We start from the raw sequence: 135,919 nt of genomic DNA, 5'->3' as shown, positions 1-135,919 counted from the left end.
AAAAATCCAAATAGTACCTGAATTCTCTCCCTTCTGGGAGCATGCTCTGGGCTTTCCCTTCCCCCTCTTCTTCCCCTACAGGCATCTCCTGAGCTCTAAGAGTCCCTACGAGACTTTCAACAAAGGGATTAATGAGCAGCGGCAGCTCATCCTGGGCTAACCCCCTGAACCTATCGCCCAGGCCCCCTTTTCTCTGACTCTCCAGTGAGCTAACAGCAGTCCTGCCTAGTCTCTCTCCTGTTGTTTCTTCTATCCTAGGCCCTTCTTAATTTCACCATCCCCAGCTTCAATAAACGCACTGTCAACAAAATTTTTTTTAATCCAAATAGCACTTGTATAAGTCCAGGTTCAACCAGAGAAGTAGTCCTAGTATGAGCTGTTTCAAGGAATTGGCTTATACAATCATGGGGCTGGCTGGGCAAGTCTGAAACCCATAGGTCAGATGGTCAGGAAGGGCAGGCTGGGTTCTCAGGCACACGGTGAAGCTGCAGTCCACACCTGGAATTTCTTCTCCTTCAGGAAAAGCTCAGTTCTGCAGTTAAGGCCTTTCAGCTGATTGAATCAGACCCACCCAGACTGTCTAGGATAATCTTTACTTAAAGTCAACTGATTATGCACATTAATCACATCTAAAAAGTGCCTTCACAGCAACACAGATAAGTGTTGGAATAACTGAGGACCATAGCCTACCTAAATTGACATATAAAACCCACCATCAAGCACTACTAAGCTTATAAGGAAAAATATTAACTGTCTGCTCCAACCCTCCCTACTCTTGGTGCCACTTCCCAGAGGGGAATGAAAACATCTCCTCAAAACAATCAGGTTCCTATTCCTCTCTATTTCTGGGAACTTCTGCCCATTCACTTTCCCCATTCCATGCTGCTAGTCTCTGAGCCAGTGAACAGCTGCCATCCACGGACCTCCCTTCACCCTCATCTTGGAAATTTCCTTTTTCTCATTCCTGTTTCCTGGATCCCATGTCTCTCCTGTTTTCAGTACCTTCCTTAGAAAGTGTGCATGAAAAGTGAAATTTTGAGACCTTGCTTACCTAACAATGTCTTTATTCTGCCTTCATACTTGATTGAGCCGTTAGCTGTATATAGAATTCTAGGTTGGAAATAATTTTCCATTTTTTAAAATAATGTGTGAAAGCATAGCTACATTGTCTTCCATTTCCTGTAGCTGCTGTTGAGAAGTCCACACCATTCTGATCCCTGAAACCTTGCATTGTTCCTTTTTATTCCCTCCAGTCACTCTTAGAATCTCCTCTTTATTTTGCCTGCTTCGAATTTCAAAATGCGTAATTGCCACATCAGTCCTTGGGCTGGATACTTGGTAAGCCCTTTTAACCTATAAACTCATGTCCTCAAATTTCTGGAAATTCCTGGACATTTTCTTGTATAACTTACTTTAAAATTTCTCCCTTCCGACAGGAAACCAAGATGTCGGAACTGGAGTTCAGAGATGTTGGCATAGGTAAACACCGGAAATTGCTGCCTCCCACAACAAATTCAAAAATACAACTAAAGACAAAACGGACATCATCCAGAACCACAGGAAGGCTGGCTGAGTGGAAATTCTACAACTACAAGGAAAGAGAAAAGCATACCGAGACTCAGAGGAGGTGCAGTGTGGAAGTAAATTACAAAGGTACGGAGGTGCATGCAGAGAGGGCTGACGGCTGAGGACATGATTGTCTTTTTCAATCGGGAGGGAGTCTCAAGCTCTGAGCTCCAGTTCCAGGTGAGTCTCTGGGGACCCAGACTCATATGGGAGAAACGGGACTGTCTGGCATCGGCCAGCCCACTCCGCATGCACTCCGCACCTTAGTATTTTACTTCAGCACCGCGCCTCCTCTGAGTCTCGGTATGCTTTTCTCTTTCCTTGTAGTTGTAGAATTTCCACTCAGCCAGCCTTGTTGATCCCCTGGGGCCCCGCCCAGCCCAAGCAGTGCAAGGAGGCTTTTGCATATGAAAGGCCCGGCCCTTTGTAATCCGAAAATTATTTAACAAACTGCAGCTGGCCCAAGGCCCCAGGGCAACTTGCATTGCTTTACAGCTGGCTTCTGCTGGGCAGCCTCAGGAAGAGGCTAGATTAGCATCTCCTTAGATCCAAGAGCCAGTGTTCCCAGTGGTCAGAGTGGGACCATCCAGATTACAACTCCTCAGATCCATAAGGGACACACTCAGGGGGCAGACTCAGTGAGCACAAAAGCCCCACTGAAGCAAGTCTTGCCCCATAAGGGTGTCTTCAGCACAGAAGTTCTCCCACCGTAGACACAGCTGATTCTCACAGCCAATTAGCCTGGAGGTCAATTCCTCCCAGTGTTACCTACAACAATCAAGGCTTAACTACAAGGCTGTGCACAAAGCCCACAAGGGGGTGCACCAAGAGTGTCTACCTCAAGTAATTGGGGAGGCTGAGCCACTGGGCCCTATAGAACACCTAGCACAGAAAGCCACTCTATCGACACAGCGAAGCATAAAAAATGCCAAGACAAAGAAACAGGACACAAATGACAGAAATGGAGGAAAGCAAACTACTGGATATAGAGCTCAAAACCACACTTTTAAGGTTTTTCAAGAATTTTCTAGAAACCGCTGATAAACTTAATGAGATCCTCAAGAAATCTAGTGAGACCCTCGATGTTGTGATAAAGGACCAACTAGAAATTAAGCATACACTGACTGAAATAAAGAATATTATACAGACTCCCAACAGCAGACCAGAGCATTGCAAGAATCAAAGTCAAAGATTTGAAATACGAAGAAGCAAAAAACACCCAACTGGAAAAGCAAAATGAAAAAAGAATCCAAAAATACGAAGATAGTGTAAGGAGCCTCTGGGACAGCTTCAAGCGTACCAACATCCGAATTATAGGGGTGCCAGAAGAAGAGAGAGAGCAAGATATTGAAAACCTATTTGAAGAAATAATGACAGAAAACTTCCCCTACCTGGTGAAAGAAATAGACTTCCAAGTCCAGGAAGCGCAGAGAACCCCAAACAAAAGGAATCCAAAGAGGACCACACCAAGACACATCATAATTAAAATGCCAAGAGCAAAAGACAAAGAGAGAATCTTAAAAGCAGCAAGAGAAAGACAGTCAGTTACCTACAAGGGAGTACCCATACGACTGTCAGCTGATTTCTCAACAGAAACTATGCAGGCCAGAAGGGAGTGGCAAGAAATATTCAAAGTGATGAATGCCAAGAACCTACAACTAAGAATACTTTATCCAGCAAAGCTATCATTCAGAATTGAAGGTCAGATAAAGAGCTTCACAGAAAAGGAAAAGCTAAAGAAGTTCATCACCACCAAACCAGTATTATATGAAATGCTGAAAGGTATCCTTTAAGAAGATGAAGAAGAAGAAGGTAAAGATACAAATTATGAACAACAAATGCACATCTATCAACAAGTGAATTGAAAAATCAAGTGAATAAAAAATCTGATGACAGAATAAACTGGTGATTATAATAGAATCAGGGGCATAGAAAGGGAGTGGGCTGACTATTCTTGGGGGAGAAAGGGGTGTGGGGGGTGCGGGAACAGACTGGACAAAAATCGTGCACCTATGGATGACGACAGTGGAGGGGGGGCGGTGAGGGCGGAGGGGGGGTGGGAACCAGGTGGAGGGGAGCTATGGGGGGAAAAAAGAGGAACAACTGTAATAATCTGAACAATAAAGATTTATTTTAAAAAAAAGAAAAAAAATTTCTCCCTTCCATTTATCTTTTCTGGAACTCCTATTATTTATATGTGAACCTCCTGGATTTATCTTTCATTTACTCTTTCTTTTCTTTCCCATATTACATTTGTCTTTTCAGCTTCCAGTCCCTCTGTTGCAGTTATTATTTCCACTATCTTTTTTGTTTTTATTTCCTAGGGACTTTTCCTGTATCTGGGTATAGACAGGATATAGACATGATAGCTTCTCAAAATTCCCTGAAGATATAAATCATAGGGTTGTTTTCTAGTTGTTGTTGGTTTGGAGATTATTTTTCCAGTTTTCTTTGCCCTCTGTATTGTCCGTTTCCTCTTTCTTTCTTTTTTTTAATCTTTATTGTTGAGAGTATTACAGATGTCCTCCTTTTCCTCCCATTGCCCCCCTCCACCTGGTTCCTGCCCCACCCATGCCTTTACCACCCTACTGTCTGTGTCCATAGGTAAGATCTTTGGTTAATCTCTTCCAGCCCTGCTCCCCTCTTCCCTTTGATTTTTGTCAGTCTGTTCCACACTTCCATTCTTCTGATTCTGTTTTATTCACCAGTTTATTTTGTTCATTAGATTTCTTATATGTTTATTTTGATTTTTAGATTTAATTGTTGAGAGATATGTATTTGTTGCCATTTTATTATTCACATTTTTTTTTATCTCTTCTTCTTCTAAATAATACCCTTCAACACTTCATATAATACTGGTTTGTTGGTGATGAACTCCTTTAGCTTTTTCTTCTTTGTCTTTATCTGACCCTCAATTCTAAATGATAGCTTTGCTGGGTAGAGTGATATTGGTTGTAGGTCCTTGCTATTCATCACTTTGAATATTTCTTGCCACTCCCATCTGGCCTTCAAAGTTTCTGTTGAGAAATCAGCTGACAGTTGTATGGGCACTGCCTTGTAGGTAACTAATTGCTTTTCTCTTGCTGCTCTTAAGATTCTCTCTTTGTCTTTTGCCCTTGGCATTTTAATTATGATGTGTCTTGCTGTGGGCCTCATTGGGTTCCTCTGGTTTGGAACTCTCTGAACTTCCTGGACTTGTAAGTCTACTTCCTTCACCAGGTAGGGGAAGTTTTCTGTCATTATTTCTTCAAATAGGTTTTCAATTTCTTGCTCTCTCTTTCTCTCCTCTTTCTCATCTCCTTCTGGCACCTACATAATGTGAATGTTGGTACACTTGAAATTGTACCAGAGGCTCCTTACACTATCTTCATATTTTTGGATTCTTTTTTCTTTTTGCTGTTCTGATTGGGTGATTTTTGCTTCCTCATATTCCAAATCATTGACCTAATTCTCAAAATCCTCTACTCTACTATTGAATCCCTGTAAATTATTCTTTATTTCAGTTAATATATGCTTAATTTCTGACTGGTTCTTTTTCATGTCATTAAAATTCTCACTAAAATCCTTGAAAGTCTCACTAACTCCCTTGAAGCTCTCATGAAGATCCTTGAGTAACCTTACAAGCATGGCTTTGAACTCTGTATCCAGTAGTTTGCTTTCTTCCATTTATTTCATTTGTGACATGTTTCTTTTCTCTGAATTTTGGCTGCTTCCCTGTGTTTGTTTCTATGTATTAGGTTGAGCTACCATGTCTCCTGAAATTGGTAGAGTGGCCTTGTATAGTAGGTGTCCTGTAGGGCCCGGTGGCTCAATCTCTCTAGTCACCTGAGATGGACTCTCTATGTGCACCCCTGTGTGAGCTGTATTCATAGTCTTGTAGTTGAACCTTGTTTGCTGTTGGCATCTCTGGGAGGAGTTGACCTCCAGACCAATTGGCTGTGATGACCAGCTGCAACTACAGTGGGAGAGCTGCTATGCAGAAGACAAGGCCCAGCTGTAAAGCAAGGCAGGCTGTGCTTGTGCAGAGTCTTGGGCCTTTTATTGATCGGTTTGGGGCAAGCTGTCACAAGCTGCAGGTTATTTGAGAGATTTTAGAAAAGTCTGAAGCCTGAGCCAGGACAGGTCATTCATATGGAAGATCTGCTGCAAACAGCTTGGGCAGGGCTGCAAACTGGATGGGGAGGGGTCTCCAGGCTGATTGAGACTCAGCTATGGCTGCCAATCAGCCCTGCTACAGGTGAGGTTCCAGCACAAGAACAGTGACCCTTGAGAGCAACCCTGTCTGGGAGAAAGTCACCCCTGGGTTCCTGCCCCAATTCCAGACAGTCCAATTCCTCTCCCCTTTGTGTCTGGGTCCCCCAGAGCTGCTTGTGCGGAAGCTCAGAGGTATCGAGTCCAAGTACATTTGTGCACTGGCCCTTTAAAAGGAACAACTGAGTCTTCAGCAGGCTCTGTGTCACTCAGCCACAATTCCTGCTGATTTTTACAGGAACTTCTCTTCCCAGCTCTGGAACCCCGGGCTAGGGGGTCTGCTGTGAGGCTGGGACCCCTTGATCCTCATAGGTGGCCTTTGCAGGAATGATCTCCCTCCCAATTAAAAAACTGGCATAGCTTTAGCTGGTTTACCTCAGTGGATAGAGTGTCGGCCAGCAGACTAAAGGGTCCTGGGTTCGATTCCAGTCAAGGGAATCGTACCTCGGTTGTAAGCTCCCAGCCCTGGTTGGGGGCATGTGGGAGGCAACCAATCGATGTGTCTCTCTCACATCAGTGTTTCTGTCTCTCCCTCTCCCTTCCACTCTCTCTAAAAATCAATGGAAAAAATATCCTTTGGTGAGGATTTAAAAAAAAAAAAAAAAAAAAAGCTGCACACGTGGGTGCTGGACCAGCCCAGCTTGCACCTCTGCCCCCCATACCAGTCTCAATGTGCTTTCTTCTTTACTTCTCTAGTTGTAGGACTTCCATTCAGCCAGCTTTCAGGTGGTTCTGAATGACGGTTGTTCTGTATTTTAGTTGTAATTTTGATGTGGTGTGGGAGGTGGTGAGCACTGGCATTTAACTACACCGCCATCTTGGTTCCTCTGAGTCTTATTTTCTGTTTGTTTTGGTCTCTGTCTTTTATATTATAAGTTTCCTCAAATATCTACTGATTTTGGGCAGTCCATTAGGAGTCCTGTCTGAACTCCAAATTTAAGAGTTGAGACCCAAAAGCCTGGCCAGTTTGGAGCATGTCAGTGGGGTTTGTCCAGCTGTGGCTTTCGGGAAGGGCCATGAGGTAAGACTCTGACAGATCACCAGTGTCAATAGCTATGTGACTTCAGTTAAGCTGATCGTTTTCCTAAAGAAGACTCTTCTACATTTTCAGTGCAGGGCCTCCCATTTGTCTCACTATGGCTAATGTCCCCAGGCCCAGATCCTTCTTGGTTCAATGAATCTGGAGAGCAAACCTCATCATGGTGATCCAGAAGCCCTCCAGGTGTTCTGAGCCCACAGCTATGGTCATCATGTTCACACAATTTTGTGTGCTGCTGCATTTTTTACCTTAATTATCATAAGCATTTTTCATTTATTATTAAATGTTCCTGAAGTATCTCTTGGAAAAGTTGCATCACATTCTGTGAGGGAGGTTATCTGTGCCTTATTCTTTCAAGTTCAAAATTCTGAAATTCAGAGGTTAACTTGGATGGGTAGGTGGGGCCAGCCCAATTGAGGTAACAACCATGGGACAGGTGCATATATTTACTCCCACACCTACAGCATTCCACACCTCTGTTCCAGGCACTGGGCTAGGTGATGGCAGAGAGGAGAGGTCCTAGGGACACACTGGCCTTGCCCTCAGTGGTACAGTGTGGGGAGGTGGCAAGAAAGCCATGGATCAGGGGAGGCTGGAAGGATTCCAGACTCCACAGACAGGGAGGTAGCGGTGTTTGAAGGTTGAGCCTTGGTGGCTCCCACGGTGGAACTGAGAGATGAGAACCCTGCTCAGGGACAAAGAAAAAGCACTTGAAGAAGGCAGGAGAGAACCAGGAGAGAGCCAAGGGGCCTGAGTTTCAGGGAAGAGCAGGCGAGGTTGTCAAACCGACCAAGGCCAACGCATGTGTCCAGGTCAGTCAGTGTGGGCATTTTTCTTTCCTGTGCATTTGTGTCCTGGATACTGAGATGCTTTGCAGAGGGCTAGATCAGGGCACGATTGGCCTAAGTTAAGAATGACCCTACTGCCCTGGCCGGTTTGGCTCAGTGGACAGAGCGTCGGCCTGCGGACTCAAGTGTCCCAAGTTCGATTCCGATCAAGGGCATGTACCTTGGTTGCGGACACATCCCCAGTGGGGAGTGTGCAAGAGGCAGCTGATCGATGTTTTTCTCTCATCGATGTTTCTAACTCTCTATCCCTCTCCCTTCCTCTCTGTAAAAAATCAATAAAATATATTTTTAAAAAAAGAATCACCCTCCACAGCCTGCTGGTTTCCTGCCTCCCAAGGCAACAGGTAAAGGACCAGTTCCAGAAAACATGTGAGAAAGGAGTGGGAGGCAATAACCTGAAGGAGACTGGTCACAGCTCAGAATCCTCCCGTACCTATTGGGTACGGCTGTGGCTCTGCCTTATACTAGTTGGTGACCCTGAGAAATGTTCCCATCTTCTCTGAGAGTGAATATCCACCTCTTTCAAATGAGTTACCTGACAGGGCCACTGGGAGTTGGAGAACACTGTCCTCTGAGCCCTCCACATAGGCCTCACACTCTGGATCAAGGTGTGGACCCTCCCTAGGAGGAGTACAGTGATGCAGGGAAGGAGCCCGGAGTACCTGGATGGGGCAGACAGGTTGAGCCAGGGTACCTTTTACTTTCCTTCTTTTGGGCAAACTAAGGGAATCTATGCAGAGAGAGCAGCAGAGGGAAGGGGAGGGGCCAGGAGGAGGCAAAGCCAGAGCCCAGGTGGAGGGAGGCTGAAGGAGTGGTGGCAAGGCCAGTGGGGACAGGAAGGAGACCGGCTCCAGAGAAAGTTCCTCCTGGGTAACACCATGTCAGGAAATGATGAACAGGGATTGGAATGCGGAAGGGGAGAAACAGACTGCAAGACAGGAAACGATTCCTTAGGCAGTGTCTCTCACCTCATTGCACCCCTCCAAGAGTGAAGAACGCAGCCCCCAGTGAGTAGGAGACAGCCTTGTCCAGCTGCCTGAAGCTCACCCCACAGGCCACCTGTATCCCTATATCATTCTGGGCTCCTGGTACAAGGCTCCAGAATCCTCCACAGCCCCTTGAACACGTTGCCAGTTGGGAGCAAACCAGACCAGGGCTCGGTGGTAGTAGAGAGATGCGCTCCCAGGCTAAGGTGTGGTCGTAAGAGGCCAGATAGGAGAGCCTGGGACCACTCCCAAGCATCTGGATTTGGGAACATCAAGGAGATTCTGCTTCTCAACTTCTGCACCTAGGAGAGGTGGCGCAGTATGGTAGAAGGAGCAACTGTTTAACACACTGTGTCTTGGCAAGATCGCTAAATTTCCATGTCTGCATTGTATGCAACGTTGCAGGGCACTTTATATGCATTATTTTACTTAATCTTCACACATACCTTGTGAAGTAAGTTCATATACTTCCCTTGTTTTACAGATGAGGAAACTAAGATGTAGATAAAGTGGGGCATTTGCCCGAAGTCACAGTACTAACCAGTGACAGAGTTGGTATTCAAATCCAGGTAGACCTACTCCCAGAGCTGGGCTCTTGACCCCTCACCATGTTGCTGAGAAGTGGGCCCGAGAACACTAAATGAGGGCATTGACAATGCTATGGCATGCCCTGCAAACTGTAAAGTGATGACTGAACTAGGTTACACAGGCTGAGAGACCTAGAAAGGCCCTTAGGTATCATTTCTTTGGTCTCCCATTAAACAGATGGAAGACTGAGGTCAAGAAAGGAGCAGAGCCTGGGGCGGGAGGCAGGGGTGGGATAGAATAGGTCAATGGGGGGGGGATGGGGGAAATATGTAATACTTTCAATAATATAGACCTTTAAAAAAAAGAAAGAAAGGAGCAGAGCCTGGCTAGTGTGGCTCAGTGGTTGAGCATCAACCCATGAACCAGAAGGTCACGGTTCGATTCCTGATCAGGAACATGCCTGGGTTTCGGGCTCAATCCCTAGTACGAAACGTGCAGGAGGCAGCCGATCAATGATTCTCTCTCATCATTGAAGTTTCTATCTCTATTTCCCTCTCTCTCTTCCTCTCTGAAATCAATAAAAATATTTTTTTAAAAAGAAAGGAAGGAACAGAGACCTACATTGAGTCACCAGAGCAAAGCAGGAGCAGAAGTAGGCCTGAACCCCCCCCCCACACACACCCACAAAGACCCACAGGGGTCCAAGTGAAAAGTGGCCTTTTGGAGAAGTGTGGCTGGTTCCTCCCTGTAGCCTGGCCTGCGTGACTTCCACAGAGTAGGAGCTTGGCTGATGACAGAGAGGAAAGCCAGAGGAGGAAGTGAAGGTGATGAGAAGACCTTCATCCCCCAGGCCTTGGAAGAACTTGAAGAAACAAAGGAATTTTACCTTGAGCCCCAATCTTCGTCATCTCTTCCCAGCTGACACTGATCTGGGTCATGGTTCGGTATGGCTGACTCAGAAGGAGCCCGGGGCCCCTTGAGCTGAGGTCTGCAGTCAGACTACTCTGGACGCCCTCCAAGATCATGACAAATCAGGTCACCACCCAACCCAGGATGTCAACTCCTCCACACACTGGTTCTCTGGTCTGCTTCTACAACCCCTCCCACCATACACCCCCAGATCCAGGCCAGCTGAGATCATCCCCCACACAGCCCTCCCTGAACCCACCACCTTCCCGGAAAACAGGGTCCATCATAATATAGTTTCAACAGAACTACAGCCCTCTTGATAAGTGTGTGTGTCGGAAAGCACACACATGCCATGTAGAATATCTCTTGACAACAATCTACACTATTTCTTATGTTTTACATTAGACAATATGACTCCTTTTTTATTTCTCCCCCAAATCTTACCTGCTGGCAAATAAAGGATATAGACAGAAAGTAAAGTGGCAGTAGCTTTGCATTGAAGGGATAATATCTAAAGGGTATGGAGGTTCTTTTTAGGGTGATGAATATGAAAATATTCAAAAATTAATTGTAGTGATATTTATACAACTCTGTGAATAAACTGAAAACCATTGAATTGTACACTTTAAATGGGTGAATTGTGTAGCATGTGAATTGTATCTCAATAAAGCTGCTATCCCACACGCATACACACACACACACGCACACATCATGTGCATGGAGGAGCTGACATCCTCCCACCTTTTCCGTGGTGTTTATCAGCCACTAGATCACCCATGACAGTGAAAATTGTCACTACGCACAGCCACTTGACCCAGGATTCCAATAGTGTTGAACCACTTCCAATACAAATTTAAAGCAGCTGTTTTCTTAGCAAAAAAAATAAAATAATTATTTGCACTTATCAAGAGTGGTTGCTGTTCTCCCTAGGAGAATGACCACTGCCCCTCCCAGGCATGGGCTCTCTGATAAAGAGAGTTAGAAGGAGCCTGTTTTGCCTCACTGATGACCTCGAGCCTGGAATGACATCAGCCAGGGAAGGCCATTTCTCAGGCAGCACCAAGGCAATGAGCTTCCACAAAGAAAAGCGGTCAACTTGTTTTTCTTCATAGAATCTCAGAACCGAGGTGAAATTTGTAAATTCATGATTTAAAGCCAATTTCTTTAAGTGGCTCCATATTCCTCACTGGAAAGAGCCCTGATTGGTGTGGCCTGGAAGACCTGTGGTCCTCTTCTTGGCAGCACCCCAGCTTCGGTCCAGCCTCCACACCTCCTCCTCAGCCCATGTGTGCAGGGCACTGACCACCAAGGGTAGCCCAGGTAGGAGCTACTGGCCTCATCCCACTCACCGGCCAGTCACTACCTGAAGGATGGGATGTGAGGAAGGATTTGCCTAAGGCTCCGGGACAAGTAAGGAGCTTCTTCACTTTTCTGAAAGAGCTTCTAGAAGCACATTGTTCTCTCTGGATGAGGCTGAAGATGTTAGTTGTCTATTACTGCTTAACAAATTACCCCAAAACTTAGTGGCTTAAAGCAACAAATGTTACTTTGCAACTTCTATGGGCCAGGAATCCAGGAATCGCATTGTGGCTCTAGTTCAGGCTTTCTTGTGAGGAGCTGCTGTCACCTGAGGTTTGCCCAGAGCTGAGGATCAGCTTCCACTCTGACTGGATTAGATCAGCCCTACTTTCAGCTGCTGTTGTCAGGGGACTCAGGTCTCCCTGGTTACTGGCTGGAGACCTCAGTTTTCCACCTCATGGGCATCTCCCTGGGCTGCTTGAGTGTCCTCACAACACGACAGCTGGCTTCCCCCAGAGCACGTGATCTGGATGGGGGCAAGCAAGAAGCTGCATTCTATTTTGTGGCCTAGACTCTGAAGTTACTCGCTGCCACTTTCGCTTTTGTTTGTTTGTTAGGAAGCTAGGCACTAAGTCCCTCCCACACTCCAGGAGAAGGGAATTAGGCTCCACTTTTTAAAGGAAGTATCCAGGAATTCATGGATATCTTTTAATCTGCACTGATGAAGCCTGCAGCCCCAGAGATTTCTGGCAGCCATTTAGCAATTAGAAAAGGGAGCCAGTTTTTAGAAAGATGTGAAGAAACAAGACCCTTGATGCCACTGGAAAGATGCTGGATTAAACCAGCCCTAAACTGGGCCTTCTTTGAGACTTTCCAGTTACATGAGCCAATGAGTCCTCTTTATAGTTTCTGCCAGTTTGTGTTTGGATTTCTGCTGCTTGGAATCAAATGTGTCCTGATTCCCTCGCAGGGAAGAAGAAGGCGGCGCAGAGTCACGTGGTGCAATCACCAGAGCATATTACAAGGGCAGCCCTACCCCTTTCGGCAGGGGTGTCCGGGGCACTGCCCACCCACTCATTGGGCTGCTCTGCACAGAGGGGCCAGTGGGCTCTTACTCAAGTGACAATCAGCCTGGGAGTGCCCTGCATCTGATGAGGAGACTCAGTTTAAAAGAAACTCCAGGATAGTCACACATCTGACATTTCTCATTTTGCTTCCTGCCGGAAGCCGGTCCATCCTTGCTGCTTGACACAGTTGCTGCAGGGAAGAAACATCTGCACAGCATATGTCTCAAGGGACCTGGTGTATATGGCATACTGTTCTTAATATGTTTGCTCCCTTTTTTGGAGCTATGTGTTTTAACCAAGGTCACCTCTCCGAGAAAGGTTGTTTCCCCAGGTAGGGATTTTCCCCTGAAGTTAGGGAGGGAATAAAACCCCTTAACTAAATGCCAGGTGGGTAATTAATCACTTTAACTACAAACAATCACCCTTAAGCTACATAATCTTTACTCCCTGGAATGGAGATAAGAAACGCCCTAACCTTTGGAATAGAAATTGACAGGATTAAAATCAACTGGTATAAATACAGATGTAACAAGATAATAAAAAACAGAACCTGCCTGGAGAACCTAGCGAGAGAACATGGCTACAGAACCTGGCTAACCAGAACTTGGCTAGAGATCCTGGACAGAACCTGGCTGGAGAACCTAACCAGAACTTGGCTAGAGATCCTGGCTAGGCTGCTGATCAACTGAACACTGTCTCCATGTCATTCCTTCTTCGCCGACTCCGTCCACACCTTTGGGGACCCCAGGACCTGCTGGGGTTGGACCCCAGCAGCTTCCCAGACAGAATGCCTGTATACTAGACTTTTTAGATCAAAACCAAACCCCGGAGACACATTAGTTGGGTCTCAGCAACAGCACCAGGTCTGTGCACTCAGGTCTTTTTGGGTCCTACACTCGCCAAACTCCAAAATGTCATTCCGGATATGCCTCCCTATGCTTTCAACCTCCAACTCAGACAGTTAAACCCCTGTGTGTAGTGGGAAAATAGTAAACAATATTAAGAGACTAAAGAGTATGTGGTTGTGTTTCATATCCATTCCTTATCAGCTGTGGGACCCTGGGCTGTTTTCTGATCTGCTCACAGAAACTTTAGTATCCACCTCATCAAACTATTGCTGAAGTAATGAAATCATATATGATGTACAAATGTATGTTACAATTTTCTCTCCCTTTCACTCTGTCCTACCAGTGCCCAAACTGAAATTTTCAACTCTCAAAAGTGATAGGAAATTGGGTTTCACCCTCACCAAGCCCTTCTGTTCTGGAAGGGACTCTAAATTCTCTTATGGGTGAGGCTGTACTGGTGAGCAGGCATGTTGAACCCTTCTTGGCCCTCTCAGGAGGGTCGGCCAGTGCTGACAGAGCCTGTGCTCACTCCCCCACCCCATCTCCTGCATTCTGTAACCCTCCTGCAGTTCTCAGGGTGGAATTCATACACACTGAGGTCCATCTAAAATGTTGTCTATGACTGAGAAGGTGATATTGACTGGGATCTGATTTGGATAAACAGAAAATGCAAATCACAAGCCTACACAAGATAAGAGCCTATTCTCTCTCATGTAAAAGGAGCCCAAACTAGGCAGTCTGGGGCTATTGAATCAGTCCTGTGGGAAACCCAGGCTCCACTTTCCTGCTCCATGCATGCTAGCACTTGATTTACACACTCGGGCCCACGTCCCCATCACAGTCTCCTATGAGAGCTTACTCCACTTGGGCTGGACACAAGTCCTGGCCCTTATCTTCACTCAACTACTCTATGGGCCTCTCTCTGATCCCATAAGATTCCATGACCTCTTGTTGATGTAAGAAACAGAATTTTTATGAGATTATTTGAGCCAAACTGATGACATATGCCAGGGAGCAACATCTGAAATGCTCCAGAGAACAACAATTTTGCAGTTTCTTTTATGCATTTGAAATTAAGGCGGGAGCGTAAGGAAGACTATATGAAGGTGAGTGCGAATTGGATTACAGCAGCAATTTTCATCTCATGACACTCATAAACTAATCACTAAAATTTTGCAGCACACCAAAAAAAGTACTATATTTTTTCAGATCTGACAAAAAAAAATAGGTATAATTCTGATTTATTTACACTAGATGGCTATTGTTGTATTAACCGTTGTCATTTTTTTTATTTGACAATCTAAGGGAAAAGAGGTCAGTGCCCTTGACTAAACAGTCAGGTACTGCATGTTTTAAAAGTTCCTGCGGCCCATCAGTTGGAAATCACTGGATTGCAGGATAGTTAAGATTGTGCTCTCTAACTGGGTGGTTTTTCTTTAACTATCTCTTTCCTTGAGAGGGCTCCAGAGGGCGCACGAGGACATTTGGCCGCGCCTCTGCGCCATCTATGAGACCAGCCCAACCCCAACTCCTCATCAGCACAGACCAGGGGATTGGGTCTAAGTCAGAAGGCACCGCCGGGAGACCCTAGAGCCATGTTGGAAGGGTCCCTACATTGTGGTGCTGATGACCCCCACCGCTCTCAAGGTAGATGACGTCGCGACCTGGGTCCATCACACTCACGTCAGGTCAGCGGATCCATCCATGACCCGGAAAGACTTCATCACCAAATGGAGCATCGATCGATCAAGATCAACGCAACCTGCTCAAGCTCAAGCTACGGCGTGCTTGACCTGCCTGATGCCGGTAACATGACTCGCGATCGCTCCTATCACCAGGAGCCCCCACAATACTGTGATGCCTGCATCTTCATGAACATGGCTCCAAAGAGACAAGGACCATTTATAGGATCACATGTTTAGTAGAAGATTTGGCTGCCTGAAGCAGCCATGATGCCAATATTATGTTTCATTGTATTGATATGTTATATTAACCTTTGATTCTTTTGCAGGTTTGAATGTATGTTGGCTGTCCTGAAAGGGAGCTGTGTGGGGTGACCCCCAAAAGTAAAGGGTGCCTAGCTGCCAAGAAGGCAGGTGCCCAACTGGGCAGGGAAGGGTGCCCATCAGGTTTTGGTCTCTTTTGAGAGACAGCTAACAGTTGGCAGCCTGTAATACTGTCTTGCAGGCCTGAGTCACCATGCCATGTCAGGGGTAGTAAAGCTGGAAAAAGCCTGTTTAGAATAGAAGATCTGAGGCATGGTTATGCATAGGAAGAAGGTTTTATGCCAACAGTTACTGTTTTGTTTTAAATCCATGAAAAGGAATTAGCAAGGAAAGTCAGAAAATCTTAGAGCAGATCAGTATGTTTTTCTCCTTATGTAATTCCTCTGAAATCTGGCAATGCTAAATAAGTCATGGCAAACATCAGGCTTTGCATAGATACAATAAGACTGATTCCTAATAGTGGTTTTATTAATGGAAAACTTTGACTGGAGTATCATGTTTTAAAGAGCCCTGTCCGAGCTCTAAAGACTTGAAGCCACTAAGAATGCCACGAAGAAAGCCTGGTATCCTGCTTGAGAGCCCTGAAGATGGCTGGCGCTGGAGCGTCAGGCCCATGCCCTACCATCACTGGCGGTTGGTAAGAGTAGAAGGGGAGCAGTAAAGATGCCTCTGCATCCCTGCGGAACCCCCACACACTCTGGGCCGCAACAAGTAGGAGGGCTACTGAGATGGGCCTTAAAGCCTGGAGCGTGGGCTCAGGTGGAGTTGCTACAGGTGAGGGATTCACCTAACTCAGCAGATACTGCAGGCAGGCCTGATGGCAGCTGGATGGCTTGGCTTCCTGGCCCTACGGGGCACATTAAGGTTCAACCATGAAATTCCAGCAAAGGTAGTCAGTTACCATTCTTGTTGTGTTTATGCAAACATCAGGAATCTTGATTTGGCTTTTTGATAGCCATGGAGGAATTTTAAGAAGAAAAATCCTGTTTCAATAGAAGTTGTTCTTTCCCTTCCACCGGGCCATTTGTTAAGCTTATAGGGATAGTTCAGTTGATTGTTCTGTGTGCCCAGTATGGGCCTCTAGCAACGGTGGAATAGAAATGCAGTCCATCTCATGATTGAGCCGGAAGTTCCAAGACAAGGGGGGAATGAAAGGGCGAAGACTACGCCCTCCACCTTGCCCCAGGGTAAGGGCTACGCCCTCCATCTTACCTTGGCCATGTGCTCAGCAAGGCTTCTTCCCCGAAGCCAAGCCACTGCTGGCCACGCCCAGGATTTCTCAGGACTGGCCAATGATAGTTAAGGGAAGTGCACGCCATCACTATGACCACATCCTGTGTAATGAGACACCGACTGGTGCCTGGCCAATCGGCAGGGCCCACAGTCCTTTCTCCTCCCCTTGCCCCAGACCCCTATAAAGCCTCTCTCCACACAGAGTTCTCTCTCTCGGCCACTGGAGCTTACCGTTGCATCGGTGAGTGTGGCAGGGGAGCCAAACCTAGGTTTGAAATGAATGACTCTTTGCTTTTGCATCGGACTCGCTGGCTCCCTGTGGGTTCTTGGGAATCTTGAAATCTGGGCACAACACAGATTCTGGATATATTTTGAGGTAGAACCAACAGAACTTAGAGATATACTTTGATGTACAGTGTTAGAAAAAAAATACTTCCAAGGTTATTGGCCTGAGTAACTGGAAGGATGAAATTATTCTTTACTCAGGTGAACAGAGAGAGTAATAGGAGAGTAAGGGGAGAGATGGCTTGGTAGGAGGGGAACTGTAGCTTATATTTCAAGTAGCCCAGTCCCCTGCTCCAGTGCACACAAAGGAGCTGTACTTGCTTTTATTCTGAATTTGTTACTGTCAATTTCCTGGAATACTTTTTTAAAAACTATAAATAAAGTAGTCATAATATAAAAAAAAAAAAAAGATTGTGCTCTCTAGAAGATGGTCCACTTTAGAAGAAGGGGTGTAAAAGGGTGATTACATATTAGAAGGAGGGGTCTGAAAAGAGGCATTTCAAAGGTGTGTTAACTTAGATGTGCAGAAACAATGGACAGGGCTTGCTTAGGGCAAAGATAGCCTTTTACCAAAGAAGTTATGGGCTTGCAGGGAGAGCATCCACCATGACCTGCCCACTTAGGAATTTATGATCAGATCACTTTATTCACAGCTCCCTGATTTGGTCATCAATGCATCCTTCAGATTGATTTATGACCAACCTTTTGGTCAGATATGTGGTCTCACAGGATTTAGGAAGGCTCATTCCTAGCAAGTCTCAGTATCAACATTGTCTTCTTGAAATGGTGGACCACTGGGATGGGGCAATATTGTAACCATGGGATGTGAGTTGAAGATGAATTTTCCCAAAAAGGGAAGAGCAGATAAATGGAAGGCAGCCAGGTCTTATGGTCTTCATTGCAAAACAAAACACTCTGGATCATTTTTATCTGTGAACTATCATGACCTGAGTCTTGCCTTTTGTCTCATTTTTCTGTATTTGGTATCCATTATAACATTTACATAAGCCATAAAAAAGACTTATGTTATACATCTTCAGTCACCATAAACAGTTGGACTATATTGAAAAGCCCAAAGAACAAATATAACTATTACAATAACTAATGTCATTAGCAAACAAGTAAAGACAATCAAACATCTGGTTTCTGAGTAAAACATCAATCCATTGGTACACAGGCCTTGTTGACGTCTTCAGATAGCAGTCTACCTCTGATGTCAGCATCTCCTCCTCCTTGAGGAATCATAGATGTCTGTTGTAGACTGAGGCAAGTGTCAGAAATAGGGGTAGAGATCCCTTTGTGGTTAGGCACCTGATAAGGTCCCTTCCAAGATGAAGAGATGAGCTGTGGGGATCTGGCACTGTGGTTCCTGCATGCAAACAGAAGCTGCTGGTGCCTGGACCTAAAACACCACTTCGGCCATCACAGTAAAGTTTGCTATCAGAAGATAAGGAATTGAAAGACCAGTAGGAACTCCACAATTTGGAATATTGCTAGCCTACAATAGGTGGGTTAATTGATGTAATAAAACAAAACAAACAGCCCAGCCAGCTGGCTCAGTGGTTGAGCATCAATCTATGAACCAGGAGATCATGGTTCCATTCCAGGTCAGAGCACATGCCGGGGTTTTGGGCTTGATCCCCAGTAGGGGGCCTGTGGGAGGCAGCCAATCAATGATTCTCTCTCATCGTTGATGTTTCTATCTCTCTCTCCCTTCCTCTCTGAAATAAATAAGAATATATATAGACTTCCGGAGCGGGTCGGCGCCCATGGCGGGTGCTGCAGGCTGGTGTGTGCGTCCCTGCAGCGCCACGGGCTGCACACGGCGGCGAGGCACTGCAAGGCACCGAGCACCTGTGGCTGACGCGGCACCTGAAGGACCCATTCGAAAGGCGGCGACGGTGGAGAGTTACGGGTGTCGGAGCGCCTTCAAGCTTCCGGAGGTGGACACGAGGCACCGGACCCTGCGGCCCGGCCTCCGGGTGTTAGGCTGCGGGGCGGCCCCTGGGGCGTGGAGCCCGTGGCGGCGCAGGGTGTCAACGCTGCAGGCACAGATCCCAGCGGTCCCGTGGGCTTTGTGCTCCGGGTCGATCTTCTTCACATCGCCCCCCTGGGAGGAGCGACTTTCGTGTGCCCCGCTGACGTGACGGACCCACGGACCCTGCAGAGAATCCAAGAGGGGCTTCCTGGCGGGAGAGCAGATGTGGTTCTGAGTGACATGGCCCCCAGCGCCACGGGCATCGGGGCCTGGACCACGACAGGCTCATTGGCCTGTGCTGGTCGCTTCTGGACAGGGCTCCGGGCCTGGTGCGTCCCGGGGGCGCATTTCTCTGTAAAACCTGGACTGGAGGTCAAAGCCAGCGGTTACAGAAGACACTGACGGAGGAATTCCAGAGCGTGAGGACCCTGAAGCCTGAGGCCAGCAGGAGGGAGTCCCCAGAGGTTACCTCTTGGCCACACGGTACCGATACCGGTACCGGTAGCGCAGAGCCCGGGGCCTGGGCCTGAGCTCCCTCCGTTCGGGGCCTGGTCACCGCACACGTCGCTGCACTCACTCTGCGGGGCTGGGGGGCCGGGCTTGACCGGGAGGCAACGGGCAGGACAAGTGGGGATCTTTCTAAACCGAAAAGAGGACAACTGTATTCAGTGGCCATGATAAAAACGGCCTGTCACGTGACTTGTGAAGAGGACGCTATGAGAGAGGGACAAAGATGGAAGGACGACCGACGGGCTGGGGAGGGAAGCAAGCACTGAGGCCCAGCCTTACAGGCTGAGGCAGCGACAGAGAACAGCTTCCGCCTCGGCTCCGGAACAGCACAGGCTTCCAGCTGAGATTATGGCTCTACAGCATCATGTAGGAAAATCTGAAATTCCCGCCTGGGGACTAATTTCCTTCTGGTGAATGATCCGGAGATGCATCCACCCTTCAAGCAGCGATGTTCCCCGGCAGTTAGGGGAGACACTCCTGTGAACTGTGCATGGGCGGGTGTGCTTTGGGTTTTGCTGGAAAGACAGGGCTGTAATACTCCGGGCTCCCTGGACAGTAAAGGTCATTGCCAAAAAAAAAAAAAAAAGAATATATATATATTTTAAAGGTTTGGAAAAAATAAAGTTTTGGTACATTAAATTAGATGCACAGAAACAATGGACAGGGCTTGCTTAGGGCAAAGATAAACCTTTTACTAAAGAAGTTATGGCCCTCACTGGTTTGATTCAGTGGATAGAGCACTGGCCTGCGGACTGAAGAGTCCTGGGTTCGATTCTGGTTAAGGGCATATGCTCAGGTTGCATGCTCAATCCCCAGGAGGCAGCCAATCAGTGATTCTCTCCCTCTCCCTTCCTCTCTGAAATCAATTATATATATATATATATATATATATATATATATATATATATATATATATATATATATTTTTTTTTTTTTTAAGACATTATAGCCCTAGCTGGTTTGGCTCAGAGGATAGAACATCAGCATGAGGACTGAAGGTACAGGGTTTGATTCCAGTCAAGGACACATGCCCAGGTTTTGGGCTCAATCCCCAGTAGGGAGCATTCAGGAGGTGGCCAATCAATGATTCTCTCTCATCATTGATGTTTCTATCTCTCTCTCTCCTTCCCCCTTCCTCTCTAAAATCAATAAAAATATTTAATAAAGAAACCAGAACTCTGTTTTTAAAAAAAGAAGAAGTTATATGCCTGAGGGGAGACTACCCACTGTGACCTGCCCAGTTAGGAATTTATGATCAGCTCACCCTTTCCATAGAACCTTTTTTCTTCCATACCCTATAAGTCCAGAGGAGCCCCTGCACCCCAAATTGAGGGGTGATTGAGTAGCCTAGAGCACTCCCTGCTGGGGTGTGAGAAGGAGACACCCCCCCCTCTTCTCCCTATCATCACCACTGTCCCCACTATCCCCTGAGGCGTATCTGTGTCCCACCCCCACCCCACTCCAGCAACCTTACAGTCTCCAGGCTCTTGCTTCACCCTGAGAGAAAGGGCTGCTTTAGGATCTCTTCACCTTACATCAGTGAAAACATACTAAAATATTTAAAATATGCTGTAAAATTTTTGAATGGATATTTATAATTTTGCTCTTGAAAGTTGGTGATGAAAATGGTACCATGTATTAGACTGGTGGAGTCAGACCAGACCTTCGTTCAGCAACCATGGTACTTGAGTTCTGGCTAAGAAAGATTTTAGGCTTCCTGTCAAGATGGCGGCATAGGTAAATGTTGGTTTCACTGCCTCCCACAACCACATCAAAATTTACAACTAAAATACAGAACAACCATTATTCAGAACCACCTAAAATCTAGCTGAATAGAAGTCCTACAAGCACGGAATCAAAGAAGAAACACATGGAGATTGGTAGGAGAGGTGGAGACACGGAGCAGAATCACAGAACCAGCTAGTCCCATATCCATGAGGCAGTATAAAATCAAGAGGAATATCTTGGCTGTGGAGGTTTCCCTGAGGAGCGAGGGGTCCCTGGCCCACACCAGGACTCCCAGCCCAGGGTTACAGGAAGAGAAGTCCCCACAACTTGTGGCTGAGGGATATGGAAGCTGCAGGAATCCCAGGCAGTTAAAAGTCCAGTGCACAGACTTACTCAGACTCACTCCCTCTGAGCTCTATTGCTAGAGCAGCAGCTTGAAAGGAACCTGGGACATTAAGGGAGGAACTAATTTGCCTGCAATCAGGGCAAGGGCTGGAGGGGCAGCTTTCTCCTAGTCAAAAATGCTGGCAGAGGCCAGTGTTTCTTTGTTGAGCCCTCTCCACCACAGAGCTGATGGGCTGCACCATATCTGAATCTCAATCAACCTGGCTCACACTTTTAACTTGGCCCTGGTGATGCCCTGAGGCCCTTCCCCTCTCTAGCAGGGCTCATCCAAGCCATTTCCAGTGACTTTTCTATACAACTGGTCTCTCATGCCTCCTGCTTCAGACTTTGCCGGGAGCCGGTCCATCCTTGCTGTTTCAAGGGACCTGGCATATATGGCATACTGTTCTTAATATGTTTGCTCACCTTCTTGGCACTATGTGTTTTAACCAAGGTCACCTCTCTGAGAAAGGTTGTTTCCCCAGGTAGGGATTTTCCCCTGAAGTTAGGGAGGGAATAAAACCCCTTAACTAAGTGCCAGGCGGGTAATTAATCACTGTAACTACAAACAATCACCCTTAAGCTACATAATCTTTACTCCCTGGAATGGAGATAAGAAACGCCCTAACCTTTGGAATAGAGATTGATAGGATTGGAATCAACTGGTATAAATACAGATGTAACAAGACAACAGAACACAGAACCTAGACACAGAACCTAGACACAGAACCTAGAGACAGAACCTAGAGACAGAAGAACTTCGCTGGAGAGAACATGGCAAAAGATCCTGGACAGAAACTGGCAACAGAACCTAGAGACAGAACCTAGTGAGAGAACCTGGCTGAAGAACCTAGAGACCGAACCTGGCCACAGAACCTGGTAAGAGAACCTGGCTAGAGAACCTGGACAGAACCTGGCTGGAGAACCGAGCAAGGGAACATGGCTACAGAACCTGGCTGGAGAACCTGGCGAACCTGGCTGGAGAACTAGCAAGAGAACATGGACACAGAACCTGGCTGGAGATCCTAACCAGAACTTCGCTGGAGATCCTGAACAGAACTTGGCTGGAGATCCTGGCTAGAGATCCTGGCTAGGCTGCTGATCAACTGAACGCTGTCTCTGTGTCATTCCTTCTTCGCCGACTCTGTCCACACCTTTGGGGACCCCTGGACCTGCTGGGGTTGGACCCCAGCAAGACTTTTCTAAAATCTCTCAAACAAACAGGAGCTGGCTTCAGCATGCCACATACCTCTCAATAAGTGGCCCAGGCCTGCACTAGCAGCAGCCTGCCAAGGTTCACAGCTTGGTCTCTCCTGGGCACCTCTAAGCCCAACACAGGTAGCAGCCACCTACAGATTGCTTTGTAGCTCATGTTGGGTGGCCCTGGGCAAGGCACAGTCAGAGGCTGATTTTGCAGCTCCTAGGAGACCCCAGAGCCAGTGCACCTGGCAGTCAGCTTCAACCACACTGAATTACAACCGTACCAACTCCAGGAATGACACACTCAAGGGGTGGACCTGGTGAGCACAAAAGCCCCACTGAAGCAAGTCCTGTTCCATAGGGTCAGCTCCTGTACAACAGCTCTTCTGCTGTAGTTGCAGCCTATTCCCATACATGGAGCAGAATCACAGAACCAGTGGGGTGGGGGTGGGACACAGATAGGCCCCACACCCCTCAAGTTGGGGTACAGGGGCTCCTCTGGACTTATTGGCTGGGGGTCAATTCTCCTCGTGACACCAACATCAAGGCTCAACTACAATAGGTCAGTGCACACAGGTCACACAGTGGCGCACCTGGAATGCCCAGTTCAGGTGACTAGGGAGGCTGAGCCACTGGGCCCCTCAGGACACCTACCATAGAAGGCCACTCTACAAAGTCCAGGAGATATACCAGATTTACCTAATATATAGAATCAAACACAGGGAAATAGCCAAAATGCAGAGACAAAAAAACATGTCCCAAATGAAAGAACAGGAGAAATCTCCAGAAAAAGAACTGAAAAGGAAGCAAGAAAACAACCAGATACAGAGTTCAAAACAATGGTTATAAGAATGTGCAAGGAACTTACTGAGAACTTCCAGGAACTTAGTGAGACCATCAACAACATAAAAAAGAACCAGCCAGAAATGAAGGCTACACTGTGGACAAAAAGGGGCCACCTGCTAACCTGACTAGACCAGGGAAGGCCCATGTGGTGGCCTTGCAAACTCAGAGACCTAAAGTAATCACAAAGGACAGTCTGAAATTAAAACTTTTTTAGGGGGGCAATGGAGGTAAAAAAGAGGGACATCTGTAATAATTTCAACAATAAAGGTTTATTTAAAAAAATTTTTTTTAACTAAAAGCAGTTTATGGTGGGTAGTCATGTCCTAGGCAGGTATCTTCCCTGACAAAGGTCAATCTTTACCTTAACTGAGCGGATCTATTGTCTTTTAGCATCTACAGCACCATATCATTGGAATGTCACAGTAATTTTCCTTTTTTCCAGATCCCTCAAAGCATAGCACTACTCTGCAGAGATAACAAATCCCTAAGTAAAAGAAGAATGTGTCTATCATTTTATCTTTTTAATATATTTTATTGATTTTTTTACAGAGAGAAAGGGAGAAGGATAGAGAGTTAGAAACATCGATGAGAGAGAAACATCGATCAGCTGCCTCCTGCACACCCCTTACTGGGGATGTGCCTGCAACCAAGGTACATGTCCTTGACCGGAATCGAACTCCGCAGGCCGACGCTCTATCCACTGAGCCAAACCAGTTAGGGCTATCATTTTATTTTTTATCCAATCCCAGAGGTTTCCCCACTTGGCTTTCTCCTGCCTCCCTAATCTATAACCAACAGATTTCATGTAACCCACTTATGTCTCCTCTTTTGATTGTAATGTATAAAACGAGGTGCAAAGCTGCTATTCTCCAGAGCATTATCTCAATCCATTGAGACTCTGCTTCCCAGTATTTGTCCACAGTCTGGCTCAACTACACTCACAAAAATTCTTCACAGGCTTGAATGTTTCTTACATTATCACACTAACTGAAACAAAGAATAATTTACAGGTGCTTAATATTAGAGGACACTGAGAATCAAATCAAGAATTTGGAATACAAGAAAGCAATAAAACACCTAATCAGAACAGCAAAAAGAAAAAAGAATCCAAAAATATGAAGACAGTGTAAGGAGCCTCAGGGACAACTTCAAGCACACCAACATTCACATTATGGGGGTGCCAGAGGAGAAGAGAGGAAGCAAGAAATTAAAAACCTATTTGAAGAAATAATGATAGAAAATGTCCCTTACCTAGTAAAAGAAATAGACATACAAGCCCAGGAAGCACATAGTCCCAAACAAGAGGAACCCAAAGAAGCCAACAGAAAAATACATCATAATTAAAATGCCAAAAGTTAAAGGCAAAGAAAGAATCTTAGAAGCAACAAGAGAAAAGCAGTTAATTACCTACAAGGGAGCACCCATATGACTGTCAGCTGATTTCTCAACAGAAACTTTGCAGGCCAGAAGGGAGTGGCAAGAAATATTCAGTGATGAGTAGTAAGGACCTACAACCAAGATTACTCTACCCAGCAAAGCTATCATTTAGAATTGAAGGTCAGATAAAGATAAAGAGCTTCACAGACAGGAAAAAGCTAAAGGAGTTCATCACCACCAAACCAGTATTACATGACATGTTAAAGAGTCTTGAAGAAATGAAGAAGAGAAGAAGAAGAAGAAGAAGAAGAAGAAGAAGAAGAAGAAGAAGAAGAAGAAGAAGAAGAAGAAGAAGAAGAAGAAGAAGGAGAAGAAGAAGGAGGAGGAGGAGGAGGAGGAGGAGGAGGAGGAGGAGGAGGAGGAGGAGGGGGAGGAGAAAATATGAACTATAAAATGGCAATAAATACATATCTATCAACAATTGACTCTAAAAATCAAAATAAACGAACAAGGAATCTAATGAACAAAATAAACTGATGAATAAAATAGAACCAGAGGCATGGAAACTTGGAACAGAATGACGAATCTCAGAGGGAAGTGGGGAGGGGTCAGGAAAGACTAACCAAAGAACTTATATGCATACATGCATTACCCATGGACACAGATAATAAAAAAGTTGGTGAAGGCCTGGGGCAGGGCATGATCTGGGTGGAGGGAGACAATGGGGAAGGGGGGAGTTGGGGAGAACATCTGTAATACTCTCAATAATAGAGTTAAAAAAGAAAAGAATTCAGTGCCAAGAGAAAGTTTACTTAGAAAGTCACAATGAGCCATAGAAGAAATGGGCTTAGGAAATAAGTTAGAGGCAAAAGGGCCCTTGGAACTTAGGAGAGAGAAAGGAAAAGATAAGGGCCAGGGGGACAGAAGAGGAGAGAAAGAGAAAAGGCTAGGTATGCTCCAGAAGGAAGAGTGCACTGGGGCCTCCATCTTAACGGCTTTTAAGGGTGGGGATTTTAGGGGAGGTCCCAAGGGAGGATCTTAATAGAATATTTATCAGCTTTCCAGGTGTGTCAGTTCAGGGTGGTGGTCTCCACTGATTGGTCAGTGCCAGGGCAGGGGGTCATTAGTCAATGCAGCTGGTCCTGAGGTCAGCCTTGGTGTCTGTTGTCTGGTTTTGCTACTTTTCTGGGCCTGGAACTGAAACATAACTGAGGCCTAGATGTTATCCCTAGGGGTTAATGCAAAGGGAGTGGTCACACAGGGCCCACATGGGAGTCCCATGAGGCCACTCTTCCTCTCCCCCTCCACCTTGTTCCTCCTTCAAGGGGTTAGACCACATGACTAGCAACATGCCAGGGGAGGAAAGGTCAGGGGAGTGTCTGACTGCATGACCAGTGATATGAAAGGTCAGGGGATCTAAACCATCTGACCAGTGGTATGCTAGGGGAGAAAAGGTTACTCTGGGATTTCGGTCCTTGTTTTCCCAGTTTTTTCCATTGCTAGGTGCCTAGGATTTCCACCCTGGTGACCTTCTGTACCTGGCCCATCATCCTTCTTCTGCTCATGTCTGTCTAACTCAAAACCATTTGGCTAATTGAATTAAATCTGGAATTCTTGTAAAATGAGAAAAACCTAGCCCATACATTTTTTTTAATGTAATGAAATTTTTATGAATAATAAATTTAACAATTAATGAAGTTAATATGTTATAATTGGACATTTGATTAACAATCTATTGATTTCAATTTTGCAGTGTTTTTATTTTAGAGCCCGTACTTTTTTTTTTTCCAGTTGTCAAATTTTCAAGTTGGGCCCCTGTGGAGGCTCTAAGCCATGGACTCCTCCAGTGGGCAGCACGTAAGTAACCTGGGCCTGTGGACAAAAAGGGGCCCCATGCTAACCTGGCTAACTTAGGGAAGGCCTGTGTGCCGGCCTTGCAAATTCATAGACCTAAAGTAACCACAAAGGATGGTCTGAAATTAAAACCTTTTCGTTAAAGAGCAGTTTATAGTGAGTAGTCATGTCCTAGGCCAGGATCTCCCATGACAAAGATCAACTTGGATCTTTACTGAGCCTACTGTGGTTTTTTTTTTTTTTTGCCTCTAAGATAACATACCTGTGGAATGTCAGGGTAGCTTGGAACTTCCCCTTTTCTGGACCCCTCAGGGCACAACAAATGGGGAGGGGGAGGGCGGACCACAAATTTACTCATTGTGATTGTTATTGTGTTAAATGTTGACTGTTAACTACCCTATACCTACCTATATAAAAGAAGCATGTGTCTATCATTTTACTTTTTATCCAATCCCAGTTTCCCCCGCTTTGCTTTCTCCTACCTCCCTAATCTATCACCAATGGATTTCATATAACCCACTTACGTCTCCTCCTTTGATGATAATTTATTAAAATAGGTGAAAAACCACCATTCTCCGGAGCATTATCCCCATACTTTGAGATTCTGCTTCCCGGCAATTGTCGACAATTGGGCTTAAATAAACCCACAAAACTTCTTCACAGGTTTGAATGTTTTTTTACATTAACAGCCAATAGGTCTTCCCTATCCTCCTCACAAAATATACACCCCTGTACACACATACACACACACAAATACACATTCACACATAAAAACATACTGAGGGAAAACATCACCTTGACTGGACTGTGGAGACACTAGCTCCAGAGGAGTAAGATAGTGTGTGACAGAATGAAATGCTCCTTTTCCTGATGGCCTTAAGGCTGTTAGTTCCTGCTATTGATATGCTAATTAACCAGAGGAATTCTGCTTAAGGCTTGAGTAGCTCCTAGTCAGAGGTGGGGAAATTATGCACAAAGTAATGACTTTTTCAAAAATTTACAAAAGTCTCCGGAACCGTGTCAGGTGGGGGTCAACAGACCAGGAACAAAAGGATTTAGAAATTTTGAGCTCACCCTTGGATCCCTTTCTATGCCTGACTAGACGTCTACAGCCCTCACCCACCTCTTGCCTCTCCCCTCCTCCCTTCCCCTGACAATAAAAGACACCTGAATTCTAGACTCTTAAGATGGATTTGTGGGAGCTCAGGCACCCCCATCATCTTCAGCTGGGCCTTCTCAATAAACCTTTCCTTACTCCAAACTCTAATGTATTGCATATTGGCCTTTCTTTTGAAGCAGCGGGCACACGAATCCTGTACCTGTAAGGTGGCTGGAGCTGCTAAGGACACAGAGGCTGAGACAACCCAGCTTTGGAGGTTGGCATGGGCACTTCTTCCCTCCCAGGGAGAGTGAGGAAGGGACCAGTCACTCTGGTTTTCACAGTCAGCCACAGAACAGTTGTCCGAACCTATTTGGGGACTGTGGCCTCTGTTCCCAGCAGCTGGACCCTGGGGCTGGAGGGCTGTGAGCGGCTTCTCTGTGGTATGAGGGCAGTGGCGGACGAGGAGGATGTGGAAATGTTAACACAGCCACACAGACAGGCGACAGTCAGGCAGAGGGTGGGGCAAAAAGGAGAGAAGAAAGGGGGTGGGGAGAGCGAGTGGCTGATAAGAAACTGGAATGAGGGCAGGAGAAAGGCAGGAAGAGAGCAGGTTTGTGTGACAGTCCTTAGGGGAAAGGAAGCAGCAGCAGCAGCGGCGGGTGCAGGGCCAGCCCGGGCGTGGGGGTAGCGAGCACTGGCAGGGCTTTCGGGTACCCCAGCCCTCTGGAAGGCAGAGGAGCCTGGAGAGACATCTGTGCTTGGTAACAGTGCTCTCGCTCTCTCCCGCCCCGGCCTCCCTCGGAACCAGAAGCAGAGAAACGCCACTCTGCTCTTGCTGGACCTCCCTGAGGCATCCAGGTATTCACCGCATCCAGCCGCCTGGTTCGCTCCAGAGCCTCAGCCAGCGCCGGTGCCACTAGGTGGAGCCGAACTCCCGGCAACAGCGTCGGGCTGGGCGTGAGAAAGGCGGGCTCCGGAGGCAGCGGCCGGGGAGGAAGGGCTGAGCCAGGCTACCCAGGAGCACGGGGAGGAGACGGGACTGCCAGCCCGGCCCGGCCCGGCCCAGGATGGCCTTATTAGCCTACAAAGTCTGTCCCAGCAGTAAGGCTAGTGGCCCCAGAGCGGACCCCGGCAGCCGCAAACCCCCATTTATCAGATGAGGAGCCTGGAGCCCTGCGAGGGTGCGAAGGGGAGCCAGGACAGGGCTGAGGCCAGAGCCCGCACCACTCAGGGGACCCAGGCTCTGCCCGTGGGGAGGACGCAAGTGAAGGTGCCGCGTCCAGAAAGGGCGACCCTGGGAACGGGCACTGCAGGGGTGCACGCTGGCCCCCCGGCGCCGGGTCTGTCCCTCCAGGACCTGCAGGGGTGGGGCGGGGGTGGGGGGAGCGGAGGTCCAGACTTGAGAGAACCGGCGCTGGCGAGCGTGGTCAGAAGGTGCCCTCACTCCGGGAGTGCTAGTGGGGGCGGCGGGGTGGGGCCTGGACCTAGTGGCTCCGCATTGGACGTGAGGGTTGCTGGAGTTCTTGGATTGGCTGGGGCTGAGGGGGCGGGACCGGGGGCGGGGCTGAGAGCCCTAAAGACGGGAAAGAGCGCGGGGTGAAGAGGCACGGAGTGGGCGCCGTGGAGATATTCCTTGGCTTCCCGGCCTGAGCTGGGGAGCTGAGCCGGCGGCTGGGATAAGCATCAGGCCTGTGGTCTGTAGGGACAGGGTGCTGCAGGAGAGGAAGCACCAGGCCCCTCATTTCCCAGTCCTCGATCCAGGACTCTGCCTGCCCCGCCCTGAGGAACCATTGACCCCCCCACCAGAGGAGCCAGGTGAGAGTCCACTCCTTCCCCAGTCTGCCAGCCCCTCTTGGGGGTAAGTTCCTCAGCAGGGACCTGACCCCTCTGAGTGCAGGAAGTTGGAAGAACACAGGGGTGACAGCAGTAGGTGGGACATCTCTATTACAATCAAAGCAGCCCCAAACTGGCTGGTCAGTGGCAACTTATAAACACGCTCAAACAAAAGAGGGCTCGTGCCAATTAGTGCTGTGCTACATTAATATAAGCAGGTTATATAAGGGTGCGCTTGCGCAGTACGTATAGTGCTACTGCTGAGTCATTGCCCTCAAGCATGCCTGGGGCAAAGGGGCTTTTAACAATAATACTGTGTCCTGCCTGCACGCATGCATATGGTGAGTAGGCCTTGAACCTCTGACTACTCTGGTCAGGGCCCCCACACCTCCTCTCACCAAAAACCTGTCCCCTTGTTAGAAAGAAGGCAAGCCCCCAAAACAGGGATCCTGGCAGAACACAAAGGATGCTCAGGAGCCAGACAGCAAGGCAAATATCTTTACTCCTGCAGAAGGGTGTGCAGCCAACACAGGGTCTGGGAGCACACGCACACGGACTGCCCGCTCGGGTTTTTATCCCTGGCGCAAGCTGTCTGTCTCTCACTTTTTAAAAATAGATATATTTTATTGATTTCAGAGAGGAAGGGAGAGGGAGAGAGAGATAGAAACATCAATAAGAGAATCATTGATTGGCTGCCTCCTGCACGCCCCCTACTGGGTATCAGGCCCGAAATACGAGCATGTGCCATTGACCGGAATTGAACCTGGGACCCTTCAGTCCGCAGGCCGATGCTCTATCCACTGAGCAAACTGGCTAGGGCTGTCCCTCACTCTTGATCGGTCAAAGTTTAGGCTCACATTCTTGCGCAATTGGCCAATTTAAAGGAAAAGGGGAAGGGTTGGTCTTTCCATTTTCAAAATGGCGGGTGCCTAAACCTTCTTTGACAGAAAAGATTACTTTTTATTCTCACACCCTCTACCTTCATCTTTCCTTTTTGTAAAATCTCTTCCAGAGTCCAATGTTACATCACACTTACCTTTGTACAACCAATGCTCAGCACAAAGACCCCCGCTTTTCATAGTGTCTGGAGAGCAGGGGAGGGGGGTTAGGGGGCCACATGGTTACCTGTATGCCATGAGTGCAGTATTCATTCCCCAGAAATGTACTAGCACCTGCCATGTGCCAGGCACTGTTATGGGTACCAGAGATAACTGGGAGCAAAACAGAAATGGTCACTGCTGTTACCCAGTTTTCACAACAAACTGTAGGACAAGGAGAGAGAAGAGAGACAGAATTTGAGACAACTAACATGTTATTCCCACACTGGAGATGTGAGTGAGCAACCTTTGGCTTAAACAGTGGTGGTAAAGAGGTTTGCAGAAATATGTTAGGGTTAAAGGTAAAATTTAAACTGGTCAATTACCATGAATGTCAAAAAGAAAACTTGCCCCCTTGCCTTTCCTGTATAACAGGGTGCTGCTTCAAGAAAACCAACATGCGGCCTGTGGACTGAGGGGTTCCAGGTTTGATTCCAGTCAAGGTCACATGCCCGGGTTGCAGGATCAATCCCCAGTAGGGGCCATGCAGGAGGCAGCTGATCAATGATTCTCTCCCATCATTTTTTTTTTTTAATTAAATCTTTATTGTTCAGATCATTACATTTGTTCCTCTTTTTTTTTCCCCCCATAACTCCCCTCCTCGCAGTTCCCGCCCCACCCTCCGCCCTCACTCCCCACCCACTGTCCTCATCCATAGGTGCACGATTTTTGTCCAGTCTCTTCCCACATCTCCCACACCCCTTTCCCCCCCAAGAATAGTCAGTCCATTCCCTTTCTATGTCCCTGATTCTATTATAATCAGCAGTTCATTCTGTTCATCAGATTATTTATTCACTTGATTCTTAGATTCACTTGTTGATAGATGCATATTTGTTGTTCATAATGTGTATCTTTACCCTTTTCTTCCTCTTCCTCTTCTCAAAGGACACCTTTCAGCATTTCATATAATCCTGGTTTGGTGGTGATGAACTCCTTTAGCTTTTCCTTATCTGTGAAGCTCTTTATCTGACCTTCAATTCTGAATGATAGCTTTGCTGGATAAAGTAATCTTGGTTGTAGGTTCTTGGTATTCATCACTTTGAATATTTCTTGCCACTCCCTTCTGGCCTGCAAAGTTTCTGTTGAGAAATCAGCTGACAGTCGTATGGGTATTCCCTTGTAGGTAACTGAGTTTCTTTCTCTTGCTGTTTTTAAGATTCTCTCTTTATCTTTTGCTCTTGGCATTTTAATTATGATGTGTCTTGGTGTGGTCCTCTTTGGATTCCTTTTGTTTGGGGTTCTCCGCGCTTCTTGGACCTGTAAGTCTATTTCTTTCACCAGGTGGGGGAAGTTTTCTGTCATTATTTCTTCAAATAGGTTTTCAATATCTTGCTCTCTCTCATCTTCTGGCACCCCTATAATTCTGATGTTGGTATGCTTGAAGCTGTCCCAGAGGCTCCTTACACTATCCTCGCATTTTTGGATTCTTTTTTCATTTTGCTTTTCCGGTTGGATGTTTTTTGCTTCCTCGCATTTCAAATCATTGACTTGATTCTTGCGCTCCTCTGGTCTGCTGTCAGGCGTCTGTATAATATTCGTTATTTCAGTCCGTGTATGCTTAATTTCTCGTTGGTTCCCCAATATAAGATCGAGGGTCTTATTAGTTTTCGTGTAGATCTCATTAAGTTTATCGACAGCTTCTAAACAGTTCTTGAGAGACCTTAAAAGTGTGGTTCTGAACTCTATATCTTCCATTGACAATTTTGTCCTGTTTCTTTGTCTCCGCATTTTGTTATGCTTCCTTGGTGTACCCCCTAGTGGTTTTTGTTCAAAGTCTTATAGTTAAATCTTGATTGTTGTAGCTAATTCCAGGGAGGGTTTGACCTCCAGGCCAAGTGGCTATGAGAATCAGCTGTGTCAGCAGTGAGAGAACTTCTGTCCTCTAGGGAGGTGCTAATCTAGCCTTTGCCTGAGGCTATCCGGCAAATGCCTCTGTGCAGGGCTTGGGCGGGGCGGGTCGCACAGGATCAACAGGGTGGGCCGGAGAGAGCAGTTATGGCGGCTCTCAGTCCTGTCCCCAGGGGCTCTGCCTCTCTGAGTCCCAGCACCCGCTGCAAAGCTCGGAGAGAAAGCTGCACTCGCTCTGACCGAAGCCAGACAGTCCCGCTTCTCCCGTTTGAGTCTGGGTCCCTAAAGACTCGCCCGGATCTAGTGCTCAGAGTCTGCGACTCCCTCCCGATTGAAAACAACAACCGCGCCCTCCGCCACCAGCCCGCTCCGTGCACTCCACACCTCAGAATTTGACTTCAGCACTGCACCTCCTCTGAGTGTCCATGTGCGTTTCTCTTTCCTCCTAGTTGTAGGACTTCCACTCAGCCAGCGTTCCTGTGGTTCTGGGTGATGTCCGTTCCGTGTTTTAGTTTCACTTTTGAAGTAGTTGTTCAAAGCAGCAAACTCCGGCGTTAACCTATGCCGCCATCTTGGTTCTCCTCTGTCTCTCCCATCATTGAGGTTTCTATCTCTCTCTACCTCTCCCTTCCTCTCTGAAATCAATAAAATATATTTTTAAAAAAGAAAAGAAAACTAACTTGCAGCCCAGGCTGGTGGCTCAGTTGGTTGGAATGTCATCCCATGCACCAAAAGGTGGTAAGTTTGATTCCAGTCAGGACACAAGGTTAGGGGTTCGATTTACAGCCGGGGCCTATATGGGAAACAACCAATCATTTGTTTCTCTTACATCAGTGCTTCTTTCTCTCTCCCTTTCTCTCTCTAAAAAAATCAATAAAACATCTCAGCCATTGTGGCTCAGTGGTTGAGCGTCAACCCATGAACCAGGAGGTCACGGTTCAATTCCCAGTCAGGGCACATGCCTGTGTTGGGTCTCAATCCCCAGTAGGTATCATGCAGGAAGCAGCCAATCAATGATTCTTTCTCATCATTCATGTTTCTGTCCCTCTCTCTCTTTCCCTTCCTCTCTTTAAAATTAAAAAAAATAACATCAATGAAACACATCCACAGATGAGGATTTTTAGAAAAAGAAAGAAAACCAACATGCAAATGTCAATCCACGGGTGAGTTCTTTTGGGGAAGAAGGGAAATAAATTAGTTGTTTGACTCTATCCAAGAATCAACCGTAAGGTTTCCTTACAGGGCAAACTTCCTTTGAAATCTAGCCAGTTTGGCTCAGTGGATAGAGCTTCAGCCTGTGGACTGAAGGGTCCCAGGTTCGATTCCAGTCAAGGGCACATACTTCCGTTGCAGGCTCCTCCCTGGGACAGGCCCTGGTCGGGGCAAGTGCAGGAGGCAACCAGTTGATGCGTTTCTCTCACATTGATATTTCTCTCTGTCTTTCCCTTTCTTTTCCACTCTCTCTGAAAATCAATGAAAAAATATCCTCGGGTGAGGATTTAAATAAATAAATAAATAAATAAATAACTCTGGACACATCAAGTTAACCGTTCCCTCAGGACAATGCAGCCAGGGACCACTAGAGGGCAGCAAAGAAGTGGAGATGCAAGAAGAACCTTGGTGAATTCCCACCCTCCCAGAGGGTGTGAAGAACCTAATAAATAAGTACCCGTAATAGTTCTCATTTATTGAGTGGTCATTTATTGAGTGAGCTTCCTTGAACATATACCCCACATGCCTCAAAGAGATGTGGCCAAGGGGAGGTGGCACCAGCCCACCCCATCAGCACCTGCAACTGGACCCAGCCCTCCAATGCCCTTGGGTACCCACCACCATGCTGTACCCTTCCAATTGCTTCCACCTCTTGGGCTCAGATTGTGAAGTAGGCTGGAACCCTCCCTCTCCCTCGCCCAGTAGGCAGCCCCACCTACCCCCACCATTAGCTCAGACCTTCTCTCTGAAGTCAAAAGGGGTTAATCGTACCCTGGCTGGGTAGCTCAGTTGGTTAGTGTCATCCTGATATGCCAAGATTACAGGTTCAGTCCCCAGTCAGGGCCATGCAAGAATAAATCACCCCTCCTCCGCCTCCCCCCCCCCTTCTTTCTCTGTAAAATCAATGAAGGAAAAAAGAAGGGACTAATCAGGAGTGGCGATTGCTGCTGAGAGGTTGGGGATTAAGAGGACACTGGTGAGCATCCTGTCCAGGGAAACCTTGAGAGGAGTTTTAGGCGAGAGCCCAGCCTTGTATTGCTTTTCTTCCCAATTTAATAACCACTTACGGAGCTGCTGCTCCTCTGCGGGCACTATGCTGATAGCACAGGTTGCAAGAGGACTGAAATTGTTCATGTGTCCACATGTGTGTGTGTTTCTATGTCAGATTTCTTAACCTTGACACTATTTTTTTAAATATATTTCTTTATTGATTTCAGAGAGGGAGAGAAAGAGAGAAACATCAATGGTGAGAATCATTGATCGGCTACCTCCAGCATGCCCCCTCCTGGGGATCAAGCCCAAAACCCAGGCATGTGCCCTTGGCCAGAATCGAACTTGGGACCCTTCAGTCCACAGGCCAACGCTCTATCCACTGAGCCAAACCAGCTAGGGCAACCTTGACACTTGATGTTTTAGCCTGGACAGTCCTTTTTTGTGGGGGCCTATATTGTGCATTATAGATGTTTAAAAACATTCATGGCCTTTACCCACTAGATGCCAGGCAATAAAAATGTCTCCAGATATTGCCAAATGTTCCCTTCATTGAGAACCATTGTAAAAGAGCTGCAGGAACACCTGGGCTGTTGAACAGTAAGTTCTACAGTGTGCCCCTCTGTAGAGTGAGTGGGTAGAGTACGTGGCTTTGTGTGTGCGACTGCTAAATGAGCCACTGGGTAGAAAGTGTTCAGTCTCCCTCTCTTTTCTTGTCCCTGACCTTCCTGGATTTTAAAAGGTCTTTTACCCAAAGAGGGGGGTGCAACTTTTAAGAAAGATCTTGAGAGGACCAATTCTCACCCAAAGTTCTAAGGGAGGGGGACTTTAGGCACCCTTTCTGAAGCCAGCCCAGCTAGACAACCTTTCCGCGGCTCCTCCTGCTTTGGCCAGGGTGCAGAAAGGTGGCACGATGCCATGGGGGAGGAAGCAACAGGACCTCCTCCAGCCCAGGTTTCTGTGTGCCCTGCCAAGGCCGCCCACACCTGCTGACTCTCTGGCGCCCCTCAGCCCTGTCCTGGGAAAGGTGGCTCCCCTCTACCCCAGTGCCCACAAATGTAGAACCCAGCAGCGGCCTTATCTGTGCCCCAAGAGAGCTGGGAGGAGTGAGCAGGGCTGGAGCCAGTACTGGTGGCAGATGTTGGAAGCAGGTAACCCCACTTCCCAAGGCAATACCTGTGTTCTTTCTCTCCAGCAGCCCTTTGCTGAGCACTGCTGTGTGCCAGGCTTGGCTGTAAGGGTCAAGGTCAGCGGTGAATTCAGCAGTGAACTGAAAAATGTTTAACAGCCAACTCTGGGATGCAGTGAAGGGCTTTGATCTGTGGCACTTGCCCACTTCTGTGGTGTCAGTATTTCTACCATGGCAAGTATCACACCACCAATGCAATGTCTCTTAAGAGTGAGTTGGGCTCTAGCTGGTTCGGCTCAGTGAATAGAGCATTGGCCTGGGAACTAAAGGGTCCCAGGTTCGATTCCGGCCAAGGGCACATGCCCAGGTTGCGGGCTCAATCCCCCACAGTAGGATTGGCAGGAGGCAGCCAATCAATGATTCTCTCTCATCATTGATGTTTCTATCTCTCTCCCTTCTTCTCTGAAGTCAATTATTTTATATATATATATATATATGGCTGAGTTGGTTCGCACCATTATAAAGTACATCTTTACCACCAGATCTGATAGACATAAATAACCTTATGAACATAGATAACAAAATAATTAGGAAGTGATGTTTTTTAGTGTCCATTGCCCATTAACAAAAAGTATTTGATTGTAAATTTATGTAATTTAATTGTTAACAATGACTGCGTTTAACTACCAGTTCACAAAATTCCTGCAAATGTAATCATCCGCTCTCACATGCCAGTACAAGCCAACTCCAGCTCCCCAATCGAAACTGAATGTGGCCCATGACCTCAAGATTACACTCTCTAAGGAAGACAGGCCTATTCATTGTGAGGTCATTGGTAGGGGACGGAGGGATGGAGAACCTGAGAGTCAGGGAAGGCTTCCTGGAGGAGGCAGTGTCACACAGAGACCAAGGGAAGGATAAGTGTCCCAGATAGTAGGTGGGGAATGTGCCAGGCTGATGGGAAGACTGAGGAAAGACCAGGAGAGGAGAAAGCACTTAGCATGGACCAAATAAAAAACGAGAAATTCAGTCTGGCTGAGGGAAGCTTGGGTTCCAGGGCAGGTTCTGCTGTAGACACCTCTGTCACTTGAGGCACTCTGTCCTTCTCAAGGTTTCTCCCTGTCAAATTGGGTCTCCAAGCCTGTTGATGTTCTAGAGCAATCAGGCATCTAGGGAGGGGCCTCGTGACTATACAAAGCTGGCCCTCCGGAACCAAGTCTTTACCTCTCTCCCTTCCCCCTTTCACCCAGATCCCAGGTGATCCCCAAAACTCCTGGTTTGGCAGCAGAAAGTAACTGTAATTACAGTCATTTACAGAGTAAAGCGCTGCCTCCTAATTACCAAGCTGTGTGTGCAATTCCAATCACGTGTCTAAGGAAACAGCTCAGGAGCCCCTCCCCAGCCAGCCTGTCCACTGCAGCCCCCAGGCCACCAGAATGTCATGGGGTCAGGGCAGGCTGGTGGCTGCTGCTGGATCTTCTTCTGTGGCTCCCCAGGCAGGAGACCTGGTTCAGAGACCTGCCTGGAGTGGTGCAGGGAGAAGGGAGGCAGGGGAAGTGCCCCAAGAAGAGGCTGTCTCTGGAGAGGCAGGAGGCTGCCATTCGCGCGGCAGGCGGCAGGCGGCAGGCGGCAGGCGGGCCAGTCAGTGCAAGTCAGAGCTTTGCAGCCAAGGAAGGGGGCTGTTTACTGTTTAGGACGCAATGCCACCCCAGAACCCTTACTATATGCAGATTCTCTGGCCTCATACCTATCACCACCCACTGCAGAAATCCCCTCAGCAATGACCGTTACTCTTCAGGGAGCCATCCAGCTTTGCCTCACACATTTCCTAGGACAGGGAGCTCAGGACCTCAAGAAGAAGCCTGTTATCTTTGGGGGCTCCCTTTCTGAGAAGGCTCTTCCTCAAACCATGAGGATCCTCCCTCTGCAATTCCTACCCCCAGGCCCCCTCTCATCCCCTGGAGTTGCTGTTTCCTGTGTCCTGGGAACACACTGGGCCTGATACTCACTGCTCCTCTCCTGGGCAGCTGTCCGGCCTCCTGAACCTTGTCTTGTTCCTCAACCCTGCCAGTGTGAGAGGCACCTGATTTGCGGCTCCTTGGGACTTCTCCCTGTACACATGCTCCGGGTGCCTGCATCCAGTCCCACAGCACGGGCTCCTAACTCCCAGGTGGCTCCACCCCTGAGCCCGGCCCATGCCTCCTAGTAGCCTCAGGCCTGCACTCTCACTATACCCGAACCTGGCCGCCAGCTTCCTCAGCCCTGCCCCTCTTCATCCAGTCTTTAAAGCCTCAAACTCCAGCACCCCCTTGTCCATCTCCCAAGTGTATTTAAACCCTATCTCTTTCCCAAGGCCCTCAGCCCTGCCCCACTCAGGCCACCATCCTCTGTCACCTAGACCCCTGCAGTGTTCCCTAGCTGGTCTTCCCACTCCTAGGGTTGTGTGTGAACAGTATGGTTACTGAGAAATTCAGAATGGCCAATAGTAGATGAGGGCAAGGGGATAAAATGAGGCAGAAAGAGGCACCGGGGCCAGGTCCCTGAGACCTTCAGTGTTCAACTAAGGCTCGCGACCTTGCTCTGATCAATTTTATATCTTAAATGGTGCCTAGGGCATGTCCTACCTTCTGCAGAAGCTGAGAGCCTGACCTGCCCGCCCCCCCCCCGCCCCCCCCCCCGCCCGGGTGCTGGAGGTATGGCTTCAGCCCCCACCAACCATCATGTGTACTTTTGTACCAGTAGGTAATGGAGCTCTCCTCTCACCAGACTACAGTCCTGTCTCACGGCAGGGGGCCAGGACTGGACAACCCAGCCAGTGAGTGCCACTCATGCTGGCATGGCCCTGCATGCAGTGGTCTGGGGAAGAGTGGCCTCAGGGACCAGTCACGGCACCTTCCAGAATTACTGCCTTTCTTCTGACACAAGCCCACCACCTACAAGCTCTTTCACAAACATATTATTAGCTTGTTTAATCCTCATAACAGCTCTGGGAGTTGGGTGTCATTATTCATTTTACTGTGGGCAAACTGAATGTTATGGTCCCATTAGGTGCCCATCAGGAGTCTGCTCAGAACCAGCAGGGCCAGCCAGGCCCAGAACAGAATAGAGGCCAAGTGTTGAGGGCCTGTGGGCAGGAGAGGGGTCACAGAGAGGTGGGAGGGCATGGGTGTTCCTTTAGTGAGGGCCCCCAGAGTGGGGCCTGGCAGACATCGAGGGGAGAAAGGTTGGGCAGGGTCAGAACAGGGAGAGGATGAGAGGTAGGTTGAGAGAGGGCTTTAAAGCCGAGGTCTTTTCTTTCCAAATACAGCCAGAGGTGACCTCTGAAAATTGTTCGATATTCACATAACCCAGAAAACCTCACAAAATCATACAAATCAAGAGGTGCAAGCCCTGGCCAGTGCGGCTCAGTGGTTGGAATATCCTTGGGTGAGTATTAACAAACAAACCAAAAAAAGAGAGAGAAAGAGAGATTCAAATCTTCGTGTCCACTTTAAGAACACTCATAGGACTGCCCAGACCATCAAGCGTATGCATTTCGAAAAGCCACCAAGTATCTGAACGATGTCCCTTTACAGAAGCAATGTGTGCCATTTTGTTGTTACAGTGGTGCAGTTGGCAGGTGTGCCCAGGCCAAACTTGGGGCTGGACACAGGGTGAGTGGCCCAAATAGAGTGCTGAATTTCTGCTGCACAAGCTTAAAAATGCAGAGACTGATGCTGAACTTCAGGGTTTAGATGTCCATTCTCCGGTCAATGAGCACATCCAGGTGAACAAAGCTCCCAGAACTTATGGAGCTCACGGGCAGATGAACCCATACATGAGCTCTCCCTGCCACATTGACCTGATCCTCACTACAAAGGAGCAGACTGTTCCTAAACCAGAGCAGGAGGTTGCACAGAAGAAAAAGATATCCCAGAAGAAACTGAAGAAAGAAAAACTTATGGCCCTGGAGTAAATTCAGCATAAAGTAAATATTAATAAAAGTTAAAGTGGAAAAAAAACCCTAAGGTCTGGAGGAAGTCTCCCTGAGTCACCCTATTTATTGTACAGATGGGGAAACTGAGGCCCGGGCAGGAACAGAAATTTGCCCAAGATCACTCAGCCTGCCAGAGGCCAAGCTGGGACCTCCCCGAAAGGAGGTCTGAGACAGCAGCCGAGAGATGCAACCCCTCTCCCACAGCAGCTTCAACTCCTCTCATTGTGTCCTGAACCAGACAGGGGCCTGATGGGGAGGAGGGCCAGGCAGAGGCTGTGTCCCGGGGTGCCCCCAACCTGGCCTGGGGGAGAAACAAGGATCCAGCCCCTGGGGGGGGGTGGGGGGGCACAGGATGAGACTTCTATTCCCCGGAGCTTCTCTGGATGGCCACATGGGGCACTGCTGTCCCAGGAGTGAGAGCTCTCACCAGTAAGACTCCCTAGGGCAGTGGTTCTCAACCTTGGCTGCACATTAGAATCACCTGGGAATCTTTTTAAAATCCTGATTTCTGGGCTTCATCCTCCGGAAATTCTGTTTCTTTGTTACTAATGTTGTGGCCCCACCCCATAACAAAGAAACAGAATTTCCAGAGGATGAGGCCCAGAAATCAGGATTTTAAAAAGATTCCCAGGTGATTCTAATGTGCAGCCAAGGTTGAGAACCACTGCCATAGGTCATACCCAAGGTCTCAGGGAGGTGTGAGGGTGGGAATACCCAAGGTCTGGGGGAAAGGCAGAAGTGATTTCCAGTGTGTGGAGGCGGGGAGGGGGAGAGGGGGAGCACACAAGGCTGAACATCAGGACTCCATCACCTGAGCACTGGAGGAATCGAGCACAGGGCAATTGGCCTCCCCAGGTGAGAGGTCTTCATACACTCTTACCCGCCCCCTTACATGCCCATCAGCTTAAAGAACATTGTGGAAATGAACTCAGCTCCACCCAATCTCTGCTTCCTGGAAAAGCGCATGCAGCCCAGGCCACAGACCTACACAGAAAGTTGTCTTGAAGAGAGGCTAGACCTAAGGAGGAACTTTGTGAGGTCTCCACACTGAGTGTCCCTGGTGGATTCCAGGACTGTTCTTTTACCAAAATCCTACCCTAGGAGGTGAGGAGGATGGTCAAGCTGCGTGGGAAAGGGGCTGGGTGTCTGCTGCTGTCTCAGACCTCCCCTAGGTGAGCGGGGAGGTTGGGGATGAGCTATCCCAGGGCCCAGGAGAAATCCCGGTACAGGGCAATTGGCCTCCCCAGGTGAGGGGTCTTCATGTCACTCCCAGCAGCCCTACAACCCTTCCCACTGGTGAGGTTTCCTATAACCAGTCTTTTAGACTCTGATTGCAGCAAGAATCCCTGCTCTGACTGGGAGCTCACTCTTTCCTGAGTCTCCCTTCAATGTCTCAGAGGTCCAGCTTCTAGGGGCAGAAGTTCCAGGGCAGGAAGCAATGCAAGATCGGGGCCTTGAGGATATTGGGGGCCCTCGGCCCAGAGAGAACCCACAGCCCTGCCTGCCCCAAAATTTAAAACGCCCAGGAGGCTGGAGGCTCTCATGCAGGTGTGCTGTGCTCTGCTGCGGTAAGTCAGACCCGCCCTGGTCCTCAGCACTCAATCTGGCTGTGCCCCGGGAGGTCAAACCAGATGGTCTCCCAAGAGACCCTCCCTTTCATCACCCTCCTCAGGTTCCCATTGATGTCACGTATAATAAAGTCCAGGCACTGTCTGTAGGACTGCCCCCAGTAAGGGCCACTTGTCCCCATTAGCCTTTCAGTTCTCACAAACTCCACCCCTAGAGAGCAGACACCAAGGGGCAAGGGGCTGGGGAGTCCCATCAGGCTCCCTGGACACAGGGCAAGGTAAATGGAGATGGAAACACACAGGGTGCAGCATCCCGGCAGGATGCAGCTTACACTGCCAGAGGGGCTGGTGATTCACAGGTACTGACAAAGGGGACATTTCCTCTCAGCAGTGAAATCGGACAGGGGTCCTGGCCCGTTTGGCTTGGTGGATAGAGCGTCAGTCTTCGGACTGAAGGGTCTGGAGTTCAATTCCGGTCAAGGGCATATGCCCGGATTGTAGGCTCAATCCCCAGTGGGGGCATGTAGGAGGCAGCTGATCAATGATTCTCTTTCATTATTGATGTTTCTATCTCTCGCCTTCCTCTCTGAAATCAATAAAAATGTTTTGTTTTGTTTTTTAAGAAATCACACAGGGAAGCCTGGGAGGGAGGAATACCCATCCCACAGCCATTGTCCGCCCAGGTGTACTTGTAGGGCAGCATTTTGATGAGTCAATGTGACATCCTCCTGCTGTCTTATGTTGACATCTGAGTCTGGCAATGTCCTAGTGCTCTCGATCTTACCGCCTGAATACCCACCCTGTCCCATAGCCGCCATCACCTCTGGCCTGGACCACAGTAAGACTTCTTCAAATTGAAATCTCCCCCCCTCTGGGGCTTTCATCACACTAAAGGTAAAAGCAGGCCTTCTGGTGCCCCCATCTCCACTCCAGCCACCCCAGCTCTTCTTCAGCCCCTTGAATGCACCTGCTCACCAACATCTTTGCTCCTCTGCACCCTCTGCTCAGAATTCCCCTCCCACTTCTTGCATGGCTTAGAGAGTGCCTAGTCATCCTTTAGGTTTCAACCCATGTCACCTCCTCCAGAAAGCCTTCCCTGACCTTTCAACTAAGTCAGATTCCCCATGACACCTGCTCCTGGCACCATACATGCCTCTTCATAGCCCTTGTCAGAGTTGCACGTATTTTGTGAGGTTCAGTTGAGTGCTTAGTAATGAGTGCCTGCCTCCCCCACTAGATTGAAACTGGATCTAATTAGCCTTATATTATCTCTGTAACATGTGGCACAGTACCTGGCACATAGTAGGTGCTCAATAAACATGCACTGAGTGAATGGATTTCCCAGCCCGCTGGATGTCCCACTGCCCTTGAGGTCCCCCAGCCCCTTTCTGAGAAAACCTCCCGACTGCAGAGCTCCCAGCTGAGGTCCAGACAAGGACCCAGCACAGGCCTTTGTTCTGTGAGCTGAGACTCCAGGGAACTGGTCCAGGTACCCTCCTCAGCAGGTGCTGGGTCCCAGGGCTCAGCGCAGGCGAAGGAGGGGTTCATGGTGCTCACCAGGTTCAGGGGTGAGTCTCAGTGTGTCACACACTGGCTCACCTCATTTCCCTGACAGAATAGCCCAGCTGCATCCGGATGGGAAGCACCTCCCTCCTCTGGGAAGGGCTCAGGAAGCAATCCAGCCAGCTAGATGTCCCACTGAGTCTACAGCCCCTCTCCTCCTACCCCTAACCCTGCCTCTCCAGGCCCCACTCCTCTCTGTGAGCCCTCTTGTCTGCAGCCCCTGCTAATGGCTGGTCTCTGTAATGGAAAGTGGGCAGCCTGCCCCCAGACTCCTAGATCAAGGCCAGACTCAGGACCCCTTTAGATTCCCTAACAGGTGCCAGGGATAGCCAGCCTCAGCGTCACCAATTGCTCTGACCTAGTGACTCAGAGGAAGCCAGTCTTCCAGAACCCAGCCCCAGATGGGAGGAGACCTCCTCCCCGAGTTTGCATCTGGCTGCTGTTTTAGACTCAGGCCTATGGCCTTCAGAGACTGTCCAGTCTCCATCTGGAACCAGGTGCCCAGGGAGGGTCAGGGTCCACGCCAAATTCACACAGCAAGGCTGCCACAGCACCACATCAAGAATCCAGGCGCTGGCTCGTTTACGGTTCTCCCTGCGCTATAATAAATGTGGCTATTTTTAGGAAGCTAATTAGCAAGTCAAATATGGCTCCTGCTAATAATACCACCTTTATGCTTTTTAGCCTTTTTACCTTATTTGATCCTGCGATAGCCAGGTAGTCCAGTAGTGAAGTAGGAGGTGATCTCATTCAAAAGGTGTGGTCCCAAAAAAGGAAGTGACTAGTCCTCCAGCCCAGCCCACCAGCGGGACTCAGCGATGCTCCAGAGGAATGCAGTGTCCCAGAGGCTCCCCTCCCCAGGGCCTGGCTTAGAGCCTCTCACTCTGGTAGTCTGCTCTCCTCAGGGGGTCCCCTACCCCACCCACCCAGCTAAAGTCAGCTTCTGGTCCCTCCCTGCCCCTGGCAGCTCCTGAGCCTCAGGCAGCCCTGAGGCCTGGTATCTGCTGGTGGTTTTTCTTGAAGGTCTCCAGGATGTGCCAGGATAGTTCAGGGCAAGGAGGCATGGCGGCCCAGTTTGAGCCATCCCTCAACTTGGAACCCTAGTTAGAATGGAGGACAACTTCTTCCCAGGAGGGGCCTGGGTTGTGTCCAGTCCCTAATCCTGCAGCCCCATCTCTTGCTCCCTACCCTCCTCCCTAACCCCTCCCCCCTCCCCGCCCCCCCCCCCCGCCCCCCGCCCCGCACAAGCTTCTGGGATATCCTGTGGCACCAACAAGGCTGGATAGACACAAACATAAGGTCAGATCCTGGATTGCTTCCTGAGCCCTTCCCAGAGGAGGGAGGTGCTTCCCATCCGGATGCAGCTGGGCTATTCTGTCAGGGAAATGAGGTGAGCCAGTGTGTGACACACTGAGACTCACCCCTGAACCTGGTGAGCACCATGAACCCTTCCTTCGCCTGCGCTGAGCCCTGGGACCCAGCACCTGCTGAGGAGGGTACCTGGACCAGTTCCCTGGAGTCTCAGCTCACAGAACAAAGGCCTGTGCTGGGTCCTTGTCTAGACCTCAGCTGGGAGCTCTGCAGTCGGGAGGTTTTCTCAGAAAGGGGCTGGGGGACCTCAAGGGCAGTGAGGCAGGAGGATGGCATGGAGACTGGGACACCACAGGTGTAAAGGTGTGGAGGAAAGGAGGGGCTCAGTGGTTCCCACTCAGATCAGAGTACCCTGGCCCGTGTCCCATCTCCTCCAGGTAGGCTGGCCCACAGGGGAAGAATCTGGGCACATGGTCCACCACAGGTTTGGCCTGAATGCCCCCCGCCCCCTTACTGTGTTAACTGTCCTGGGCACTTCCCCCGTCCTGAAGTCTCTTCACTGACTGACAGGTTGGGCTACTGGTCCCTGTCAGGCCAGCTGGGAAGGGGGCAGCTTGCCAGGAGGGAGACGAGGGATATCCGATGAAAAAGGAGGAGAGACCGTCCAGGGTGGCTCCGCTGCCCAGAGGGTGACAGGTGCTCTCCCTCCTTTACCTGGCAGGATGAGGTTGGCACCTCCTCACCAGATTCCAGGTCTGGTCCCCACCAACAGGGAGCCCCCACCCCATGGGAGCTGTGTTGGCCACAGGACAGTGGCTACACTGGAAGGATGCACAAAATAGACTCTCCCTGGGTGTTCAGTTCAGTGTGTTCCTGATCAAATAGTGGTACAGGCCCTTCATGGCTGAAGTTTGGGGCACGCTTCAGCCTTCTGGGAAAACCCTGTCAACACCCCCCCCACCACCACCCGCCCAGAGCCCTGGCCTTTCTCTCTCAATGGAAAAGGTCTCTGAATTTCCTCTCGACCCTGACAGAAGAGTCTGCTCACTACCTCTACCTCCCCTGCCCTCTCCACCCCACACTCTCTAGGGTGGTAGCAAGGGAGCCCAGAAAGAGCCACCAGCACCAGTGGGAGAGGGTGTGCAGGCACCAATAGCCTTGTGGCAGATGTGCCCCCATGAGAGGCACCCAGGAGCAGGACAGGGGCGGGAGCCCTGACTTGGGACTGTCACACAGCCAGCTCCCAGTGAGCGTTGGGAGCCTGAGGGTTAGAAAGCTGTAGCTTTTCAGCTGAGTGAGCAAGAAACATTGGCTAAAGTGGAGTCGGTGCCCCACTTTCCTGGCAGAAGCTAGGGAGAGCTGCCCACTGGCTGCAGCACCCAGCACTGAGCAGTCCGCAGAGCCAGACTAGGCAGGGCAATATCAGGGTTCCAGATAGGTGGGGAGCAGATGGTGGTGGAAACCCCCCCCCCTCCTCCATGATAAAAGTGAGTCATCCTGGTTAGGAAGGGATGACTGGTGCTGGAGAGAAGCCCTGCTGTCCAGGGGAGGGGGGGGGCGGGCAGCTCCCTAGACTGTGAGCTCAGCAAGGAATGTGGCCTGAGTCACCATGGCCCAGTGGGGCTCAAGGGCTGGGGTGTAAGCAGGGGGCAGGGGGTGGCATTCACTCTGGAACCAGATCCTGGCAGTACCCCCAGACTTGTCAACGTGGGAAGCTAGAACATATTCTATTTTTTTAAATATATTTTTATTGATTTCAGAGAGAGGAAGGGAGAGAGAGATAGAAACATCAATGATGAGATATAATCATCTATCTGTTGCCTCCTGGACACCCAGGATCAAGCCCGCAACCCAGGCATATGCCCTGACTGGGAATTGAACCAGATTCATAGGTTGATGCTGAACCACTGAGCAACCCCAGCCGGGCTAGAACATATTCTATGTAGCCTTTTACTTGCTTGATTTATAGCCTTTAAATATCTACACATTTGTTATGTGGGCGTCCATTTGTACTTCTGCCCTGAGCCCCACAAATGCCTGGAGTGCAGGTACCTGATGGCAGGGCCCGACGCCCGCCATCACAAGTGCTTCCTCATTCTTGCTCTGAAGCTCGTGGCCTCCTGTGAGGCCCTGGAAGGCATGTAAATGCCAAAACTCCCAGCAACCAGAGGCAGTCCTAAAGCTCTAGTCCCCAGTTCTTTTCAGAGCTGGCTGTCTAGGCACCAAGGGGCTGACAATCAGGGTGGTCCCAGGAGGCTGGGCGTCTGAGGGGAAGAAAGTAGTCCTTACTGCACACCTCCAATTAGCCAGGCTCTAACCGGCTCCACAGCCCTCAGTAACCCTCTGGGGAGGCCTGCTTTGTAGGTTCACAGGACTTGCCCAAGGTCACACAGGTGGCTTTGAAGCCCCATCTCTGAGCCCAGGACCTGTGCTCTTTGCACTTGAGCGGTCAGAGAGAAGTGTGGGGCATTTGTAGGGAGCTGGGTAGAAGCAGAGAGCAGGATCTGTGGGTCACCACTAGGGAGCCAGGTCCAGCCACTTATGCGTGGACCCCATGCTCTGGCCACCAGCCCCCTCAGTTTATTGGGAAGCAGGTTGTGGACCAAGTCCCCCCTTCTAGCCTCTCTCAGGCCCTGAGTGCCTGTCACCAGAGATGGAGAAACTCTCATCCATGAGAAGCCCCAGGCATACATGAAATGAGCACTCCAGATAGGAGGGAAGAGTAGGAATTTACCCGGCCACATGGGGTGCAGGGGACAGATAATGCTATGGCCAGGCCTCTCCATACTCAACTCACACCAACGGCCTCACTAGACTCCCCACATAGTGCAGCCTTGGGTGTCACTGCACCTCCTATGCATGACCTCAGCTTCCCCACCTGGGACAACAACAGTGTCCTCTCTGTGAGGCTTTATGAAGATAACACCAGGTGGGTACCAGCTCAGGCCTGGTACCTGCTCACACACCATGTGTTAGTGCGTGTGTCGGGGGGAGGGGCGAGTGTGGGGAGAGCTGTCAACAAAGATTAATTCCTCTTTCTGAAGGTAAAGTCATTTCCGATTTTCAGAAAAGAGGAAATAGGTGGATTCCTGAGAAATGATAAGCCAGAGGGGAAGATCCACCCCCAGGCAAGTGTCTAGCTCTGATGATTCAATAGGTGAGGTCCAGGTAGGCCCAGAAAGGAACAGGTGACCAGACAGGAGCTAGCAAACCCAGCACCTGTCTGCTAAATTCCGGTGGGCCCCACCCCGCCTCCAGACATCCATTCTCTCCTGAGACCTTCCGCCCAGGACCTGGAGACGGTGCTGAGCGCCTGTAGGCATCGCTGGTCAGGTCACACTCAGCAAAGACTCTCAGCACCCACGCCTGCCGAGCAGCACCCACCTGCCCCTACTTGGCCAGCTGGTCTCTGCAGTTAAGCCTCAGCCTCTCTCCCAGATGCCATATGGCTTCCCTGCCTCCTTGTCTTTACCCAGACTGCCTCTGGCCCTGCCACTCTCCTCCCGCCTCTGTGCCTGCACAGTTGCCCCATTCGAAAGCCCTTCTGTTTGGGGTCCTCTGAGAACAGCCAGGTTTAGGCCTGAAGGTAGGGCCAGGCTGGGAAAGGGACTCACACCCTCACTTCAGAAAAGTATTTCAAAAGATCCCCCTCCTTAAACGGGTTTCCTGTATGGTCTTCTCACCGCAGTGGAAACAATCATCAGGTTATGTGTAAGAGATGTTGACACTTCTGCCTTTGGGCCTTTGTCCCTCCTTTAGCTCTGACCACATTCCCCTCCCATAGTCTCCTCTTCTCAGGACTCAGGACTCAGGAGCCAGAGTGGAGTAAGGAAGTCACCTCAGCCTTCTTCCAGAAAGGCCCCACAGAACTTGACATTCATCCTGTCTCACATGTCCCAACCTCCTCCACCTTCCGTTGCTGCCTCTTAACATCAAACCCTTTTTCATGTCTTCACAGCTGTCAGGAGCCCTCTCAGAGCCGCTCACCCCACCTCCAGCCTCTGCCCAGCAGGAGAAGGACAGCACCTCCCTCGTGGGGTTTGGAGCTGTCGAGAAGTTCAGTGAGACAGTGCACACAGAGCACAGTTCACATGTGGTTATTGCTTTATTGATGCCGGATCTTGGGCCACGTAAAGCCAGTCAGCACCTGCTGAACACTGTTGCTTCACTCCTGGTAGTTTCCAGTTTCTTCTCTGAGCCAGGGGCCCCCCAAAGCTGGTCTCCATCTCACCGCCCTGGCACATTCCTTCTTTCCGTCTCTGAACTCCCCGGTCTCCTGAGCTTCCAGCCTGGCCTTGGAATGAGCTGCTCTCTGCTCTTCACAAACTCACACTTGCTTTTTTTTTTTCTTTTTAAGTGAAAGGCATCTCACAGAAAGCAGAAAGGATTTTATTATTTTATTTTATAATATATTTTTATTGATTTCAGAGAGGAAGGGAGAGAGAGAGAAACATCAGTGATGAGAGAGAATCATTGATTGGCTGCTCATCTTCTACTGGGGATTGAGCCCGCAACCCAGGCATGTGCCCTTTGGCCGGAATCGAACCAGGGATGCTTCAGTCCACAGTCCAAGACTTTATCTGCTGAGCCAAACCAGCTAGGGCTCACATTTGCTTTCTAACTTGACAAAAATCCCAGGGCTTTTTGGATGTTCATACATAGAAAGCATCTATATTTTTTACTGCTGTGTAGTATTCCATCATGTGAATATACCACAGTCTAAACCAGTTCCATGTGGATGGGTATAGAGGGCATTTCCAATCTTGTGAATCATCTTGTGCATACAGGGTACAAGTAGGGTTATAGTTGTGAGTGACATTCTTCTGAGTTAGCAAAGCTATTGTATTAATCATAACTCACGTGCCTTTTTCAATACAGATAACTGTGAACATACTTCTGCCTACTGCGTATGCATGCAGGTGTTGCTGTAGGACAGACTCCAGAAGTGGGATAGCAAGGTGTGAGGTGCCTCTTTCCCACAGCCTTACCGACCTGGTGTGTATCCCAGCAGAGTCCAGATTTGGACCCAGGGCTGGGTAACTCCAAACTCATGCCCTCCCCTCTGTACCAACCTCCCTCCCTCAGAAGTAGGGCCTGAGCCATGGAGGGACCGAGGGCAGCCCTGTGGAGCCAGCCCAGGCTATCCCACTGCTCATGTGGGCTGCCAGCCCCTGGCCCTCACAGAGGCAGAGCTGAGTTGGCTGCCATCAGCCACAGGGTGGGGCTGTCCATGCCAGCTTCATGCGGGAGGCCTCCCAGCTCTTCACCCCACTGCTGGCTTCAGGGAAGGTTGCTGCTCCTTGCCTGAGCCCTCAGGGTCCCCTCTGAGCTGCCCTGCCCTCCTATCTCCCTATATCCACTCCTCTCCAGTCTTATGGAAACACTCCCTACCTCTGTGCCTCTGACCATGTAGTTTCCCTCAGCTCTTTCTTTGCCCAGCTAAGTCCTGCTTTTACACAAAAACAGAATGCAAGAATCACTTCCTGTACTTACAGTACCTAGTTGGTTTTAATGCCCTCTCCCTGGATTTGGCCCAAAGGCATGAATGATGTCCTGATATCTGTCCTCACAGTGGTACAGGCTTGGCTGGCACAGCATGGAGGCTTATACTTGGGCAGGAGTTTCAGCCACACTGAGCCCCTGGAGATACCAAAATCCCCCACCCCACAGTGCCACACACCAGGGCAGCCCCAAGGAAAAGCCAGTCCCTCAGAGGCCCTTTGCTAAAGATCTAAAAAGTGCCCTCAAAGCCCCACATGATGGGGAAGTGAGGCCTTCAGGAGGCCAGAGTGGCAAGAGGCACTTCAAGGACATCGTCATCTGGACTTCCCCCCACGACTCCAGTTTTACTCACATTTCTTCACAGCAGCTGCTGGGACAGGCCTGGAGGCTACCAGGGAACAAGATCAAAAGATAACATCAGCCTGAGTGAGCTAAGCCCCAGAGGAGGAAGGTCTGAGCTCTCTCTGTCAGTGGCCAGAGCCCCTGGGAAGGAAGTACCCCAACCCTGGAGAGACTCAAGTGAACCAAAGACATGAAAGCAGCCACAGACACCTCCCCGACAGGGCCACAAAGACCCCTGCCAAACCCAAAGGTGCTCCAAGACCTTGAATTGGCACCGTATTTGGTAAATCTGGTGCATGATCTCTGAGCTCACACTCCATGGTGGAATAGAAAGTCTTCCTCCAGGCTCAGACAGGGCCTGGGGCTGCCAGCCCACCCACCTGAGCGCCAGGTGAGGCTGGTCCCTCCTATCTGCAACCCCATCAGAGCCATTGCCACTGAGCTCGCTGGTCATAGGAGGATCAGGACCTCTTCTGCTGTCCAGGAAGGCAGGGGCTGCGTCCTACCCCTCCCCCACATACTCACCTCAACTGATGTGGCCAGGGACGTACCCTGAGGACCTGTGAGTCACTAAGAGTAAGTGAGTGAGCGAATTTCAACTTAGTCCTATGAAGTATTAATTCATTGCCCACTGGCATGGCTCAAAGGTTGAGCATCAATCTATTAACCAGGAGGTCATAGTTCAATTCCTGGTCAGGGCACATGCCCTGGTTGCGGGCTTGATCCCCAGTGTGAGGGGTGCAGGAGGCAGCCGATTGATGATTCTCTCATCATTGATGTTTCTATCTCTCTCTCCCTCTCCCTTCCTCTCTGAAATCAAATATATATATATATAGTTATAGTTATAGTTATAGTTATATAGTTATATATAATAATATATTATTAGTTATATATATATTAGTTATATATATTATATATAACTAATATATATATATATATATATATATATATATGTATATATGTATATATATATATATTATTAGTTAATTGAACAAACATTTCCCAAGTCTACTTTTGGGGCCAGTCACCACCCACTGGATGCTTCAATCTCCAAAATAGGAGAGGCTGTTGACATTGTCCCAGCCCTAGCTCACTCTTACCCAGTGAGGATGAAACCCAGCCAGGCCTCCAGCCTCTTCCCTCAGACCTGTCAGAGACAAGGCAGGCTGAGGGAGGTGGCTTGATTAGTGTTGGGCTCATCACTCCATTCCCACCCTCTAGGGACCAAGATGGGATTGACTAAGAGCCATCCCCCATACACCAAACCCACCCCAACCCTGGGGCCTCAGGGGGCAAGTGAGGCAGAACTGAAACTGGACAGAAGAGAAATAGGTCAGAACAGGCCCCAGGAGCCTCTATTGCTTACCCCTTCTCCCCACACACCCTGCCAAGAACCCCTTCCTGCAAGCCTGGGAAAGTCTTTGAAGCTTGGCTTCCTCCTACCTGGGCCTCCCCTCCCCCTTCCTTTAAGCCTCCTGCTGCCTCCCCTTCCCTACCGCCAGCCTCATTCCATCCACCTTGTGGCTCATCCCATCAGAGTTCAAAGGACCCCAGGCTGGGTTCTGGACATCAGAGCTCTGGTCTTCTCAAGTGACCTTTGGCACATCATCCCCTCTGAGCCTCAGTTTCCTCATCTGGTTTGTGTTGCTGGCATATGATCTTTTCAACACCAAGAAACAGGCTCTAATGGGTGGCTTTCAGGAAAGGATGGGACGTTTCAGATGGCAATACTTGGCACCTTGGCCACCAGCCCTCCCAGGGCCATGGGTGCTGGGAAGGGAGCAACGGCAGGGACCAGCAACCACAGCGTAAACATTGCCTCCTTTGAAGTCCGCCCTACATCCCTCATGGATCAGGCGCCCATTCCCCATCCTTCACTTCACTCATAACCAGCAGCCACTGTTTCCTGTCTATGTCCCCTGACCCTGCACGAGCAGCCTGAATCTCAGTCCCTCTGCATCCCCTACCCCAAGCGCAGGCTTCACACCAAGTAGGTTCTCTACAAAATGTGTGTTAAAAGAATAAAGGCACAGAAATCAAGTGTTGGTGAGGAGGTAGAAAGCAGTTCCCCATGAGTTAAACATAAAATTACCATATTATTCCACAGTTTCACTCCTACGTAGATAGATCCAAAAGAATAAAAAAATATATATGTCCACACAAAAACACAGACACCAGTGTTCATACAGCATCATTCATAATAGCCAAACGGTGTAAACAACCCCATGGTCTATGAACAGTGACTGATATCCACACAATAGAATATTATTCAGCAATAAAAAGACGGCACTTACTGATACATGACACTGCAACATGGATGAACCTTGAAAACATTATGGTAAGTGAAAGAAAACCAGACACAAAGACCACATAGTGTATGATTCCACTCATATTAAATGACTAGAATGGTCAAATCCAGAGACAGAGCAAATTAGTGGGGGCAGAGGGAAGAGGGAGGAACAGACAACAGGTATAAAGTTTCTTTTGGGTGATGAATTGCTCTGAAGTAGATAGTGGTGAATGTGCATAAACTGGAAACCACTGGATTGTACATTTTAGGTTTTGTTTTGTTTTGTTTTGTTAATCCTCACCCAAGGATATATTTTTCCATTGATTATTAGAGAGAATGGAACATAGGGAGAGAGGGAGGAAGGGAGGGACACACACACACACACACACACACACACACACACACACACACATCCTCAATTTGAGAAAGACACATTAATTGGTTGCCTCCCATAGGCACCCTGACTGGGCTGGGTATCAAACCTGCAACCCAGGTACATGCCCTTGACCAGAAATTGAACCCAAGACCCTTCGGTTCATGGGCCAACATTCTAACCACTTAACCATACTGGCCAGGGCTGGATTGTACATTTTAAAATGGTGATTTTTAAAAATCTCAATAAAATAAAATAAAGGCAACCTACCTCCCTCTAGGGAAGAGCTAGAAGGCCAAACTTGTCTGTCTGGTTGGTTTGCTTATCTATTTCTGTCTCTGAAAACATCATCCCACAGGAGGCATTCTTTGTCCTGGGGAGGTCCCACCTCCCACCCAATCCTGCCTCCAGAGTAGCCTGTGAGGACTAGTGGGAGGGGAAGGGCCCCAAGGAAACCTTGGGCCTTGTTATGGGATGAAACCCTCTCTGTACCCTCAGCTTCAGGGCAGGTGCTCCCACAAGTAAAACCAAGGTGTGGCTCTGGTCTCGGCTCTGGCACAGGGCCTGCCCTGCCCTCCGTGTCTCCATCAGCAATGTGCCTCACAGGACAGGATGAGTGTGACACAGCCTGGGCACTGGTATCCTCCCAAAGGCCTCTCATTTGCAAACAATTGGGAAGTTCATCCTTTGGTCTGACTGCGGTATCTGGCTTGGAGAGGTTTCCACTGAGTCAGCTTGATTCATTCCCTGTGGGGATCCCTGTCCTTGGATGCTCACTTCATAGTGATGGAGCAGGAGGTGGGCTCCCTCAGGCCCTCAAAGCAGTTGCTCCCTGAATGATTCTGGTGGGAGCCAGTGAAAGGAGAAGGCTGTCCCCTCCCCATCCTCCCCACCCCCTCCCCACCCACCCCATCTCCCAGCCAGAGCAGAGGGGCTGGGCCACCACCCAGCCTGCTTCTGATCACTAAGAGGATAGACAGGTTGGCAAGTGGCCCTCTCCTATCTGAGCTTCTTGGGACTGGTGCTTCCGTGACCTTTCTCAGAGGTCTGAGCATCAGAGGGATCCCGCTGTCTGCTTACCTCTCCCCGTATAACCCGTGTCAACCGAGAGCCAGCAAAGAAGAGGAGCTTAAACACCTGTAAGATGAGTGAATGTGATCAAATAAAGTGGTCTCAAACCCCAGTTTCTTGATGACAAAGATTAGAAGAATCTTTTTGCTGCAAAATGTTGGTAAACTGATTACACTCTGCACCTCAATTCCTTTAAGTATAAAATGGAAACAATAATGGTATCAACCTCATAGGGATGGTGAGAAAATTAACTAAAATAATTCATGTGAAACTTTTAGAACAGTCCTGACACTCACAGGATATATGCTGTACAGTCACCACTATCACTATTTGTGATATTGTCTTTATGGTCTTGCCCATTGAAGCCCATGTGAGCCTCTGATAAAGAGGGTGGAGATAGTGACACCTTTCAGAAAGACCTCTGGGCTCCTGCTGGGTTAGCCTCAGTCCCTGGAGGGGCTTTGAATTCTGCCCCAGCAGTGAGAGGTGCCCTTTCCCAAGTGCTCAGCCATGACTCCTCCTGACTCTTGCAAGCCTCCTACACTCAGAACCTGCACTTAAGAGGTAGGTGCTCAGAAGTAGGCTGGTCTGGACAGAGACGGGCCCATGCATTGAGGGCGGTGGATGGAGGCAGGCTTCAGTCCAGATGCTAGGGCTTCCTGCCTGCACAGCCTCTTTCCCTGCACCCCTGTTATATGTGTTATATGATTTTGACATGGGGAGACCAGGAAAGTTGGGCATTCCAGGAAAGCTCCAACACGCCCAGGAAATTGAAGTACTTGGCAGGGCCTCATCCGGCCCATTGTCCTGAAAGGAAAGGAACAAAGGCCTTGCCACTATGACCATGACCTCCCCTAGGAATACAGTCTCGCTTCCTCCCTACAGCCACCTCCCCTAGAACTTCCCGTGGTCTAGTCACCCCTGTCCCCAGCTCCCAGGCGGGTCATAGGGCGTCTCAGCAGGACCATAGGGAAGGTGCATCAAATGGGGCAGGGGCTGGAGATCTGGGCTAGTTCATCATTAAATCCACATCACATCTTCATGTTCCACTCTCTGCGCTCACCTGAAGAGCAATCTCTCTCTCTCTCTTTCTCTATCTATTTATCTCTCTCTCTCTCTCTCTCTCTCTCTCTCTCTCTCTCTCTCTCTCTCTCTCCCAGTTCCTATTGGCCCAGTGACCCCACTAGATCCCTCAGATACCAGAGGCGGTTTCAGCCTAGGTCTTCAAGTTCCCAGTTGCCAGTGCCAGGGAGGCAGGGACAGCCTGGACATCAGCTGTGGGTTTGCCTTGAGCCTGTGGACACAGAAAGTTTCACAGCCTCCCTTCTCTGAATATGTGATCAGGACCTGGGAGTGAAAACTCTGCGGGGAGTGCATATGTGCACAGATGTGCATGCCTGCATGTGCGTAGGTGTGAGCAGGTCATGTGTGTGGTCCTCTGTGCCTGTGTGTTATGTGTATACATGCTTGTTCTGTTGTGGGTGGTGGGAACGGCACCAGGTGTTAGGTGGGGCCAGACTGGACCTGGGTCAGCAGCCTCAGTACTTGAGTTCTGGCTAGGAAAGAATTCAAAGCCAAGACTCAAGCTATAAAAGAACATTTATTTGGAAAATCAAAGCGGTAAAAGTAATTTGTAGCGGAAATGGGTTTAGGACACAAGTTATAGAGATAAAGGAAGGGCCCTAGAGCTTAGGAGTGGAGAAGGTAAAGGTGATGCAGGCCTGAGGGAAGTGGGAGGGAAGGAGGAGAGGAAGGCACAGGTGTTCTCCTGGGAGGGATAGGGTCTGGGTCCTCTGTCCTAAGGGTTTTAAGGGTGGAGAGTTTAGGGGGGCCCCAGGGGAAAATCTCAATAGAGTATTCAGCAGCTTTCCAGGTGTCCTTTCAGGGTCTGTCTCCACTGATTGGCTGGTCAGTGGCAGTGCAGGGGGTCATTATCCAATGCAGCTGGTCCTGAGGTCAGCCATGGGGTCACTTGTCTGGTCACTTGCTGATTCTCTGAGCCTGGAGCTGAAATACAACTGAGGTCTAGATGTTGTCTCTAGGGAGGAAAGGCCAGGGGGTCCAAACCCCATGACCAGTGATCTGCTAGGGAAGGAAAGGTCACCCCGGGGGTGAGGTCTCACCCTACAATTGTCCTTTGTTAGGCACCTGGGGCTTTCCACCTGGTCCATCGTCCTGGCTTTGCTCATGTCTATCTAACTGCCTACCATAGTTCCACGTGAGTGAACACAAGAGAACAAGTCACAGAGAGAATCAGGAGGGACATGAAGAGACAAAGAGGCCAACAGAGAAGAAATAAGGCTGAGATACAGAAAAGCATAGGTAGAGATAGAGAACCCCACAATTCCATCTTCCCTGGTACAAGCCCTCCTCCTACTACACCTGTGTTTCTATCCATGACTGAGCTGGGCACAGAGGAGGTGATCAGGCAGCAGAAAGGGCTGTATCAGGTCCAGGAAGTCACAACCCGAACCTCCCCGCTCACACAGCCAGTCTGGGCTTCCTCCAAGAGCTGTAGTTTCCTCGTGCTGAGAAATGGCTCTAGGGTCACAGGGATGCTATCCAGGGTACAGAGGAGCTCCAGGTGTCTCTGAGCTTTGAGGTGGCTCGGGTAGGGGAGCCACCTCTGACAGGCCCCAGAGCCAGAACCAAATGTCCTAAGATTGTCTAACTCTCCACAGTGGCCAATGTGCACTCTGAGGAGTGCTGCTATGTGCTCAGAAATGAGGGGTCTAGTGGGTGAGAAAACCTCAAGAGTCTGAAAACCTCCCCAACACCTACACCTCGGCCAAGAAGCATCTAGTTCACAGCTACTTCCTTGGGGGAGGTGCTGTATGGGGACGGGAAGAGGCAAGAGTCCTGGGTTCTAGGCCAGATTCTGATGGGCCAGGTCGCTCTGGGCAAGAAGCTCCCTTCCTCTGGCCTCATCCCCCATCTGTCTACTGGGGACAATAATGCTCACACTGGCACTCTGCCACCAAGGACGATGGCTGGCCTACCAGGAGATGCTGGGGCTAGAAGGGGCTTTGGTAATAGAATCTCCAGCACCAGCTGTGGAAACAACCACCCCATGAACTCAGTGTTTCCTCCAAAGTCACCCCCAGAAGAGGAAAGTATGATTTCCGATGCCCTCACTTCCTGCAGCTGCGACCCTGATCAGTTCAGAGTGGGGAAACTGTCATGGGTTAGCGGTGTCACCTGTACATTCATTCTTGCCACCAGGAAGCTCTCCATAGCGTGGGTCCCCAAATTCCATTCTTCACTCAGACCAGGATGTGCCTCCAACAGTGATGGTCCGACCTCAGGCTGAGGAGCTGGGTCCCAGCTGGGTATCAGGATTTAGAGGTTCTGGCCCCAGCTCTGCCAGATGCTCCATGTTGCCTTGAGGACCTTCTTTCTAAGGGTCCAGTGAGTAGCCCTGCTTGCCTACCCGCAGCCCTGATGAGCAGACAGGAAGTCCCAAAGCTCAGATCTGGAAGGCACCAGGGCTGCCCACAAATCAGAGGTGTGGAAGGCCCAAACTGAGGAGCCCTGGCACTGAGAGTTCCCGTTGGCTCTATAGGCGGTATGGACAGAACAGCAATAGCTCTACCTTGGAGGGGAGGGGAGAGGGAGGTTCAGATCTGAGAATGGCAGTTCCCTTCCCATGAAGCACAACAAAGATGCCTAGAGGACCCATGCATGTGCCAGCAGACCTGCCCTATTGCCTTCCAGCCTGTGCCTGGTCCCACCACTCCATCCTGTTCAATAAGCCCTTCCAAAGGACTCGCCAACTGCCATGGTCTGTCCACTTGGTTTTGCATATGCTGGTTCTGTTCCCAGACAAGGGACCTAGCTCTGAGCGGGTGTGTCTAGGGCCAGCCAGTAGTATGTAGATTCTTGACTTCGTGTAGGAAAGATTTCACAACACAAGTCCAGGTGACTATGAGGGTACATTTATTAAAGCTGGGAACAATAAAACAAGGAAGGGCTTAGCATAGAAGAAGTAACAGGAGAGCCTAGGCTGGGCTGCCCCTCTTAGCTCGCTAGGAAGTCAGAGAAAAGGGGGCCTCGGGGATAGGTTCTGGGGTTTGGCCTGGGACAAGCTTGCTGCTCTGGTTGCAAATCTCGTGGGGACCCTTAGAATTTTGGAGATGTAGGCCTGTGGCGGGAGAAGTGGGGCAAGAGGAGGGGGAAGGGAATGGAGCAAGAGTGCTCCACACGCTGGGTCTTCCATCCTAAAAACCTTTTTCTTTTTTTTTTAATTTTATTGATTTTTAGAGAGAGAGAAACACTGATATGAGAGAGAAACATCGATCAATTGCCTTCCACACAAGCCCCGACTGGGGATTGAACCCACAACCTGGGTATGTGCCCTGACCAGGAATCAAACCTGCCACCTTTTGGTATACAACTGAGCCACACCAGCCAGAGCCTAAAAGCTTTTAAGGGTTGAGATCTTAGGGGAGGTCCCAGGGGAGGATCTCAGTAGCTTCCCAGGTGGCTCCTTTGAGGGTCATGGTCTCCAGGGCAGGGAGTCATTAGTCATCGCAGCAGGTCCTGGCTTCACTCACCTGATTTTGCTGCTTTTCTGGGCCTGGAGCTGAAATACAACTGAGGCCTAGATGTTAGTTATCTCTAGGGAGGTGGACTTCTGTATCTGCTGTAAATTGCTCAGCTGGTCAGTTCAGCTATCTGTCTCAGTTTCCCTATTTTGCTTGCCCTGACTTAATGGCCTGAGTTCCACTGCTTGGAACTCCCTCACCTACCTCTGCATCTGGCTAGTATGCCCTCAAGAACAGGAGAGTGGACAGAGCCTGGGATTTGGAGGTCCAGGGGATCAGAGCCCAGTCTGCTTAGGAGGGCAGGGCAATAGGCAGACCCTCAGCAGGCCTTACAGTGGGAGCACTGAGTTCAGGGTCCCCAGGGGCCAGGATGGGACAGAGGGCAAAGAGTCGGGGTTGGCGGCTGAGACAGGACTATGCAGACAGTCTGGGCTTTGTAGGAGCTGGCAGGCACAGGGCCCAGCTCAGGGAGGGCAGCTGTGGGGGATGCTGGAACGGCAGAGTATTTTTAGGCTCCTGCTGGATGGGTGAGACAAGGATGCTGTGGGCTACAGCCCTTGCTCACTGGGGGAAGACTTAAGGTGGTCTTGCTTTCTCCAGGAGCTTAAGTCTCCAGAGCTTCTTATTTTGTCCTTAGGATCAAGGGTTAGGGTCAGGATGTGAACAGGAACATCCCCAGCAACCCCCAGGCATGCAAATGCACATGAGAGGTGATTTCCATATCATTTCCATGCTGCCCTGCTTCCTCATGAGAAGGAACAGAAAGTCCCGTTTCAGAGGACCCTCTGGGGAGCAGTGTATTCACCAGAGTCCATCTCCAGCTACCCTCTCCTGGGTATCAGGAGAGTCCCCAGAGAGTGATACCAGCTCTAAAATCAGAAAGCCCACACAGGGGATTTTTGCATGATGCTGGAACTACTACATAGGCTCAGAGTAGCAAAGACAGTCCATCTGGGGGATCCCTGAAAAGCAGTGTTTATGAGGATTCATTCATTCATTACAGAAATAATTACTGAGCACCTACTATGTTCCAGACACTATTTAGATGCTGGAGATTTAGCTATGAAGAAAAAAGGACAAAATTGCCCTGACCGGTTTGGCTCAGTGGATAGAGCATCAGCCTGCAGACTCAAGGGTCCCAAGTTCGATTCCAGTCAAGGGCATGTACCTGAGAGAACCAAGATGGCGGCATAGGTTAACACCGGAGTTTGCTGCTTTGAACAACTACTTCAAAAGTGAAACCAAAAAACGGAAGGGACATCACCCAGAACCACAGGAACGCTGGCTGAGTGGAAGTCCTACAACTAGGAGGAAAGAGAAACGCATACGGACACTCAGAGGAGGCGCAGTGCTGAAGTCAAATTCTGAGGTGTGGAGTGCGTGGAGCGGGCTGGCGGCGGAGGGTGTGGTTGGCGATTTCAATCGGGAGGGAGTCGCAGACTCTGAGCTCCAGATCTGGGCGAGTCTTTAGGGACCCAGACTCAAACGGGAGAAGCGGGACTGTCTGGCTTCGGTCAGAGTGAGGGCAGCTTTCTCTCCGAGCTTTGCAGCGGGTGCTGGGACTCAGAGAGGCAGAGCCCCTGGGGACAGGACTGAGAGCCGCCATAACTGCTCTCTCCGGCCCACCCTGTTGATCCTGTGCGACCCGCCCCGCCCAAGCCCTGCACAGAGGCATTTGCCGGATAGCCTCAGGCAAAGGCTAGATTAGCACCTCCCTAGAGGACAGAAGTTCTCTCACTGCTGACACAGCTGATTCTCATAGCCACTTGGCCTGGAGGTCAAACCCTCCCTGGAATTAGCTACAACAATCAAGATTTATCTATAAGACTGCGAACAAAGACCACTAGGGGGTGCACCAAGGAAGCATAACAAAATGCGGAGACAAAGAAACAGGACAAAATTGTCAATGGAAGAAATAGAGTTCAGAACCACACTTTTAAGGTCTCTCAAGAACTGTTTAGAAGCTGCCAATAAACTTAATCAGATCTACACGAAAACTAATAAGACCCTCGATCTTATATTGGGGAACCAACTAGAAATTAAGCACACACGGACTGAAATAACGAATATTATACAGACGCCCGACAGCAGACCAGAGGAGCGCAAGAATCAAGTCAATGATTTGAAATGCGAGGAAGCAAAAAACATCCAACCGGAAAAGCAAAATGAAAAAAGAATCCAAAAATGCGAGGATAGTGTAAGGAGCCTCTGGGACAGCTTCAAGCGTACCCACATCAGAATTATAGGGGTGCCAGAAGATGAGAGAGAGCAAGATATTGAAAACCTATTTGAAGAAATAATGACAGAAAACTTCCCCCACCTGGTGAAAGAAATGGACTTACAGTTCCAAGAAGCGCGGAGAACCCCAAACAAAAGGAATCCAAAGAGGACCACACCAAGACACATCATCATTAAAATGCCAAGAGCAAAAGATAAAGAGAGAATCTTAAAAACAGCAAGAGAAAGAAACTCAGTTACCTACAAGGGAATACCCATACGACTGTCAGCTGATTTCTCAACAGAAACTTTGCAGGCCAGAAGGGAGTGGCAAGAAATATTCAAAGTGATGAATACCAAGAACCTACAACCAAGATTACTTTATCCAGCAAAGCTATCATTCAGAATTGAAGGTCAGATAAAGAGCTTCACAGATAAGGAAAAGCTAAAGGAGTTCATCACCACCAAACCAGGATTATATGAAATGCTGAAAGGTATCCTTTAAGAAGAGGAAGAGGAAGAGGAAGAAAAAGGTAAAGATACAAATTATGAACAACAAATATGCATCTATCAACAAGTGAATCTAAGAATCAAGTGAATAAATAATCTGATGAACAGAATGAACTGGTGATTATAATAGAATCAGGGACATAGAAAGGGAATGGACTGACTATTCTTGGGGGGGAAAGGGGTGTGGGAGATTCGGGAAGAGACTGGACAAAAATTGTGCACCTATGGATGAGGACAGTGGGTGGGGAGTGAGGGCGGAGGGTGGGGCGGGAATTGGGAGGAGGGGAGTTATGGGGGGGGAAAAAAAGGAACAAATGTAATAATCTGAACAATAAAGATTTAATTTAAAAAAAAAAGGGCATGTACCTTGGTTGCGGGCACATCCCCAGTGTGGGGTGTGCAGGAGGCAGCTGATCGATGTTTCTCTCTTATCGATGTTTCTAACTCTCTATCCCTCTCCCTTCCTCCCTGTAAAAAAATCAATAAAATATATTAAAAAAGAAAGATTTTTAAAAAAAAAAAGGACAAAATTTTCTGCCCTGGTGGGACATATTTCTACAGCAGTGCTGGCCAATAGAAAGATATGTGAATCACACAGATACTTTTAAATGTTCTAGCAGCCACATGAAATAGAAATGAAAAGAATCAAATAAGATTAACAATTATAATAGTTTACTTAACCCACTATGTCAAAAACATTTTAATGTCTGTGTAATCAATATAACCATTTATTAATAAGATAAACTCTTTTTTTCATATTATGTCTTCAAATCTCAATCAGTAGCCCTTAGAGAATGCAGCTTCGGAGGAAAACACTCACCTGAGAAAGGACGATTGATTAGTGAGGTCTGCTATGAGCATGGACATGTCTTGGAGCTGGATAAAGTTGCAGACCATGTGTTTGCCCCTGTATTACAGGGCTGACCCCAAGCATGTGTTTTCTTCCTCCAGGAACCCTCTCCTGGGTATCAGGAGAGTCCCCAGAGCCCTTCTGAGCACATTCATTTTGCTCAATGTGAAAAAAACTGCCAGTCTGACTTCTGGGTCTTGAATCAGTTCTGGCATGGGCACCATCCTCCAGAAAGTCACCACCACACTAAGAGGGCAAGTGCCTCCTGGGTGTGGTCCCATGTTCCTTCCTTCACTCTGGGAATGTGGGTTTGGTTTTGTTTTTGTTTTTTCCCCAAGGCCTTTTTTCCCAATGTTAACCAATACCAACATAAAAGTGTTTCCTGAGCCTAAGTTAGCGGTTCCAGCCCCATTTCACCAACCCACATCTGCAGACCTCCTGGCCAGAACCCTTACTGGAATGGCCCAACCCAGATTCTCCATTTGCTTTTCCAGACAATGAGGCTAAAATTGGACTGTGTAGGCAGCTGGAAAGGCCTGAGAATGGGGGAGGGGCTGAGCTTGCAATGAGGCAGGCAGGGATGAGGTGTGAGAAAAATTGGATCTCAGGCTCCCATCATCCATATTAGCATTGTCATCATCACCGCCCCCAGTCCCCCCCCCCCCCCCCCCCCCGGCCTGGGAAAGAGATAGAGAGTTAGAAACATCGATCAGCTGCCTCCTGCACACTCCCTACTGGGGATGTGCCCACAACCAAGGTACATGGCCTTGACCAGAATCGAACCTGGGACCCTTGAGTCCGCAAGCTGATGCTCTATCCACTGAGCCAAACCAGTTAGGGCTCAAAACTCTTTAATGGAGCCCTATAACTGGCAGGATAAAGATCTAGGGCCTTAGTTCCCAGGAGCTGGAACAAACAAACTTATTCAATCTCACTTCCAGATACTCTTCCCTCTTTCATCTTATTCATTCATTCAAGAATGTATTCCAGATGATACCAAACTCAGGTTCGACTACCTGCTGTTTTAAAAGCCAATACTTGAGACACAGGTTCTGATGTAAGGAAAGATAGTTTATTCAAATGCCGGCAGCCTGAGAAGATGGCGGACTCATGTCCTAAAGATCTTCAGCCCTGGCAGGTGTGATCAATGGTTAGAGTATCCGCCCATACACCAAAGGGTCTGTGGTTTGATTTCTGGTCAAAAGCACATACTGGGTCAGGGAGCATGTGGGAGGCAACCAATTGATCTCTCTCTCTCTCTCTCTCTCTCTCTCTCTCTCTCTCTTCCTTGCTCCCTCTCACCCTCCCTCCCTTCAACTCTCTCTTTTCAAAAAAGAAAGAAAAAAAAACATTAAAAAAAGGAAAAAATATCCCTGGGTGAGGATTAACAACGACAAAAAAGACCATCTTTACATCTCAGTGCAGGTGGGGTTTTTTATTGGGAGGGATAGGGAAAGCAGAACAAAAAAATCAGGGGAGAAAGGAGTTGAAAATTTTTTATGTGTAAGTCAGCACAGTCCATTCTGATGATTATCTCGAAATTGGTCTAGTTTTTATGATTGACCATCAACAAGTCTCCTAGAGCCAGAACGTCCAGGTACTGGAGTCAGCTTCCTTTGAACTCTTACACAAATATGCTATTTATCTATGTGTTACATATTAGCTAACAACTCACCTTTTACAAAAACATTTTTTACAGAAACAATATTAAAAGAATGGAGGGGTGGGTTATACGGGCACTGTTCTCAGTGATAGAGTTGCAGCTGTGACCAAAACTGAGAAGGGTCTCTCTGCCTTCTTGGAGCTCATATTACTCCAGCCAAGCCCATAACGCTCCAAGCTCTTGCACACTCCCAGGCCTCGGCAAAGGCTGTTCCCGCTTCTATTCTTTAGTGCCTTCTCCACCTGGGGGACTCAGCCTCTAACACCCACCTTTCCCTGATCTGCCCATGGGTTGGGTACCACAGAGGATCATCACACAGGTGACCACCATCCAGCTCCACATATATACCTGCCTCCCCTACCAGGCTCTGAGGGTCTTGAGGGAAAGGGCTGTACCCCAGGGCCTGATTCTAGATGCACCGGCCACAAGGCTCCATTCCCTAACCCCAACTCAGGGCTGAGCAGGAGAGGCGTGGGGGGTGGGCGTGGGTGTCCAGGACGCCTCTGAAGAATTCAAGGTCATTCTGGAACCTCTGCCTGGGATCATCCTACTCCTGGCATCCCAGGGGAAAGCCGCATAGGAGCGACGGCACAGAGAGCTTCCAGCATAGGCAGGTGGAGGACTGAGGGGAGACCGGACGGAGAAGACAGGGGGTGCACAGGGCTATGAGCACTGGGTCAGGACATCAGATCTGCACATGGAAGGGGATGTTGACGGGTTTCAACGGCAGGAAGTGGCCTTCCCACAAGAGAGATAGGTTGGCAAGCATGGACCTACTCGAGGTAAACCTTAGTGGCCCTTGAGATTTATGAAGTGAGGGAGACAAAGTAGTTTCCCATTCCCTCTGGCTTGCTCAGGAAAGCTGAGCTTTGATTTTTCAGTCTTGCTCCCTTTTGCACCCCCACTTCTCCCCTGGTTGGGGGTATGTGCAGAGGATGCACAAGACAGAGTGCAGAAGGCTGGGCCTGTGTCCTGGCCCTAGCCTGGCCCCCAAGAGCCAATGTTGGTGCCATACTGTGTGGATCTCCATGCCCCCAACTGCAGCCTAATGGCCTGGCACCCACTCTGCCCCAGGTTCACTGGGCTGCTTGTGTGTCATGGGAAAGCCAGAGGGAGGGAGGTTTGTGCTTGGCCATTTCGCCGGCTCATTCCCATGGATTTACAAGGACTCATTTCATGCCTTCCTGCACACGGCTTCCTGCCCAGCCGCCAGCCTGGCCCTTCCTGGTGCCTCCGGTACAAAGGAGTGTGTTCTGTCCCTCAAGTTTCCTGCTGTAGGCTCAAGGGGAACCAAGAGCATCCCTGCAGGAAAGAGGAGGCCTGTTGAGGTCCAGAGAAGGCAAAGACCTCACAGAAGGTCACTCAGCAATCCAGGTGGGCCAGGGCTTGAGCCCACACTTTCTTTACCAACCATTCCTAAACCCACTCCTTCTGTCCTTTCCCTTTAGAGCAGTGGTTCTCAACCTTGGCTGCACATTAGAATCACCTGGGAATCTTTTTAAAATCTGACTTCTGGGCCTCATCCTCCGGAAATTCTGTTTCTTCGTTATGGGGTGGGGCCACAGCATTAGTAACAAAGAAACAGAATTTCCGGAGGATGGGGCCAGAAATCAGGATTTTAACAAGATTCCCAGGTGATTCTAATGTGCAGCCAAGGCTGAGAACCACTGCTCTAGAGGGACTCGCTTGGGGGTGGGGAGAGCCCAGGAAGCCCCTGTGCTGCTGTTGCGTGGCTATGAGCTGGGAAAACAGATGGGGCCGATATAGAGACTCCGAACTCCGTCCAAGACAAAGTAAATTAGTCTTATAACCCAGAACAGTGTGTCAGAAGGGGCCCCCAGAAGCCCTGGTCCTGCCCTTACCTCTTACATAAGAGAACGAGGCTTAGGAAAGGCAAGGTCTGCCTGGGATCATGAAAGGTGATGGCAGCCCAGAGTCTCTGCCCCCAGCTCAGTGCTCATCCTGGTCCCTCAAACTCCTGGACTCCTGGCTCCAGCACCTGCTGCCATCTTGGGTGTGGGAGAGGAAAGAACCAGGCAGAATCTTCAGTGTGGGGCTGGCCCAGATCACAGGGCAGTGCGGTAGGTGGGGGCGATTCCAGCCCTGTGGGGTCTGCCAGAGCCGCCCAGAAGCTGGGCTCAGACTCAGAGAGAGCTGTCTCAAGTTCCATACCCCCCTCCAACAGTTACTGCTCAGGAAAACCTCCCAGCAAACCCCAAAAGGCACGGGCCCCTGCCACAAGGGGTAGGTGAGAAGGGAACGAAGAGGAGGAGAGATAAAAATGGAGGGAGGCCCCTGGAGGACATCCAGGTTTCTCTCCAAATCCCCCACTAACCCTACCCTTCATCCCTGGGCCCACCCACTCATACCCCTGGACAGCCCCACCTCTCACCCAGCTTCAGGGGCCATTTTTCACACAGCCTTCTGGGTTCTAAAACCTATTTGCTTTACCTTTGAGAGAATTCAAGAGCGTCTATGTTTCAAATCCCACCCCAGCCCTGTCACTGCTTTGGGGTTGAAAGGTCAAGCTCCAGGCTAGCTCACAAACCCACTATCCCTTCTGTCCCCTCTGCATGCAAACCAACACCTCCCCGCCTGGTGGGCTGAGCCTGGAGTACCTCACTCCACTTAGACACACCCTACAGCTGCCCTCTAGCTTCCTTCTATCATCACAGGTTTATCCCATGGGCTCTTACTTAACCAGCTTACTCCTAGAATGGGAACCTAGAAGGCAGGGAGGCCTGAGGCTGTTTTTAGCATGGCCAGGCCTCCCTGGCAAGTATGGGAGATGGAGGTTGGGAAGGGGAAAAGGTGAGGAGAGGAGGTGGACTGCAGGAGTTGTCTGGGCTCCAGGGTCAATGGCTTGGCAGGCAGTGCACTGCTCAGGAGCGTTGGGTTCAGATCCTGCTCCTGCCTCTCACTAGCTAGGAGCCCTGCTGAGGGTGTCCTCCCTCCAAGGCTCTACGGAGAGGGCTAGTGGGGGGTGGGTGATGCTCACACAGGCAGGAGATGGAGTTACAAACAAGAGCCCTCACCCTCACCCCTCCCCCCCCCCCAATTGCTTTGAAGGGAAGGAGCAGGCACAGGTAAATAAATAGCTCGTTTATTAGTAATATGTTACATCATTAAAGTGCATTGAAAAGAGATGCAGGGACCAAAGCTGGAAGGTCGCCAGCCCCAGGCCCTGCCGGGGGGCTGGCCAGATACACCAGAGAAGGCCCAGCTCTCTGCTGAAATCCAGGGACAGAGTGGGCAGAGCTACCCACCTGGAGAGCTTGGCCCAGGCTGTCCCCACTGGAATTCACAGTTTAGCCTTAGTTATAGCATGTCCTGAGCTGAAGGTGGGAGGCTAGGAGCATGGAAGCACAGCCCCTGCGCAAGGGGACTGAGGGGAGGGCGCCCCGCCCCCCAACCCCCAATGCCAAGGGCAGAGTCCTGGAACCTCCCCCTGAGGACCTGACTCCTATATGAATGTGTGAACCTAGGGCTCAGTTTTCTCCTTCATTTTCCCGTCTCCCTCACCCCACCCCCTCCCATAACCAACAGGGGTACTTGGACAATGTACCCCTCAGCCTGGGCTTCCAGGGCAGAGCCAGCTCATGCCATCTCTTTGAACCCATGCCACCATATCCCTGGACTCTTATCCCATGCCCAAGAGCCTCAGGTTGGGACCCCCCCCCCCACCAACCCATCCCTTTCTAGCCCCTCCCTTCCCCACCCACCCCCAGCATGTAGTTTTGGTATTTTCATACAGATGCAGTCGGAAGTAGCAGTACATGAAATAAGCCTAACATAAAAATAGAGCCCTTTCCGTCCTCCTGTCCGGAAAGCAAACATCCTTCAATAAACATGCAAGGAGGCTGCCTTAGTAGGACCCAGGGCTGGTGAGGGCCACAGAGGGCAGCCTGGGCCTGCAGGAACACCAGCCAGCCCCTGCAGTGGCAGGAGAGAGGATGAGGAGGCAATAGAGAGCTTGAAGGTCCAGAAATGGGATCCCAGCTCCCTTTTCCCAACCCCTCTCTGGCCCACGGGCTCTTGGGCCAGGAGCATCACTGAATTTGGGCAAGTTTGAGGAAGAACTTTTGAAAAATAGTCTCCAGAAGATAAAGTCTTGGGCCATCAATGCCCCAGCTTCATAGTCAGTGCCTTCATTCTCCAGCCCCCACCACCCTGCCCCACCTGGGCTCAGCAGCTGCCTGTGGCTGGCCATCTCCAGGCCTGGTGTCCCCTGGCAAGCTATGCAATCCCCCTGGAACCAGTGGTGGGCAAGGAGCTCCCAGCCGGGTGGCTCTGGGTGTGAGACTTTTCTAGTGCCCTGGGACTGCAGATGCCCACAGCATGCCCAGCCCCAGGAGGCCCTAATGAACCAGTAGGCCAAGAATGAGTGTTGGCAGGACCCCCAGCCAGAGGGAGGCCAAAAGGGCATGGGCACAGCCCAGCAGGTGCTGGGCCTTGGCCTCGTCCTCAGACAGCAGCTGCCAGTGCTGGGCCTTGCGGACGTAGGAGTCCTCCTGGGCCTCGCAGTAGTAGTGGCCATAGTGACCATCCGTGAGGTTCTCGATGAACAAGATGCAGTTGGGACTCTGGTGGCCGGGCTCGCATCTCTGCTCCACCTTCTCTCCGTGGCGCCACCAGTAGGTGGCATGGCGGGACTCCATGGGGCAGCTCAGGTAGTAGCGAGAGTTCCGGGCTAAGGAGACCTTCTGAGGTGGGGCCTCATCTGGGGGGGATGGGTAGGCAGCTGTGAGAAGAGGCTGAGAGCTCCCAGGGCAGGCTGTGTCCTCCCCCAGGCCTCTAAGGCCAAGGCTTCTAAATGAACACAATAACCTAAGCACCCAGTCTCCTTATTCTCCCCTGCCTCCCTCACCCCACCCTTCTTACACCACCCTCACACCAAGGGGGCTCCCTCCACAGGACTATCTGGGGCCCCCAGGAATAGACCAGGTTTCCCTCAGAGAGCAAGCGAGGCAAGGCTGTACCACCCTCATTGGACTGGGGCCCTGGGCAGGGCTAAATCAGGTACCTGGCTTTGGGCTGGGGCATTCTTTGTGTGGCTCATCTGGATTAATAGACTGCAGCACTGACCTGGAGTAGGGAAGAGAGAGGCTAGACAGACAGGAGGCCAGACACCTGGCCCTTCCCCATCCTCATCCTGCACCCAGTATCTGCCACAGTGCCTACCAAGAGGAGGGTCTGGTCAGAATGGCTCAGTACCCAGCACTGACTCCTCTTGTAGCCTGTTTACATCACTCCCACCCCTGTGTCTACCTTCTCCCAGGGAGAAGGGTTCCCAGCCAACATACCTTTGGGAGCTAAAGATGGAGACACAGTGACCCTGGTCCCAGCCACAGTATGGGTCTCGGGCCATGAGGCAGCCATGGCAGCCCCCACCATAGATGTCACACAGGTCCAGGGGCACCTGGCTCACCTCCCATTGGGAGCTTACATACAGTTTCCGCTGGAATGAGAGACTAGGTCAGACCAGGGCCCCCATCTCCAACACTGAGTTTTAAACTTCCAGGCCATGGCCGACTGCCCTGTGGCCCAGAAGCTCTGAAAAGGACATGTGAATTGCATGCAAAAGAGCTCTGTCCTCAGCTGGCCATCACTGGCTAGCCTCACAGGGCAGGGCTGGGGGTGTGGAGGCTCACCCGGTCAGGGTCCAGTGACATGGCCTGGATGGCTGCTGCACGACGGAAGGGCTGGATCTCCATGATGTTGAAGACGAGGCTGTGTTCCCACTCCTCTGACTTCACCACCTTGTGGATGGTGCCCCTGTCTGTGGGTGGTGGGCAGAGGGTCAGCAGATGGGCATCCCACCTCAGAGACAAGCAGTCTCCCTCTATGTAGGACCAACCAGGAAAGACATGGGTGGGGAGGGCTGGGAAGTCATGGCTCAGGCAAGGGTCACAAGACTAGGTAAGGTGAGTGTGAGGGACGTGGGAGTCAGAGGGCAGCCCAGGAAGTTTCCAAGGCTGACCCAGAGCTCCGTGAGGCCCTGGCAAGCTGGAGCATGACTAACAGAACCAGCAGTCCTGCACACCCAATTACTATGCTGACCCTTCATTACTTCTTCCCTCCGCATACCTTCTTGTGAGTATTATCTTCCCCACTTCCCAGATAAGGCAATGAGGCTCAGAAAGTCTAAGCAACTTGTTTAAGATCACATAGCTGGTGACTGCAACACAGAGGGGTCAGAATCTCACCCCTCAGCTTCTTCCATAACTGCCTTGCCTCCTGGACAACTTAAGAATATGTTTTCTTTAAATACACCTTTTATTTTGGAGTAATTTCAGATTTACATAAAAAATACAAAGATAGCACAGAGATTTGCTGTATACCATTCACCCAATTTCCCCTAATGCTACCATCTTATATAACTACTAGAGGCCCAGTGCACAAAATTTGTGCACAGGGGTGGGGGAGTCGGGGGAGGCAGGGGGTGTCCCTCAGCCTGGCCTGCACCCTCTCCAATCTGGGATCCCTCTTGCAATCCAGGACCACTGGCTCCTAACCGCTCATCTGCCTGCCTGCCTGATCACCCCTAACTGCCTCTGCCTGCCAGCCTGATGCCCCTAACTGCTCCCCTGCTGGCCTGGTCGCCCCTAACTGCCCTCCCCTGCCAGCCTGGTTGCCCCTAACTGCCCTCCACTGCTGGCCTGGTCACCCCTAACCACCTCTGCCTCAGCTCCTGCCACCGTGGCTTTTGTTTAGAAGGACATCCAGAAGACATCTAGTCCAATTAGCATATTACCCTTTTATTAGTACAGACAAATTCATGCATGGGTGGGGTCTCGCTGGCCCACCCCGATGGGGGCCCATTGGGCCAGGCCAGTGGTGTGGGGGAGAGAGGGGGGAGGAGAGGAGCCATGGGCAGTTGGCTGGCCGGCCCTGCCCCCTGATCAGGGCCTGAATCAGGCTTGTTGGCTGCTGCAATGAGTGTCATAGCCTCTGGTTGTTTCGCCGTTCCAGTCGCTGGGCTTTTATATATATAGATGGCACATTCATCACAACTGAGCAGTATAGTATTATTAACTCAACTACAGACTTCATTGGGATTTCATGTTTTTGTTTTGTTTTTCCATTAGTGTCCTTTGTTCCAGGATCCAATCCAGGACTCCACGTTGCATTTAGTCTTAGGGAATTTTTAAATTTTTATAAAATCTGAAAAGAACCTTAGATTCTGGACAGGGATTTCTAAGGTCACATAATGGCTGCCTGCCTCCAAGGCCAATGCTTTATCCATTCACACCTGTTGGGGGTCTAATGGGCATCCTGACCCCTGGGTCCTCCCAATCCCACATCACCTGCTGTCCCAGTTTCTAGAATAGCCTCCCTCCCTTTCAATTCCCCAAGGCATTGCTTGTTCCAAAACAGTCAGATGATAAGATGGTTGCTTGCCTAGGACATGTCTTTTAGTTCTGTGATGCCTCTTGCAGGCTCTGGGATGTGGCCCAATGCTTCTTTGGCCTGACAAGCTCCCAACCCACTCACAGCCCTTCACCTCCTTCCACAGCAGCCCAGTGAGAGCCTCCCATACCTTCTCCCAGCTGTGAGAGCCTTTCGTTCCCTGCAGAGGGCCCAGAAAGCTCTATTTCTTATCTGGCTCCAATTCTTCCTGCTGCAGGTTCCAAATGGCATCTCTCCAACGGTCCTCAGGGAGAACCAAGACAACTACCCTCATCATTCAAGTGTGCTCACCTCCCAGGTCTGCAGGAAAGGAGTCCACGGTTCCCTTGGCCCAGGCCCCACCCTTCTGTCCTTGGCTCCTGCTCCCAGTCTCCCATTGTGTGACCTCTCCTCTGCTGCACCCCAGTGCCTGTCGTCCCCTGTCTGACCGCAACAGCTAGGCCAGCCACTGCTGGAGCAGAGCAAGGACAAGAGCCCATTGGTGCAGCGAAGATGAATGGAGGAGCAAAGAGGTATGATCTCAGGACCCAGAAACCAGACCCTGCTCCATGGGAACTGATATGGCCACTGTGGCCCTGAGAAGATCCCAACATGAAGCAACAGCAGAAATCACACAGAAGGAGGGGTGGGGCCTGAGCCCTGGAGCCCCAGGTGCTAGCACCTGGGGGAAACACTGCCCTTTTTATGGCGTCACTGCACACCAGGTCTCAAAGAAATGCTGTAGCCTACACTGATCTCCATGTTCACTCCCAGGAGTCCACTTTGCCCACAACTGGGACCAGGAAGCTGCCATAAACCTGCTCAGGGCTGGCTCTTCCATGGCCAGTGGCTTCTTGGGATGCAGGGGCATCTCCCAGGGCATTCCACCCAGCTTCAGGGGTCAGCCAGACCCTGCTCTCCCTGGGAAGAGGAGGTGCCTCTGCAAGACTGCAAAGGCTCTGCTACCTGGAAGCCCTTCCTCATGTCTCACTAAATACTGTGCATTCCACATCAAATGTTTCCTCTCACCTGCATAATCCCAAAGACAGGGAAAGGGGTTCGAATTCCTCATTCTGTCTAGCAGGGGGCCACAGGATACCCAGTGACCAGATCCTTCCTCCTGGCTTTCCACATCTCTTCCTCCCAGCTTCATGAATCAGATATCAGGTCCAAACCTCCACCTGGCTTTGCTCAGACTGGCCACCTTTCTGCTTTGGAATCCTGGAACCTGCTATTCTCCCACCCTAGGATGCCTTCCCCTCTTCGCCTCTGCCCCCACCCCCCTGCCTGATTCTTCCACAGCCACACATACTAACTCCTGACAGCTCTTAGTCATTCAATTCTTCCTTCCAGGTATAAAGATCCAACCACATGTTAATTACATTATTATTTATACCTTTCATATCCATTTTCACAAGGCAGACTAGGGGTCACGGGATAGTCGCTCACCTGTAGTTAGGTAAAGCACGTGGAAGGTCTCCCCATGGCTGGCGTGCATGCGGTGGACAACTACTTTCTGGTAGTGGTACTTAGAGTGAAACAGTGGTGTCTTCAGAGGCCCCATGGGCTCCACCCTCTGTGCCACCTCAGGGTGACTGTCGGCCACCTGGAAGGTCTCCGTGGGTATCGGCTTCCGGCCTGGGAGGCACTGGACAAGAAGAGTAGGCCCAGGTCAGTGGGTGGCTGGGAAGTGGGGTAGGGGCCTAGGTCATGGCAGATGTCAGTGCTCACCTTGCCAGGCCGAGGGGTGGGAAGGCCTGTGTGGTAGCCCTTGAGTGAGGAAGTACGGAAGACCTTGTCAATGTCACCAAGGGAATATACACAGACAGCTGAGTAGTTCCTGGGGGGACACAGAGACCACCTCAGTGAGGGGCCCAGTACTCACCCACCTCCATTCACCCAGGCCAGCTCAACACCATACAGGGCACAACTAGAGCATTCTAACCAAACTCCCCAGCCTACGAGCTCCATGAAGACAGGGACTATCCTAGGGGCCACGACTAGTGCCTAAGAGTCATCAGTCACCATTGAAGGCAGAAGGGAGAAAGAGAAATTCAACTTAATTTCTTTCTGCTACAATCTAAAACCACAACCTGATAGGATCGCAGGGTTCAGAGGCCAGCCCCAGGGCAGAAGGATCCCCACATGCATCCTGTTGAGTAATTCACCCGCCTCTCTGGGCACAGCTGCAGGATGCTGATGCCCAAGGCCAGACCCCATGCCCGCCCCAGCCTGGCTGGATCCACCCACATGGGAGCCAGAGAGCAGGGTGTTGGCTTCCCTGCCCTGTCCCACCTCCCCCCACACCCAACACTTTTGCCTGCCTTATTTTCAATCAATGAGAGTGATTAAGAGATGTGAATTGTCAGATGCAGGCAGTGTCTGAATGGGTGTGATAGCACCCTGTGAGGCCTCAGCAGCCTTTTTCCAGGGCCCACCACCCACTCTGAGCACACAGCTGGTAGACACACAGGCACTGCCATGAACGTGTATACAGTACATGCATGTACACTAGCTGTACAAACTCAAAAACATACCAGCACAAAAATCTCTCCAAGCACCGTGTCCCACCCAGGCCCGGCAACAACCCTGCCCCTTGAGCCTGGAGTCCCTGCTCATCATCAGCCATCCCCTCAGCAGGGCCCAAGCCCTCCGATCCCTACTAGACACATAACTAATGCCAGGCTCAGCCCCAGGACAAGGGTCCTCACCAGGGGTTGGAGAAAACGCCATAGACCCTAGTGTCCCTCCACTGGCCGTTAGGGTCAGGGAGTAGGAAGACATCCTGTAGCCTGTTGAAGTTCTTGTTGGTGACGGGGTCGCTGCACACCAGCATGGCCTTCAGGAAGGTATTCCACTTGGAGACAGACAGCGAACTCTCACCACCCTGGTCCCCCTGAAAGGGTGGAGGGAAAAGGAGGCCCCTCAGTACCCCCTGGGCACCTGCTGCCAGGAATGTCAGCACCCAGACTTCAGAGGAGGAAGGTAGGCTCTGAAAGGCGCAGAGACCTGCTAGGGGACCAGGCAGAGGTGCCCCATGACTCAGGCCAGGTTCCTGAGCCAGGTTCCAGCTAGAAGGCCTGGCTGACCGGGGCACAGGGCCAGCAGTGGGAACCTGCAGGGTGAGGGTGCTTGGTCTTTCCCTACAGAGCAGATAGACTCAGACACACATTTGTCCATTCTCACACACGCACACAGGTGACACACTCGAATATCCTAGCACCTTCACACTGGTGAAACACACATGTGAACACATTTTCATACTCCCACTCACACTCATACACACCTTAGATGACTATACACTTCACACTGCCACACATGCACATGAGCTCAACCATCTTTACCCACTCACAGATGCACAGACACTATTGTGCATATACATCCCACACACAGACTTACTCATATATTTCACACACTCCTTCAGATAAACAGGAACTCACACACTCACACCTATTCACACAGAGACACACACTCTTGCCCATTCAGCCACCCACTCACCCTGCACAGCTGGGCCACGCGGGACACATTGAGAGGAGCCTCGGGATTCTTGTCAGGGTTGTCCTCCCGGAAGAAGTAGTAGATTTTGTCATCATAGGCCTGGTCTTGGTGCACGATGGTGGCCTTAATGAACTGTGGATCTACCAGTGATACATGTGAATTGGTGTTGGGGAAGCCTGCTCGGGAGACCCATTCCAACCCTGCACCACACCCTCCCAACTCTGCACAAACAAACCTGGAGCAAATCAGACCTGGAATAAAACTCAGAACATCAGGCCCAACACCCCAAGGGGTCTGAGACTCAGCACCCCATCTCACATCTGTTTTGCTCTCCCCCTACAAAGATGTCATCAGCCCAGGAGCAATGACTTCATGCCTGGGGACTAGGAAGGTCCCTGGGCCTTTATGTCACTTCTGCCTAATTGGCAGAGCCCTAATGAGGAGGAAAGGAGAGTTGCCCCCACATGAGCTCAGCAGAGGGATACACTATGGCTCCCAGGGACCCCACTCTGGGTCTGGGGCTTCCTCTGTTTTGTTATCACAGTGTGTAGGGCCCATCTGTCTCTGTACCTTTGCCTCTGCTGTTCCCCTGCTCCCTGCCAGGCCAACGTCCTCAGCTCTGGCTGCTCAGACCTGTCCCAAGCTCCCACTTTCCTAACTGGCCTGTGGCCCCAGTCACCCTTGGGGAGCCCTCCCAAGGGACCTGAGGATCTCATGAGCCGCCGTGGGCATTCACACTCCGGTCCACCCCAGCCCAGCTGGAGCCTAACTCACTCTGCATGACGGTGTCACTGGTGTACAGCTCAATCTCGCCCTGGATGCGGCGGAACCGAGGGATCTTCCCGTTGTATTCCTGCTTCCGGATTGTAGAGTACACCTCATCCCCTGGGCATGGTGGAAGGGGCATGGGTAAGGGCAGACAGCTCCCAGAAGTCCCTTCCCTGGGCCTGGGCACTGATTTGATCACCCTCCCCCAGACAAGGGCAGCAGCCCTACCGTCAAACAGAACCAGGGAGTTCTCATCCGGGCTGAAGGGGGCATAACCTCTCCTCTCACCAAGTGACTCCACAGTGCCATTCACCTGGGGGAGGCAAAGGGGGTTAGACAGCCACATAATCCCATGACTACTGCTTCCCATGGGTGCCAGCTTCCCCTCCTCCCAAGCATTCTATACAAGGTGAGCCGGCCTCTGAGTCTCCCACCTCCTTCCCACCTTGGGAGGCAGAAGCCCACCCATGCAAGGGTAAGCTGACGAGGCATATGGGAAGGGGCCTTCTCACCAGGCTCCAGCAGCTGGGGTGCCGGGCATTGGTGCCGCAGGCCAGCAACCCCTCGCCCTGTCTCTCCAGGAGTGTTATGTAGTTCTCACAGTCCTGCCCAGAAGGGGAAGAAGAGAGGTTGGTCAAAGGCCCTGGCAGGACTCGAACCAGAACTCTTAGTCTTGGGGAAGACAGAATCAGAAGGCTGAGCATGGAGGCAGTCTCCAAGGAGAGCCTAGAGGGGATGCAGCTGATTCCAACTCCCCTCAGAGCAGAGGAAGAACACAGGGACCTTGGAGAAGAACTATGTCTCCCACTCAGACTGGGAACCCTCAGGCAAGGCCATGCCTCCTTCCTCAGACTCCCAGGGACTCCCATCCCTTTTCCAAGGCGACAGCCTCCCTTCTACACTCCCTCTCCTCCACTCACCTGCTTGCCCAGGCAGGATCCCTTGGTGGAGCCAATGTTCACCTGGGGGAGAGGAGAGGAAACATTAGTCCACCTGCCAGGGGTCAGATGCCCTGCAAGCACTGTCCATGTGCCCTCAGGACAAGTTCATTTTACAGCACAGGTGAGCAACCAGGGCTCTGAGAAGGTGAGTGATTCACCAAGGTCACACAGGCTGCTTGGCCTGATACCCAGAGCCAAGCCCAGAGCACCAGGCCAGAGATCTCAGAGGCCGGGGCGATGGGGTTCTGGAGCTCAGCTTCCAGCCCAGGCCTCCCCCATCAGTGCAGCCCACCTGGTCAGGTGGGTAAGCTCCAGGCTTTTCTCCACACTGACCAACACCCACACCCATCTGGACTACCTTTAGGGAGCCTCCCCCAGGGACCATTTATGGGATAAAGGGGGAGGTAGACCAGTTTAGGAGGAGATGCCAGCTCCCAACCCCTAATTCCCTGAGGCCCCTCACCAAGGCCAGAAGGGAAATAAGGGGAGAAATGGGGGTAAGGGGCAGTAAGGGCCCCAGGCTCACCGTGTGCACAGAGGCGTTCTTGCCCTCGGGGAAGTTGAAGAGGTAGACCTTGCCACGTCCACCCACCCACACAGAATCGCTGCCTGGCTCATGGAAAAGCACGGTGTGTGGCTCTGCCGAGCCAAAATCCACCCGGTCCTTCCCTGCGCGGCCTGAGGAGGAGGCAATTGGCAAAAACTTGAGGCTGGGCCATGGGCAGGGAGATCCTATCCTCCCTCTCAGGCACACCGGCACCTGCCTGGCAACTAGTGCTTGGGTCTGGGCTGGGGCAGCACCAGGACTCGGAGCCACAAGTGGAGGAAGTGAGGGGTACCCTGGTAGGGTCTAGCAAATAGCTGTCCTCACCCCAAAGCCATGGCCCCTACCCTATAATATGTGACCTCAGAGTAAGGACCCCTAGGTGAGCAGGCTTCCTCCTCCACCCCCCACCCTCCCACACACTTGGCTATTTCCAAGAGGCTGAACTTAGGCAAGAGGGACCAGGACCTCCGGCGGTGCTGTTTGAGGCTCTCTGCAACCCACAACACAGCAAGCAGCCATCTCCACCCCCTGCAGGTAGCAGGGTTCTAAGCACCCCACTTAGAGTCCAGGTTCCCTGGAATCACTTTGTTCAACACCCTATCCCCTCCTTCAAGAAGCCTTCTCCAACTCCTCCTGGCCCATCCCAGGCCTTCAGTGAGTAGGTCAGCTCAGAGCAGAGATGGAAAGGAATCTAAATGTCCATTCCCACCCATTTCACAAATGGAAAAACAGAGGCCCAGAGCGGGTATAGCACAAGGTTGTAAAGTCAGTAGCAGTCCCTTAACGAGAACCAAGCTCCTGCCCACAGCTAGACTCTGGCCTGGCCCACTATGGCCTGGTTTCATGGAGGTGCCAGCTCACCCCAGGAGTAAAGTTCCACCCTCCCTCCCCAGCAACTCTGGGATAGGATGTCCTTCACAGAGCACAGCCTGGGCCTTTAAACAGGAGGGCTGATCTGGGCAAATTTGCCCAAAAAGGAAACTCTCTGCAGATACTGCCTCTGGGGAGATGTCTCATCTCCAGTGACATTGCTGAGCTTGTCCTGGTTGCAGAACTAAATTCCAGGGATGGGACAGCTCACATCTTCCCACCTCCAACCATCCTGAGGCCTCATGCAGGAACTTGGCCTGACCACTGTTTATTCAGCTATAGCAAACTCGGGGGTAGCCAGCTTAGCAGTGATACCAAGGAAGACACACTCCAGTCCAGACAGAAAAGAACTGCCCTTTCCGGAATCTACCCCAAATCCTTCTTGCTGCCATTTGAGCCATTCCTACTGATTCTGCATTCAACGGGGCAAGGAGAACCACACACCTTCACTCCCTTTCCTTAAGATACATCCCTGTGTGGCCAAGTCACTCTGGAGGTGGGGTAACACACGCTGCACCTCAGCTGTAGCCTGGCTCACTGCAGAGGTGGAAACTGAGGGCTCCTTGGGGACACGCCAGCCCAAGGATACACTAGGCGGCAGGACAGACTGCCTAGTCCAGCCGTGGGCAAACTATGGCCCGCGGGCCAGATCCGGCCCGTTTGAAATGAATAACACTAAAAAAATTAAAAAAAAGACCGTACCCTTTTATGTAATGATGTTTACTTTGAATTTATATTAGTTCACACAAACACCCCATCCATGCTTTTGTTCCGGCCCTCCCGTCCAGTTTAAGAACCCATTGTGGCCCTCGAGTCAAAAAGTTTGCCCATCCCTGGCCTAGTCCATAACTGAGTATTGGTTCTCAGGAGCATTTAGGAAGATGCAGCACTGTGGGCCACAGAGAAGTGCTGAACTCACTGCCTCTGGTTCACCTGGCTTTCCCTGGGCGCTCCACAAACAGCCCAAGCAGCCTCCCTGCACCGTGAGGCCCAATCCCCATCAGTCCCAGCTGTGCAGGGCCTCCTTTCCAGCTGGGATAAAATTAGAGTGCTGGGGTCAGCAGCCGGAAGATACAAGGCCTTCCTGACTCAGCTTCCACAGCTCCCCTTGCACCTGCAGCCTGAGCAGCAGCCACCACCCCACAGCCCAGAGCCCAGAGCCCAGCCTGGGATCCAGACAGTCAGCAGCCCCAGCTCTCCTCCCACATCCCCAGCCAGCCAGGGGCCAGGAAAAGCTGTGTGTCTGCATCTAGAGATGTTGGACTGGGGCAGAAGCTCTGAACCCCCACCCCAAGGCTAAAGGGGAGGAGCCCCAACCCTTGGGCCATGCTGGCCATCTCTACCAGTCACCTCAGCCTGCACCAGCAACAAGGCCACAACCAAGGCACAGCTCTCGCCCCTGGAAAGAAGCACCAGAGGGGGCCCTGAAGGAGCCCTTGTCTGGGCGTCTGAAGTCCCGCCCAGGAAAGTCTAGTCTGATGGGAGAGGCAGTAGCCTGGTCCTGAAGAGCAAGGTCTGAAGGGAAGCTGGCCCTACCCTGGAATTCAGTTGGAGGGGGGAGTCAGCCACATCAAAGCAAGCCTCCACAATGCTCAAGCAAAACTGTCTAGGTGCAGCCCCCAGAGCTGCTCACAAAGAATTTCTGAGGATACAGAGGGCGGGTGAGAGCTGCTGCAGCTCCATGTGAGGGGACTGCAGCATCAGGGCCAGGACAGATTTGCAAGCCTGAGCCCTATTCCTCTCAAATCCTGGCTGCAGCCCCTGGGGTGCAGGGGAGGCAGGGGCTACTGGGCCCATTTTGCAGAAGATCAAACAGGAGCCCAGGAGCATTGCCTCCACTGACCCCCCGGCTCTCGCCCCTCACTGCCCTGCGCCTGGCGATATGTTGCAGGGGATGGCACCAGTCTGGCACCAGGACCTGGATCCGGCCCATTCTCCACCCCAGCCCCACCCCTGCTCCTGCTCCTCACAGCCCAGAGCCCTCAAAGGGCCTGATTGTGCCTGGGAAGTGTCTGAGCTCGATGAATACATGAAAGGAAGCTTTGTTCAGGTTGGCAGGAGCAGGGGCTGGGGGCTCAGGGGCAGGAGGGCTGCCTGGAAGTGAAGGCAGCACCAGGCCTTTGGGGCCAGGATCCGTAGCCCCATGGCACCAACATGGGCCAGGGAGGGGTCAGCCTTCAAGGCTCTGCCCATGCAAAGCAAGGCTGGGACTACCCCTAAAAAGGCCCAGCCAAGGGAACAACAGTCACATCCTTAAACACATCTTTTTGCTTCCTTATGAAATCAAAGAGATGGGGAAGGCAGATTCCAGCTAGATGGATCAGGAACAGGCAGAAAGAGAATAAACTTCGCAGGGGAAACAGGCTGAGCAAAGCAGGGAAGCTGACTGGATGGTGAGTGCAGAGAACTAACCAGAGAAGATCAGGAAGGCGGGCTAAGGACCTGTGTGATAGGGAGAGGAGGTGCTGCAGCCCCCCAAACATACACCAACCCACTGCCCAGCAGTCTCTGGTGCTTCCCCTCCTTCCTAGAGCAGGGCCAGTGTCCCGAAAGCCACCCCTCCTCTAGCACCCCACCTCCGGGCTCCCTTGCCTGCCCAGCCCCCTCTGCTTCCCATCCTGGATATCTAAAAGGAGCACCGTCTGGCACCACCGTGTCTCCCCCCTCACTCTCCAGCCTGATGCATTAGTGGCTGACTAAGTGGTAGCTAAAAGCTCCCAGAATAACCAGGAGTTCAGGCAGGGGAGGGGGCTAGGGGAACACAGGGTGGGCATAGCCCCAGAGGCAGCCTGGTTCAAGACCCCCTCCTCCTGCCCCATGTGATTCCAGCCCTTACTCCTTTTGGATCAAGGAAGAGCACACTCAGGCTGCCCCATACCCAGCAGGTCACCATGGCCCTCGCTGAGTCCCCACCCTCCTCACAGTGTTAGGACTGGCAAGGCCCAGGCCCAGGCCCAGCTCAAACTGAAACAAAGGTCAAGAAGATGGCTGGGTGTGGGAGGCAATCTCCCCCAGCCATAGCCCCCACAAGTCGAGTTGTCCCTAAAGCTGATCCTGTTGAAACCAGTCAGAGCTGATTCCTCTCATACTCGCCACCTTCCCACCACTGTCCCAGCAGCCAGTTAGCCGGGGTAAGTCTGGACTTCTGTAAAGCAGGCCTGCCGGGAGGAACACCATTCCTTCTCTCATACTCCCTGGATGCTGTCCCCATTTTTCCTCTTTGCTTGTGAAAGAGGATAGCCCAAGGGGAGGGCCAAGTAAGAGCTAGAATGGGGAGGGGGTACTGTTGTCCCTGAAGGGAGCAACAAGGGACAGGCCTCATAGTCTGGTCTGGGGAGGGACAGCCTTTCAACCTGACCCACTGACCCAACAGGTCTTGAATGCTAACCTCAAGGAGTCCTTTGAAAGTGGGTATTGAGGTTGGCTCTGAGAATGGTAGGAATTCAGACACCCAGCAGAAGCTAGGCCAACCTCCAGTTGGGACTCCAGCCACAGGTGACAGGAGCTACGCCCCACCCCTACCCACCTCACACCCTTGCCTACCACACAGCTGGCAGAGAGAAGAGGAAAGACCCACGTGGAGCCCAGGAATTAGCCGGCAGCCTCTCCACCCTTTGGAACCCACACCCTATAGGTCAAGGTGGAAGGGAGGGGATCTGAACAACACTGAGCTGAGGGGGCATAGAGACCAGAGAGGCTGTGTCAATGGCCCAAGGCACACAGCAAAGGAGACAGGGGCAGGGCAAAGTCACAGCCCAGGGTTTCTGGTACCCAGCACCCAGCTTAGCCCTCTGGAACCACATCCTGAGCTTTCTTGAGAGCCTCTGGATTTGCAAAAAGCTGTATATCATCTTCTCTTCCCTTCCCTGAGTCATCTCCTGCTCTCCACCGTCCCCCTCCCTATTAGTTGAGAAGTCACTAACCTGATGACTGACAGGAATCACCCACACACCTACCTTCCAGGTGGGGTCCTGATCTCCAGGGACTTTTAGCAACCAAAGCCTTAAACTCTAAGAAGTGACTAAAGGTGGAATGTAGCACTGAGTCAGAGCAGTGGAGGGAAACCGTTCTACTGGGATGAATGGAGTCAAAGGGACAAATGTTGCATTGATTTTGTCTCTCCTGATATGGCCCGGGATGAGGGTGTGAGAAGCTACTCTTCATACCCAGAAGCCCAGTTTCCAGGGTGGCACTGGCTCATGCTAAGGAGGAGCTGTGGTTGTTACTGTGGTTCCAGCCAGCTGCCTGGCAGGGGCAGAGCCATGCACTACACAGGTAGCAGGCTCTTGATATGGTTCTTAGTCATGGGAAATGAGAGGTCTGCCTCGTCTTTATCAGCAAGAAGTAATGTTCTCTCTTTGGCAGCCGGGCGGCTGGCTGGGTATGACCATGACCAGGGGCTGGGCCTTCCTGACTTCAGTTTCTTCCTCTGTGGATTGGAACAGCTAGTACCTGCTACGGTCTAGGTTTTATGACCCACCATCAATCTTGGAAAAATCACAAAGCAATCAGGGTTAGGTTCATGGGTCACTTTTGGCAAAGTGAGAGACAACTTTCTGGAGGTAGAGGCAGCAGAAGCCACATCCTCATCCGCGCCCACTGACTAGCCCACCAAATTCCCCAACCACCCTGCAGAAAAGGCAGGACAAGGGGTGCATGACCATCTTATAGACAGGAAAACGAAGGCCCTTCCAAGCCAGCTCTGAGCCACTGTGCTCAAAGGACAGGAGGCTTGGCTGGTGAGGAGACCAGCGGGGGCAAAGGTTTGGAGGGAACGGGGCAGTTGAAAAGCAAGCTGTGGGGAAGCTAAGCTGAGTCAGATTCAGGGGCTCAGGGAGGGAAGGTTGGCACTGAGACCCAACTGGAGCAGAGAGGAAGCAACACACCCAGGGAAGGCAGGAAGCCCAGATGAACACTATGTCCCATTGATCTTCACCTGTTCTCAGCCCAGCAGGTTCCAAAAGCCCCAGTGAGGCCAAGGTCAGCTGGTGGCTCCTTCAAAGGAAACAATGAGTAGAGCTGCAGGGCCTGCCCTTGGGCCCAGAGCCAGGGCAAAGGTGGCAGAGAGGGCAAAAGATGGTTAGTGGAGGCAGGGAAGCAGGATGGGAAGACTGTTGAAAAAAGAAGGTTCCAGGCGAGCACAGACTGGGCCAGCAATGGGTGGGTGGGGGAAGCAGTAGAAGGGCAGCAGTTAGGGAGAGCTGGTTTGGGGCTGGGCTGCCAGAGCTTTATTTCATCAGAAACCAAAGGGGAGATGCCAAAGGAGGAAGAGGATGACAATGATGACAGTGATACCCCTACCTACCACCTAACCACTCCATAGCATTCACCATGTGCCGGGCACTATTCTAAGTGATTTGGGGGTGTATTAATTCATTTAATACTCACTGAACTCTTACGAGGTGGGTTCTCTTATTGCCCCCATTTTACAGATGAGGGAACCGAGACACAAAAAAGTTGAGTAACTTGCCCAGGATCACACAGCTATTAAGGTGGAGAGAAGGTTGACACTCAGGCAGACTGACTCTGGAATCTGTGCTTATGACTCTGTGCTTCATAGATGGGCCCTTCGAAGCTTCCAGGCTAGCCCCTTCCATACAGATGAGGAGACTAAGGCCCAGAGAGGGTACAGCCTGCTCAGATGCCTCTTGGCCAACGAAGCCCTGACCTCCATCACGATGCCCTAAGGAGAGTGTGTTTAAGTGAGCATGGGTATACAGGCCTGATGCAGTGGTGTAGGTGGATCTAGGGGTGCAGCACAGCACTGAGAAGGTAAGTTTTCTGAGATCTCTGCCCAGAAATAGAACATATTCTGTGGTCTTGGGCAGACCACAGCAAAGTGCAGGGTATACTCACAAACCCTTCTTTAACACATGCCCAGCAAGTTTCCCACCAGCCAGCACTGGCCAAAAACACTTCCCTCTGGGGTATAGAGAAAAGGAAACCCTCATGCATTGTTGGTTGGAATGCAGATTGGTGCAGCCACCATGGAAAACAGTATGGAGGTTCCTCAAAAACTTAAAAATATAACTACCATATGACCCAGCAATTCCACCACTGGGTATTTATCCGAAGAAACACAAATCACTATTTCAAAAAGATATATGCACCTCTGTGTTCACTGCAGCATTATTTACACTAGCCAAAATATGGAAGCACCCTAAGTGCCCATCAGTGGACCATGAAATAAAGAGGATGTGGTACATACACACTGGACTCTTACTTGGCCATAAAAAAGAATGAAATCTTAACATTTGCCACAACATGGATGGATCTAAAGAGTATTATGCTAGGTGAAATAAGTCAGACAGAGGAAGACAAATATATTATTTCGTTTATATGTATAAACTAAAGAAAAAATAAACAAATGAACAAACCAAACAGAAACAAATTCATAGGTATAGAGAACAAACTGATGGTTACCAAGGGGAAGGGGTTGGGGGTCTGGGTGAAAAAGGTGAAGGGATTAAGAACGAACTGGTAGTTACAAAACAGTCAAGGGCTATGAAGTACAACACAGGGAATATAGTCAATAATATTGTAATAACTATGTATGGTGCCAGGTGGGTACTAGACTAAGGTGATCACTTAATAAGAAATATAAATGTCTAATCACTATGCTGTACACCTGAAACTAATATAATATTGAATGACAACTGTAATTAAAAATATTTTTTAAATAAATTATAAAAATACTCACCTCTACCCCTGGCTCCTCAGTTCAAGAACCCACCATGTCTCCCCACTGCCCATCCCAGCAGGGCCCAATACCTCTAGCTAGCAGGCAGGGCCTACCCATTTCTGCCATGGCTCCTTCTCATGGCCACACCTTTGCGGGTTCTCTTCCCTCCTCTGACTGTCCTCTCCCCTTTCTCTGTGTACATGGTCTTATCTGTCCTCCCGTTTCTCTGTGCACGTGGTCTTATCTGTCCTTGAAGATCTAGTCTCAACCCCCGTGGCTCCAGGAAGTGTTCAGACTGCTCCAGCCCTCACTGCTCAGTCTTCCCTCTGACCTTATGCTGGCACACACCATCGTCTTTCAGATCACACTGTCTGGTGTGGAGTCCTGTAGGCAAGGCCAGACAGACAAGTAGAGGGAGGCCAAGAGCTGAGGCCAGGGGTAGGCATGGTCCCAGACATGCCTGTCTCACTGAGTAGCCTTGAGCAAGTCCCTGTCATCCCCAGGCCAAGTGAAGGCTAGGGCTGGGCAAGTGGGGGCAGATGAGATAGCAGGGAGAGCCAGGACTGGGGTAGGTTAAACCCCATGTCAGACGAGGAGACATCTTAAAAGAGGTTCCCCGGCCACTGACAGGGTGCTGAGCTTATCATGGTGACCTTCCTTTCTCCTTCAGGCCCAGAAGACAAACAACATGAGCAGCTCTCTGCCCCCACCCCACACCCTGGCCCTGGCCCTCGCTTGGTTCTTCCCCCTTCCCCAGGAAGTCTCCCCCAGTTGTAACACTCCACAGTGACCTTTCTTGCTGTCACAGTCCTTGGCTGTATCTACTGGTCCTTCCTGATCTCTCCAGGTGCCCTCCCTAGTCACTGGCAGCAGGCCTTGCTCTCTGGACACCTGAGTGCTGTCCAGGGCTTCTCCTCCTCTTCAGATGGGCAGAACACAGACCCAGGCACGGGGCAGGGGTTAGCTGCCCTCCATGATAAGGACTGCTTGGGGCTGCTGGCACAGAGCCCGAACCCCTGATTGGAAGCAGGGTGTGCAGGAGATACTCAAGATCAGCCTAATCCCAGGATGCTGTGAAGGTTAAACCCAGATTAGCCCAAGTCATGACACAGTTCAACCTGCCCTGGCAGAGACCCTCCGAGGCCCAGCTGCCCTGAGGAAAAAAGCAAAAGAGGTGCATTGAGCCGGCCCAAATCTAAGATCCCAATGGAGGAAGGTCATGACAGTGGGGCTCATGTCAGCAGACAGTGCTGGGGCAGTAAGAGATGGGCTCAAGCTGAGCCAGCCAAGGAGGAAAGGGGCTCATGGAACCCTAAGCCTAGGACAGAGCTTGAAGGCAGACAGGCAAATGGAGGGAAGCCAAGAACTGAGGCCAGGAGCAGAAGACACAGCCCTGGTCCCAGCTATGCCGGTCTCACTGGGTGACCTTGGGCAAGTCCCTGTCATCATTGTCCTCAATTTTCCATCTGTGGAACTTGTGGTTAGCTCAGCTGATCTGATTTTTTTTTTTTTTTTTGACATCCTAAACTCTGTCCAGTCAGGCTGTGTGGGCTGAAGTTATCCAAGAAGGCTCCTTGGAGGAAGGGAGATAGCACTGGCAGAAAGGAAGAAGAGGGTGAATGGGGTGCAGGGCAACAGCCCTGAGGCAAGAAAAGGTGGGGAACTGGGGAGTGGTGAGGGAAGAGTGTGTAAGATAAGGTGGGAGTGGGGCCAGGCTGCCATGTAGGACTGGGGAAGTGGCAGCTCTGCCTCTGTGTGTCCCAGGAGAAGCTCTCAACACAATGACGCAGAGGGATGGAGGGGCCTCACAGAGGCCAGGGCACAGTCCTGGAGACACAGCGGGTCCCAGGCCAAGGCTGGGGAATAAAGGCTTGGAGGGGGAGAACCACTCCCCTCCCTCATACCATAGGGGGCAGGGAGGGGATGGATATCCTGGTCTCTCGTGGCTTAGGCTGGCTAGAGAAGGTGGAAGCCTATTTTGCCGGAACCAACGAGTCCTCCATGCTGTAGGAGGACCACTTCCTCCCCTGCCCTGAGAGAGAGGAGGTTTCCGGGGCAGCCAGGACTTGCCAAAAAAGGAAACCAAGAGAAGAGGAAGTATCTAGGCCCAGAACTGCCAACCAAAGCAGGGGAAGTGTGGTCAGTCTCCTGTGACACAGGCCCTATAGTGGCTGAAATGAGTGACATGGAGCTGGGGGAGGAGGACAGGATATCAGATGGGGCCTCAGCTATCATAAGGACCACCCACTCCCACCACTACCCCCTGCAGGCAACTGGACCCTATTCCCTGGGCTGAGCCTGGCCTTCCTCATAGAAGAGTGTCCAGCTCTCCCTGTCTCCCACCCCGGGGAGCGACCTACACCCTCCTCCCCCAACCCCCTTAAGAAGGTGAAGGTTCCTGGAAGGTCAGAGGAAGGGCATCTTCCTCCCCCACCCCCCCCACAGGGCCTGGCTGGTGCTGGGGGAGCTCCCTCCCTTCCATGAAGAGTCTCTGCCGAGGCGTGGGCCTCAGGCCTCAACTGTCCCCCACAATCAGGAGGGCTGGGGGTAGGGGGAAGCATTGGTCTCCCAGGACGCAGGCCCAGCTTCCCATCAGCAAGCTGTGACTCCGGGGAGGACTTTCCTGACAGCCATGGTCCTTCCTCCCCACACAGGGCCGGTTATGGAAGTCAGGTGACTGAGCTCACATGTCACCTCCTGCAAGAAACCTTCCCCAAACCCGGAGGCCAAGGCCGACTCAATGTCTCCCACTCATTGCCTCCTCCTCTCCCTGGTCCTAGTTGTAAGTTTTAGGGTCAGAAATCTTGTCATGCCAGGTGCTTCCTCCTGTCCCTCCCATCCCCCAGCTGTCTCCTGCTCCTCCTGCCATCATGGCATACCACCTCTTTCAGGAAGCCTTCCCTGATTGGGGATACTGGATTATGTACCTCCTCAACCCCCACAGCTGCCCTCTGCCACATTTCATTGTAACTGCAAGTTGACTTCTTATTTCTCCACCTACACTGAGAAGTCTAGACTTGTCTAGTTTCTCATCCCTGGATCGATCCCCAAGCACAGCCCCAGCAAATGTCAAAAATGCTGAAATGCTGTCTACCTTTCAGGCCACAGACCAATATGCCACTTCCTCCAGCTGATCCTCAGCTCATGAGAGAAAAAGAAAAGAACACGAAACTCAAGGATTTCCCCTGATTTCCCAGGTTTCAATTTCTCTTCACAGCTAAGATCTGAATGGGCCACCACAGACTCTGCTCATCCCAGAAACGTAGGGATCGCAGGAGATTAGTGCTCTGATAAGTATAACTCCTCCCTCCATTCACTTTGGACATTTGAGGAAACTGAGGCTCAGAAAAAAATAAACCCTTGCCTAGAGTCACACATAAAATCAGGCCAGAGCTGGGATCTCTTTCCCTGACACCAAGGTCATCTTGAGCCTGTGCCTGCACTCACTCCATCCAGCCTGCTCTCCGAACCTTCACTATTCAGGACAGAGGGGTCACAGAGCTTGGCAGGAAGCTCCTAGAGGCATCACAGAGCATCTCTCTCCCAGCCTAGGACCACCCCCCATCTCCTCCTGGGAATAGTCCCCTTTCTGTTCTGCAGGGGGTTCACCCTGAAGGTGAGGAGCACATCTAAGTCCCCAAGGGGGCAGGGATTTCCACTGAAAATGCTGATGCTTAGGGAGCCCCAGCTGTGACCTCATCCCCTGCCCTGGGGAGAAGCTCCATAATGGCTCCCCCAGCAGCCTCAAGTCAACAATAACATCCTGTTGTTTAATTGGACAAGGGAGAGGCAGAACCGGCTGGGCAAGTAGCTCTGTTTCTCCTTGGGGGCAGGTTGGCTCATCTCTGACCTTGGGGGTCAGGACCTTCCTGAGCTTCTCCATCTCCTCTAACTGGGGATGAAATGAGAGAGGGGTGCATAGCTTCCACAGGCATGCCAATCTCCTGCCCACACCTATGACCCACTCTTCTCCAGCCCCTGCTTGCAGGAAGGGCAGGCCCAAACAGTCGTATCTCTGACTGGCCCATGTGTCAGTGACAGCCCTCAGGGGACAATCGCAGAGCCCTTCCTGCTCTGGTGAGCTCTGAGAGTCAGACACAGTGTGGAGCTCAAGGGCACCCAGCAGGTTAGTGCTAGCACATCCCTCTCTGCCCAGAACTGCTAGACCCGGACTCAATATGTTGGAGAGTTCTCAACTTCTGACAAGTGCAGGCTAGGACCCTCCCAGAACTCCCTAATCTAATCTTTCCCTAGGGTAGTGGTCGGCAAACTGCAGCTCACGAGCTACATGTGGCTCTTTGGCCCCTTGAGTGTGGCTCTTCCACAAAATACCGACTTCTGCGCATGGGACACAAAGTTTCAGTCGCACTGTATGTGCGCGCCCACACGTGGTATTTTGTGGAAGAGCCACGCTCAAGGGGCCAAAGAGCCGCATGTAGCTCGTGAGCTGCCGTTTGCCGACCACTGCCCTAGGGTATAGGGGTCCATAGAGCAAAAAATAAATTACAAAGAAGAGCTGGAGCTCCATACCTAGTCCCACACCTGTCTTGGCTTAAAACTTAACGCCAAACTATGCCTCATAGAGAAGTGGCTCCAGTATCACCATTATCCTAGATTTGGCTGTTCCTGGAGGCTACCACCCACTCACAACCACCCACTGGTAGACAGGAACCTAGGCTTATACTACAGCAAGGCCAAGGGGATCCTCCTCTCACCCCACTTCTGGGGTTGCCCTGCCCAAGCCCACTTCTGTCCATGTGTCACCCCACAGGAAATGGAAGGCAGCTGTCAGCCAGGCATACCATCACCAGCTGGTGGTCCTGAGGGACAGGCAAATGGCAGGGTCTGTCTGGCCAGTGGAGTGCCTGGCACTGATGAAGGAGACTACAGGCTGCCCTAGAACGAGACAAGTGAGGGGTTGGCAGACCCCAGCGGGGGCATATTAGTGTATTACCAAGCAGAGGGCACAGCCAGAGTGGCTATTATAGTGAACTGCATGGAGGGAAAAGAGAGGTGGAGCTGGGTTGGGAGCTTTGAAAAGTGGGCAAAAGAACTGAAAGCAGCTTCAAATAGCCTCAGGGTGGAAAGACTAAGTGCCTGAGAGGGGGAGGTACACATTAAGTACTAAGAAATGGGTGTGCATTAAATATGTAGGGGGAAGGGTCTTCAGAAGTCTGGGGGAGTGGAGGCAAGAGAGCCGATTGCAAGGGGGTGGGCGCAGGGGGAGAAGCTAGAACACTTAGGCATGGCCATTTATCCCCTTGAGAGGGCCCAAATGCTGGGCTGTCCAGGACAGTCAAGAGGTTTGACTCAAGGCCAAGATGTTGGGAAGGCAGAGGAAGCCTGGGCTGGAGGTGTCTATCATGAGTAGACGCCAGAGGTCCACCTACTCTGCTGCACTCCCAACAGAATATCTGGGGCTGGGTTACAGAGCTGGCCCCCAGAGTCCCTCCTTTGTGGCCAAGAAGTTGCCTAAATCCTTCTCCCCTCCCTAACCCAGTGCTAGCACTGGACCTGTGCCAGATCCGAGCCCTGTCTGCACTTTGTCCAGTGACCTTGGGCGAGTCACATTCTCTCTGCTGCAGCTGCAGTTCATGCCATTGGTTTTGTGTGGGGGGTTTTCCTTCTCTCTGCTAAGAATACCTGCCCCAGATAATGTTCAGGCTCTGGCAATCCCTGCAAACCGCCTCAGTCATCAAAGGGCCCTGTCAGGGCCAGACCAGGCAGCTTCTCCAACCCCCACCCTGAGTCCACCTCCACCACAGGGGGCCACAGCACCACCAAATTTGGGGACAGAACCCAGTTGTCCTGGGAGTGGGAAGCATTTGCGTGCAATGCAGGGGAGGGGAGCTCAATCCCTCATGGCATAAAGCCTCAAACCCCACCTAACCGGCTTTCGGACCCATTGTTTAACTAAGGCACCCCTGAGGGAGACCCCTGTTCTTCAGACTCGCATATCCACCGCATCCTAAAAGCTACACCCCAGATCCGCTGCGTGGGGTCCCAACAGCCGCACCCCACCCAGTGCTGTGCCCACAGCGCTGGCACCTATTCCTGGTAACAACTGCCACGTGCGGACCGGTAGGGTGGGGGATCGGCCGGGCCGGGGCCAGTGCCGGCATTGCAGAGGTAGCGCCCAGGTGCCCCAAGCCTCCGCAGCACCACACCAAGTCCCAGCACACCACAGGGTGCCCACCCCTTGACCGGACTGGGTCCTGGGCCCGGGGCGAGGGCAGGCAGCAGGGTCTTTGTTCCCACAGCCAGAGCGGAGCAGCGGCAGCAAGGAGTCCGCGCCCCCGTCTCTGGCCCAGCCAGGGCTCCTTGCAACAGCGGAGTCCGCAGCTCAGGAAGGACTTGGGTGGAGGTCCCAGCCCAAGAAGAGTCTTGCACAGAGGCCCTGTGCTGGAGGACAGAGAGCGCCTCTGGGCGGAGAGAGGTGCCGGCTCCCTTCTCTGGTGCCCCAGCGCTGCGGCTCCCAGCTGCGGGAGGACTTGGAGCGACTTAGCCTGGGTTCCGGCCCCACCACCCGCTTCCCCTCAGTGTTCCAGCGGCTCCAGTGTGCCAGCGCGCACACTCACCCTCATCCAGACCCATACTCTCCCCGAGAGTAGCACCCGGGACCCACAGAGCCTCGCGCACGCACCCCCTCCGGTGCCGCACACTCTGCACCCACCCGCGAGGCATCGGATCCTGCGCTCCGCCCCCCCCCCCCCCCCCCGCGTGCCACCTACCTTTCCAGACAGCGGAGATGCGGGGTCCACTCTTCGGGTGGCCTTGGGTGTCGGCGGCCGCCCAGAGCAGCAGCAGTAGCAACTGCAGCTGGAGTCCAGACCGAGCCTGTGGGCCAGAAATGCGGTAGCGCGGGACACCGAGGGAGGTGCATCTGGGCGGAGGCGGTGTCATCTCGTGGACCCGGAGCGACAGCAGAGAGCTGCGGAGACTGAGCCAGCACCCGAGCACAGACCGATACCAGCACGAAGAGGCGGAGTCAAACGCCTGACCCCACCCCACCCCTCCCCCGCCCCTCGGAGCCTTTCTCGCCTCTGGGCTACCCAAGTGGGGTGCAGTGCCCACCGCCAGTGGAACCTTAGTCATTCCCTCCCAGGCAGTTCCACAGGAGAACCTGAGTGGACCGGGACAAGACAGACTTGTGGTCTTCTGTGCTCAGAGGTAGTGCTGGTTCCCTCTTAGGGCCTCAGATCCACGCCCCCTCCCCCCCACCCCCCAATGAAAGGGTTGGCCTAGAAGAGGGGAGGACCTCTCTGAGGGTACAGACAAGTCTACTACCAGGCAACCTCGCTAATGGCCAGCTCAGTGTTTTGCACCCTGAAGACTATAGTTCTCATAGGATAGGCTGGCCTGAGTGGACATGGCTCCCTCTAAGCCTATAAGCACCGTAGGTGAGTGGCGGGGGGAGGGGGGAATTGATGAGCTGTGGGGAGCACTCAGCACCCCATCATTGCTCTGCTGTGAGAAGGTGGAATTTTCATCTTGGCCTGGCTCCCTCTCCTCCCTTCTCTCTTCTCCCCTTTCCCTAGCCAGCAGCCTTCTGGGCTGCCTCCTCCCAGCCAGCTGGTGTGTGCTCAGAAAATCCAAACTCATTTCCATGTGTGTGCAGGGGGATATAATCAACAAGGCCCCTTACCCAAGCAGAAAGAGAGGGAACTTCCTGCATGCTTAGGACTCACTGTGAGGAGGCAGAGTCAGACAAGCTATAGGGTTTCTCTGCTCACCAGCTTCATAGGGTTGAGCTACTGAAGGCAACCTGGTGATCCCCTGCAGGGTCTAGGCCCAGTCCCTCTGCAGTCACCTGAGCAGCCGAGGAACTCTCCCATCAATTCTGCCCAAAGAGGACCAGACCCTTTACCTTGGCTTGCGCCTGAAGGAGCCATGGATTGGAAACCCACTTATCCATTGCTTAAGAGATGTGAGGAGGAGATAGCAGAGATGCATGTGAGCTTCCAGGACCCACACACCTACCTGGACTTGATTCACACACACTGCAGACACCAGCTAAGACAGGGAGCAAGATACCCTCATCCCAGCCTCAGCTCCAGCTCTCTGCTCTGATCTACAGCCAGGAAAGTATTGTTACCAGCAAGTTTTGCTTTAACATTCCAAATTTTGTTTCCAGCTATCACCTCCATCTTCCTTAAGGGCCCCAAGATGACCCAACAGGCCAAAAGGGTAAATCAAGATGCCTCCACAGATAGTGCAGGACTAGGTTCTCGGTAGACTGGGTGGGCTTCACACTGTCCCATAGAGAGGATGGTTCAAGAGCCTCTCCCCAGGCCCAGAAGCCAGCAGCATGTCCTGGCCCAGGCTAGCCTTCAAGACTGACTTTGTTTCCAGCCCAGGGCCTCATCTGCTGAGCTGTATGGTCCACTGTGTCTGCCCTCTCTGCAAAGGTAAGCAAATTCAGAATTAATAACACTACTCATGTGCACAGCAACTCACAACACACAACCCATTTCCACCTACATTCTCACTGCAATCCTATATTCTCCCCTCAGTGAGAGAGCAGAATTCCATGCTAGAGAAGGAAACTGAGGCACAGAGAGGGAGAGGGACCTGCTCAAGGTCAGCTAGTGGAGCCAAGATGGGAACCTGGGTTTTCTGACTCCAATGGCAATAGCTAACAATGAGGTTACTATGTTCTGTGCACGTTTCTTAGTCTCATTTTAACTTATTTCATCTTCACAATCTTATGAGATGGGTGCTAGTATTTGGCTCCTTTTGCAAGCAAGTAAACCAAGGAAAAGAGAGAGAATGTGATGTCCCCAAGGTCACAGTTAGAGAAGGGCTGAGATTAATGCTCAGGCAGTCTCTGGGGCCGACACTCTTCTACATCATAAAGCTCTTAAAGCAATGCACCCTTTTGCTGCTGCCTCGTATTAGGCTGGATTCTGGATCTGAATGACCCTTGGAAAAACCCAGACAAGGTGCAGGTTACCAGGTGCTAGGCAGGAGGGTAGGCTAGGGTCTAGGTTCAGCCCTCCAAGCAACAAGGCAGCAGATGGAAACCGGGGCAGATGCCAGGGATTTTTTTTTTCTAGGCTGGGGTGGGGGTGAGCGGGTAGTGCTATAGATCAACCCACCTCATGTCCCAGGGTGGGCCTCTGGCTGGGCTCCTGCATGGCCAGCTCAGCACCTGCTTTACCACCAGCAGGCATCCCTGAGCCAGCCAATCTCGGGGCAAAGGGCCAGGGCCAGATGGCAGCCCATTCCTACTTCACTACAGCCAGGGGAGGTGAGAACCAGGCCCACAGAAAGAGAGGGCAGCTAGACTATGGACATAGAGGAGAGCAGGTACCCCTCTATGGGGTGGGGAGAGCACAGGACCAGGGTTTGTGTGTGGCCTCCCTGCGTGAGGCAGCATAGGGAAATAAAATAAGAATGGAACAGGTGGTGACAGGAACCTTAAACAAGAACAGGGCCACAGCCCACACTCCCAGACAGTGATGGGCAATGGATCAGCAAAGGAAGCAACAGATGTGGATGCTGACAGGTCTGAGGAAGAGGCCATTCCTGTCCTCCTCTTCCCCATGACTCCAAATATGAGGGATCGCAGAAAGGAAGCCAAGATAAGAAATGATGTGGGGGTTCCTCTCTAGGAAAAAAAATACCTTGACAGGGTCTTCCCTGAATGGCAGCTAAGGCACAGTCAAATCCAAGAAGGCTCCTTGGGGAATCAGAGAAATGGACACACGCAGCCCTGAGGTTCACAGGCCTGAAGCAGCAGAGGCCCTGGGAGCCTTCCTCAGCCTTCCAAACAAAGCCTTCCAGAGCCCTATTCAGAGTATTCCTCCACTCTCCAAGCTTCCTCTGACGCCCTCCTCATCCCTAATTCCATGGCTACACTTGGTTTCAAAGGAGTAACCCACCCCTAACCAGAGGCATGCGGGAGGTTAAAAATGGAGATATAAGGAACTCAGGCCCACAGACCCCTCTTGCTAGATCCATCCCCGCTATGAGGCCTCAGAGCGTGGTGCCCACCTACGCCTTCTGGCTACTACTATCAACAGCAACTCTTACTGCCCCCACCCCACTCACTGCAGGGGACAGAGACCAGGGAGATCCAGAAAATAGTGAAGCAGGTCAGGTGGGGCTGGGAACCCTGAGAGGACACATGCCCTGTCTACAGGGCAGTTGCTGCTCAGTGCCAGCCCACATGGCATTGAGCTTGTGGCAGGCGCGCCATCTGGTGGCCACCCCATACAGAGCGGCAATTTTCCAGTGTGTACCAGGGGTGGGCAAACTTTTTGACTCGAGGGCCACAATGGGTTCTTAAACTGGACGGGAGGGCCGGAACAAAAGCATGGATGGAGTGTTTGTGTGAACTAATATAAATTCAAAGTAAACATCATTACATAAAAGGGTACGGTCTTTTTTTTCAATAGTTTTATTCATTTCAAACGGGCCGGATCCTGCCCGCGGGCCGTAGTTTGCCCACGGCTGGTGTAGACAGACATACCTTGTGTATATTCCCAAGTCTTTCTGGAGACAAACTCCTCCCTCCACCCCACAATCCATCTCTGAGCCTCCATTCTGTGCCCAAGACCTGAGGCAGAGCAGGATCTCGTGGGAACCATGTGGAAGCTATCTAAGAAAACAAAGTCTCCTGACACTTAGATATGGCTGGGAGGCCAAAAACAAAGTCCCAGCTTGGCCACTGACCCAAGTTAAGCAAGGCCCTGCCCTAGCCCAGGCCTTCATTTCTTTGTTTACAGAGAAAGAGGAGCTAAAATAGCAGTTCTTCCTCCGGGCTCTCTCTTATCTAAGCCAGAGATAGACAAAGCTTTCTCATTCTATCTTCTGCACTTCTGGTTTGTAGGTTGAAATAAATATGCTTTTCAAACTATCCCTGCAACATAGAAGGTATCCCAAAACCCTTCCAGCTCTGATGTGATACTTGGGCCTGCTGGGGCCACCTGAGCGAGGAAAAGAAATGCATGCAAACATGTGAACTCCCACAAACAGTTCACTTTCTTTCATAAATACAGTGATCTAAGAAACCCAATTCTTGAGATTAGAATTCTCAGCTATCATCCAGTCCAAACTGGGAGTGCCTTACAACAGCCTTTATGGTGGTCATGCAGCCACTGCTTTCACACCTCCATTGACGATGAGCTTATCCCCACGGCAGCCTGGCCCATCTTGTTTAGCTCTGACACAAAGCCTTCTCCCCAGAGGGAGATACCTCCTTTTGCAGTGGTCCTAAATCTGCCCTCCAAGGCCACACAGACCATGTCTAATCTGTCTTCCTGGAATAGAGCCCTTTGGGGATTTCAACACAGAAGCCATATCCTTCTAAATCTACTTTTTCAGAGTAAATAATCCCAGTTCCAACTATGTCCTTCATGGGGCTTTGCTTGGTCTCTCTAATCCTGCTTGATTCCTAAGATATCAGTCAGTCATTTAACAAAAACTTCTACTGAGACCCTCCTAGGTGCTAAGCAGCCCAATTTGTGTCCATCTCCTTCAAAGACATAGTGTTGGACCAGAATGCCACAGCTAGAGGAGACTGGGCAGTAAGAGGGCTGGAAAGACTGACCCTCATCCCTCCTGATTACAAAGGCATTGCCTTATTGAACTGAGATACCAGGCTGTTAAATCCTGTTTTTAGCCCAGGGTCCTCAGCCTTGGGCCAACACCCATCCAGTAGTAGCTTTCTGACACGGTGCAAAAGATTGAGTTTGAATCTGAGCCCAGGAGAAGAAATGAGACCCCATCCTCCATGAGAGCAATTGGTTTTCTAGTCCCCATCACAGGACCCTAGACTGTTCTTGTTCCTGTCCCTCTTGTTAGGATGGCCTTGTTTTTAGGATCCTGATTCTGTTAGTCACCTATTCACCTGTCCAGCTGAGTGTCCTGACATCACTGATATAAAAATGGTCAATATCCATTCATATAAATTGAGGAAACTGTAAAACAGGACACAACTGAGGCTCCAAGAGGTTAGGGTGTCTGTGGGAGATCATAACCTCAGTGGGTCTGACTTAGAAGCCTGATTCCCCTCCAAAATTCCAGCTGTATTTCCAGGATGGATGAGTGGTGAGCAGACCCTTCACCCTTTGAGTGGCTACCAGGACTGCCAGGCACAAGGCCCCAGGTGGATGCATTGATGGGACTGCGCTGATACAATCCCACCCAAGCTCTGGAAAGGCCAGTTTCCCAGCACAGTCACGTCCCATTAACAGGAAGCACTTATCTGTAAATGGAAATAATATCTACTTCTCAGGATCAACTGAGATGGCATATGTGAGTGCTTAGCTCAATGGCTGGCACGGAGAGGGTACTTGATAAATGAGCACTATTGTACCGCATTGCTGTTAGCCATTTTTGCCAAGGTAGAGTAGGGCAGTGACTAGGTCTCAAGCATGGAGGAAGCTGAATCCTGTTACTGCGGAGACTACAGGAGCCAGACAGGGACAGGTCCAAGGAAATGAGGGGCATAGCCAAAGTGACCTAATCCCAGCCCAGAGCCAGAAGGGCTTGGACAGGCTGGGTAAGCAGAGAGAGGGAGGCCTAAATAACTCCCACCACACTCATCCTCACCAAACATTTATTATCAAGGCCTGTGGCAGAGGCAATGTGGCCACCTCAGGGTAGGGCTCTGAAAGCTTGATCTGGGGCCCAGGCCAGATGGGGCTGAGGAGGAGAACCAGGGCCCATGTGCCCAACAAGCTGTGCCAGCCCAAATTTGAGTTATATCAGGAGAAGGGATCTGTTCAGAAAACACCCATCTCTAGATATTTGCATATTCTATTTCGGGGACTCTTACCCCCCCCCCCTTAGCTTCCTAGAAAAGTTTTTGTGATCAATTCCAATTTCACCTCTGCTGAACCGCAAAAGCTCACTCAGTCCCCTCTCCACTCCAACTACCAACTAGAGTTCTCAGTCCTCCCTGCTTCCACTGCCCTCCCCCACCCCCACTCCCCAATTCAGGTCTCAACTCCTGCAACTGGACTCCAGTTCCACTGTGGCATCTCCCCAAGGTCACCATGGCTCAAGTTAGCAAGTCCAAGGTTAGCCCTTTTGTTACTAGGTTTCTCTGTGGCATCTCACACCACTGGCCAAGCCTTCTCAGTCCAGGCCTTCCACTCCATCAGCTTCTCTGGCTCTCACCTTTTCAAAAGCAGCAGATGCCGGCCTCTTCCATGTTCCATGTCCATTAGTCACCATTTCCTATAAAGTGGGTATGCCTACTCCCTTGGGCCTCTTCTCACATGACACAGGCCCAGTCTTCAACTTAAAACTTCCTGATCACTAGCTACATCCTAGAAACACCCAACTGTCTACAAGACATCCTCACATGTCTGTCCCATGGCACCTCAAGCTTAACTTGTCCAAAACTGGACTTGCATTCCAAATTCCAACCCCAACCCCCTGTTCTTGTTGCACTACCATCTACACTCACATCCTGCCTGCCTCCTCTCTCTCCCTTCCCCTCTCCCCCCATCTAGTTTTTCACATCTCACATCCTTCCTCTCCTCCCAGTTCCCCTGCTAGAGTCTAGTCTAGGCCCTACCATGTTTCATCTGGAGGCAGGGAACCTCTTAGTTGGTCTCCCAATCCCAGCCTCACTTCCCAAAAATCCAGCCTCCATGCAGCTGTCAGATTATCTCATACACACATCCGGTCTCCCACTGCCCTTCCTAAAGCCATCCACAGGGTGCTCTTTGCCCTCAAGACTAAGCTCAAGCTTCTCAGCCTGATCAGCCTCTGCACCACCTCCTGCTCCTCCACTACCAGCCCACACAGCACGTACACCTTCCTGCCCAATTCCCCCTCACCTTTCAGGTCTCAGCTTTAGATGTCACTTTCTCCAAGAAACTCTCCATCACACACAGAGCCCCTAACCCAAGTTAGCTCCCCTACCAGTGAGTCTCATGCCCACTGGACCAGCCGGGCTTGGTTCTCATCAGACATTAACATAGACTCTGTTTGTCTGTTTAACTGCTGACTGTTTCTGGGAGCACAAGGATCTCATCTTTCTCATTTGGCACAAAATAGAGGCTGAATGTTTGTTGACAGGGTGAAGGGGAAATAGTGAGAAAGAAGTCCTTCGCCCATGGAAAGCACAGGCTCAGCAGGGGCACTTATCAAACTCAATGTATTTAAAACATGGCCACAGGGAGCAATGATCTTGCCAAGACCCTGGAGGAAAGAGCTGGCAAAGAAGGGAAAAGGAAGTAGTGGGGATGCTTAGTTCTGGGAAACAGTGTAACTGATATTTAGGGGTTGGTTTCAGGGACAGGGCAGGGTTACCCAAATGTTCCACAGCATAATAGGGCAGGGAATTAAGGACCCCTGGTGTCTTTGAAGGCAGTCACTTGGGGGCAGGGAGTGAGATGACACAGAAAGGAAACCAGCTCTAGGTCAGCTGTATCATGGGGGCAAGTGGGCTGTCAGCCCCATTTAACCAAGGCAGGCCATGAAGATGGAACTGGCCCTTGTTTCTACCACAAACCAGCCAGAGACACTGGGTTCAAAGACAGTCTTCCTGGTTTCTGTCCCAACCACAAGAGGCAGCTGGGCTCTAGGCAGTCCACTGAGGCACAAACGGGTCTGGCCCCTGGTGGGTTTATTCTGTCTTCGCAGCCAACGCAAAGCAAACACCTCTCAACATGAATTCTAGGACTGAGAGGGAAGTGTGGAGAGACTTTACATTTTCTGGAGGAAGGGAAGAACACTGTGCCATTTAGGCTATTTCTGGAATAGTGCATCCTCCTATCTCCCTTTAGGAATATCACTGATACACTGGAGGTCATCCAAAGAGAACAGAACGTGCTGGGGACCAACACTGGAGGTCAAGGAGCAAGTGAATCGCACTGGTCTCCTTGATGGAAGCCATGCTAGTGAAGCAGAGGGAGCAGAAAGGGGGCTGAGGGGTAAAGACTGGGAACAAAGTTCACAGTAGGCAGTCTTTATAAGTGGCAAACCTTTTGTCCCAGGTGACAAGCAGAAGCAAAATTGGTTGTGATTCTATGAATGGAACGAACACCTGCCAAAGGCACCAGGCAAGAGCAAACACAATCTGAAGGGAAGAGTTTTTCTCCTGACAAAGTAGTCAAAGCACATGAAACCCACTCATTCAACTCGGACAAATCTGCAGTGCGGCAAGGAATGCAGTGCCAAGGGGAAGGAGAGCTCGGGCAGATGGAACAGCAGCTTGGGGTTGGTGCCCTCTCTGCAACATAAAAGCTGAGACGATGCCTGTTGTATTGTTGTTTAGTATAGTATTGTTATGTAAGTGCTCCTGTATTTATGCCTTCAGGACAGAGAAGAGTGACCTGCCTCCTGGCACAGTTCTGAGGCCTGTATTCAGGCATCATTACAGAACAGGCATCAAAGAATGCCTGGTGAGCCCTAGCCAGTTTGGCTCAGTGGAAAGAGTGTCATTCTGCGGACTGAAGGGTCCCGGGTTTGATTCCAGTCAAGGGCATGTACCTAGTTGGAAATGTGCAAAGGCAACCAATCAATGTCTCTCTCTCACACATGCATGTTTCTGTCTCTCCCCCTTCCACTCTTTCTAAAAATTAATGGAAAAATATCCTCAGGTCAGGATTAACAAACAAAAACAAAAAAAGAAAAAGCCATTAAAAAAAAAAAAGTGTGTCTGGTGAGACTAGGCTGGGAGAGGGACAAGGTATTTTTTTAGAAGCCTCTGAGAGAGGAATTGCTATGGAGGGTAAGCTGCCCCTACCTGCTTTTCTGAAAGTGCACATGGCCCCTGCCTAGATTATAGTCAGCTCAGAAACACAAACCTCTTCTGGCCACAGCAGTAACACAGCAGACACTCTGGAAACTGGGCAGCAGCCTTGCTCCAGCCTTAGGCATATCCTGAGGATGCCACAGCCCAGAGTACCAAAGGGGTCTGGGGACTATCACTGGAAACTTCTCCCGAAAGAGAATGTGGGCATCACACAGAATCCCATGACATGGAACTAAAAATCTCCACCCAGAGCCCACAAGCAGGGGCCAGCCCTGCTCCCTGATATTGCAGCACCAAGACCCACATATCATGCTTGCCCCACTGTTTCCACCAACACGGATCAGCCAGAAAGGCCAAGCACTGGACAAAGCAAAGATCAACCATCAGGTGTATTAAGGAGAGATGGGGAACCTCCAGGAGTGCCTCCCATGGACAGCCACCTTGGTAGTTTGTTGGGGGTTAAGGAGGAGTTCATGGGGCTCCTCCGGCAAAGATGAGTTCCAGAGCCGCTTGGATGTCCCCCCCAGTGGCCTGTAGGGCCCGCAGGCTCAGTTCATCGTCCTGAATGCCCATGTCACGCAGCTGCTGCAGCTGGGGCTGCCACTGGCTCTGCAGAAAGACAGGATGAGGGAAAAACTGTTAGTTGGGATCCTACGGAGATTCACTTAGGGCTATCCTTTGAGATGAGAAAAAAGGGTGGGTTCCTATTGCAAACTCGCTGATTTGAAGTTCCATAGAACACAGGGTTTCTATTGGTTTGGCTTATATGCAAGAACACAGGGTTTCTAATAAGACTACAAGAGAGGCTGTGGGTTCAGAGAACAAATTAAAAAGTTTATCCAATAAAAAAAATGAAAATTAAAAAAAATGAAAATTTTAACATAAGGATCAAAAGCATAAATTACTCAATGTCTGAAGTTCAAAAGATTACTTTCTCTCTCCTACTCTATGTATAAACAGAAATAAACACACACATGCATAAGGAGGAGTGAGGAGGATAAATTTTAAGATTGTTTTCTAGCATAATAGTGAAAAGTCTTAATCTCATCCACTCCCCTCATCCCTGATAATCAATTATATTTTGAGAAGACAAATATATATTCCTATATTTATACTTATATTCCTCTTCTATATCTATACTCCTCTTTTTAACATTCTCAGTGTATCGTGGACATCTCTCTATGCCAGAAAATAAAGAACTTTTATTCTTTCCTTTTTTTAGAGAAAGGAAGGGGAGAGGGAAGGAGAGAAAGAGAGAGAGAAAGAGAGAGAGGAAGAGAGAGGGAAGGAAGAGAGGGGGGAGAGAGAGAGAGGAGCGGGGAGAGAGAGAGGGGAGCGGGGAGAGAGAGAGAGAGAGAGACGAGAGAGAGAGAAACTTTTTTTTTTTTTATATAAATTTTATTGATTTTTTACAGAGAGGAAGGGAGAGGGACAGAAAGTCAGAAACATCGATGAGAGAGAAACATTGATCAGCTGCCTCCTGCACACCCACCACTGGGGATGTGCCCGCAACCAAGGTACATGCCCTTGACCGGAATCGAACCTAGGACCTTTCAGTCCGAAGGCCGACGCTCTATCCACTGAGCCAAACCGGTTAGGGCGAGAGAGAGAAACTTTGATCAGTTGCCTACCAAATATGCACCCTGCCTGGGGAACAAACCCACAATAGGTATGCGCCCTCACTGGGAATGGAACAGCAACCTTTTGGTGCATGGAACAACACTGCAACCAACCGAGCCAACCAGCCAAGGACATAAAGAACTTTTTAATCCTATATAATAAAAGCCCAATATGCAAATTGTTCAACAGGGAGTTCAACTGCTTGCTATGACATGCGCTGACCACCAGGGGGTGGCGCAGAACATGGCAGGCTTTGGCGACATGGTGCTGGCAGCGGGCAACAGTGGAGGTGCAGCAGGATGGTGGAACAGGTGAGTGGGCAGCACCTGGCCAAGGTGGGTGCGAGTGGGAGCCGGCGGCAGCGGGGTGTGTGTTTGGGGCGGGGGAGGGGGGGAGAGGGAGGTGGTGGCAGGGCCACCACCCTGCTCCCAGGCACTGAGGGCATGTACCATAACTGGGCTATTTCCAACTCTTTGCCATTGAAACGACAATGGCAGTGGCTGACTCTGTACAAATGTCTTCTTCTTCATGCATATACATCTCCAGGATAAATTCTGAAAAGTGAGACTGCAAGGAATTGCATGGCTTAAGGGCCATCTGTACTGCACTTCCATGAATAGTCTATTCATGGCCTCTCCCCTTTTTTCTATGTAGACTGGGCGGCAGCCTTGCTCCAGCCTTAGGCACATCCTGAGGATGCCATCTGCACTGCACTTCCATGAATAGTCAATATGTAGCTGTTGGTCCTAATTTACTGGACCCTCTATGTATCAGGGTTTTTCCCCACTGTATGAGATGTGTTAACAGATTTTCCCCCAAGTTGCTGTTACTTTGCCTATTTTTTAAAAATATATTTTATTGATTTTTTATTTTATTTTTAATATTTTTTAACAGAGGAAGGGAGAGGGATAGAGAGTTAGAAACATCCATCAGCTGCCCCCTGCACACCTCCTACTGGGGATGTGCCCGCAATCAAGGTACATGCCCTTGACCGGAATCGAACCTGGGACCCTTCAGTCTGCAGGCCAACGCTCTACCTACTGAGCCAAACCGGTAAAGGCCAGACTTTGCCTATTTTTGTTTGTTTGTTAGGATTGCTATGCATAAATTTTCACTTTTATAAACTCCTGGATTTTGACTTTCAGTTATGAAAAGCCTTCCCAAATTTAAGAGTTTAAAGAAATTAACCCACATTTTTTTTTTCAGTACTCTCAAAGCTTTATTCTATCTCATGAAGGAGGTAAGTGAACAACTTAGGAAAAATTATGTGTTCATACTGTGGGAAGAAGGCAGTGGGAAAGGAATGTAAATCCATGCAGCCAGGAAGGCGGAAGATGTGGAAGGCTTTTAAAAAACCCACACAAACCAATTCTGACTCAGTTTACAGGCCTGATGGAACCATTCAAAACTCCTGAGCTGGAGAGCGAGGTGAACAGGCTTCTAGCTGGGGAAGATAAAGAAATGGAAAACAGCCCAGTCGGCGTGGTTCAGAGGTGACCTATGAACCAGGAGGTCACGGTTCGATTCCAGGTCAGGGCACATGTCCAAGTTGTGGGCTCAATCCCCAATAAGGGGCCTGCAGGAGGCAATCAATCGATGATTCTCTCTTATCACTGATGTTTTTCTCTCTCTCACTCCCTCTCCCTTCCTCTCTGAAATCAATAAAAATATATTTTAAAATAATAATAAATGGAAAAGATAAGCTGTCCATGGGTCCTGCTCCCATTCCCCTCACCATCCACCTGGGCCGCATGGGATAGACAAAACCACACGGCTTGAACCTACTCTCTACTACTTCCTGGCTTATCGACCCTGACACGTTCCAGAAATGATGCTCATCCCGACACTTACTGTGAGCAGCAAAGAAAACAGTGAAGCAGATAGATGTGTATGAAAACATGCAATAAAACCTGATCTTCCAGTTAGCTGCTAAGGTGACCATGCCATGAAGCACAGCAGACGGTGTCACTCCCTGCTTGAAACCTCCCACGGCTCCCTAGTGATTACTGGATCAAGCCTAGTTACCTTACCAGGCACTCTGGTCCTCACACTCAGGCAGGCACCTGCTGCCCTTTTCCCTGGCTCTATATCTCAAGATCTTCTCCACGAGGACACTGCCTAGGGCCTTGCAGTTCTGAGTTTGTCACATGTCCCTGTTCCACACATGCCTGGACACCATCCCTCCACCCCAACACCCCCTTCCCTGCCTGGTTAACCTCTAACTCAGCGGTTCTCAACCTGTGGGTCTCAACCCCTTTGGGGGTCGAACAATCCTTTCACAGGGTCGCCTAAGACCATCGAAAAACACATATATAATTACATATTGTTTTTGTGATTAATCACTATGCTTTATGTTCAATTTGTAACAATGAAAATACATCCTGCATATCAGATATTTACATTACGATTCATAAAAGTAGCAAAATTACAGTTATGAAGTAGCAACAAAAATAATTTTATGGTTGGGGGTCACCGCAACATGAGGAACTGTATTAAAGGGTTGTGGCATTAGGAAGGTTGAGAACCACTGCTCTAACTAGTTCTTTGATAATCAGCTTAAACACCCCTTCTTCAGACAAGTTTTGTCTGACCTAGGCTATCACCTCAAGCCTGGGGCAAGCTTCTCACCGTTGCTCCGTTGCTCCCCAAGCTCAGTAACTAACTGCCTGACGCCCTTCTGTGGCAGGAATGAGGACAGCTCATCTCTACCTCGGAATGGGACCCAGGCCCAGGCTCAGTATTTACATGCTCAGTGCTCAGGCAACGCTCACAGAATGACAACTGACCAAAACTACCCTAAGTATCCAAACCAGGTGATCAGTGGAGTCAGGCCAAGGTCACTGGGTGCGGGAGAAGTCACAGGGACAACTGCCCCTGCTTGGAGTATCCTCCTGTTACACTACCACGCCCGGGCTGTTCCTGGAGTGAAGCATGCCAAGTGGGAAGGCCCCCAGAGAGCAGAAAAAAGCCTGGTATCCAAAGTAACCAGGAAAGCCACCTGGGCACCAGGAGTGGGAAGACCGACCTGAAGGCTGGGCTGCCCAGAGGCCTGCAGGGCATGCTGCAGGGCTTGGCTGAAGAGGTCATTGGTGATGGGAGTCCCTGACTGGACACCAGAGGACAGTGGTGAGGTCCCCGAGGAATGGCCCTAGAGATAAAACAGTGGTCAAGGCCACCCTCAGAACCATCTCAATCTCCCAGCACATACCCACTGCTGTCACATCACCTCGCGGTGGTCCTGGGTGTCCAACTATTGCCTCCCAATAGGGGCCTGCATGAGACAACCACACAGAGGTACCTAAAGGCTCGTTAGATGGGCAAGAAGGGCTCCATTCTTTTCCGCTCCAGGGAAATGAAATTGAGCCCCCAACCTAACCTAGGACTTCTGCACTGGAAGCTGGAGTGACTATCACCAGGAACACTTAGGCCACTGAGGGCTGGTCCCTCTCAGGGGCGGGGAAGTGCACTTTATGTGAGGGAGGTTGTCCTGAACTACTAAGAGGAGGATCAATCAGGACTGTGCTACACCCCGACATCTGAGCCCTAAAGGCAAGTGAGAAAACGGTCTCACAGTGAGAAATGAGGGTCCAGGCAGAGTTCAGCTCAAACCAGATCTAGGACCAGGTTCAGCAAGGGCAAATCCATTCTGCCACTGGGGAGTCTCTCTCCTGGGGCCCAGCCTCCATCTTCCCGCCCTCTCTCCATACCTGGGTGCCAGGAGTCGGTGTGTGAGAGCTGCTCTCTGGAGTGCTGGCCAGAGCCAGGGCAGTGGCCAGCTCGCTCTGGGTGATGGGCCGGGGTCCGGCAGCTCCACTGTACCCCAAGGACGCTGGGCGGGAGCTGGGCGTGCTGCTAGAGGGCATGGACCTGGCTCTCTGGAGAAGAGAGGCATACAGAATCAGGAAAGTGGCCCTGTGACAATCTCAGATACCCTCTCAGCCTCCGCTGCCAAGTTCCAAAGCAATAGTATGACACAGACTTGGCCACTAAAGGGCCTATGACTACCTCACAGATTGGGCTCCGGGTCCCAGGGAGGACAGCATCCCTGGTACCAGGTTCCCCAAAGGGCAGGCAGCCAGGCCACTTACTGGGTGAAAGTCGTCCTCATCATCAGAGAGCCCCTCAAACAGGAAACCACCTGGAGGAGGGAGAACAGATTTCAGGAAGAAGAACAGAAAGGCCCAGGCATAGCTCCAGAATCTCAGTTCAGATACTCTCCAAATTCATATTTTCATCTCTCTCCTTGGAAAATGACAGGACAGATGCACTCCCAGACTCAAACCGAGAATTCCCAAGGAACACCCTCTGCCAGTGCTATACATAGCTGCTGAGTAAAGCATTTTCCTGAGCTACTGCCGGCTCCTGAGGGGGCCTGCATACCTCCTGGGACTCACCTGGCATGTCCCGGTAAGAGCTGGAGGGCGTGCTCCGGGAAGAGGAGTCCGCCCCCGGCAGCGGCGTGCTGCCTGCCACCGAGTGCAGAACCAGGACAATGGCATTGACTAGGGCTGGGTGAGCAGGTACCAACCTGGAACAGGAGCAGGGAGAAACCCAAGTGTGAGTAAGGAGGGCACCCTCATCATGACAAAAGTCTGGGTGGCCCTCCGAACTATCAGACCACCTGTGCCTGCCCTTAAATTCCTCAGTCTTCAGCACCTCCTTCCAGTTCACTTTGTCCTCTTCTGCTCTGTCCCTAGCAACAGTGGCAAGGCCTTCAGTCCTGGGATCTATTGTAGATGCCTCACCTTCCCTTGGGCATGATAGAATAAGACAGCCTCAGAGGCTCAGGGGTCAGTTTCTGGTCTCAACTCTAGCACTACTTCCCCGGGCCATCTTTGACAGGTCCCTTCTCTTCCCTTGGGGAGTAGGAGAGGGAAAGCTGTTTTCTTCACTTGCAAAATAGAGACATAACCTCTGCCAGCCCTTACAGCTCTAAGACAATAAGGATTGATACACCTGCTTCCTTCCCCAGCTTCTTGTCCTTTAAAGGATCCTTCATAGCTACTGAATGAGAGCTAATCCAAGCCTAGCCCACAAGGCCACCTCCCTCAGACCCTGCTTCACCTCCACAGCAATAGGTGTTCCTGCCCTTGGTCTTGTTCCCACATAGCATTCCTGCTCTTTCTCACCTCCTGACATATCTGAAGGTAGACTTGGGGATAGACAGGGACTGGGCTCCACGAGCAGAATCCAGGGCAACGATCAGGCTCTGGCGCAACCATATGAGGAGAAATAGGGAACTCTGTAGTAAGATGGGTATACTTACGTATCAAGCATGTTGGGATCAGCAAAGACAGAGAAAAGGTCCTTGTCCTGGAGAACCCCTAAGGAGAACAGGATTCACCTCCGAGACTGACACTTAGCCAGATCCAGGAGGAAGAAGAGCCTCAGAGAACTGGCTCCACGGGGACACAAAGCACCCATGTGAGAAGCGGAAGAAACAGAACACCAAGCAGCACGACTGAGTGCCCGCCACCCTCCCTGCACTAAGTCACATACTGTGTGCTGACACGCCAGCTTCTTTTCCCCGTATCTCTGGGTTCTTCCTTATCCATCAAGGTGTGCAGGAAACCTTCCCTGATTACTGTGGTTTGGGCTAACTGCTGCCCTCATCTGACATCCTTATAGTCTGATTTATGATGTTAGTCAGGCCATGATTTCTCTGAGGGGCTGAGAGCTCTTGGAAGGCTAGATATATGGAACACATCTTGGTTCTCCCCTCCCCCAACAAGACCAGTGATTCTTCAAAAGATGGTCAAGAGTCTCTTTAGGGTGACTGCCACTTTCTGGTTCCTGTTTCTCCAACAACTCCTATAGCCTCAAGTTCAGGTCTGTACTTACCAAGAGCAATGGGATCACTGCTGAGGCCTGGGGTGGCCACAATGATCTGATCCAGAGATTCCTTATTGCTGAGCATCTTAAAGACCTGCAGGAGAAATGAGGAGGACTGAGTGCTCCAACCAGCTCAATCCACTCAGCAAATTCCCACCCTCCGCTGAAGTGCTCCCTCCCTCTAAGTGCTACATATGCACCACCACAGTAAAACAACAGCCCCAGGAAATAAATGAACCTCTTTACTTCTCTGAGATTTCGGCTTACTGGAGGGGAAAACAATTTTGTTTAAAAAGGCAGTATCACAGTAAACCTTCCATCTCTAGTCCTTCCCCCATCTATACTTCTAAAGCTTCCAAAATTAAAAGCTCTTATTACAAGCCAATAACAAAGCTTCTTTTGGTCCCAAGTTATTTATTTTATTTTGGTTAATCCTCTCCCGAGGATATTTTTCCATTCATTTCTAGGAAGGGAAGGGGAGAAACAAAGAGAGAAGCATAGATGTGAGAGAGACACACCGATTGGTTGCCTTCCAGGTCTGGCCTGCAACCAAAGTGCGTGCCCTTGACCGGAATCAAGCCCAGGACCCTTCAGTCCGCAGGCCGATGCTCTATCCACTGAGCCAAATCAGCTAGGGCCCAAGTTCTTTTTAATCACTGTAGAATTATCATTTCATATTCATAGGGAAGTTTCAGCAGTCTTATTTTTTGCTTATCAACTCTCCTATAGAAAGACATCAGTGTATTTCCCAGTAAGGAAATCCAGGGAAGGAGCAACGGGAAGGCAGTTCAGACAAATTCCAAGAATGACCAGCAGAAACCATATGCGGATCCTTTGGCTGTAATCATATTCATTCTGTGAGGCCAATATCAGGAGAGGTTGTATCATTTTCATTAGATGGAAATCAACAATACCTAGCTGATACAGCCTCCTTGGGGGAAGATGGGGGTTGGAGGGGACTCTACTGAGACCCACACACGGCAAAAACTCCTCAAGGAACTCTTCGTAGCCATGGCAACAGGCTCCCAGCTCCCACTCTACACCACTCTCCAACATTCACATTCTCTCTTGCAGGCCTGGCAAGAGTCTTAGGCAGGGGCTGTACTACAAACTCACCGCCTCCCTGTAGGAAGAGCTGCTGTGCAAGGCAGTGTGCAGCACCCGGAACTCCCGCAGGGCAGCCACTTTGTCCACAGGTTCTGTGGACAAGACACACAATTAACCTACAGCCCAGGCCCTGCCAGTGCTGCAGACACAGAACATGTGTCCAGGTACAGCTTGGTCTGCAGGTTCCCTCCCTCATCATCCCACTAAGAATGTGAATGCCCATTGAAGAAAACCCACTTACGACACAGATGTAAAAACTGCCCTTTTAAGCATCTTCAGTGATAATTAGTCCAAGTTCTAGGAGAGGGGAATCTTATCACATGAAAGAAACTGTTCTGATCAACACCCCACTGCAGGAATTCTAGACTTCTTACACAGGTATAACCAACTCAGTACTTTACACAATACTTTAAAATACTAAGTGCTGCAAGCCATTTGAACAATATAGAGCTACACCAAGCATGTCAAATTCAAAGGCTAACATGGACCAAATAAACAAGGTTTAAGTTTATATGCGCCGCAAAAAAAAAAAAGCTTCAATTTTCATAGAAACGTAGGTTTATTTCGATCAAGACATGCTGAATACAAAGAGCTGAAATAAATGAGTAATCGTTAACATATAATAGAACATTTTAATAAAAATTAATATTTTTTCTTAAACATTAACTTACCAGACACTGAATTACACAAATTAATAAGCGTAATGCAAATAAACATGTTTCTTGTTCTCCAAAAGTGAAATATTTCCTGTTGCGCACACAAAACAATTCCGTACAAGACTAACGGCGTGGCAATCGGCTGCTAAAATATTCGCTGCTAGTATTAGTGGAGAGAAATGGTGTGCCTGCCCATAAGGCGTGTACAGGAAATGAATGAAACACCATTATAGTAATCAGTCATTAGCGAACGTTTTAGTTTGTTATTAATAATTATATCTGCCGAAACCGGTTTGGCTCAGTGGATAGAGCGTTGGCCTGCGGACTGAGAGGTCCCAGGTTCGATTCCGGTCAAGGGCATGTACCTGGGTTGCGGGCCTATCCCCAGTGGGAGATGTGCAGGAGGCAGCTGATCAATGTTTCTCTCTCATCGATGTTTCTGGCTCTCTATCTCTCTCCCTTCCTCTCTGTAAAAAATCAATAAAATATATTAAAAAAAAAACAATAATTATATATAACAGGATATTGTAAAAATTATGAAATTTTTATTAAAATGTTTCTTACATACCATTGTATTGGCTGGGGCGCAAAAATATTCGTTGTGGATCACATGCGGCCCGCGGGCTGCAAGTTTGACATGCTTGAGCTACACTGACACAATATGTTAAAAGAAATATTGTTTTCTCTTTGATATTTTCTTTCAGGCTTCCTTAATATTTTTAATTTTTTAAAAAATACAAGAGGGAGCCCTAGCTGGTTTGGCTCACTGGATAGAACGTCGGCCTGTGGACTGAAGGGTCCCTGGTTCGACTCCAGCCAAGGGCATATACCTTGGTTGCAGGCACATCCCCAGTAGGGGGTGTGCAGGAGGCAGCTGATCAATGCTTCTCTCTCATTGATGTTTCTAACTCTCTATCCCTCTCCCTTCCTCTGTAAAAAATCAATAAAATATATTTTAAAAAAATACAAGAGGGACCAAGAATATACACTGTACTTCTAGGCTTCTTAACAAACTTTCATCACATGCTTGATATCGCCTTTCACTAGGACTCAAAGTTCTTTCTTTTATTTCTGGACACTATGAATCACATACATGGGAAAGTTTAGCAGTTGTCTTAGTTTTACTTGGTTGCTTTACTACCTAGGACATCAGCCCATTTCATAAGTGTAGAAATGTAGGTAAAAGAAGGGGGAGTATGTAAAAAGTTCACTCTGGGTCACACTTTTAGAAGTGTGGTTACCCTCACCTAGGATAGATACTAGTGATTGTGTAGATTGTGTCAAACTCCAGGGGCATCACCATGTAGAACTACATCTTTACCTATAGTTCTAATTGTGAGAATTATCTCTCCTAAAAATATTTATCTTAAGTAAATTACCTAATTTATTCATTCAACAAACACATACTAAGCATTTACTCCATGCTTAGTTTTGGGCAAGGCACAAGAATGTAAAAAATAAGAGTCCTTGACATCAGGGAACTCTTAGGACAGCAGGAGAAAGAGGACTAGACCAAACAAAAACCACACTATTACAAAATACCATGCTGAGGACCTCAGCCAAAGATGCAGACCCAGCACTAGGAACAGGAGGCAGACAGCCATTACTGAGAGGAACAGCTAGAACACAGAGTTGTCTCCCAGGAGAGACCATTTGAAGAGGGTATTTAAGGAAGAGCTGATGTTTATTAGGGAGCGAAGGTAGTCCACGTTTAAGCAAGAACATGTGTAAAGGCATGGAGAAATAATATGAGGTGTTCTGAAGAAACAGCAAGTCTTTTGTTGTGGCTAGAACTTGGGATACACATCCCTGCTCAAATAGGAGGCTAAAGGAGATCCTGAAGAGATTTGTAACCTTACAGGGAGAAACACCAAAGGGATCCAGGTGGGAAAGGAAGGTCTGACAGATTCTCCTCCTACAGGTGCTAATCTGGCAGGGAAACAAAATGTGCTTCCTTTTGGAAGAGCACTCAAGGATACAATATCTAAAATGCTGTCACAAAACAGTTTTTTTTCCAGGTCTAAAAGTTATTTTTACTTCCTAACAAGAAGTCCATTTGTTTCCAAAATAAATCTCCAGGCAGAGGGAGGAGAAAAGGACTCTTAATATCTTTTTTTTAAGAAAACACTTTAAAAAATATATATATATATATATATATATATATATATATATATATATATATATAGTTGATTTTTTTACAGAGAGGAAGGGAGAGGGATAGAGAGGTAGAAACATCGATGAGAGAGAAACATTGATCAGCTGCCTCCTGCACACCTCCTACTGGGGATGTGCCCACAACCAAGGTACATGCCCTTGACCAGAATCGAACCTGGGACCAGTCCAAAGGCCGACGCTCTATCCCCTGAGCCAAACCAGTTAGGGTGGGACTCTTAATATCTTAAACTGATAATCAGCTAAGAGTCATGGTTGTCTCTATGATATCTCTGAGCTAATCTCACTTTTTGGAAGTGGGAGGCAGCCAGCCCGGTAAAAAGAACATGGCCTCTTGAGCCAGGAAAACCTGCATTAACATCCCAGCTCTTGCATTCATTTTCTAAGTAGGTGCCCTTGAATAACTGTCCTTTTAATTCTCTTTTTGCTCATCTATAAAATGCTAATTTTGTTACCTATCCTGCAGGGCCACTGTAATTATGAAATGAAAAAGCAAGGAGACACAATCTGGCTGGAAGAAGCAACAAATGTTACTTTCCTTCTGTCAATGCCCTCCAGCCAAAGACCAGAGGGGCTCTCTTGCAGTTGCACAAATTGAACTTACTGCTTCTTACAGAGGAGAATGCTCTCGGATTCCCTGGGGGAAGATTAAGGAAGTGGAATTTTGCTTTAAATTGGATGCTGTCAGGAAGTGAGGTGATTTTATGACTGGGTATCTTAATAATTCTTACCTAGAGGAAAACTAGAGAAGGGCAAAGTATAATTGGAAAGAAGCAGTAATCACTCATAATAGCAGGGATACAGGGATATTTTGTAATTTTGTGATCTGGACAATGTTCAGGTAAATGAGAGGGCTCTTATTTTTGTCTTGCTCCACTATGGTCCCTGAGTGGCCTTGTAGATATTGGTGATTGGAAATGGTTAATGTTCCAAGGCCTAACTGAGGATCAGGCCAACCTCTGGATTTCAAAGACTACCTTTCCCTTTCTCACTTCCCATCAGTGTGCGAAAGGTCTTTCTCCTTTATGTTTAGAATTGAAAAGAGGGTAAATTTCCAGCTGAGAACTAGTCATAGCAATCATGAACATTATAAAAATATCAAACTGACAGTTTAACAGTTTATATAACATAGCTTTATTGTTGGGGAGGCTTTTAAAACACAGATGTAAAATTTAAATGATAAATTCCAAGCAGCACCTTTTATTAATAAATCCAAAATATATTAGAGGTTTTTGTATGTTTTCTCTAAGAGCTACTTTAATACTATTCGAATATTTTCAAGTTTCAGAAAAATACATTCCCACTATAGCAGGAGGAAATGAGCTGACTAAACAAGTCACTGCCTGAAGAAGTTTGCTGGAAAATTTGCCAACAAGAGAACTACAGCATTGGAGCAGCGATTTTCAACCTGTGCCATCTGATGGCACACAAACTAAAATTCTGCGGCACACTAAAAAATGTATTTTTTGCTAATCCAACAAAAAAAAAAAGGTATGGGGATGGACAAAAGTAGATTTGCAGTTATGTTATATATTTTTATATCTTTTTCCCCATGAACAACTGTAAACCCACTTTTGCTCACTCCTGTGTAATTGATCCATTCAACTGGATAGCTATTGTTGTGTTGGCTATTGTCATTTTTTCATTTGACAATCTAAAAGAAAAGAAGTCAGTCAGGTATTGCATGTTTTAAAAATTCTTGTGGCACACTGGTTGAAAATGCTGCATTAGAGGAATGCCAAGATTTCCCAGCTTTTTTATTTTTCTCTTTTTTATTTATTGATTTAAGAGAGGGAAAGGGAGAAAGAAACATCAAGTTGTCCCACTTATTTATGTATTCCTTGATTGATTCTTTATGTCCCCTGACTGGGGATCAAACCCGCAACCTTGACCAGGGCCCCAGCTTTTTTCTAATAAGAACAATAACAAAAAGATACAAAGTTCACCGAGAAATAAACTATTAACCTAAAGGAGTTTAAATATACACACACTTCTCACCCCATTAAAACAGTGGATAATGAACTTAAAAAGTAGAGAAACGAAATTCCCATCTGTTAGTGGTGTTGGCCACAAGATCAAAACTGCATTTTGTTTTATCAATGCCGTCCAACCCAATACGTAATGAAGACATTCTCTATTACCATTTCAGTAAATCACTCCTTTATTCTATCCACCCAGACCTGTGCCTCAAAAACCTACAAACGCTTCCCTTGACACTACTGAAGCTCTGCCTGTCTAAGGACCAACTGCCAGTCACCTGGTTTCTGATCAGGCTCTGGCCAGGACTTGCGAAGAACATGGACTGTGGACCCAGGTTGAATGCCATAGAAGTCAAGGGTCTGGTCATCTTTTAGCTTCCGGCCACAGTAGATCAGATCTAAAAAAAAAAAGAACTGTCCATTTATACTTTGCCCCTCAAAACAATTTAGGTGTTTTCTGTCTCCTAAGAATCTTATTTTGATTAAACAAATAGCTGGAGAATAATAAATGCTTACAAAGTAGTCTTAATAAATACATTTTAATAACAATTGTTAGCAAGTACAAACTCATAAAATACAGGATCTATGTACTTTAAGAAAACTCTAGCCGAAACCGGTTTGGCTCAGTGGATAGAGCCTCGGCCTGTGGACTGAAAGGTCCCAGGTTCGATTCCGGTCAAGGGCATGTACCTGGGTTGCAGGCACATCCCCAGTAGGAGATGTGCAGGAGGCAGCTGATCGATGTTTCTCTCTCATCCATGTTTCTAACTATCTCTCTCCCTTCCTCTCTGTAAAAAATCAGTAAAATATATTAAAAGAAAAAAAAACTCTAGAGCTTAACATTGTGGAGACTGCTCAACTTAGATAAATGGGAAAATGCAACAACAGATAAACCCAATATTTTCTTTTTTAAATGTATTTTATTAATTTCAGAGAGGAAGGGAGAGGGAGAGAGATAGAAACATCAGTAAGAGAGAATCATGGATGGTCTGCCTCCATGCCCCCTACTGGGGATTGGGTCTGGCTGCAACCCAAGCCCGTGCCTTAACCAGGAAGCGAACTGTGACCTCCTGGTTCATGGATCAACCCACAACCACTGAGCCACACTGACTGGGCTGAACGAAGTGTTTTTATGACTAAAAACACACTTTTTGTCTGTTGGATCGCTTCGCTATTATAAATTTTTATAATATAATTTAGTTGTTATATTTAATTCCTTCTTCCTCCACCTAGAATGGCCTTGCTACCTTCCTTTCCTTTTTACTGCTTTCCTCTAACTAATCAACCAAACAAAAATCTTTTTCATAATTCCTTAGGACCAAACTCAAAATGCCATATGCTGGAGGGCTTTCCCTAACCATCTCCTCCTTCCCTATCCCACCCCAAATTCTTGCTCTTTCAGAGAAAGAATTCAACATCATGGTTAAAAACTTTGTGATAAAGTAGTTCAGTATAATAACACAACTAAAATGGCAACCAATAGTTTTACTTTTAAATCCTTACCCGAGTACACTTTTCCCATTGATTTTTAGACAGAGTGGAAGGGAAGCAAGAGGATGAGAGAGAGAAATATCGACATGAGAGAGTCAAATTAATTGGTTGCCTCCCACCTTGCCCCAGCCAGGGCCAGGGGTTGAACCTGCAACTGAGGTACATGCCTTTGACCAGGAATCAAATCTGTGACCCTTCAGTCCCCAGGCTGACATTCTAACCCAGCCGTGGGCAAACTACGGCCCGGGGGCCGGATCCGGCCCGGTCAGCTGTTCTATCCGGCCCGCGGAGCCGAAAGAGCAGAGGGTTCTCTTGCTCTCCCCTCCGCTCCTTCACCAGCAGCAGTGTTAACATGTATTAGTTCACGCAAACACTCCATCCATGCTTTTGTTCCGGCCCTCCGGTCCAGTTTAAGAACCCATTGTGGCCCTCGAGTCAAAAAGTTTGCCCACCCCTGTACCACTGAGCAAAACTGGCCAGGGCTAGTTTTATTACTTGATTTGTGCTTCTTTTCACCCAAAATTCACTTCTCTTTAGTATTAACATCATGAGGCAACAAATCCCAAATTCTTAATTTACCCTTGTAATTCCTGAAGTATCCTCCCCAAAAAGAGATCAGAGCAGCAGCCCATCTCTAGTTCACTGAGACTCACCAATCAGCTCAGGGTCTGGAACTGACTCCTGGAGTTTGCCAGCAATAAGCTGCTTCAGAAATGAAATGCTATAGCCCCCCAGTGAGTATTCTCCCAGCTCTGTCTCTGGCAACCGAAGAATAGACTTTGGGGCAAGTGGCTGGTCAGCCAGTTTCACTGCCAGGTGCCAATCTGAGAGAGACATCCTCTCTCTTTCACGCTCTCTCTTTCTCCCTGTAAAGAAAATGAGCCCTTAGTGGTTAAAGGACAGATCACCACCCTACTCCACCCACACCCCACCAAAAGGCTGAATGAGAGTTAATTCAGTGTGACACTGATGGAAAAGCACAGGATGCAGCACCAAGCCAGAACTAGAATCTGGGGTCCCTCTCTTTACTCATTCCATGATGGGCGGCAAGGAACTTCAGCTCTGTAGGCCTCAGTTTCTCCATCTTTAAAGTAGACATAAAAACACCAGCCCACCTAATAGGAATATTGTGAGGTTCAAATGAGATCATCCAACCCTCTCCCTTATGTGCACTCCTCATTTCTGATTTCCATCACATACCTTGCTTGAACTATTACAAGAGCTTTATAACAAGTTCTCTGACTCTTGCCTCTTGCTATCAAGCATCCATGCTGCCACCCAACACATTTAAAAACACACATCTGATCAAGTTACTCCTCTGCTTAGAAATCTCCAATGACTCTAAATCACCTCTATGAATAAATCTAAACTCCACAACCTGGCTTACATTACAAAAACATTCATATCTATTCCCTCTGCCAGCAGAACCTAGTCCACTCCCACTAAGCATCCATTCAAAACAAAGCTCCCCCACTTTACACTCCCAATCAACTGTTAACTCTGCTTGTAATTCCTCTTTGTCCTCTTTGCAAAAGAGCAAGCTCCTACCAAGACCAACACAAATACCACCTCTTCTCTTTCCCTTTCCTCTGTTGTCCCCACATTCTTTCAGGGCAAAGAGTTACAAATATCTATTTACTTCCCAATCTCACACCACCCCAACCCTTTCTTGGGGGCCCTTGAAAGCAAAGGTTAGATTTTTTTTTTTTTTTTTTTTTTGCCATTACTGTCCCAGTGCCTGGCACATATGGGTACCAAAAAATGTACCAGAAATTCTGAGGGTGGAATAACCTTTCAGGGCAAGAAAAGCCCTGGTTATAATCACCATTGCTTCAAAAGGCTCTAGTAGGGACGAGGAAAGAAAAGGTTGTGAGGTTGGCAGGCTGCTCAACAGGCCCCAAGCCATCCTCAAGGTACCTTCCATCTCCAGATTCATGACAGGGGAGGGAATAGGTTTTTTTACATACCACATCTCATTTAATCCTCACAATCGTTCCCTGAGGCAGGCATTATCGTCCACCTATTACAGACCGAGCAACCAAGACCCAGAAAGTCACCTGCACAAGGTCACAAGCAGCTAGTAGTGGGGAAGACACTATCTCTTTGGCGACGACCCCACCGCTCCCATGGGACCAGCTAACTTGTCAACGTAAGTCGGGCCCACGCGGCCCGGGGCCCAGTGCCCTCACCCGTCCCGCGGAAAGAACCCGGCCGCACGGCCGCCGGGGTAAACACTCACTCCGGTTCTCTGGCCGGAAACCGGAAACTCCGCGCTGCATGCTGGGAGTTGCAGTTTCCTCTGATACCCCGCCCCTTATTAACAGGCCAATAAGTGGTGCTGGGTGAAAACTTCCGGTTCCGGGGGGGGCGCGGCTTCTGGGTCATTAGAAATCCCCTGCGCTAGGGTTTCTAGGTGATTTAGCCGCTGCTTCCTGTTCCTTGTCAGTGTTCCAGGGCGCGAGTCGCGAGAGACCTGCCCCGTGTGGCGCGCACAGCCCTGCGGCTCCCGAGCCGTCCTGGGAAGCTTGCAGAGTCGGTCGGTCGCGCCGGGTTGTTACAGCGCTGCAGATGGGAACGCAGGCTGCGAGACCCTAGCCCAGACGGCGGGTGCCAGTCCCCTTACCCCGGTCCATGAGGACCCTTTCCCTAGCGGCTTCTTCAGACACCCCACAACGGTTCTTTGCAGCCCTCACTTTGAAATCGGGTGCCCTCGGTGAAGTCAGCCTCTTTGTGTTCCTTGCCGCAACCTCTCGCGAACCTACCGATTCGGGCCGACCGGGAACGTGGGTTCACAGAGGGGAGTTACTAAGTCGGGTTTCGGTACGCCGCGCGTGCCTTGGTGGGGTTTATATAATGGTCTTTCAAATAATCAGTTTGGGGAGAGGAATTTCCCGCGGAACCCTCACAGATGAACTATATTTTAGCTTCCCAGTTAGAATTGGATTATGTTTGCAACAGAAGATAGGATTAGCTAAAAGTTGAAGAGGAGGGCTACTTCTAAATTGAACTCTAATCAAGTAAAGAAAAAAGTGAATATAAGGAAATAATGAGGTAGATCATAGGAGCTAAAGGCTGATTCTGTGTACCCACATGTAAAAGCATAATTTTGGAACATCCCAGTGTAGGGCCTGGGGCCAGGGCAGCCACTGAGCAGGCTAGTGGAGAGGTTTGCAATGTCTGTCTCCATTTTCAGACTCAAGTCCCGGTTCCTCGTGGCTGTCCCCAAAGTACCCCCTTCCCCATCCTACTCACCTTTAGATATGTTTTCCCTTTCAGAAATCCTTTCTCACTATCCGGCCTTCCTTCCTCTCCTATCTACTAAGGCACTTGCACCTGAGACACGTAATTTTGGTGTTAAATTTTGTTCAGTATTGTGCCTTAACTACCTGCAGAAGAAAGCAGGGACCCTGTCTTCATTTTGTTTTCCTCGAAGTGGATCTGAGATACTAGGTACTCATTAATATCTTGTTTTTATTGATTTCATTATAATCTCCATAGGGGAATGGACAATTTTGTACTCCACTTTATCTTCAGTAGTTGACCTTGGCCTAGCACATAATAGGTGACAATAAATATGTGTTGAATGAATAATTCAGACTGAAGCTATCTACCAAATGTGGCTGTCTTACTATAGCTTTTTGCTTCCAGGAGAGGAGGTAAACCTAAATTCTGAATCATTACAATGTTTCTAAATTACTAAATGAATAAAGGAATAACCCTATGCCAAATAGGTTCTTTGAGAGCCAATTTACCAAATAGGACTTGAGCTAAGAATCAAAGGACAGATTCTAGAGAAAATTAGAAACCTGAACACCAAACAAAGATGGATGACCAGAGAAGTGGTAAAAAGAAAAGTGTCCAGACCCTGTCCTTCAGCCAGTCCACATTTGGAGACTGATACATTAACCATCTGTGAGACAGTGGTGGACAATTATTCATTAAACCCTCAGGTCAATCAGTAACTATAGGAAAACAAATTATAAGAATGCACATTTGCAGTTTTATTTCCTTTCTTCTGCTGACTTTGGATTGCTTTTGTTCTTCTTTTTCTAGTACTTTAAGATGTAATGTTAGGTTGTTTACTTGTGATTTCTCTTGATTCTTGAGATAGGCTTGTAATGATGTAAACTTCCCTCTTACTAGTGCTTTTGCTGCATCCCAGAAGTTTTGATATGTCGTATTGTCATTCTCATTTGTTTCTATGTATCTTTTGATCTCACCTTTTATTTCTTCTTTGACCCAGTCATTTTTTAGTAGTGTGTTTGTGAGTTTCTTTACTTCCTTTTTGCAGTTGATTTCTAATTTCTAGGCATCCTGGTGAGAAAATATGCTTGGTATAAGCGTAAGCTTCTTTTTTTATTGCTTTCAGAGAGGAAAGGAGAGATAGAAACATCAATGATGAGAGAGAATCATTGACTGGTTGCCTCCTGTAAATCCCACACTGGGGGTTCAAGCCCACAACCCAGGCATGTGCCCTTGGCTGGAATCGAACCCAGGACCCTTTAATCCACAGGCTGACACTCTATCCACTGAGCCAAACCATCTAGGGCAAAGATTAAGCTTCTTGAATTTGTTGAGGCTAGTTTTGTGATCTAATATATATGGTCTATCCTTGAGTATGTTTCATGTGCACTGGAGAAGAATGTATAACCTGATGTACTGGAATGAAAGTCTCTATAAATGTCAGTTATGCCCATTTGGTCTAGTGCAGTGGTCGGCAAACTCATTAGTCAACAGAGCCAAATATCAACAGTACAACAATTGAAATTTCTTTTGAGAGCCAAATTTTTTAAACTTAAACTATATAGGTAGGTACATTGTTATTAACTTAATTAGGGTACTCCTAAGCTGGCCTTTGCTAAAATAATAATAAAGCCACCAACACAAAATAATTACAATTCTTAAATTGATGACAAAAATACCTGTAGGATTTGCAGCTGGTTGGAAAAAACACAGGTAACTTTATACTTTTGTCACCCCCGCGCGATTTGCGGACGCGACAAGCACTAACCACTGCACAATGAGACTGCTGACTGACTGGCTCACTCAACTTGTGCATGAAGCGCGCGCCTCCCCTGCGCCTTGTCTCCCATCACCCCCCACTTCTTCTAAAGTCACTTCTTCAAAATAGACTCGCCCAGGCCAAAAACCGACTTCTGCGCATGGGCCACGGAGTTTCAATCGCACTGTACGTGTGCGCCCGCACGTGATATTTTGTGGAAGAGCCACTCTCAAAGGGCCAAAGAGCTGCATGTGGCTCGCGAGCCGCAGTTTGCCGACCACTGGTCTAGTGTGTCATTTAAGGCCGATATTCCTTTATTGATTTTCTGTTTGGATGATGTATCTACAGCTGTTGATGTAGTGTTAAGGTCCCCACCTGTGATTGTATATTGATCTGTTTCTCCCTTAGGTTCTGCGTATACTTGCTTTATATATTTTGGTGCTCCCTGATTGGGTTCACATGTATTAAGAAGTGTTCTGTTTTCTTGATGTAGTGCCCCTTTAGCATTATAAAATGTCCATCTTTGTCTCCTGTTATCTTGAAATCTATTTTGTCAGATATAAGTATGGCTACACATGCTTTTCTGTGGATGTTATTTGCTTGGAGAATCATTTTCTACCCTTTTATTTTGAAAATACCTTTGTCTTTGCAGCTTAGATTTGTCTCTTGAAGGCAGCATATGGTTGGGTTGGTTTGTTTTATTTTTTAATATGTTTTTATTGATTTGAGAGAGAGGAAGAGAGTGACAGAGAGATAGAAACATCAGCTGCCTTCTACATGCCCCCAACAGGGGTCAAAGCTCAACTGCTGCGCAAAAATGGCCTGGCTGGATTTTGTTTTTTGATCCAATCTGCAACTCTGTGCCACTTTATTAGGGTCCATTTACATTTCGGGAAAATCTTTTTTTTTTTTTGGCTTATTCTTTTTGTGTGTGTTTTTTTTAACCCTTTGAGTGCCGGGGAGCGCGATTGCGCTCCTCCTGTCTTTTGCCAAAAGTGCCCGGAGCGCTATCGGCAATTTTTTTTCTACTAGTATTTTATAATACAATCAGCAAACAATATATGTCAAAGATGAAAACAAATGTAGTAAAGGTTCCCTTAAGTTTTTGGATATGTAACTTCATTTACTTGCGATTCATAATTTTTTTTCCTAAACTGCTGTAAAATCAGCAAAAATGCCTTGGCAATTTTAGCATAGTTCCTAGGATATTGGTTGGCACTCAAAGGGTTAATTTATCTTTATTGTTGAAAGTATTACAGATGTCCCCTTTGTAATACTTTGACCCCCATTGACCCCCTCCACCTTGCTCCCTAACCCTCTCCAGGCCTTCCCTGCACTATTGTCTGTCCCTGGGCTATGCATATAAGTTCATTGGTTAGTCCCTTCTCCTCCTCTGCTTCCCTCTGAAACACAGCAGTCTGTTGCATGCTTCAATGTCTCTGGATCTGTTTTTTTAAAATATATATTTTTATTGATTTCAGAGAAGAAGGGAGAGGGAGAAACAAAGATAAGAGAGAATCATTGATTGGCTGTCTCCTGCATGCCCCCACTGGGGTTTGAGCCTGAAATGCCAGCATGTAGCTCTGACCAGGAATTGAACCAAGACCTCCTGGTTCATAGGTCGACGTTCAACCACTGAGCTAGACCAGCTGGGCTCTGGATCTGTTTTGTTCATCGGGGACAGAGAGTTAGAAACATCAATGAGAGAGAAACATCTGGCAGCTGCCTCCTGCACACTCCCTACTGGGATCAAGCCCACAACAAAGGTGCATGCCCTTGACCAGAATCAAACCCGGACTCTTTAGTCCGTGGGCTTCTGCTCTACCCACCGAGCCAAACCGGTTAGGGCAACATCCTCCTTTCTCTTTTGGATGCCTTTAATTTTTCTTCTTGTCTGATCGCTGTGGCTAGGACTTCCAGTACTATGTTGAAGAAGAGTGGTGAAAGTGGACTGTTACGGCCAAAGGTGATCCTGAGTGGCGGGGGTGAAAGGATTGAGAAAAGACAGACAAGAGTATGAAAGCTGGGTCTCGGTGGGACGCTGCTCCCTGATGAGGAGACAGTGCCAGTGCCCACAAGCCGTTTCTTTATTTTATAGCAGATGCCACGAGGCAAAGTAGGGGCGTGATCAAGTTGTTTACAGCATTCTCGTGAGTTTCAACCTCACTCAACTACATGCACCTGAACTCTAGCACAAGGCACATGGGGCCACGTGTTGGGACCATAGGTTCAAGCTTACAACCACAGCCATTGGCTATGATTGTGCTAGGAGGGCCCTGCCCTTCCAGCTGGGACTTGCACGTGGCAATGAGAGGACCCTGTCCTTTCATTAGTCCGAGGCTTGAACCTGGCCAAAACACTATAGCCATGCCCCACAGTGGACAACCCTGTCTTGCTCCTGTTTTTAGGAAAAATGGTTTTAGTTTTTGCCCATTGATTCACTGTAGGTTTGGCATATATGGCCTTTATTATGTTGAGGTATGACCCCTTTATTCCCACTTTACTTAGAATTTGTATAAAAAAATGGATGTTGGACCCGTAACCGGTTTGGCTCAGTGGATGGAGCATCGGCCTGCAGACTAAAAGATCCCAGGTTCGATTCCGGTCAAGGGCATGTGCCTTGGTTGTGGGCACATCCCCAGCGGGAGGTGTGCGGGAGGCAGCTGATCGATGTTTCTCTCTCATCAATGTTTCTGACTCTCTCTCCGTCTCCCTTCCTCTCTGTAAAAAATCAATAAAATATATATATTTTTAAAAATGGATGTTGGATTTTGTCGAATGCTTTTTCTGCATCTATTGATATGATCATGTGATTTGTGTCTTTCAACTTGTTTATGTGGTGTATCACATTTATTTTTTGTTTTTTTTTAAACATATTTTATTGATTTTTTACAGAGAGGAAGAGAGAGAGACAGAGAGTCAGAAACATCGATGAAAGAGAAACATCGATCAGCTGCCTCCTGCACATCCGCCACTGGGGAAGTGCCCGCAACCCAGGTACATGCCCTTGACCGGAATCGAACCCGGGATCCCTCAGTCCGCAGGCCGACGCTCTATCCACTGAGCCAAACCGGTTCCGGCAACATTTATTGATTTACAAATATTATATCATTTTTGCATCAGTGGAATAAATCCCACTTGGTCATGCATATGATCTTTTTAATATATTGCTGGTTCTGATTTGCTAATATTTTGTTGAGGATTTTAGCATCTATTGGCCTGTAATTCTCTTTCTTTGTAGTATTATATATATATATATATATTGTTTTACTGCTTAAAGTATTACAAAGAGTATTACATATGTCTCCTTTTTTTTTTCCCCCTTGACATTCCCCCGGCCTCCCCTACCCCCCAGTGTCTTGTGTCCATTGGTTATGCTTATATGCATGCATACAAGTCCTTCAGTTGATCTCTTACCGCCCCCCCCCCTCCCAACCCTCCCCGGCCTTCCTGCTGTAGTTTGACAGTCTGTTCAATGGTGCTCTGCCTCAGTATCTATTTTTGTTCATCAGTTTATAATGGTCGTTATTATCCATAAATGAGTGAGATCATGTGGTATTTTTTTTTCATTGACTGGCTTATTTCACTTAGCATAATGCTGTCCAGTTCCATCCATGCTGTTGCAAATGGTAAGAATTCCTTACAGCAACATAATATTCCATTGTGTAGATATACCACAGTTTTCTAATCCATTCATCTGCTGATGGGCACTTAGGCTGTTTCCTGATCTTCGCTATGGTAAATTGAATATTTGTTAAAACTCCCCTGTGAATCCATCCAGTCCAGGGATTTTGTTTGCGGAGAGTTTTTTTTTTTTTTTATTACTGCTTCAATTCCACCAGTTGTTATCAGCCTATTCAGGTTTTCTTCTTGATTCAGTATTGGAAGGTTGTATTTTTCTAAGAATTTGTCCATTTTGTCCCAGCTTGTTGGCATATAGTTGTTCATAGTATTTTCTTATAATCCTTTGTATTTCTGTGGTGTCAGTTGTTACTTCATTTCACCTCTTTTGTTTCCGATTCTATTTATTTGGGTCCTTTCTCTGTTTCTAGTCTGGCTAAAGGTTCATCAATGTCATTTACCTTTTCGAAGAACCAGCTCTTAATTTCATTAATCTTTTGTATTTTTTTAAGTCTCTGTGTCATTTACTCTCGGTTCTGATTTTTATTCTTTCCTTCTTTCTACTTGCTCAGGACTTTTCTTGTTGTTCTCTTTCTAATTCTTTAAATTGTCATGTTAGATAGTTAGACATTTTTCTTGGTTTTGTGGGGTGTGGGGTTTTTTTAATCCTCACTCTAGGATATTTTTTTTCCCATTGGTTTTTTTAGAGAGAGTGGAGGAGAGGGAGTGAGGGGGAGAGAAGTGAGGGGGAGAGAAACACCTATGTGAAAGAGATGCATGGATTGGTTGCCTCCCACACTTGCCTCTACTAAGGGCTGGGGATTGGGTCTGCAACTGAGGTATATGTTCATGACCTGGAATCGAACCCATGACTCTCTGACCAGCTCCAGTCTACAGGCTCCAATTTTCTGGGCAGCCAGAAGCCCTGATGCCTTTCATGGCTGGATGTTATATGGGCCACTGGTCTCGACTCTGGTGGTCCCAGATGTGGAGCCCAGCCTGGGTTCTAGACCTTGATCTTCTCAGGGAAATAACCCTCCTGTAGCCAAAAAATCCCTCCTCACACTTGCCCTTCCTATCATTCTTCAGGTGTTTTCTGTCCTTCCTTGATATAACTCTCCTCCTCAGCTGGACCTCAGATAGTAATTCCAGGTGAATGTTCCCCAATTTATTTTTATTTTCAGTCTGGCCCTGGGAGTGTTAGGGGCAGAAATATTAATCATGCTCTATTAACTGTGATTGTTCTGTACTTATTAGAGAAAGCATATTCTAACCTGGCTGAGAGTTGTGCACCTGGGGGCAAAGGAGTTAACCTGGAATGTGATCCATTCTCCTTATCTGAGAATTGCCTATTATCATGGAAAGATTAACAACCTTGTTGCTGAATCAATAGAGTCTCAGAGACACTGGCCGTTTGCAGCCCCTCAGATAGTTCTTGTAGAGCTCTTTTTTTTTTTTTTTTTTATGTTCAGGTCTCTCTCTTCTTTCTGCATCATTTCTAGATTTCTATTTTTGATGTCGCTAATCCTTTTCTCCATCTAGTCAGCTCTGTTTTCTATACTCAGTAGTTCACTTCTAATCTCTTGCATTCTTCATTTCCAGGATTTCTGATTGGTTCTTTTGTAAAATTTCAATGTCTTTGGTAAAGTACTCACTTTGGTAAAGCACTCTAGTGCATTGAATTGTCTCTCTGTATTTTCTCACATCTAGTTGAGTATTTCAGAACTGTTACTTATATCACACATTTCCATGTGTTCCAGCTTGCTTTCTGGAGACTTTTCATTTTCTTTCTGAGTTTCCTCATTACTGTGGCTATTCATGGTATTTGCTAGTCTCCTCTGTCTAAGCATCTATTGTATTCTGGACCTTTCTCTAGCAGCTTTCTCTGAAGAGATTTTTCTACTACTTTCCAGTAGGTGGTGCTGAATCACAAGATTTTTATCTCTATGACCTCCCAGAGCTGACCTCCACCTCTTTCCTCAGTACAGCAGCACTGCTTGGGGGTAAGATTTGTTTTGCTCTTACCATAATGGTAACACTGGACCTCTACGGGGTCTCCCCACCTAGGGATCAATCACAGAGGGAAACAGCGATTCTACTGTAATAGCTCTCGGGTTACAGATAACATGCTACTTGACCCCACACCAGTGGCAACTGGAGGTGAGTTTTGGGAGTCCAAGGGACAGCAGGGCTCTGTGGCCTGGTTTATTTGTCTGAAACGCCACCACCTGAAAGTGGACAGCCTTGGCAGAACCCCTATGCTGTGCTTTTGCCCAGGAGTCTCTGCTGGGTCAGCCACTATTCGCACCACTCATCCTGACGGAAAACCCACAGGACTCTGCTCCTCCTGGCCGAAGGAAGCGTCTTCTACCACTGGCTTCCTCCGCTCTTCGGCCAAGCTGGTTGCCAGCTCCCAACTGCAGGGCTGTGTCCATGGTCTCGCCTCCTTTCTCACCTCCCCTTTTATTCCTGGTTGTCCACCTTTAGGTGCTTCAGTGCACGGGTCTCTCAGGTATGCTTCTGTGTTAAGCAAGGAATCCTTTGTTGAGTTATCCTTTGTTGATCAACTTGTTAAAGTTTCAGTTGGAGTGGCCAAGGGGATCTCTCATACCACCATTCCTCTCCTGTTGCTGCTTTAAAGATATAGGAGGCTGCATAAGAAGGAGTCCAGGCAGCTTCTAGGAACAGAGAGCAGTCCCCAGCTTACAGCAAGGAAACAGGACCTCAGACCCATTGCCACAAGGAACTGGATTCTGCCAATAACCTGAGTAAGTTTAAAAGCAGGTTCTTCCCCAGAGCTTCCAGAAAAAAGCCCAGCCCAGTGGACACATTGACTTCAGCCCTGTGAGACCCTAAGTAGAAAACCCAGCCAACCCCAGACTTCTGAGGGCCCACCCCCCTGCATGAATCTGTGCATTGGGCCTCTAGTCTAAATAACAAAAATTATAACAAAAATTTCTGGAGGATACCAAGGGAGAGACCGACAGCAATGCAATCATAGCAGGGGACTTTAATACCCCACTGACATCACTGGATAAATCTTCTAGACAAAAAATCAATAAGAAAACAGCAATCCTAAATGACACTCTAGAACAGATGGAACTAATTGATACCTTCAGAACATTCCACCCCAAAGCTATGGGATATACATTCTTCTCAAGTGCACATGGGACATTTTCAAAGATAGACCACATGCTAGGACACAAGCTAAGTCTCTACAAAGTCAAGAAGATTGAAATAATATCAAGCATCTTCTCAGACCATAATGGCATGAAATTAGAAATCAGCTACAATAAAAACCCTCATAAATCAAATACATCGAGGCTAAATAGCATGCTACTGAACAATGAATGGGTTATCAAAGAGATCAAAGAAGAAATAGTCCTAGCTGGTTTGGCTCAGTGGATAGAGTGTCAGCCTGCGGACTGAAGGGTCCCAGGTTCCATTCCAGTCCAGGGCACATGCCCAGGTTGTGAGCTCGATTCCCAGTGGGGGGCATGCAAGAGGCAGCTAATCAATGATGTTTCTATCTCTCTCTCTCTCTCCCTTCTTCTCTGAAATCAACTTAAAAATTTTTTTTAAACATGTATTTTTTAAAAAAAGAAATAAAAAACATTCTGGAAACAAATGAAAATGAACACACAATAATCAAAAAACCTATGGGACACAGTGAAAGAAGTCCTGAGAGGTCTGCCTCAAAAAGAAAAACTGGAAATAATTTATCTAACACTACAACTTACAGAATTAGAAAGAGGACAAGAAAAGCCCAGAACAAGTAGAAGGAAGGAAATACTAAAGATCAAAGTGGAAATACATGACATAGAGACCAAAAAAAACCAAAAAAAAAACCAAAAGATCAATAAAACCAAACGCTGGTTCTTAGAAAGGATAAACAAGATTGATGAACTTGTAGCCAGGCTCACCAGGAAACAAAAAGAGAGGACCCAGCCCTAACTGGTTTGGCTCAGTAGATAGAGCATCAGCCTGCGGACTGAGGGATCCCAGGTTCCATTCCGGTCAAGGGCATGTGACTTGGTTGCGGACACATCCCCAGTAGGAGGTGTGCAGGAGGCAGCTGATAGATGTTTCTCTCTCATGGATGTTTCTAACTCTCTATCCCTCTCCCTTCCTCTCTGTAAGAAATCAATAAAAAAAAATTTTTTTTTAAAAAAAGAGAGCACCCAAATAAACAAAATCAGAAACAAAAGAGGTTAACAACTGATCCCACAGAAATGCAAAGGATTATAATAAAATATGATGAATAACTTTATTCCAACAAATGGGACAACCTGGACTAAATGGACATATTCCTAGATAAATACAACCTTCCAAAACTCAATCAGGAAGAATAAAAAAACCAAATAGTCCAGTAACTACAGATGAAATTGAAGCAGTAATAATAATAATAATAGAAATAAAAAAATAAAAAAACTCCCAGCAAACAAAAGCCCTGGTCCAGATAGATTCCCAGAGGAGTTTTACCAAATATTCAAAGAAGAACTAACACCTCTATTCCTCAAACTATTGAAAAAATTCAAGAGAAAGGAATACTTCCAAACTCTTTGTATAAGGCCAGCATTACCCTAATTCCAAAACCAGATAAAAACATGACAAAAGAAAGAGAACTACAGGCCAATTTCACTGATCAACAAATTTTTAGCAAACCAGATCCAGCAATACACTAAACAGATCACACATCATGACCAAGTGGTATTTATTCCAGAAATACAGGATGGTACAATATTTTCAAATCAATCAATATGATACAGCACATAGCAGATTGCAAGAAAAAATCACATGATCATATCAATCGATGCAGAAAAATATTCAACAAAATCCAACACCGTTTCTTGATAAAACCCTCAGCAAAGTGGGAATAGAGGGAACATACCTCAACATAATAAAGGCCATATATGATAAACCTACAACCAATATCATACTCAATGGGCAAAAACTAAAACCATTTGCTCTAAGAACAGGAACAAGAAAGGGATGCCCACTTTCACCACTCTTGTTCAACATAGTTCTGGAAGTCCTGGCCATGGTGATCAAACAAGAAGAAGAAATAAAATGCATCCAAATTGGAAAGGAGGAAGTAAAACTCATTATTCTCAGATGACACAATACTGAACATAGAAAATCCTAAAGACTGCGTCAAAAAAAACTACTAGATTTAATAAGTGAATTTGGCAATGTATCAGAATACAAATTTAACACCCAAAAATCCATAGCATTTTTTAAAATATATTTTATTGATTTTTTTTACAGAGAGGAAGGAAGAGGGACAGAGAGTCAGAAACATCAATGAAAGAGAAACATCGATCAGCTGCCTCCTGCACACCCCCTACTGGGGATGTGCCCGCAACCAAGGTACATGCCCTTGACCAGAATCGAACCTGGGACCCTTCAGTCCGCAAGCCGACGCTCTATCCACTGAGCCAAACCGGTTTCGGCAACAAAATATTTTTATAGCATCTCAATGTCTCTCCATATAAAATATTAATTACAAAAGGAAAAAGAGGAACTTTAATCATGGAGAAAACACAGACACCACTTTAACCAAATGATCAAAGTTAACATCACTCATGAGGAAATTTGACATCATATGCCTCCTGGCATGATGCACCAAGGAAAAAAAATGACATCGCTTCTGAAATTTTTCTGCCAGAAATATGTATACTCAAAAATGTCAAAGTTATAGAAGACAAAGACTGTAGAATATTGCCTTAAAGGAAAATAAAGAGACGACAATTTTATAAACAATGTGTGATCTGGACCAGACCAGAAAAATAATTCTTTATTTTATTTTGACATAAAGTACATTTTGGGGACATTTGAAAAAATAGGAATATGAGCTGTAAATTAGATAATAGTATATCAATGTTAATTTTTAGATTTTGATAATTATACTATGGTTATGTAGGAGAATATACTTGTATTTATGAAATACACACTAAAATACTTAGGCATAATGGGACATTAGGTCAGCAAGTCACTCTCACATGGTTCACAGAAAATGGTAACAATATGGATACAGAGAGATAAGGAATGACAAAGTACCCTGGCCAGTGTGGTTCTGTTGATTGGGTGTCATCCCATGCCCTGAAAGTTTGCCAGTTCAATTTCCAGTCAGGGTATATACCTAGGTTTCCAGCTCCATCCCAGATAGGGGGTGTGGAGAAAGTAGCCCATCAGTTCTTCACTCTCACATCAATGTTCTCTCTCTCTCTCTCTCTCTCTCTCTCTCTCTCTCTCTCTCTCTCTCTCTCTCTCTCCCTCCCTCTCCATTCCTTTCTCACTCTCCCTCTAAAAAAAAAAAAAAGAAAAGAATGGTAAAGCAAATGTGGTAAAATGGTAACATTTCTGGAGTCTGGAGGCAGAGTTTGAAGAATTCTTTGCAACTTTTCTATAAAACTGAAATTACAAAATAACTTTTTAATTATATAAACTTAAACACATAAAATGGAAAATTATGGCTAGTAGGATAAAGAACAAAAGCATGAAAAGAAGGGCAGGTCAGTCAGTGGCTCTTGGATACAGGCTTCCTACTTCATGCTTGTGCCAAGGTTCTTGTAATCTGTAACAATTTCTAAGGATCACTGCTTTTGCGAGTAAGTGCAATTGTCTCATATTTATTGTGCAATGGATAATGTCACTTTAGCTGGGTAACATGAATCCAAAGATCAGTCCTTTAGAGTTTGACTGCTATGATAAGGTCCTTTTTGTCTTCTTTTTCTTCTTAATAAGGTCTAAGTTTTTCTCATATTGCCAAAATACCCAATCACCTGGTCTCAGGTCATTTAGAAGCCAGATAGGTGGCTGGCAAGGGAATGTGGCCTATGCCTATTGGTGATAAGACTGAGTATACTGGGTTAAGACTTTACAACATTTTGTCAACTCAGCCTATAAGAGGTTGAATCAAGTATAGGTGGAGAGATTCCTAGTCACATGGGCCTGCCTACCTGCCCTGCCAGTGACCAATTCATAGCAAGACAACTTATGAGTTCCTGAAGGGGAAGAACACAAAGTTTTAAGAGCCAAGCGTAGTACTTAAGGCCATGGGAACTCAAATGTGTCTGATGATTTTAGCTAATTGGTTTTAATATTCCTCTTGTTCTCTCCACTTTTCTAGGTAATTGAGAGGATTAAGGGCAGTAAGACTTCTACATAAGGGGCAACACTTTACATAGTTCAAGGATAATTACCTCAGTAAAATGTTCCTCTATTATTAAACAACTAAGTTGGAATATCCTACAAAGAGAATGTGATCATAGATAGTAAGAGTGCGGGGGAGTTTCCCCCATTGGACAAGATGGTGCAGAGAGGGTTCTTACACTGAGTGCTAGAAAGATGAATGGATAAGGCCTGAACCCGCAAAAAGCTAGCAAGATAATTGGATAGAAAAAAAACACCTCTCCTCTCTATCCCTCTAAGACCCCCTGGACTTGAGCAGGAAGGGAATGATCTTTGAGACAGAGTGAGATGAGACTGGTCTTTGAGATGGGAGTCCACCATTCTCCCAGGTTGTGTGGCTCCTAAATAAAACCTCTTTCCTTTTGCACCAGCACCTGCCTCACCAGTTTGGCTTTCTTTGTAGTGGGCAGCTGAACCTCTGTTTTTTTGTTGGGTTACAGTTTTTGGTGACTCTGGTGGGACAGTGTGGACCTTGGTAAGTCATGGAGGGCTCAGGCTGGGGTCCCGCTGCCTGTGGCAGGCCATCCGTGGGAGAGCAGGACTGTGGGGATTTCCCACCAGCTGCTGAGAGCTTTTCTTGGGGAATTTCCCTGCACTCCTTCTCAAGGCATCAGCCACCTGAAATGCTTGGCTGGTGAAAGGTAATGGGTTTCTGGGAAGCAGATGGACTCCAAGACTAGGTAAGTCAAACTGGGGTGGACACCAGGGGTCCTCCATCCTGCTGCCTGGACTTTGTGCCACTTGGGCTTACTTCAGTCTAGTTAGGACCATTTGCATTACCAGTTGCTCGGTTATCCCTGCTGTTTAGGCTTCGTGCCATTTGGGTCTGGTCAGGACTGCTTGCGGTATCCATTGGAAGGAGCTAAGACGTTAGGACTTGCTTGTGAGCACTCATTTGGAATAATGGAATTATGGATCCAATTTTTGTTCATATGTTCCTACTTTGTCTGGGGTCTTGCTATGGTTATGGTTTGGGGTTTATACTTTCATGCATTAGGGGTTATTGTGTTTCTACTTCTAAAGGGAGCCCACTGTGCTGAATTTTAGCAGATTGGTCCATGTACAGCTGGGATCCAGTGACTAAGAAGGAACTGGTTTTCTAGTGTAACACTGCTTGGCCTGTGTATACTTTAGACTATGTGGGAAAATTACTACACCATCATACAATTGGAATTGTTTTGCCAATGGTGAGAGAAATGGGACAAAGCCCCTTATGTCCAAGCCTTTATGTCCTTACATAATAAGAATTCTGCAAAGAAAGGGAACAATTAATGACGCAGAGAAGGGAACTGGCTTCAAAACCCCTCCCTGATAGTAAGACACAGGACGAAAAGGAAAATGAGAAAATGAGTCTCTTTAATGCCCTGAACCCAGGGAACCCAGGATTATCAGCAGGAAGATTTTCCCTGCCACCACCTCCACTGCGAGATATCCCTGAGATAGGGCCAGAGGGGGGACAACCCCACCCCATGTGATGAAGGAATGGTCTCCCCCTTCAAGACCCAGCAGAGCATCCAATTTGGTCAGGGAGCATCCCTATCCAGAACAGGACAATTCCCTTTGAGGCAATACCCTACAGGTGGAATAAACCTAGAAACCAGCCCGCTGGCCACTACTGAGCCCGCACTCCATTTTCCACTTCAAATTTACTGATTGGAAGAATTCCAACCCCTCATATAGGGAGGATCCTCAGAAATGGTAGATCTTATTACCTTTATTTTTGCCTTTCACCATGCAAACTGGACAGATGTACAGGCTCTCCTTAATAACCTGCTAATGACAGATGTAAGGCAGCTAGTTATAGATAAGGTTGATGAAGAGGCTGGTTGCCTCCATCAAGAGATTCCCAATGGGACCCCCAACCTATCTGGGGCAATTCCCTTGACAGAGCCCAACTGGGACCCGAATAGCAGAGACCTAGTGCATATTGGAAGAACTTAAGAAGGAGTGCCTGAACAAGAGCCTGAATATGATAAGGCCATTCAACAGAAACAAAGCCAAGATCCTTTAGAAAGGATCTATTAGGCCTATCAAAAGCACACTGATGCTGACCCACAGGAACCAGAAAATTTCCAGATGGTAGACATGACTTTTATTGGGCAAAGTGTCCTGGATATCAGAGGAAGCTCCAACATTTAGAGGGGCTGTTAGGAATAAATCCCTCCCAGCTGGTGGACATAGCCTTGAAAGTTTACCATGCCCGGGAAACAAGGAAATTAAAGCAGGCTGCCATTTTCTTAGAAACAGTGCAGGGAAACCAGAAGGAGAGGTGGGACCTAAAAGAAAAGGGAAAGACCCACTCACTGAGGACCAGTCAATGCACATATTGCAAAGAAGGCCTTTGGACAAAGGACTTCCTGGAACTCAAAAATAAAAATAAAAATGATAGAAACCCTTGTGGAGAAATATGAGAAAGAAATGATGAATCTAGAGGCCAAGGGGCTCCCCTAGACACTTCCAACCTATTACTATTTCCCCACAGGAGCCCTGGGTACAATTGACAAGTGGAAAACAATTGACTTCCTCGTGTATATGGGAGCTAGCTACACATTCGGCGCTAAATATAAAACTACCAAGAAAAGTTCAGCTGCAGTGATGGTTACTGGAGTGACTGGACAATACAAAAAATAGGCGTTCCTTCAACCTCTAGAATACCAGTTTAGGGATCAAAAACTTACGCATAGTTTTCTCTACATGCCAGACTGCCCCATTCCATTGTTGGCCTGAGATTTACTTTGTAAATGACATTCACAAGTAACCTCTTACCCTGAGAAGCAGCAGCTATGCTCAGGAGCCCCGCGGGAACATGCTCTCCAGCTCCAGGTGCTCCTGACTTGCTCTGAAGAGCCCGGAGGTGAACTCTTCCCACCTGAGATCTACAAACAGGTTGATTGAGCTGTTTGGGCTGATGGAACCCTGGGTATGGTGGATAACATCCAGCCCATAAAAATTAACCTAAAGAAGAGGCATATATCCCACAGAAGAAACAATACCTCCTTAAAAAGGAAACTTTAAAGGGAATTCAACCAGTATTGCAGAAATTCTTAAAATCAGGATTAATTCAGCCATGCCAGTCTCCCTATAACATGCCTATTTTTCTGGTCAAAAAGTATCACTCTGATGACTAACCTCGGCACAAAAGGCTGAACTCATAGACCTCACCAGGGTCTTAGAATTATCCCAGGGAAAGAATGTTGACTTCAACACTGAGTCTAAATATGCCTTCATGGTAATCTAGGCCATGGGGCAATATGGAAAGAAAAAGGGTCTTAACCTCAGGGAATTAGGACATCAAAACATACAAATGAGCCTTTCCTGTGGGAGCTGCTGGGTTGAGAGGAGTGTAGCCTTCTCAACGCCCCCGCCCCGCCCTCCCCCTCCCACCCCTCCCCCGCACCCCCTGCCATGGCATGTGCTCGTCCACTGATATCTGTGTACTCTGACAAGGATAAACATCTGGCAAAAATAAAAAATGTCACTTTGCCTACTGTGTTCAAGTCTCCCAGCTGACCAGATACTGTGAACTTTGTTCACACCAACTTGTGCAAAAACAATAGACAGCCCTATGATATCAGTGAATTGGCAAGTCATCAAACCAGTGCTGAGTCTGGGGTGCTGGCAGAGCTGTGGCTTGAATTCCTAGAGTCCAAGGTGGTGGAACTAATCGTTCTGGCCAGGGTGCTTTTGGAAATATGTGTCATGGGGCCGCATGTTTGCACCAACCAAAACCTGGCGCCATTGGAACCCAGAGTGAACACAACACAGAAACATCATGCCATCTGCTCTGCTCTAGCTGCCTCAGCCTTACCAGCACTGGTAAAGTCTAAAGGTCACACCGTATTGAGGAAGTACCTGAACTTCCTTTGGTGGTTGGAGATAAAGTTGAAGGCTACAAGAAACCCAAGGAGGCTGTTTTGCTTCTTAAGAAACTCAAAACCTGGAATGAGAAAAAAAGGTCTGTGCTTCTCAGCAAATGAGAACTGGCAAGGGCAAAATGAGAAACCGTCGTAGTATCCAGCGCAGGGCACCTCGCATCATCTACCATGAGACAATGGTATCATCAAAGCCTTCAGAAACATCCCTGGAAGTACTCTGCTTAATGTAAGCAAACTGAACATTTTGAAACTTGCTCCTGGAGGGAATGTGGGCCGTTTCTGCATTTGGACTGAAAGTGCTTTCCACAAGTTAGATGAGCTGTATGGACCTTGGTATAGAGCTGCCTCCCCGAAGAGTAACTGCAACCTCCCCATGCACGCGATGCTCAATACAACCCTTAGCAAAATCTTGAAAAGCCCAGAGATCCAAAGAGCCCTCCGAGTACTACGCAAGAAGATTCACAGTAGAGTCCTGAAGAAGAATCCACTGAAAATCTTGAGGATCATGTTGAAGCTAAACTCATATGCAAAGACCACGCGCCGGAACACCGTTCTTCGCCAGGCCAAGAACCGCAAGCTCCGGGTGGATAAAGCAGCAGCACTAGAAGCCAAATCAGATGAGAAGGGGGTTCCAGGCAAGAAGCCTGTGGTCGGGAAGAAAGGACAGAAGACTATGGGCCTTAAGAAGCAGAATCCGCCTTTGGTGGGAAAAAGGCTGCAGCTACCAAGAAACCAGAGAAGAAGCCCGAAGAAAAGAAACCCACCACAGAAGAAAGAAGCCTGTGACGTAAACTTAAATTTGTTTATTCCATAAAGTCAAATCACTTTGGACAGCTAAGTTTTGAATAAAAATATGATTAAAGGCAAAAAAATAACACGCAAATTAGATTTTTAAATTGTTAGAAGCAGTGAATCTACTGAACCAGATTGCCATAGTGCACTGCCCAGGACACCAGAAGAAAGGTTTCCAACAAGCCAGGGACACCAAACTGCCCATAAAGCAGCAAGGCAGGCTTCCTGAGGGCTGCCACTTCTTGGATCTTTAATTTCCCACCTGAACTTATCAGAATTTAAAACCCAATACACAGAACCAGATGAGGACAGGGCCAGTGAATGGGGATTCTCTAACACTGACCCTAATTGTGTATGGAAGATCAATACTCATACTACGATCTTACTTTCTGAAGCTCTAGTATATCCCATTCTCAAACACCTACATGAAGG

The 135,919-nt window shown here is 49.0% G+C and overlaps 2 protein-coding genes and 3 pseudogenes across 5 annotated transcripts; 3 read left to right on the top strand and 2 right to left on the bottom strand.

Moving 5' to 3' along the window:
• Window positions 1-5,777: 5,777 nt before the first annotated feature.
• On the top strand, window positions 5,778-19,348 carry LOC132231870 (rRNA methyltransferase 2, mitochondrial-like; annotated as a pseudogene).
• Window positions 19,349-38,648: 19,300 nt separating this feature from the next.
• Window positions 38,649-39,913, top strand: LOC132231792 (large ribosomal subunit protein uL22-like; annotated as a pseudogene).
• Window positions 39,914-66,820: 26,907 nt separating this feature from the next.
• SEMA7A (semaphorin 7A (John Milton Hagen blood group)) lies at window positions 66,821-91,418 on the bottom strand. The gene is made up of 14 exons (XM_059657257.1): window positions 91,160-91,418; window positions 76,856-77,007; window positions 76,309-76,350; window positions 75,901-75,993; window positions 75,617-75,701; window positions 75,395-75,505; window positions 74,621-74,760; window positions 73,834-74,018; window positions 72,854-72,962; window positions 72,572-72,770; window positions 69,385-69,512; window positions 69,037-69,191; window positions 68,757-68,818; window positions 66,821-68,453 (listed from the first exon to the last, which is right to left on the bottom strand). The coding sequence occupies exons 1-14, from the start codon at window positions 91,329-91,331 to the stop codon at window positions 68,092-68,094; spliced, it is 1,995 nt and encodes a 664-aa protein (XP_059513240.1). The 5' UTR covers window positions 91,332-91,418; the 3' UTR covers window positions 66,821-68,091.
• A 9,099-nt stretch (window positions 91,419-100,517) lies between these two features.
• UBL7 (ubiquitin like 7) lies at window positions 100,518-117,322 on the bottom strand. Of its 4 annotated transcripts, none has more exons than XM_059657281.1 (11): window positions 117,193-117,322; window positions 115,657-115,869; window positions 113,791-113,910; window positions 108,715-108,797; window positions 107,608-107,692; window positions 107,033-107,090; window positions 106,161-106,294; window positions 105,855-105,904; window positions 105,474-105,641; window positions 104,792-104,914; window positions 100,518-100,755 (listed from the first exon to the last, which is right to left on the bottom strand). In XM_059657281.1, exons 2-11 carry the CDS (start codon window positions 115,838-115,840, stop codon window positions 100,618-100,620), a joined length of 1,143 nt encoding a protein of 380 aa, XP_059513264.1. In that variant the 5' UTR covers window positions 115,841-115,869; window positions 117,193-117,322; the 3' UTR covers window positions 100,518-100,617. The 4 variants fall into 4 exon arrangements, with proteins under 4 accessions (XP_059513264.1, XP_059513271.1, XP_059513255.1 ...); XM_059657288.1 differs by having other exon boundaries at window positions 117,061-117,200; XM_059657272.1 differs by lacking the exon at window positions 117,193-117,322 and adding an exon at window positions 116,971-117,174.
• A 17,325-nt stretch (window positions 117,323-134,647) lies between these two features.
• LOC132231742 (large ribosomal subunit protein uL4-like) lies at window positions 134,648-135,509 on the top strand (annotated as a pseudogene).
• Window positions 135,510-135,919: the final 410 nt, after the last annotated feature.

This window comes from Myotis daubentonii, chromosome 1 (genome assembly GCF_963259705.1).
Source record: "Myotis daubentonii chromosome 1, mMyoDau2.1, whole genome shotgun sequence".
NCBI lineage: Eukaryota > Metazoa > Chordata > Mammalia > Chiroptera > Vespertilionidae > Myotis > Myotis daubentonii.
This window is presented reverse-complemented; position numbering and strand designations above follow the sequence as displayed.

Excerpts from the sequence above, each read along its gene's own strand:
- SEMA7A (XM_059657257.1), bottom strand. The coding sequence starts at position 91,331 with ATGACACCGCCTCCGCCCAGATGCACCTCCCTCGGTGTCCCGCGCTAC. Across the intron at positions 75,702-75,900 it reads ACCCCAGCTGCTGGAGCCTG|GTGAATGGCACTGTGGAGTC; the intron begins GTGAGAAGGCCC and ends TGCCTCCCCCAG. Across the intron at positions 68,819-69,036 it reads TCCATCTTTAGCTCCCAAAG|GTCAGTGCTGCAGTCTATTA; the intron begins GTATGTTGGCTG and ends TCCCTACTCCAG.
- UBL7 (XM_059657272.1), bottom strand. Across the intron at positions 113,911-115,656 it reads TCCAGACCCTGAGCTGATTG|ATCTGATCTACTGTGGCCGG; the intron begins GTGAGTCTCAGT and ends TTTTTTTTTTAG. Across the intron at positions 107,091-107,607 it reads CAGTGATCCCATTGCTCTTG|GGGTTCTCCAGGACAAGGAC; the intron begins GTAAGTACAGAC and ends TGTTCTCCTTAG.